Genomic DNA, 116013 nt, shown 5'->3' on the forward strand with positions numbered 1-116013 from the left:
GTTATTATAGCTTAAAAAGCTATAGCTTTAAAGGCTATATATATCTTTATAAAGGTTAAATAATAAAAGGTATTAAGCTGAAATAGACTACTAAATAGGTTTTTTTAAGCCTATAAGAAGCCTTTTATAGAAATTATAGCTAATCTAGCTAATTATAGCTAGAAGCTAGAATACTACTTATCAGCTTTTTACTAAGTAATAATAGTAGTTATTCTAAAGCCTATAAAACTATATAAAGACTTACTAAAGGCTTAAAGGTTAATTATACTACTTTTTATATTAGAGAAAGTTATTAAGACCTTTATATATAAAAGGATTTATATAGCTATAAAGGATTATAATATCTTTCTACCTAAATAGATAAATAACTAACTAAACTATTTTATAAAATTAACTTTATATTAGCTTTAAAAGGTTATTAAGTAGAAAGAAGATGTTAAGGGTACTACTAAAATATTTATAATAGATATTATAAAAGCCTTTAATATATTAAATTATATCTATTTAGTAAAAATTATATAAAAGAAAGGGTTTAAAAGCTATATAATATAATAGATATTAGACTTTAATATTCGTTATATAACTATGTTTTTATTTAATAATAAAAGCTTTTATAAGTTCTTATTATAGATAGGTATATTATAGAGATTATTACTTTTCTTTCTTTTATTTATAATCTATATAACTATATTATATAATACTATAAGGCTTATCTTTAAAGCGTTAGTAGTAAGGTTTATAAATAATATAATAATAATAAATATAAGCTATAATCTTAAAGATACCTAAAAAAGACTATAGATAATATATAAAGTCTATATTAATTAAGTAGAATTATATTAAGTAACCTTTAACTATAATAAATTTTAACTTTTCTACTTTAATTAAAAGAAGAAGAGTAAAATTATATTACTCCTCTTAAGTATTTATAAGGCTCTACTTATTAAAGAGGTTAAAATTTAAAAGGTAACTATTAATAAAAAGCTTAACTAGATAAGCTACCTTTATAAAATTAAAAAAAAGCTTTATATATAAACTTTAGGTTTGTTTTATTTAGCCTTTTTATATAAAGACTACCCTTTATATAATGCTATATAATATACCTTATAGTTATATAAGCCTCTTTTTTAATAAAGTTTATCTTATAGTATATAATAAAGATAAATAATAAAGTTAAAAAAAGCTTTTAAATAACTTAAAATAAATATTTATAAAGAGTTATAAACACCTATAAGGTTATATTAATAATATAATATAAGATAGAAGTATTTATCTTTTTTATTAACCTCTAGCTTAATATAAAAAATACTTTATTTTATTTAAAAGCTTAATTCTTTAGCTTAATAGTAGAAATCTATATAACAAAAGATAAAATAAAATTATATATATATAGCTTTTTTAGAATTAATAAAATAATAAAAGGTTTAAAAGTATTTAGTTATAAAATATAAAACCTTAAAGTAAATACTATTAAAAGGTATTCCTTTAAAAGTAGAAAGATAAATATATAATAATATTAAAAGAAAACAGATAACTATTAGAAATAAACCTTATAAAAGCTTAAAAGCCCTTTAAAGATATATTAAAATAGTATTTCTACTTTTAAAAGGCTAAAAGTATAACCTTAATTTATATTTAAATAGAAAGAATTAAACTAAAGGTATTTTTATATTAATAAGAGACGTTAGAAACAGATATTTCTAGATATTTATATAAATTTTAAAAAGAGATAGCTTACTATATTATTATATTCTATTAAAGATTTATAACCTAATATAAAGACCTTAAGAAGAAGCTTAAAAGGCGTATTAACTTTAATATAGATATTAATATAGTAAAAGGGGTTAAAATTATTATAAGATAATTCTTTTCTTTTTAAATCTTCTTTATATTTATACTTTTATAAAAACTTATTAAGATTTAAAAGAAAAAGTATATTATATTATATTATATAGCTATAAAGTAGTAAATAATATAATATAAAGTAAAACTATAAGTATTAATCTAGACTTTTATCCTATAAGCTTATAAAAAGATATAAGGTTTTATATAGGCTTATAAGGTTTTACTAGATAGAAAGTAGACTCCCTATATAGTTAGCAGCTAAAAGTAGATAAATTAATAATAATAATAATAATAATTAATCTAGATTTATAAGCTTTTATAAGGTATTATAAAACCCTTTAAGGTATTATTAATTTAATATAAACGTTTTTATTAACTAGACTTTAAAAGAGTTATATTCTACTTTATAAAACCTTTTAAACTTTCTAAATAGCTTAAAAATACTTTAACTTAAAAAAGTAGAAAAGGCTGCTTTAATAACTAATATAACTTTAAAAATACTTATAAGTATTAAATTAACTATTAAAGATATATCTTTAGAGATAATAAAAGTAGTTATAAATATAAGCTTATAACGTTTTATAAAACCTTATAGAGATTTAGTAGAATACTTAATAAAAACTACTTTAGTTTAAACGTCTACCTTCTTTTTAATAGTTGTTAACTTAATAATAGTCTAAATAGTTAGTAAAGCTTAAAAGGCTTTATAAAGGCTTATAAATATTTACCTTTTTAACTTTAGTAAGAAGATTATAGAGATAGATAGTTTATAAGATAACGTTAAGATCTAGCTTTACTAAAGCTATAAAAGTATTTAAGAAACTAAAGGCTAATATAGCAGTAGGGGTATTAACAGCTTTATTAAAGCTTATACTACTTTATATATTATTATAAGTATTTTAAACTATTATTTTAGCTATAGTTATATTAGATATAATATAATTAAACTTATTAATTATATACTTTAGCGTTTATAAGGCTTTATCATGCTTACTATTACTTAGATGCTAGTATATATTATAGTAATTAATTAGCTAGAAGGTAGTAGTATAATACTAATCTAGTATTTATAAGGGGTTAAAAAGGCTTAAAAATTCTTAAAAGGTAGTAAGAGAACTTACTAAAAAATAATTATATAACTAGCTAATATAATAGTTATAATACTTAATATAATATATAAATTAAGTCTTTATTTAAAAAAGTTAGCTATAATATAAAGGCCTATAAAGGCTTATAAAAGCTTAAATATATATATAGTAATATAAGTAATATAAGATCTAAAGCCGTTTTTAAAGATCTAATAGATATAATAGAAGTATATAATAAAAGAAGCCCTTTAAAGATCTAAAAAGCCTTTAGGCTTAACTATTAGTGTAATTAAAAACTTCTTTTTAGACTTCTTATATATTATTCTTAATATAGTTAGTAATTATAAAAGGGCTTATAAGGCTTTATCTAAAAGGCTTTAGCAGGGTGTTTTACTTATTTAATTTTAAGTTAGAATAAAAAGAAAAAAAATTAAAAGTTAGATAATAGAAAAAGAGTTTTTATTACTATAATAAATAGTAGTAGAAGTACTATTATATAAAGGTGGATCCCTACTTATTTTACTATAAAATATATATAAAGCTGGTAATAGGTAGAAGGTAGAAGAAGCCTTTCTTTTAATTAATAGCAGCTAAAGCAGGCTAGCAACAGGAGACTATAAAGAAGTCTATATAACCTTAAGAAGACTCTTAAGGATGTAATTAATATCTTATAGATATTTTATCCCCTTTAGATAAAGATAAACTAGATTTCTATATTAGGTAAATATATAAATTAAAGATGGTTTAAAGGAAGCTAGGTTTTTATCTTATAAGCTTATATAGGGATGTAAGTCTTTATATAGGCTTATAAGGTTTTATTAGATAGAAAGCAGACTCCCTATATAGTTAGTAGCTATAAGTAGATAAATTAATAATATATATATAACTTATATAAAGAGTAGTTTTATTTAAAGTAATTTAAAATTATATATATATATATATAAAAGCCTAATTACTATAAGCCTACTTACTTATAATAAGTTTAACTATAGGCTTAAATTAAATAAAAAGGATAAATATTAATAGTTAGGTATTACTATATTATAAAACTAAAGCTTAAAGATTATAACCTTTATAGCTATAGATCTTTTTTTTCTAGATATAAATAGCTAACCTTTTGCTAAAGATTTACTAATAGGTGTTAATACTTTTATATTTTTTAATACTATTAACTTATTTTTTATTATTTAAACCCCTTAATAATTTTACTTTAAAGTATAACGCCTATATATACTAAAATATTATTAAAAAGTATTCTCTATAACCTATAGAGTATACTATAGCCTATAGAGATCTACTATAAATATATATAATTATTAAATCTTTTAGTTTTTAGGCTGTTAATAAAGAGACGTTATTACTAATCTTTTAAAGAATTTAAAGCTTTCTAAGACTATTTTTAGCTTTAAGCGTTTTATAAAGTATAATAATAAAGAAATATTATATATAATTATAGAATATATTTTTAATTTTATAAGAATATTTAATACTTTTTATAGGTTTTATTATATATATAAAAAATATATTATATACTATATAGATAAAGGTCTATAGCCTAGTACTATATCTATAAAACTATTATTTATTAAGATTTTTATTTTAACCTACTACTATATCTACTAACAGCTATTTAGGTATATAACTTGCTAGCTTATACTTTAGTTATTAATTATATCTTTACTATCTACTTTTAAAATAAACCTAGTAATTAATAAACCGCTAGCTAAACTAATTTAACTGGTTTTTATTATCGTTAGTAATAGACCTTTATATACTATAGCTAAACTAGTATAACCTATTAATATTTTACTTCTTTAGAGATCTAAATTTATAGTATCTATCCCCTTAATAACCTATATAGTAGCATCTACAACGTCTTTAAAGTATTTAAAAAAGCTAGTATTATTAAATCTATCAACTAAAATTTTTTTTTTACTATAAATTAGAACTATAGATATAGATTAACAGCTATATTTTTCTATTATTATCTTTAGCTAAAAGCTTAAAACTAAAAATATTAATATTAAGCTTTAGATTTTTTAAAACCTTAAGAAATAATATTTCTTTATTAACTACCTAAATTTAAAAACTTTTAGTAATTACACCTATTTATAATAGATCTCTATAGGTAGTATATAAGGTGTAGTAATCGTTAGGCTGTAGTAGATGCTATAGGCTATAAAGAGTGCTTTTTAATAACATTATAAAATTATTTACTTTTATTTAAATTAGTTTAAGATTAAAGATATAAAATAAGCTGGAAGCTTAGCTTTAACTAGGCTTTTATATATATATACTTATATCAAGCTTTTTTATAAAGTTTTAAAAGACCTTAAGTAAAAGTACTATCTATTATATAATATATATTATAAGGTTTTTAATAACCTTAGTAGAAGGTTTAATAAAGCTATTACTATTAAGATGGTGGCTAGGGCTTTTATTAGTATTACGCCTATATACTACTCCAGCTTTATTTACATTTATATAGCAACAGCTAAAGTAATATCTAAACTAGTAGTAGTTTTATATTATTAAATATTTTCAACTATATTAAAACACTAAGATTTAAAATAGGCTAGAGATATTATTATAGAGTTATATATACTATAATTTACTTATAAATAAAGTAAACTATACTAGACTACTTATAAGCAGCTAGAATATTAACTACTACTAAATAAGGAGTTTAATAACTAACGCTTAATCCTTTAATATCTATATATAATATACTTACCTATAAAATCTTAATAAGTATATTATTTTATTTAAAAGTATTAAAACTTTAGTATCTATATTCCCTTTAAAATAAAGGTAAATAATAATAATAATAACCTTACTTTTTAAATAGTTTAAATAACCTATATTAACTAGTTAGTATTATATAAAATATAATTAAAAACTAAAAGCTTTACTTTATATAGACTTATATAGTAGATATAGTTCTAATAAGCTGTAAGTATATAGATTTCTATTTAAAATACTTTAGTAAACTTTAGATAATACTTTCTTTAAAATGTTTTAATTTAATTATAAAGTAATATTAATTAATATAAAAAGTAATACCTTTTAAAAGAAAACTATTTTATAACTTTTTAAAAAGTATAAAAATAACTACTTTATACTTTATATTAATTAAGCTTAATATTCTCTATTATTATAAGATCTATTTAATAATAATAGATATAGTAATATTTATTAAATAAGGAGTCTACCTTTATTAATAGTTATAAAAGATATTATTTTAAAACTCCTACTATTAGATTTTTAACCTAAATATAGTTTATTTTAATATAGCTAGTAATAAATAAAATAAGCTAAGTATAGTGTTAAGCTATAAAGATAACTAGTAATAAAGTATTAACTACCTATTAGTAAAGCTGCCTACTAGAAAGCTAGAATAAATTACTAACAGCTAAGCTTATATAGTAGGTAAGTTAGCTAAATTAAAGCTAGGCTTTAATATTATTATAGTTATAAATAAGAAGCTAGTTTAATACCTTAAGTAGAAGAAAGATAATAACAGGTTATATAAATAGATGCCTATTATTACTAAATATAAAGATATAGTATTATAAATAGAAATTACTACTTAGTAATAATAGTAAGTAGTTTTAGTAACTATATTAATTAAAGGTAGTTAGTTAGTAAGCTATATAGGCGTTATATATTTTAACTATAAAGACTAAAGAGGTAGTACTTTATAGCTATAAAAGGTAAAATCTACCTCTTATAACTATAAAAGGCTAGCCTACTTTAATAAAACGTAATATATAACTTATCTAGTAAAGCAGCTAGTAGTTAAAACCTATAAAAAAGCTATTTATAATAGTAGGCTGATAGTAACCTACTATAGTAGTAGACTAAAAGATATATTAGTATAAGTAACTATATTTATACTACTGTTAATACTACTTAATTAAAACTATAAGGACTACAACTTACAACTTACACTAATTATATAGCTATACTATTATACTATTTAAAATATATAAAATTAAGTAGTAGGTAAGTAGGTTAGGTTTTATAGATCTTAAATAAAAATAGAGTATAAATAGTAAGTAGGTAATTAAATAGTTAAGGAATTATTAAGGGACCTACTTTTACTGCTTTTAAATAGTTATATTAATAGGTTTAAAAACGTTTTAGCTAATTAAATAGTATATATATTTTATCGCTATATTAAGTTGTTATACCTTTATATTAATTTCTATTAAAAGTTAAAAAAAATATGTTTTTTAATTTTATATCCTCTAATTTAATAATTTATATTTATATTAAGTTTTTAGTATATTTAAAAAGTAAATATCTAAAATATAAAGCTTATATAATAAATAGAGATATATATAAAAACTAGTAATATTAAAGTTTTTTTCTTTTAAATTCCTAAAGTTAATAGACTTATAAGTATTATATTTTACCTATTAAGAATTTAAAAAGAAATAAAACTTATAATAGCTTTAATAAATAATAGTATTTTCTTTTAAATCTACTTTTTAAGAAATTTTAAAAAATTAAAATTTAATACTTATTAATATTTTTATATAAATATATATTAAACTTAATTAATTATAAACTTTTTATAATACTTTTTATTAGTTAATTTTATATTTAAAGTATTAGTTTAATTATAATAAATATTATATTAAAAGTTATATTTTATAACTTATTATATTATATATTATTAATTTATAATATAAAGTTTTTACTATTATATATATATAGTAAATTTATATTATCGTAATATATTTACTAATAATTAAATATAAATTATCTTTATTAGTTAACTAAACTATATTTTATATAACTAAATTAAACTTATTATTATCTTCTTAATTAAAAGTCTTTTTAACTACTTTATAAGTTTATATTATATATTTAGTATTTTTATACTTATTATACTACTTTCTATTTAACTTTTTTACTTTTATAAAAAGCATCTCTTTTAAGTATGTTTATAGTTTTAGTTTTTATAATTATATAATTTATTTAAACTACTTCTACTCTAGTTATATTAAATAACTCTTTAAAATAAAACATTTTAATATTACTTAATATTTACTATTACTATATTTACTATATAATATAAATAGTTTTTTATTTACTTATTAATATATATATATATAGTAAGTAATATATTATAGTAAGTAATATATTATAGTAAGTACTATATATCTACTTAATATTCTACTTTTTACCTTTATAATATCTTTCCTTTATATAAATATAGAGTTTTACTTTAAAAAAGTTGTATTATCTTTATAATTAAAGCTATTAAAAAACACTTAAAGCTATTTATATAAAAAGCTTTTTTTATTTATAATATTCTAAAAGTAATACTCTACTACTAATATACTAGATAACTACTATAATAAGAAATATAATTAATATTAATAAAGATAATTATAATAAAAGAAACTATAATTCTTAAATAAATTATTAACTTAATTAATTACAACTTAATAATATATAAAATATAGCTTATTATCTTCTTAATAAATATAATATAGTATATAGATAGCTAGATACTACCTATATATATTATTATAAAAGATAAATACTACCTTTTTTTTAGTATATAATTAGCTAGTTCTTTATTAAATAATATATTTACCTTAATAAAAATAGATAAACTATAAATAAAATTATTTTAAATTAGTTAAAATATTTTAATAAGTATATTAAGTCTTATATAAAAGGCGTTTTCTAGCTTTTAATTCTTAATAGCTATAATAACTATAAATCTACTAACTTTAATAATTACTATAAAAATAAAATATTTTTACTTTTTTAATATTTATTTATTTATTATAGAAGCTTTAACCTTTTAATATTAGTTAGTTAAGTTTACTAAAGGCTTTATATAGTAAGGAAATTAAAAAGATAATATAGATATAGCTTTTATATATTAGTAAGTATAATTTCTTTTTTATATTTAATATAGATCTTTTTACTTTAATAAGTAAAATAAATATATAAATAATGTTTTAATAGGCTAGCTTTATGCCTTTTAATTCTAAAAGTATTATTTATTTTTTTAGATTTTAAGCTAAAGATGTTAATACTATTTAACTTATAGTTAAGTAACTAAAGGTTTTAAAACCTAAAGATACTAATTATAATATATAAAGCTATATAAAGATTTATTTTACTTAAGAAAGGGATTTATTAATATTAAAGCAGCATACTAACACCTTTATATATAGTAGTTAACTTATAACTAAAGGTATTAATATATTTATATATTAGTTAGCTTTTTTTAAAGCTAAAAACTATAGGCTTTATATAGTAAATAAAGTATTAGGTAAATACTAAAAGGTAAAAAAAACCTAACTATATCTTAAAAGGTTACTTAATATAGGTAAAGTAGAAGTAATTTAGGTAGAAAAGAGAATTATTAATACTAAAGGTAAAAATATATCTTAAAAGGGGATTAATATAAAGATAGGGTAATTAAGTAGGTAGTAATATAGTAATTATAAAGAGACTAAATATAATATATAAACTTACTAAGTAATTTAAAAGACCTTTAAAAAAGAGGTTAATAAACAGTTTTAATTAATTTTATATAATATAGCTTAATTAACTTATATAAATAATAAAAGAGTATTAAAAGATATATTACTTACTATATATATATTACTTACTATATATATTACTTACTATATATATATTACTTACTATATATATTACTTACTATATATATATTACTTACTATATATATTACTATATATATATATATATTATTTATATTATCTTTTTAATTTTACTATTATATAAAGCTTAAAATATTTTAAAATACTAAGTATTTTAATGCTAAAGTTTATATAATAAATAAAAAAGTATATAAAAGTAGTAATACTTTAGTATTATAATAAATATTTAAATTAATAAACTTAAAGCTATTATATTTATAAAGATTAAAAGCTAAAATACTTTTTTATTTTATATATTTTAAAAAATAATAAAATCTTTATAAAGTTTAATTATAATTAATTACTATTTAATTTCTTTAATAAAAATTAAATTAGAAATATATTAAAATAAAGAGTTATTTTTACTTTTTATAATAATAAATAAAAGTAGTATTTAATATTTATATATTTACTTTAAATTATAATTATTAACTTATAATTATTAAATATCTAATATAGTCTTTTTTAAAACTATAGTTAAACTTATATAAAGCTTTCTATTTATTAAAATTTAATATATATTAAACTTACTTATTTAAGAAGTAAAAACTTGTATTTATATTTAATACGTTATATAAAACATTTTAATTAATTAATTAATTAATATATTTAAATATTATAGTTTTTATAGAGTTATTTTATAAATAGTATATATATAATTAGTTAGCTATTATAGTAAGTAAAATAAAGTTTTATTACTAGTAAAACCTTTATTTTTAAGGTTATTCTTTTTGTTTTTAAATATTTCTTATTAAATTTATATAATAGTTTAAAGTAAAAGCTTTAATTAAATAAAAATAATAATTAAAGATAGTTAAGTATTAATATATTAGAAAACTATAGCTTAAATATTATAAACTTTATAGGTATAAATCTTTTTTTTTTTAGATATAAGTAGCTAACCTTTTATTAAATATTTACTAATAAGTATTAATATAGAAGTTAATATATAGGTGTTGTAAATTAATATATAGGCGTCGCTATCTAGCGTTTTAATTAGCTAAAAAATTAGGTATATCCCTATTAAGGCGGTAAAAGCATCTATAGTAATATTTCCTTATCGGTTTTATTATTTAACTACTTTTAAGTAATTCTCTTTTAAGATTTATAAAAGCGTAAATTACAGCCTCTTTATACCTAGTTTTATAAATCTTAAATAGGCTAACTATATTATATCTCTTATACTATAGATTACTACTTTTTTAAGTAATATCGCTATATAGGCTTATATTTATCCTTATTACTAAATAGTATTTCCTATTTATACTATTACCTTTAAGTATTAGGCTATAATAGCTGCCTACTTATATTATTACCTATAGTCTTTCTTCTACTAAAAGTATTAGATTAGCTTCTTGTTTATTATTATAATAAAGTTAAAATCTAGCTTTAACTTAGCTAAGTTATCTCTTATATTAGCCTTACTACTATTAACTTATTTTAGCTTTCTATAAGGCGGCTTTACTTACAACCAACTAAGGTTTAGCTAATATAGACTCTACTAGTTTAACTAGCTAGCTGGCTTTTTTAAGATATAACTAGCTGTAATAAAACAGGTTATACTATATTTTTTAGCCTACTATAAAGAGAAGTTATAATCTTTAGGTTAAAGATCTAATAGTATAAATTAAAGATAGATAACTCTTAAAGGCGCTACTAAAGGTAAACTTCCTACTTACTAAAAGTAGCTAAATTAGCTATCTTTAAGTAGATCTTATAATAATATAAAATACTAAGCTTAACTAAAATAGCATAGTTATTATTATACTCCTTAAAGGGGGCTAGAAATAGCCTTTTACTAAAAGGTATTATCTTTTATACTAACTAATATTACTTTCTAATTAACGCTAGATAAGTTAATAAAAGTATTATCTAAAGTTTACTAAGGTATTCTAAACTACTATCTATATACTTTCAGCCTATAAGTATTTTATCCTTTATATAAGCTTATCTAAAGTATAACTTCTAATTATTAATTATATTCTATATAATATTAATAAGTTAATATAAGTAACTAAGACTATTAAGAAGATAACTCTTAATATTATTATTACTTAACTTTATACTAAAAGTAATATAAATACTAAAGTTTTAATACTTCTAAATAAAATAGTATACCTATTATACTTTTAAAGGTATATATATTATATAAAGGTATTAAAAAACTAATTATTAGTTATTAAACTTTTTATAAAACTTAGTTTAAGCCTTTTTAAAAGCATGCTTAGTCTTAATAAATATAATAATCTTTTATATAGTTAAAACCCTATAATAGGTATAAAGAATTACATTATCTACTAAAGTATTAATATATATTTAGTCTTTATTACTAAGTTTAGCTGTTAGTTATATTACTTAGTTAATATCCTCTTTATTAAATCTATTAATATTACTATTATAGTTATAATCCTTAATTTATTTCTATTTTACTTTAAGTATAATATTAAAGTTAATATAATAAATATAAAGCTGTTACTAGACTTTAGGAAACTATTTACTTAGTATAGCTTTTATCTACTTATTATAGTTTATAATAATAATAGTAGGTTAGTAAATAAAGTATTATTTAATTAGTTAGTAAATACTTATTAAGAGAAACTAAAACCCTTTTAGTCTTTTATTATTAATAAAACTAAATATTATATTAAAGATAGACTTAAGGTAAGTCTACCTAGTAGCTTAAAATAATAGGAGTTTAAAGTAATTAGTATTATATATATTATTAAAGCTAATTACTTTAAAAAACTACTTTTATATTTAAAGGTAGTAAGGAAAGGTCTATATAAGGCTAATAAGGTAATTAAGCTTATTTTCTACCTATTTAATAATATATAGAATATTATATTTATTAAATAATTTAATTAATATTAAAGTTAGTAAATATCTATTTAGCTTCTTATAGTTAATTTAAGCTTTAGTATTATAGATATCTTATTAAGTAAATATTAATTTAAGAAAATACTTTTAAATAATAGTATATATATTATAAGCTTAAATCTTAACCTACTAGCTTATAGTTTTAATAACATTTTAAACTAGCTAGGTAAGCCTATAATAGGAAGGGTATATAAATACTTTAAGGCTAAAGCTATAATTATACTAACTATACTAGGTATCTAAATAATAATATAATAGCTACTTACCCTCCTCTTTAGCTTCTATAATAACCTACTATTTATAGCTATACTTTTAAAACTTATACTATTAAATACTAACACCTTTAGTAGGTTTAAAGTTATTAAACTAATTATATTAAAAAGTATATTATATAAGTTAACCTTAAGCTTTATATTTATTTTACTTTATAATATTAAATCTATTAACTTTTATAAAAGTATTAACTTAATTAAATAACGCTTTATAAGTTGGCTTTAGGTTGTCTAAAATTAATAGGTTTAGGATTTTACTTATAGGAGGAAAAGATAATTTATTACTTTAAGTTTAATAGAAGGCTGCAGTTTAAAAAAACTTAAGGCTTTAAAGAAAGTTTTATTAAAGAGGTAAATAAGGTAGTAGGTTTATTTAAAGACCTTATTTATCTTATTATAGATAAATATACTTTTATTATTAAAGAAGTATAACTATTAGGTTTTAATTAGTCTTAACAACCTATATAACAAGCTTAAAAATACTATTAAACTATTCTATAGTAGGCTGGAAAGGTTGTTAGGTTTCTTTATTAAAAGGAAAGCAGCTATACTCTAGTAAGAGTTATAGGAAAGTAGTAGGCTAAATAAAGGTTTTACCCTTTAGGTCTAAAAAGTAGTATTAGAGATAAAGTCTAGATTTTATATTAAGGTAGTATAACAGGTAGTATATAAGAGGGCGTATATCTTATATTAACTTTAATAGGAGCTTAGTAATAAGGTTATATTAGCCTTAAGGATTACTAACTTTATAGAATTAGCTAATATTAAGATAGCTGCTTTCTAAAGAGGGAGATAACAGTAGTAGGCTAGATAATAGTAGTATATTATAATTTATTAAGTATTATCGTTTTAAATAAAGAGATTTATTTATAAAAGTATTACTATTAGCTTAATGTTATAAGATATTTTTAATTTTAGCTATAGAAGCTATTATAGGCGTATATTATAGGTTATATATAGTAGAGCTTTTTATAAGGAAAAAAAGTTAGATACTTTATTAACATCTAGTAGAATTTAATTATATTAATAATATTTTTTTTAGCTAATTAAAACGCTAGATAACAACGCCTATATAAAAGCAACGCCTATATATTAATTTATAACGCCTATATATTAACTTCTATTAATATATTTGTATTTCTTATAATTTAGTTTTTTATTAAACTCTAAAAATATATATATAAAAAAACTAAAAACTATTTAACTTACTATAATATTTAACTTACTTTTAAATATAACTTTTAATTTATATATATTACTAATATATTTCTATTATAGTAGATATTTAATATATTAGCTAAAGTATATAGCTTTAAATATATTAATAATAAAGTCTCTTTTATATATAAATATTTATAAGTTTATTCTTAATATTAATAGTTATATAGATATTTTAAATTTATTTAATAAATAGCTTTTAGTAATATAAAACAACTTATAGTTATATATAAAGAAAAGTTTTTATAAAATTTAAATATTAAAAGCAACTTAATAAATAAAATTTACTAAAATATATAATCTATTATATATATAACTTATAATATAATATATAAAAGTAATAATTTAAATTTTTTTTTAAAAATCTACTTTATTATAGTTATATAGTATTATATTAATATTATATTATATTAAATAACTTAAAAATAAAAGCTAGTTATAATATAATATCTTTAAACTTTTTAAAAGTTTTAGTTATTAATATTATATAATCTTTAATTAGAATATATTATACTACTATATATAAAGAAATAGTATTAAAAAGATAAAAATAAGTTATTATAAAAATAAATATAAAAGTAAAAATAAATAAAAGCTATATTTTACTTAAATTAAAAGCTATTTAAAATAAGATAATATATTTAAATAAATATCTATATTAAGTTGAAAATAAGAAGTAGCTATTATAATATAATATATTTATTTATTAAATAAGAGTATTTCTTATAATAGGATTTAGGATTTTTATTATTATTAATTATATTTATTAGAATTCCTGGTTATCTATATAAAAGTAATTAAATATAATTAAAGTATTAAACTAGTATTATATTCTTCTATTATCTTATATATAGAAGAGTAGGTAGGTTAGCAGCAGCAGCAGTAGTAAAGATATTACTATACCAGCCTAGAGGTTGGATCTCTAGGTTCCGTTGCTACAGCTGTTGCTACAGCTAGCTGTTGCTGCTAGCTAGCTCCCTATATTCTAGCTAAGTAATCTAATAATATTAAATACTATATTTTAAAAATTAATAGACTAAAGTATAATTTATTATTTTAATATTTTTAATAAAGTAATTAGTAGATATTTTAAATAAATTATTTATATAGTATTTAAATATTTATTATTTTAGTCCCTTATAAATAGATAAATATAGTTTACTTTATCTAAAAGTAAATTATAATATATATAACTCTATTATAATACTTCTAGTTTATATTATATTTTAATATTTTATTATAGTAAAAAAAATTTTATAGTTTAAAACTACTATTAGTTTATATATTACTTTAACTATTATTATATTAATATAAATAAAGCTTAAGTAGTAGTATATAGATATAATACTAATAAAAGCTTCAGTTAGTATTAGTAATAGCTTTTTTAATCTTTTTATTAAAGTTATAAAAAACTTTATAGTATAAGTTATATTTAATTATTATATAACTAATATACTTAAGAGTACTTTTATTTTAAGTTTTTTTAAAACTATATAAAAAAGCTTAGTATAAATCTATATATATATATTAAAGTCTAGTTAAAGTTAAGCCTTTATATACTCTTTATCTTTAATTTTAAACTAATATAAATAAAAGAAAATAATTAAATAAATAGAAAACTTTATAATATTATTAAAAAGTACTCTCTATAAATTATAGTATTTACTATAGCTTTATAGTTATTAAACTTTATATACTACTTATAGAGATCTACTACAAATAGACGTAATTACTAAAAGTTTTAAACTTTAAATAGTTAATAAAGAGATATTATTTTTTAAGCTTTTAATATGTTTAAAGCTTTATATTACTATTTTTTTTTATCTTTAGCTTTTAGCTAAAGATAATAATAAGAAAACAAAGCTATTTATTTATATCTATATTTTTAATTTAAAGTAAACCCTTTTTTTAGTTAATAATTTTAGTTAATACTTAGTAAATATAGTTTATATATAACAAAAGTAATAGTTTCTAATTATAATATTAGAAATTTAAATAATAATTCTTTATAAATATATACTAATATCAAATATACTTTAATACTCTAGCTTAATTATACTAAGTTACTATAATTTAAAACTTATTTAAAATAGTAACTAGAAAGCCTTTACATAATAAGCCCGCTATATTATAGAGGTATATACTACTAGAGTATTAGGTATAAAGCGCTTAAGATTAAAGCTTATTTTTTATATACTTTAAAGCGTACTTAAATCTACGTCATCCTTATTGCATTCTTAGTCAGACACTTATGAATCCATTCGCACCAGCCGATCGTTACTGGCCCTGAGCGCCTCTCATCCCTACACCAGAAAGGCGGACATGTTACAATACCCGTCGTATCATGAACGATCCTGCTGGGCCGAATCTCCCAGCGTCGCCGTCGAATCCGGCTCGACGACATTATGTGGTTCTACGGGCAGGAGTCTTTGCGTCGGGGCCTGTCGGTCGCCTCGTTGATCCTGTTCTACTTGTCGGGTCTAGCATTCAGCCAGCAGTCCAGCGCACCGGATGCCTCTCTCGCAAACAGACAAACAGGCATTTTTGTATTCAAGACGATTAACTATATCACGCACACACTTCCTCAACAGTGTCTGAGGACGAGTTGGCCTGGGGAGAAGGGAGCTGCCGATGGAGCGGCCCAAAGTCACGATTGCGTACGATCTTCGTTTGACAACCAGACGACTATTTCTGGCGCTTGCCATGCGACTATCAAAACAGATTCTCCAATAGAGCGTTCTGGGGGCGACAGCTCAACACCACTGCCTACGGACACCGCGACAGAAGCCGAACCAACACCGAGACCATTTATGTCGTTTGAAGATTGGAAAGAGATGATGCTGCGCAAGGCCGGCCAGGACCCTGCCGACTTGAAGTCTCGAAAAACGCCCGACCGCGCCATAGAGCATGACAGGGTCACAAAAATTTCAGGACTCGACAGCCTCGGCGATGATGGCGAAATCGATTTGAACTTTGACGTTGTCTCGGAAAAGATCAGTAACATCGCATCAGCCCCTCAGGTTTCGGCGACGGAAACTGCAGCTCCAGACCAACAGCAAGAGCCGGTGCTCTATGACGATGGAAGGACGCAGTATTATCGAAGCAAGGATGCGGGAAAGACGTGCAAAGAAAGGTTCTCTTATTCGTCCTTCGATGCTGGCGCAACCGTTCTCAAGACCAATAAAGGCGCGAAGAACGCTAAGGCCATATTGGTTGAGAACAAGGATTCTTATATGTTACTGGAGTGCTCAGCGGAGAACAAGTTTGTAATTGTTGAGCTGAGCGACGACATTCTTGTGGACACAGTGGTACTGGCCAACTTCGAATTCTTTTCAAGCATGATACGACAATTCCGAGTCAGTGTTAGTGACAGGTATCCTGTCAAAGCCGACAAGTGGAAGGACCTGGGTACGTTCGAGGCAAAGAACTCTCGAGACATCCAGCCTTTTCTTGTTCAGAACCCCTTGATCTGGGCAAAATATGTCAGGATTGAGTTTTTGAGCCACTACGGCAACGAATATTATTGTCCCGTTTCTCTCCTCCGTGTTCACGGCACGCGAATGCTGGAGTCTTGGAAGGATACGGAAACGGCAGCCGACGAGGAGGACACGGTTGATGAGCCAGCAGGCGAGTTGCCTGATCCCTCCAGTGACAGTGCTCCTGTCGACGACGTTGAAAACCCAGAAAACGAAACATCGTTGCCGATTATAGGGACAACGCAAGAAATGAACATTAAGTTTTGTTCAGATCCACTCCAGCCACGCTTTATCTTCCGGTCAGATGATGGTGACAATTCAAGCTGTCTGACATGGACTATGTCTATGTCCCCAGCAACGTCACAGCCATCACTCGCTTATATACGGAGCTGGGACCAAGTAGGCTCGGCTCCTCAAGGCAAAATGGGTACTAGACATACCGCCGATCAAACCCCGGATGACAAGTTTGCATCTGCCTCGACAACAGGTTACAACCAGGCAGAGGGCAGTGTCATGTCACCGGCGGCAACTGCCGTCTCTGCAGACGTCCATCAAATCAGTACAAACTCGGACTCGAAAGCAGGAGCGAGTGAGAACATGACGAACAGCATTTCCTCCAAATCAGCTCCACAAGCCACCGTACAACCCCGGGCCAAAAACAATTCGACTGCGGCACCCGCATCTCCAACCGTCCAGGAAAGTTTTTTTAAGGCTGTCAGCAAGCGCCTTCAGTTATTAGAGGCCAATGTGACCTTGTCGCTACAGTATATCGAGGACCAGTCTCGATCTTTGCAGGAGATTCAACAGTCGGCCGAGAGAAAGCAACTATCCAGAATTGATATCTTTCTGGATAACCTAAATCACACTGTTCTTTCGGAACTTCGAACTGTACGCCAACAGTATGACCAAATCTGGCAGTCAACCGTTATTGCCTTGGAAAGCCAGCGGGAGCAGTCCCAAAGGGAGACAGTAGCACTCAGCTCTCGACTCAACATTCTTGCCGACGAAGTGGTTTTCCAAAAGCGAATGGCCATAGTACAGGCTATCCTCCTCCTTTCATGCCTAATACTTGTCATCTTCTCGAGAGCCATGACACAACCAATTCTGGCTAGTTCTTTTGATCTTGGTAGAGCCCCGAGCCTTGATCATCCATTGCCTGGTTTGCCTATAGACCGCGACCCAGGAAATGCTTATGCCACTGGTTTCGACAAGTTTGGACGGCCATTTGAAAACGAGACATGTACCGAAATCGGCCGATCGGATGTAAGCCCGAATATGGTGCGAGCGTCGTCAGAGGCGCCGGCCCAACAGCTCACACCGACCTCGGATGTTGGGCAGACACGTTACGCCCTTGAGAGCGGTCAATACTGTCCAAATTTGGATATGACTATGAAGTTACTCCCGGCTGAGGACTTAATTGAGAATGGGAGCTATGATAGCTTCTCCTCTAGTTCCGACGTCCCCTCCCCTTAGGAGGAGGAATACACACCGGGTGTCGCTTCACAGGGTGGCTGCGATTACCCAGCTTGTGGTTCAGATCGGTCAACGGGGGTCCTAAGGGACTCGCCACCTGAAGCCGAGCCAGAGCCCGAGCCCGAGCCCGAGTCACGTTTCCCATAACCTCGTGGACTCATCTCATCCACAATCCGCAAGCCACTGCCAGCCCTACCCGAGTATCCAACTTGACATTGAATGCATATAACGGCTTGGTTTGCAGGACTCAACCCGAATTTGACTAAGTTTTCGTCAGTGGGCTCGATACCACCCTCGAATCTTGCAATTATGTCTACAAGGCAGTGGGCCATATTAATTCCCATGGGCTGAGCGACTCGCTAGTTGCCTTTGAAACAGGCAGGCTATTTCCAAGATACCAACATTACTCGAGTCAGGCAAGGTTAAGTTCAGTGGGCCTGTTTGCAGACCATTAAGATCGATACAGAAACAGTTGACACAGCCATAATATCTTTGCAGCGTTTAGCTAGGTAGCAATGATTACACATCGATGACACCTCCAGAAAGCTCCCGTATATATAGCAAACACAGCTGAAGCCCCCGTGCATGCGGTCAATTTTTGTGGCGTGCAATTCCCCATCATGGTATTACGATCCCGGTTGTCTGAATCGTCACCGTCTCCCCGAAGTGGTATTCGAAATTATTCGTCACTGTGAATGGTACATGTATGGCTGTGTGGTTGTTTCAAACTCATGCTCCTCGAGCGCAGCCAATCTTGTGCCTCTGTCGTACTGTGAGCGCCTACGGCGTTGCTCGTCGCGAAAATGTTGTCCGGCGTTGGGTGTGAAGAGTCCTACACATTCTTGATAAGCACAGTCATCGATCAACATGCGATGTAGATGCCATACCGACGTGCTCTGCATTCTCACAGCTCCGCTTCATCTTGGATTGGTTGTCAGGAGGTGGGAAGGGTTCCTCCTCTCCTGCAAGTTCCGGAACCGGTCCATTGGAAGTGTAGAACAACTGCGCCGAGATCAGCATTGCAGTCCCACTTGTATGGGCTGGGCGCTTGCCTTTGGGCGATAGTGTGTCGCTTCAAGCATCACGGAGCTGTTTCTGAACTTTTGGACTAGGCAGTCCTTGCCCTGGATGGCTTCAGGGGCTGTGTTAACATGTATCTTGCTGAACCCTCAAAGTTTGTGGTACTCACTAGCGTAAGAAATCTCGGCGACCTTGTCGCTCTTGAAACAGTTCCTAGGTTATTATTAGCCAGTGGGATATTATAGATTGACTGACGGAGAGCACATACCATCTTTGATTGCCTCTGGTGTTGACAAACTGATTTCCTACCGTTACTACTGCCATACATATTAGACTGGAATTTACTGACATCGATAATATCCAGAGGCTAACAACCCTATTAGCATTCGACCACTCAGAGCATATAATACAAAACATACGTCGACGAAATTGATAAATGCATATCCGACACTGAAAAGGGCGCACCCTGTTAGCTTCTCTGTCGACCGTGGGCTTGTACTAATGGCGCAACCTACTTGCAGTCATTTGCAAAATCGATTCGCAGGTACATGAAATCGTACTTTCCCCAGCTTGACTCATCCACAATTCGCTTGAGCATCGCCTGGTCAACTTTGTTTGGAATGTTACGAAGCATGATCTGGATCCCGTCAGTCCGGGTTACCAGGCTCTCCTCATATAACCCACCGTTGTACGGACATCCGTTCCCTCGCGGATGCGATTTACATCGACATGGTTGTGGTGGCTCGCGACGTTATAGTAGGGTGATCTGTTGATACGTGTCGCATGCTGCCTGCGAGGCTCGGTTCTTGCGCTGGCCGGCATTACTCCCGCCATCGTTATGCCACGAGAATGATGCGAGAACAGCGGGCTCATAACCTGGTAACCAGTGGAGCTTGGTGTAGCGGGCGGTATTGATAGACGGTGGCTGCCGTTGAGAACGTATGTCGTGCTCGGTTGGAACTGCGGCTGGCATAGTATCGGCCACATTGTAAAGGGAGTAGCTTGCATTCCAAGCGGCGAGTACGGTGAGTTAGGTCCAGACATTGCGGCACCATTGTGCATCAAGTTCACTTGAGAGGCTGGTTTAGACAGAGTCAATGTCTGGAGAGCTTTTGACAGGCCTTGGTCCGGCATTAGAAGGTCAATCTCATTGATGGCGCCGTCACAAGTGTCGTTAACTGTCTGGGAAACCTCAATGGCACCCGTAAGTGAGAGGGTGATGTGTGCCCCCTTAAATATTTGTTAGCTTTTGTCCAGGGCGAGGTTTCATATGTAGTGTATATGTTCACCTCGACGACTCTGTTGTCATACAAGACGATAGCAGCTACGGCCTTGGTTGGGTCACTGAATCGAGCAAAGGCCTTGTATTCCGAGGTTTCATAGGCCTGCTGCGTATGGTATGCTGAAAGATGACCCTGCGACTGCAACAGATTCTTGACAGTAGCCTCGATACGAGTAACATCAAGAAAACTAGGGGATACAGCGATGGCGACAACAGACACCCAAGCACCGGAATTCGCCGAGCCCCTATGAATGTGCTTGTAAGACAGTCAGTCAGCAAATGACCGAGTATCATGCGATGGTAAATTTTTAAAAAAAAAGCACACCTCAGAAAAACTGGTATCCGACAGATACTCGGCTTCAAAGTCAGCTTCGGCACGGTAAAGATTGTCGTGGATAAGAACGGCATCGCGGATGTCACTGAATTGGACGGAAATTTTCCCTCCTTTGCAGTAAACCTGTTGGGGCTGTTGAACCAAGAGACCGAGTCGCTGAAGTTTCTGGCCCTCTGTCAGTAAGGATGTTGAAAGTCGATGATTACAGCATAACCTACTGCGAGACATGAGTTCAAATCAGCTGTCCCAAGGTTACGGCTTGGGGAACCAATGCTAAGACATTGTGAAAGCTCGCCGCCCTCATTTTGGATAGGCGGGAGAATGCTTGAGTTTGGCTGTCTACTCCGTTCAGGGGTAGCTGCCATGGTCCTCTCCAGGTGTGACGAGAAAGGCCGAAAGGTGGAGGCAGTCGGTGACAGCTTTTGGTGGCCAGCGTTCGAGGTTAAGGTGATGAAAGGGTCCTTTCCAACGCTTGACACAACATTGCCAAAGTCATGGACGGGAAACCTTGGAGGGGTGGTGTCTGGAGAGTCATGTGTCAATGACTTGAGCAGACGTGAGGATCTGGACGAGCCCTCCTCTGGGGAGAAGGCAGTGAGTCTTGTGTCCGGCGTTCCCTTGAACGAATCAGCACCCCCGGCAGACGAGTGCGGAGAAGACGGGTTGAAGCCGGTAGCTTCATGATTGTGAGTCATCTTGTCTGCTGAGTCGGTTGTTGACTAGAGTCTGGCTTTGGTACTGTCAGATGAGAGGTTTAATTGTGAGTATGGCCGGCGAAGAAGAATCCACGACGACAACTTGAAATGCAGACACTAATGGACATACCTAGGGAATGAAGGTAAGGGATAAGGATTCGGTGAAGATTGATACAGTTGCAGCTGGAAGTTTAGGCACTCCAGACAGATGCCTGATAGTACCTTGCACGACAAGCTGGGGGTTGAGAAACTTGATCGGCCCGCGTCTTAGGGGAGTATATGATCGCTGCTGGGGTTTCCACCGTGGTAGATGGGACAGAGTAGCTGACGATCTTGAATTTGACTTAAACAAGTATTGGCTGAGACGGCACGGTTGTGGGTGAAGGCAGAAAAACCCACGTAGTCTTGGCGGAAAGATGAGAGGAACTGGAAGGAGGTAACTGCCTTACAAAGACCGCGTCGCGAGGGTGGATTTTGGTACACCATGGGAAGGAGCGTGTGTGTTGGCCAGAGGAAATGGCAGGAGCTTGCACTCAAAGTCAGGCCCTTAAGGCAACAAAAAGCAGGAGCGTATAGCACTGAAAACTGAGCGAAGGGTTTAGAGCTGTGAAGTGTGCAGGAGGGCAACCACTCTAGGTGCCTTTCTCCTTACGTAGAATCTCCCAGTGAAGAAGGCAAGAGCTGAACTGTAGCGGAACCATCTACTTCGGCCTTCTCTACCTGATCGAACCTCATACATGCTCTGTTTCGTTGGGTAATTACTAATTCACCAACGCTGCATCCTAATAGAAGGCACCAAGACGTTCTATGAAGTCACGGCTCATGTGTCGATCGTCGCTTCGGTCAGCTCAAGTCACAAGGCACCGTCTATTATTCTAGAAATCACCGAATGTGGCTATGGAGAATATAACCCATGAAGATGAGACCTGGAATAGGAGTTAGCTCAATTGTCATTCAACGGCAATGACTTGGAGTGCATTGTCATACCATCAGACATCCCCATTCTGGGGAGGGGGGTTATTATCAACTACGTTAAGATAAATAGCAAGCTGTGACGAAAGATCTCAGCATGGTTCATTTGCCACCGAAAGCAGTCAATATATTCGATAAATTGGTGTACTCATGAACAAATGCTTGCTTGACTGACATGCCCAAAACCACGCGGCATATACACTTGGAGGGCAACCGCCTTGTCTTGCGAACAAAGACGCTGCCCAGACTGTTATAAAGACAAATATATCGATTCCATATGATGTGCGAGGTAGCAGTAAATAGAAGAGTCAAAGAATTGCAACAAACCAGTGATGAAGTTGTCGTGGGTGATGGGAAGCAAGATGGAGTTTAGCATGTCCCTTGCACAACATGATGGTCCCAATGAAGAGCCCCACCAGCCGCGCTGCACAGGAAACACATATGGGGCAGCGGCACCGCTAGGATGGCCGCCCATGCACCTGCATTAGCGGCACTAGGCAAGCGAGATCCACTAAAGAGCCTCATGTTCCAGGTTGTCCGGCATCACCAACGAGCTTCACACTCCCACCTTGAGCCCTTTTGTGTACCTTACATCCACGCAGTCGAGCGCACCCTTCAGCTACAAACCCAAAGCACCATCGATAATACAAACCCGTCTCAGAAAAATTGCCGATTCCATCATAATTCAAGTGCTTGAATTAGGATCGTGAGGGTCATGGCCCAAAATGCCACGGCGCCCGCAGACCTACGATGATTACGGCGCAGCCGTCCAGCAGGTTGAATATGGCCCTTGAATGTGCTTAGACCCCAATGAAGCTGACCTGGAATAATTCAGATTATTCTGACTTCGTCAGATTCGGACTTCCTGGACCAACTCATCCCTGTCCTCAAAGATGCCTCCAATTCAAATCGAACCCCTTCGCTGCTGCAAAACCTCGCCCGATACGCCGAAGACAGAGAGTCCGATATTGAGAGAATAGGCCTGACGAAACATGAAGAGTTTCTAGGCTCGGTAAACCAGTTGCAAAGCGTCCGCGAAGGCACTGTGGCTCTCACAGCCGAAATACTTAGATTGAACCAGTCAATCCAAGCCAGCACCGAGAAACTTGCCGATCAGAAACAAGCCCTTGTCAACACAAGGGCCGTACGGCAAAATATTGCAGATGCTTCAGACGCCCTGAAAGAGTCTCTCAAGATCCTACATGCCGTTAACCACGCACACGACCTGATTCGCCAAAGGAAGTACTACGCAGCGCTCAAGTCCCTCGAGGATTTACAGAACGAGCATCTGATACCGACTATTCAGAACAAGTACGCAACCCAACACAAGCTAGCCGACGTGATCCAAAAGTCAATACCGGCGTCTCAGAAAATCATATCCGAAGCCGTAATGACAGACCTCAACACCTGGCTGTTTCGGATCCGCGAGACCTCACAGTTCCTTGGCGAGGTTGCGTTCTATCACACCGAACTTAGAAGGGCGAGACAGAGAGAGCGCGTAGAACGTGACAGCTATCTGAACAATTTCAGACTTAACTCGTCTATTGAGCTCGTCTTTGACGAGAGTGAGGAGTTCGACGTGCTTGACAACGAGGAGCTGCATGTTGACTTCACGCCATTATTTGAATGTCTACATATTCATGAAGCTCTACGTCAGATTGACAAATTTCGTGCCGAATATGCTACAACACGTCGACAGCAGAAAGACTTGCTCCTGCCAAGCACAATTGGACTAGTGGCGGACGACGAGTCCTCACTCAGCAGTCTTCTTGAGGGCATTGCTGGTTTCGCAATTATCGAAAAGGCGACGATGCGGCGCGCACCTCATTTGAGATCTGCTGTTGATGTAGGCCCAAGCTACCCAAACAGGTCTGCGCAGGTGCTAACATACGCTTAGGTGGATGAGCTCTGGGACTCCATGTGCCACACGGCCATCAACCTCACCTCCCAGGCATTGGATGAAGTCAGCAACGCCGAAGTCCTTCTCAAGATCAAGGGCGTCATAGCTCTCTTCATTCAAACCATGGAGGTATTCAATATTGTTCTTTCCTCATTCTAACGCGGTCTAACACGTAAGCTTACTAGGGTTGGGGCTACTCTGTGTCCATGCTCGACAATTTCCTCCTCACATTGTTCGACAAATATGCCGAGCTTTTGAAACGCCGGTTTAGCGAAGACTTCCAAGAGGTAAGGCGCCATCTTGCTCTCTTGCGACAACTTGCGTGGCTGACGAAACTAGATTGTCTCGACCGACGACTACATGCCTATGGCTATCAACACCCGTGAGGAGTACGAGAAAGTGGTCAACGTCAGCTGGTTCTCCCATGAAAAATCGTTGGAGGAGCTTAGGTGAAGATTGCGGCCACTTGAAATCCGTGTCCTGTGTCACTGACGAGATCCCAGTTTCCCCTGCGTTTTGCCATTCTCGCAGATGTACCCACTCTGCTGTATCGATATTCGGAACTTTTTAAACCAGTTTTACTTTTTCTCAGACGACCACTTCCAGCATCCCAATATTATCGACGAGACGCTCCGCAAAGTAGAAACCCCAACTACCCTCAGCATATGGCAACTTCGTTAACCATTGTTACCCTGTAGTCACTTGATGAGTTGCTGACAGAGAAAGTCTGCAAGTCTCTTGTCGAAAGGTTGAGCTCGCAATACCTAGGGCAGATCGTGCAGATCCTCATTAACCTTGAGCACTTCGAAGCTGCTTGTCAGGAACTTGAACAGCTCCTCATCCGAGCAAGATCGTCTACATCAGCTGGTGGTCCTGTCACACTCATTGCTACGGAAGAATTCAGGAACAACAAGAAGACGGCCGAGAAGCGCATTTTCGAGCTTGTCAACTCCAAGATTGACGACCTCGTGGACACTGCTGAATATGACTGGTATGTGCAAGTTCGGTTAAACAAATATTGGCCTCGCCGATAGTCACTAGTACACATATATGATCTAATCTGACAATGCCATATAGGATGGAAACCACGCTGTCTCCCGACCCAAGCAGCTATATGCAAACCATGACCCGGTACCTCTCAAATATCATGAACTCAACACTTTTGGGCCTGCCAAGGGAGATCAAAGAACTTATATATTTTGACGCTCTCAGCCATGCCGCCAACAAAATATTGGTATGTTTCTCCCTGTACTGCCCCTGCAGTCCTTTTCACTAACGTATGTTACGCAGGCGTTGCCGCTGTCTCCCGACGTCAAGCACATCAACACCAATGCTGTTGCAGCACTGGCCAAAGATGTTCAGTACCTGACGGAATTTGTCGACAGTCTAGAGAATGGAGCGATGCTTCGAGAAAATCTTGACGAACTTCAGCAAACCGTCAACCTCATGCAATCCGACAATCACGACGAATTCTTCGATATTTCTATCCGCAATAAGAAATTTGGACGTGTCGACGCCCTGAATGGCCCGATCCTTCTTGAGAAGTATACCAGATATCTATAGCGCAACTTGAACCCAGAGACTGACAAGTCCACAGGCTCACCTCCAATGCCCAAGGCCCCAGTCGTAGCGCCCCACTCGCCAACTTTTCCTCACGATTCGGCATGATGAAGTGAGTGACTACTACTCTGCAGCGGATGTTGGAAGATGGCGGACTGCTGGACAGCCGACCGAGTATTGTGCTCGCGGCTTGTTGACTGAAGCAATGAAACATTTGTATTCTCTCTTGCACGTCACTAGACTGGCTTGCAGAGAGCCAAGTCTTCTACGCACTCCAGCAATTCCAATTGCAGCAATTTGTTGAGCGCTTACAGATTCGGTGCTTTAACGTCATCATGTCTCTCGTCTTTAATAATGCCTTAAACGCCGCGACGCCAGAACCCAAATCGAAACTAAACTCAAGACTCTTTCCGTCAGCTGCTGCAGCGGAAAATCCGGCTTCCATCCTACATATCTATGCAGTTTGGGCAAAGCGCCGTCTACTCAAATTCCTCAGAGGACATAGGCGGCTACACAGCCCGTCAGTACATTTTCGCAAACCCGCCAAGAAACATGGACTGCTCACCTGCTGAGGCTGCATCGCCCCGTATCCATACATGCCCTCAATCTCGCCGTACATGGGTTGTTGAGCTTGGCCATAGGGAGCCGAAGGGCCGGGCTGTACCTGACCAGCATACATGTTAGGATTCTGGCGATAATCCTGATCGGGGCCAAGAGCATGGCCAGCTAGGCCATAGTCGGTTGCCGCCATGGGGTGGGAGGAAGTAGAATGGTTGGCTGCCTGGGGGATGGAACCATGCTGGCCGGGCATTTGGGAGGCTGCCTGAGCCGGTACGCCCTGGGGAGCAGGCGCTGCTTGGCCGGCCGTCCTCTTGGCATGTGACGAAGCCTCTTCTCGCGGAACAATGTCGATGAGGAAATCAAACATGTCGGATTTGGCTAGCGCAGATGCAATATCAGACCGCTGTAAGGTCCGTCGCTTATTCTCTTCAGCATGAATCCAGGCGCGCATTGTGAGCTCGGTGATGAAAATATCGCAACCCTTGGCAAAAAGAATTGGAGCCTCGGCGGAGATCATCTTGACTTCAGGATCGGCCTTCATGACCTTCTTTATCCGAGCCAGGGGCAGCTGATGCAACTTGTAGTCATGGTTGTCGCTTTCCAGGTGGTTGATGGTTTGCTGCCAATAAGTTGTCAAGATGTCCTTGTACTGTCCAGTCAAGCCTTGGTGGACCTACGAGGCGCGTCAGTCAGTTGGGCATGTCACGCGTCCGTTGGGGTCAAAACAGTACGCACATTGGCCCATGGACCGGTGTAAAGTTCAGCTGGAGCAAAACCCTGAGCGGAGAGCTATGGACAGAGTTAGCGGTCGGTCGAATTATATAGAAATATCGGTGAGTTCCATGGCTAAGGCGAGGAGGAAATACGAACCGCTGCGCTCGCGCCTAAGTGAGGGGTAAAAGTCAGTAAAAGAACGATAGGAAGAATGTGAAGTAAAGGAACAGGCAGTGGCTCGCATGCAAAAGCACGCGCTGCGCATGCGAGTTTCTTCTCTGCTTACCATAATGGCCACCATGAGTCGTGTCGTAGACAGGTTGAGGACGGCCCTGTTGGGTATGGGAGCCGGATTGGTTTTGAGGATCCATGGTGAATGTATAGCTCGAGTATGGTCGTCGTGGCGAGGCAAGTAGCAATAACAGGTGCTGCGATTGTAGGCCAAGGCTGGAAGCACCTCTTCTGGAAAACGGTCAAGATGTGGAGGGCGAGTCGCGAATGAGGCGCGTGGGGTCGGGGTTTCGTTGCTCTCGCGTCGTTCGGAAAAGGTAGTGGAGTGGCTATTGGAGCTAACCGGCAGGGCAGTGTGCTCGAGCTGTCCGGTAGTGACTCTGTGCTCCTCGGCTAACCAAGCTGCAAGAATGTATCAAGTTTTTCCGCGTTTGTATCCGTACAAGGCAATGGGAAGTCTATTAGGCGAAATTGATGGTGGTGAAAATGCCACGGTGCGCGGAGAATTACCAGATTGATGCTGCGATGGGCGATTCCAAATTGGCTGACGACGGGAAGTAAGGTGACGCGACTTGGAGTTGGAGATGGCTGGGGCCGGGCGGGCTCCATGGTCATCTTAATAGGGAAGGAAAACCCACCACATAGGTAAGCCAAGGTATCTTGTAAGTATCTGCTGCAGGCTTTTTGTGCAAGGCCCGGGCGTGGTGGTGAGGCGCTCCGGCCTGGCAGCCTTGTAGCCTGGCGATTGATAGGTCGTACTCAAGTCACATACTTACCTAAGATGGGTCAGCACAACGCATCTCAAGCTACCTAGCAATTACATTGAGGTACATCGGGAGAAATAGTGTCTAGACACAGCATTAAAGCACAGTCGCATACGTTGGGCACCCACCGGCCAGGTCTTTTAGCCTGCCTCCATGGAACCCGACCGCCTTATGACTTTGGTGATGTGTTTATCATACTGGCCTTTCAGGTACGGTTGGTCAGTCGGTTGCATCCCCAAATGACGCAAGCACACAGCCAGAGATTGACGTGGTTGAGACCCTTGTTCGAACGTTGCCTTGAGGCTTAAAGGCACCTACTGCTTGAACACTGCTCTCAAGGTGAGGTGTGGTGTGGTGCATTGCGCCCAACCCTACGGAGCACAATAGGTAGTCAAGGCACCTGAAGGACCGAGAGATACATTGCCCGACATCGAACACAGCCACAGTAATAGCCACACTAGGGGGTCACAGCATGGCTACGTAATACGCGAATGGGAAAGGCTCTGTCTACGCATACTTCGCTAGATGACTTTACCTAATACCTCTTAGCGTCGTGGGTGTTCCTCGTCCCCACCCCAAGTCCATCCTGCCCCACTGAAGCTTTAAGAGAAAAAAAAAATTCCCTTCCGCGTCCACTCTCCTCGAATTTCCCTTCGACCGTCTCTACTCGACTTCGAGTCCCCTTCCAACTCTTACGGTTCAATCGCACTTCACCGCTATGCCAGAGTTGTGCGATGAGCGTCTTGATGAACTCCTGAAAGAAGCGGCAAGTCGCTTAGCGACTAAGAAGTCGTCGCGGCCAAAGGATTGCAGCTTGATCGCGGTTGCGCCCGCCGATCCAATTCTGGGTTCAAAGGCTCAGCCCAAAGCGCAAGACCAAAAGAGCCTCGCGCTTCGCGATCCTAGGCCAGCGGAAGACAAGGTACGTGTTTTACATATGCTCCCTCCACACCCTGCCTCTTCTCCTGATGATAAGCAATCCTTGCTTAATTTCTTGATGTGGTGACGGTGCCCGTCTTGGGCTACTGCACCACGCCAACATGATTTTCTTATTTTCATAGTTACTCTGACGAGAACCTTCCATGTCAAAACACCGTTACTGCAGACCTATTATGGAACCGTAGCTAATAGCAAATGACAGACACAAGACAATGCTGGCCCAGGCTGGTTTGGGATCCCCAAGACGGACCCCAATGACCCCGACCTGAAACGGGACCTGCAGATCCTACATATGAGAGGAACTGCCATTGATCCCAAGCGGCACTACAAGAAGGAGTCACTCAAGGCCAAGATGCCTCGTTACGCCCATGTTGGACGCATCGTTGAGGGCCCTACCGAGTTCCACAGCGCCCGATTGACGCGCAAAGAGAGGAAACAGACGCTCGTGGATGAGCTGCTGAGTGCAGAAAATGCCTCGGGCAAGTTCAGATCTAAATACGAGGACATCCAGGTGAAAAAAGCGAGCGGCAGGAAGGCATCCTACAAGAAATTGATAGAGCGCCGCCGGCGGAACCGCCATTAGTTAGAAAGAATCACAAATCATACATTCATATTTCATTGTTATAATCTTTGGGTGTTCCCGTTAACCATTGTGTGACGCTCGTAGAGGCGAGTGCAATTGTTACGACTCGGGGTGTTATAACAGTCCATGTCTATTCTTCAAACAACAATCAACTATGTCTCGCTAAACAGAATGAGCAGACATTGAGTCGGCAGGATAGGAGCACTGGAAGAGGCATAGTCGAGGGAGAAGAGACAGGTCGTGTCAACGAGTGAGAAGGACATTCGAGAAATTAAGGATATAAGAGGTTACGCATGATATGAAGCATATCGTTGTAAACGAAAAATGAATTCAAGTTTACCTTGTAACTAAATAATATATGGATACCACGAGATTTTACAGGCTTAGGTACGATTCTTAGATCCCTTCGCATCGACCTATTGCTTCAATCCAAGGCGTCTTGTCACCCATGAGAGACGATGCGCGTATCATTGCTATTGCGGCCAACAACCCGCTTCACGGCGCGACCAGCGCACAAGGTTCGTTCCCAATGTTTCTGCGACCCCATTGGGGGCGAAGTGAAATAGTTCTCCAGCTAAATGTAAACTCGACTTGGCAGGCCATTATCCAGCTACAGCCATGGAGCCGGTGCCTTAGCACAGAGACGCAACAACCCCCGAGCAAGTCCAAATCTGCGTAAGACGGCCACGTGAACCTCGAAGTGTTGGTCGTGGTCTATGTGCTAATACCTGTTATCACCCTAGAGATCAAGTCCTTGCTGAGACCAAGGAAGGCGAATTGAGATACCCCCGAAGCATCCAGGCCCTCTACCTACAGCCCCTGCGACGTGAGGCCGAATATGGCATCCCTTCATGCGATCTTCAGCTGCGATCATACAGTTTGAGGAACCTCGAGTTTTTCGCCGACTTTGCCCTCCGCGCAGCCTACTACCTCAAGCTCCCGGCCTTCGGCCCCGTGCCGCTCCCCCGAATCACTGAGCGATGGACGGTGCCCCGGAGTAGTTTCATTTTCAAGAAGTCACAGGAGAACTTTGAGCGTGTTACGATGCGTCGCCTGGTTCAGATCCGTGACGGAAACCCTGAGACGGTGCAGCTATGGCTAGCCTTCCTGCAGAAGCACGCATACTATGGCATCGGCATGAAGGCCAATGTATGGGACTTTGGCAAGCTAGGTACATGGAGTTCATACACCACAGGCGAAATTGTGTCTGCTTTTACATTCTTGGCACTAACATAGACTTTTCCTAGGTGTTGGCAAGTCCATGGAGACCATAACCGAGGATGTCCATAAGGGGATCGAGTCCAAGTGGAGCCACATTGGTCAGACCAGGAACCTGGATACAATTGAAAAGGTGGAGGAATTTCTGGCTAGGGCAAGATTTGATACCGATAGCGGCAAGAGAGCAGAGGGTGAGCGACGTTTTGTCGAGGGCCAACACAAGCGAGAGGAGGCGCTCAAAAGAAAGGCGGTGGAGGCGGGGACCGAAACCTCTTAAGTCGAAGGACTGTCAGAAGGACGAATCGAACACCACTTTCTCGCGTCGGACGTTGCGCGGAGAGGGGAGACAATTGAACTTGGAATGACGTGAGGTCGCTACTCAGTCAACTTGTACTACATAGTTGGAAAGGGGTTTTCATACCCTCTGTATATCTTAACAAAGCAAGGCGATGTCCTCCGCCGGGAGGGTCATCTATGAACAATGTACTTGTACCGCATTGACCGGAGGTCCCATGGCCATATGACCTCTGTCGCCATTCTTGATGTATATTACCCTCCTGACGGTGTAGGGGCGATCAAATCGCAGACAGCTTGCACGGTGTGATTGCACAATACCCCGATATAGCAATAATACCTTATTGAGCATTCTTTAAATTTAATATCTGGTAAGGTCAGTCCATCCTAGCAGCATGCGACAACTTCCATGGACTCGATGAGACCCCGAAATTATACGGCATTGTTTGACACCCTCCTTTCCTGGTAAGATTGCGACTAGTTACCATTGCCGCGGGCGAAGGTGAGTGAACAGAACCAACAAGAGTTTCATAAAGACTCGACCTCACCAAAACGCTAGCTCGGACACCTCACGTTCGAGTATTCAATCAGACCCTATGTGGCGGCAGGTGAGACCAGGAGTCTGCCGACTCAGGATCTCAAATTCACGGCGCAGCATCTCGTCCGAGAAGCAAAGGGTTATCTTTTCGGGCATACAACCTACGGGGACGCCGCACTTGGGCAACTATGCTGGCGCCATCCGGCAGTGGGTACAGCTCCAGAGCGAGCCGGCAGACCGTTGCAAACTCATCTACTCCGTTGTCGACTTACATGCCATCACCGTGCCTCAACAAGCAAAGCAACTGAGGCAGTGGAAGAGAGAGACGTTGGCCGCATTGCTGGCCGTCGGCATCGACCCCGAACGCTCGACGTTGTTCTACCAGTCTTCGGTATGAGACGCACACCCTGCGCTTACCACCACTCATTCATACTTCCTTTCAGTTGATTTATCCGAACTTTCAAGAAACTAACAACGCCGGTCACAGGTCACGGCTCATCCGGAACTCATGTGGATCTTGAGCTGTACAGCTTCCATGGGCTACCTGTCGCGTATGACACAATGGAAGGTAAGATGATTTGTCTTTGCCTCGATTTTTTGCTCGTTAGCTCAGGTCATAACCCTTTGCTAGAGCAAGCTGTCGCTCTCTTCCGACGCCACAATTCTCGATGAAGGAGCCAAGACTTCCTTAAAGCTTGGCTTGTTCTCGTATCCTGTGCTCCAGGCTGCAGACATCCTCGTGCATCGGTACGTCAAACACCTGCTAGTCGTAGCTCTCATCTCTTGCCACCGTCTCTAGTTACGGGGATCTAGAGCGTAGCCGGTTACTGACTTTGGATTCCAGTGCCACTCATGTCCCCGTCGGCGATGACCAAAGGCAGCACTTGGAGTTTGCTCGTGAATGCGTCACGAACTTTAACCACGCCTACGGCCCACACCTGGTATCCCCTGAGACTATAACATGTATATCCATCCTCCTCTCCCCATACATTAACAAAGCTCCAATTTCTGACGAGATACAGCTACGACACGTCGGGTCATGTCGCTACAACAGCCAACTCAAAAGATGTCAAAATCGGCCGTCGACCCGAAGTCACGCATTCTCATCACCGACACGCCCGACGATATTCACAAAAAAATCATGAGCTCTTTAACAGACTCCTCCAACCATGTCTCTTATGACCCGACCAATCGGCCGGGGGTATCAAATCTGTTGGAGATCCTATCTATTTTTGATGTTCAGGGAAGAACCCCGGGAGAACTTGCTGAACGCCTTTCGCAGGCTTCTTTGAAAGATCTCAAACAAACGGTCTCCGGGGCCGTCATACAAGGGCTAGCCGGCATCCGCGAGCGCTACATCGACCTTTTGTCGGCAGACGAGGGAAGATATATCGACGTTGTTGAGGACAAGGGGGCCAAGAAGGCCCGTGCCAGCGCCGAGGAAACGATGGCAGTCGTAAGAGAAGCTACTGGGCTGTAGGTAACTTTGGGATCCAATTGTCGCCGATATCCTTCTCGCTACAACCCTCATGGCCTGCAGCACGCGTAGAAACCTCTGTATAAGACGGTGTACTGTGTATGATACGCTTTTCCATATCCATAGAGCTAGTCTAACGGTTTCATGGGCCGTTGATGACTGCCAAATGTAAACTGCAAAGTCTTGGATGATAGGTCAGTTGCATAAGCCCACCCGCCTTCGTTTTGAGGCGGTGAGATCTACCTGCAGAATTGAATTAAGAGGCGTATGCGAACTTAGATCCTCGCGAAGCCAACCAAAACTCTCGTACAACTTGGTTTGTTCCTCTTGCACCCCTGAGACTGAAGTCAAGGTTAGGTGGATTAGCACTTATGACTCCTGCTACTAAGATGCCAGCCAAACTCACTTGATGATCTTCTTAAGAAAACCCGTCTTATCCTCCCCGGAAACCTGTTGGCCAGGGAACGAAGGGTCGAATAAAGCCTGCTCAAGCCAGATACGAGCCTTCGCATGTTGGCTTACCATCTTCTTTAGAGGTTCACTCAGCCTGTCGAGTTCGCTCCTTGAGGCGTTTCCACCAATGTTACGAATAATGGACTGCGCGAGCAACGGGCCCAACTGAGTGATGGCGTGATCTATCCTTTCTTGAACTCCTTGATCCATATGCTTCAATGTCATGAATGTTGCCTGGGTTCTTCGTTAGCATGTTGAAAGTTGTATGATTCTAGTTTCTAGAAACAAACCCAGAAGTCAGCAGCCGCCGCCTTCGGCAGGGGCTCACGCCCATCCAGTACCCGTAAGGCATACATGAAGAAGAATTCTGTGAGTGGAAGACAATCAGGATGAAGTAGGGCAGCCGGCTCCCGCGAGATCAGTCGGTTGGCGAACTCGATGCCGTTCTGCGCCAACTCTGTGTCATTCTCCGGTTCTGTGCCATCGGATTGATTAGCAGTAGTTATTGAGACAGACTAAAAGGTTCCTCACCAGGTAGTTGCTGGAGTAGGCAGATAACCCACGCGAGAAGCTTTGCCCTGATATCATCCACATCAACCCGTTTCAAATTTCTCAGGGAGCTAAGAAAGGAGCAAGCGGTGCTCACAAATAGACCGATTCGAGGCGTCTGAGACGTTTGCCGTGTAAGATAATCACAGACGAGTCTCGGAGGGAAAACAAAGGGGCCAGCTTCAAACTCAGAAAACCCTGTTCTGAAAATGTTACAAACACTCTCGGCCACTTCTCCGCTTTGCGGGAATGAGCTCTGAAGTTGGACGATCATGGACATTATTGCCGACTGTGTCTGGTCAAGTCTTGAGCGTTGATTGGATGGTGCGTTGTCGTTCTCGTTGTCTAGATCGAAGGGCGAATCGCTTGGGGCCTGTAGACCTTTCCCAATGCTAATCAGGCATCTCAATGCTTTCAAAGCCATATGGAGAGGTAGCTCAGACGGCTCAGTCAACGTCGAACAGCGATGGATGTCTAGAGCATTGCCCAGTGCATCGCTCGAGAGTTTGGGCAACGTCAGCAATTGCATCGATTTGCGAGTATCGTGCTGGACGAATGAGAGCAAGGCTTCAAGGTGACCCAGCCTGACGTCTTCATCCGGCACGGCCTGTATCACAGCGGCAATAGCTCCCATGATTCGCTCGCCAGCCAGACAGTCCAGCTGACTCTGCGCTGCAATGGTTTGGTATTGACTCAGGAACGCACTTGCCTCGGAGGCCAGAATAGATCGTGATGAAAAGCAGAGTCTTTGGATCGACCTCGCGGCAGGCCCAGCCAGCAAAGGGTCGGCTAGAACAGAGAAAAGTAGACTAAGAGCGGCGGGGAGACTTTGTGTTTCCCGCTCAAAGTAATCAGAGTAACGCTCAATTAAAGATATGCAGGTTTGGCGTGTGCGACCTGGCATTGTATCCCGCGAGGTTTGCAAAAGGTCGAAAAGGGGTGAGGAGAATACTGCCCTGAGTGTGTTGTCACATCTAGCATCACCAGCCACGCAGTCGGCAAGTGACCCTAGACAGAAGGCTGCTGCCTCAAGATCCGACCAAGAATTGGGCGACAAAGACTGGAGGGTCAGATTTGCGAACGTCGAGATCAACGGCGGCCCCGTCACTGTGAATGTCGACTGAAGAAGGTCGGCAACATCCTTTCTTGCATCGCTGAACCCTGCCCTATCGGCCGAGTCCCATTCAGCAAGAACATTTGGTGCTGGGTATGCCACTCGCTGCCAAACAGTTGACACTGCCTCCAGAACATGCGATGTGGCCGTAGAGACCCAGGTTTTCGAATTCTCTTCCTCTGAATAGATACAGTCCGTCAAAGTCTCAACATAGGTAGACCAGAACTCGAGAGCAGGGACAAATATCTTGTCTTCGCTGACAGGGTATCCATGGGCAGAGAGCAGACCACGAAGACGTGCGAGAAAGCGCGTTGATCTGCCATCTACACTGTATATGAGATTCTGAACCTTGGAATCACCAAGCGCGATCATGAGTTGCCCAAATTGGACGGAATCGAAGTCAAAGTCTCCATCGACCAGACGTCGGTACCGCTCCTGAGACCACTGAGTCTCGTATAGGGAAAAGAGAGACTCATAATGATCCTCTGTTAAGAAGCCAGAGTAGTTGGTCAGTATGTCGGAAAGAAGCTCCACGGCCACCTCATACAATTCTTCATCGCCCAATGCAGCTATCGTAGGCTGTACCAATATACGTAGAGAGTTAACGAGCTCATCGTTGTGTGTTGAGACTCTTTGGGAGAACCAGACCCATGACTAAGTAGTAGAGAGTGAGCTAGTGCAATTGGCAGATGGTTGACTCGTTGGGGCCAGAGTACTTCTTACCTGCAAGCATGTTATCGAGTCTTTTTGAATACCGTCATTTATAGGACTCGCAGAAGTATGGCGGCCGAAGCCATGAGACATTAAAGCTAAAGCGTCTGGAACGTTGCGTGTAAGGGATTCGAATAAACCCATGCTATCGGCTCGTTAGTTGGGACAGAGAAAATTCAAAGCCGCCAAAGACTCGCAGCGCACTTACTATTTAGCCGAGTTCATTTCTACTTTAACTGCTTCATCCACTAGCGTCCCTGAGAACCACAGTGCAGCTTGAACTTTGCGAGGATGAAGCGCATGAAGAACACTTGATAGGTCAACCGACTCGCCAACCTGTTCTTGAGAAAGGGAAGCCCCCTCGGATAGGGAACAGCATAGGTGCCGGATGCAGAGCACCCATTGAGCAGGAAAACAAAGGAAGAAAGTGACCAAAGCCGAGGAGAGCTTCCTGATCACCATAGCACCGGAGCCATCGTCTAGCGACTTGACAAACCAGCCCACAAGATTCTGCAACAACTCTGATGCATCCTCCTTTGAGAGAGATGAGCTGTGTCCTAGGTGTTAGTTTCTGCAAATGGTAGATATTTGCTTGGGGAACTTGCCTCTCGGTGTTCAACTTGACAATTAGAGTGAGGGCGCCAAAAAACTTGACTTTGTCATCAACATGACCGAGAAGGTCGCGGGCGATCCACCAGCCGGACGGCGATCTCTGCATACGATGCAGAGTCTCTTGAATTCGCGCAATAGCTTCGGGGGGTGCCGGCTGATAAAGAGCCAAAACCAACTTTTTGAAGACAGTCAGCTCAGGTGAAGTGGAGCAAGGGCGATAAATGACTTACGGCTTCAGCCTCTTGAATTGTTGAGGGTAAGTGGCCCTCCATATTGCGAAATTATGAACTGTCGAACGACACAAATGTACTTTTCATGATGGATCTCGGATCAGCCCAGCGGAATGGGGTTGGCGTCCACCGGATGCACTTCGGTGAATGATGGAAGGTCACGTACGAGGGTTATAGATGCAAGTGGGAGGTGAGTGGGTGAGAGGGCACAGAGGTGATGCCAGTTGAGTGGTTCAGTGACGAATTGGGCGGGCGTGGCTCTAAGAATCAAGGTACCGACTAGGTAGGTAGGTTGAAGTACAAGTCGTATTGCTGGAAATGACGGAAATAAAGAGTTAAAAGCGACACACTTTATTTTGACTGATGCCTTCCGGCGAACGAAACTTGCCGCCTGTTGAAAATGATGGTGATGGAAGGACCAGAGGTGAAAATGTAGTTTTGCAACTAAAAGAAAGACGAGAGCAGCTCCATACCCTGGACATGGACGGCCAATGTACGGATACAGCGAGAACATGTAGGCAAACGGAGCCACCTAGTTACCTAAGATGGCATAGCCGCACGGAGGCGTTAGAATATTATACGGTATTTATTGTCAGCCTGCTAGCCGCTGGTCTCTAGCCTCTAGGTAGGTGAGACTACCAGTAGGTACGTTACGACGGGAGACGGTGCAGGAAACGGTACCTAACAATGACGGAATTCAGTGTCAGGCTAGGCCGCAGGCATGGAAACGCCGCCCTGCTTTGACCTGGCCGTTTGGAGCGGGGCATTATCGAATATGGAATAAGCAACTACTACCTAAGCAGGTACTAACTAGCGCATAGTATACCTAAGCAGGTACTAACACATAGTAGGCTGAATTGAACGAGTTTGAGGCGAGGTGCCTCTTGTAATACTTGACTCAGCCCAGTTATTCTCTACCGAAGCAAAAGGAAGAACAGCCGGAGCAGTGTGTTCTGGTGTTGGTTATGCGAGCTGGAGCTATCCATCGGCACCTTACAAAGATGAAGCACATTTTATGCACGACGCTAAAAAGTAAGGTACCTATCAAAAGTACATTTGTACTGCGACACCTCTGCAGGAGCTACCCCACGGTCCCCACCATCAGTTGTCTTCTACTATCCCGTCGCTGCCCGTCCAGTCGTCACCCCCACCAAATGCAAGTCAAGCCACATCAGGTATCTAGCCAACTTTCTGTCAAGTAATTGCGCGCGACCTCCTGACGCTTCATCATTTGCCCTCCTCATGCTTTGGAGCAGTTTCCGGCCCGTCTTCAATTACCTCTGCCGAAGCCGTTCTGTGGCTCCATCTACCTGGTTTCGTAACTCACCATCCACTAGCCTTGGCCGTCGAGTATTGCATCACACATCAGCCCTCAACATGGAGCGAATTGACACAACTGATCGCCTCTCGAGGCTCAGGGAATTGATGAGGGAGCGCAAGGTTGACGTCTACGGTATGCACTGGACACATGATTGAGTTCCCGTCTCATTTCCAAAGTGCCAGCGTGCTGCATAGATGCTGAGCTGATTCTTTGCTCGCCCATACAGTCGTTCCCTCTGAGGACTCCCACGCCTCCGAATACATAGCTGGCTGCGATGGCCGCCGCGAGTTTATCTCCGGATTTAGTGGCTCTGCCGGTTGCGCTGTCGTCACTTTGGACAAAGCTGCCCTAGCTACCGACGGGAGATATTTCAACCAGGCGTCCAAGCAGCTGGACCAAAACTGGCTACTGCTGAAACAAGGCCTCCAGGACGTCCCCACTTGGCAGGAGTGGTCTGCTGAGCAGTCCTCTGGTGGAAAGGTTGTTGGCGTTGATCCTGAACTTATCACGGGGTCAACGGCGAAGAAGCTTGCTGAAAAGATCAAGAGATCAGGCGGTTCTGATCTGCTACCCCTGGAAGAGAATCTGGTCGACCTTGTGTGGGCTGGAGACCGCCCGGCAAGGCCCAAAAACCCCGTCAATGTTCTGCCCGAGAAGTTTAGCGGCAAGGATGTCAAAACCAAGCTGAAGGAGCTGAGACAGGAGCTGGACAAGAAAAATTCTGGTGCTTTTGTCGTGTCCATGCTAGACGAAATAGCATGGCTCTTCAACCTCCGTGGAAGCGATATTCCTTACAACCCCGTCTTCTTCTCCTACGCCATTATAACACTCGACTCGGCAACTCTGTATGTTGACGACTCCAAGCTAGGAGATGAAACTCGGTCCTACCTTGCGGGCATTGACGTTGCTGCCAAGCCATACGAGGCGATCTTCGATGCCATCAGCGCATTGCGGACTTCTGATAAATCGGCCGTGGGAACTCCTGGGACATCCTCTAAGAGATTTATTATTTCTAACAAGGCGTCATGGGCCCTGAAGCGTTCACTCGGCGGAGATGGCCAGGTTGACGAGGTTCGGAGTCCTATCGGAGACTCTAAGGCCGTCAAGAACAAGAACGAGATGGCGGGTATGAGGGCTTGTCACATTCGGGATGGCGCTGCCCTGATTGAGTATTTTGCCTGGCTGGAAGATCAGCTGGTGGCAAAGAAAGTGAAGCTAGATGAAGTTCAAGCAGCCGACCAGCTTGAGCAGTTCCGTGCCAAGCAGAAGGACTACGTGGGGTTGTCTTTTGACACCATCTCCTCTACCGGTGCAAAGTGAGTAGCCATCTTTCGTCCCTGACTAACACTCTCCCTTCCCTCCCCTTTCAGATGTCCAAAATTTAATGCAATTGTCAATCTCTGACTCATCCTCAGTGCCGCTGTTATTCACTACAAACCTGAGCGTGGCGCTTGCTCTGTGGTGGATCCTACTGCCATCTATCTATGTGACTCTGGTGCTCAGTACCTTGACGGAACAACCGATACTACGAGAACGCTACACTTTGGGCAGCCTACCGAGGCTGAGAAGCTTGCATACACGCTGGTGCTCAAGGGCAACATCGCATTGGACACAGCGGTATTCCCAAAGGGAACCACGGGCTTCGCGCTCGACTGCTTGGCTCGCCAGCACTTGTGGGTCAGTAGAAACTACGGGTTTGATTCTCAGTAAAATTGTTGCTGATACGAATTATGCTACAGAAAGAGGGGCTCGACTATCGCCATGGCACAGGACACGGCGTCGGATCGTTCCTCAATGTGCACGAGGGCCCCATCGGAATCGGAACCAGGGTTCAATTTGCCGAAGTGGCTCTCGCACCGGGCAACGTTGTGTCAATCGAGCCAGGCTTCTACGAAGACGGGTCATACGGCATACGGATCGAAAACGTTGCCATGGTGACGGAGGTCAAGACGAAGCATTCTTTTGGCGACAAGCCCTACCTAGGATTTGAGCATGTTACAATGGTCCCTTACTGCCAAAACCTCATTGAATCCAGCCTCTTAACCACCGAGGAGAAGGCGTGGCTCAATGCGCACAACGCGGACATCTTTCAGAAGACCAAGGACTACTTTCAGAACGATCCTCTTACCCTAGCGTGGCTTAGGCGGGAGACACAACCCATGTAGAAAGGCAAGTTCTTAGAAGCGGACGAAGGCTGCGAGGGTGAAGGTGGCGGCAAAAGATAGTCGAAATACAGCATTATGAAAAGGCTTTCCCAACATAGCCTTATTCAATCGTCCTTTCAGTCCCAGAATTCGAGATAGGTCTAAGTCATATCGATGTGCAAGCTACGAAGGCTTAGGTTAGCATGCGAGCCAATTCCATAAACGCATGAGTTAGGTAAGAAAGTGAGTACGTAGAAGGTGAACATGGCCAGACCAGCGAGCAGAACCAGTGTGTGCGACAGAAAGCCAACCAGGAGGCCGGCGCCGAAACCTGCGGTGATGTGAGCAAAACGGACTTAAGTAACTGGGCGACTGTAGCACGCAGAACCCACCCGACAGGCTACCGCTTGAAAGTTGCCTCATAGCGTCAGGGGTAAACCCTCCAAAAGTGCGGCTGTGTACGCGAGCGGTGGGCGACGTAGTCGAGGCAAGATGAGAGTTGACATAGCTGGGCGTTTGTCGACACTGTAGCGAATACGCAATGCAGATGCCAGTGCCGATGGGCCACGCAAAGCGCCGACCAGCCAGTCTCGCTGACAAAAGGCCGCTCATTTTTGACCCTTAGAAGAGTTGCGACGAAGTCGGCAGTCTCACGATGGCAGGATAAAATTGGATTTGAAGAGAAATCGCCCTAAATACGCTGTGGTGTTTATCACACAGCTTTTGGTCTCGCACGGAATGTTAACGTTTATAGTAAAAATCTGGTACGAAGTTGGCCTGCGTGATGCTGTGTTGTGACAAAGCGAGGTTTTGCAAACACGTTGACGTTCTTGATTAATCGTTAGCACTGATATACATTGCATCCCGCAACCGCGTGAATGACGTAAGACAACTGTGGAATAGCATTGTGAGGTCACTTTTGGTGGGCCACAAATGCACCGCGTTGCCAAGGAAATAACCTGCGCATCGTGTAATGATATGTAGGAATTGCATTTTGAATCAAGACCTTTGACCGAATTCAGTACCACCAGGTTGAACCGATATTGCGTCCTTTCTTTACGCTTCCCAGTGACAGAGCAGGATACCGTGAGAGGGACCATTGTCCACTGCCGTCTACAGAATATATACACTGCTGTTTCTGGACAACTTCCCAATTGAGTTTAAGCAAAAAACACCTCGAACACCTTGAACCCCTCGAACACCTTGAACCCCTCGAACCCCTCGAACACCTTGGACTCCGAACCAAACTACCGCCCCAAATGACCTGGGTATTCTTACAACCATGAAAAAGAAAATGAGCGCATAGATGCCAACGCAAGTTGAGGCTGGCGCAAGTTTCGCCAGCGAATCCATCAACGAGCACAGCATACTTGACGTTTTAGTAAGGACGGGAGCTTGAGGAACATGGCCTGCTCGCGAATTCTCGTGACCGTGTAACGATGACAACAGTAGCCTCATCCCAGCCCACCCCAGACACCCCGTATCCGCCTGGCAAGCTGGATGTCCTTTTGCATGATGGTTACTCTCTTGGCATGAATGGCACACAGATTGGTGTCTTCGAAGAGGTGAACCAAAAAGGCTTCGGCGGCTTCTTGCAGTGCTTGTATTGCTTGTGATTGCCATCGCATAGCTTCGCCCCGGGGCCTCACCGACTCGGCAATCTCGCGGACCTGGTCAAGAGTTAGAGTCGCTTGTCTCATTGTAGCCAGTGTGGATTGTAGAACGTACAAGACGAGAGAAGGGAAGTTGGCGCAGCAAAAGTTGCGTGTTGCTTTGATACTTTCGGATCTCTCTAAGAGCAACTGTGCCAGGTCGATAACGTCGCTTGCCTCGATTGGGAATTGGGTCACCGGCTGTCAATGGTTAGAGCTAGGCTTGGGAAGCAAAGCAAGCAGGGTCTCACTTACGTTGCACGTCGCTCTGACGCGATTTCCGTCGCGAAGGGTCTGATTGCCTGGCTTTCTTGGGGGGCATGGCAGCAGCTATGATTTTTCGAAGGCGTGACGTAGAGGGTTCGAACTGCAAGTAACCTCAAGCTGGCTCTGCGAAGCGATATCCTTGGCGTGAGAAGGGGAGAGGTCGAATTGAGGGAGAGTAGCAAAGACGGCGGTAGAGATGGTTAGGGGGGGAAAAAAGAATCAATTGAGATTTGCATGTAGTGCTGGTAAGCTTCAAAGTCCGCGAGAGTTGGTTTGCGACGGATTGCTGTTGGTGAAGGAACAGACGGAATGTCAAACCTCTGACACGAATTCGAAGCGCGGTAGGGGGCTAATTAACTAGAACGCCAGCCCCGCGATTTTCTAATTTTGCGACCAGGGTCGTAATGTGACGGAGACGCGTTGTCGCGTACCACACGCGCATCAGTCTGATTTGCTACAGTGCATAGAGTCTGTTGGAGAAGCAACACTGTGGAGCGGAGTCGATCGCGGAGTTGGGCACTAGTACAGATACGTATCTGTGCTCTAGCTATGTGGCTGGTGAGCGTGGAAAACACAGGGAAATACAGAGAAGCCCAAGCCTTGCACTGAGTACAGGTGGCATCTTCTGCTATGCTTGGGACATGGAAGGCACATTTGATGGAGACTCACACTTTTATTTGGCTACCGGATGTGGCTGTTATGGTTAAGTACATACTTGTCTAAACTTTGCGAACCCCCGCCCTGAGTCGTCATCGTCGCCAGCTGTCCCCACAACAGAGGAACGGTGCACTATCCATTGGTGGCGGCAGATGTCAAGCGACTGCGGATGCCACCTTACTTACGTTGAGTTCGATCAGAGGCCACCTCTCCGGTACCTGGCCTGCCTTGCCTTATAGCTCAAACCACATACCGCACTACTGTCTCCTGCCCTACTGAGACCGAACGAGGCCTTACCTCAGCGCCCCAAACACCTCGCCTTTAATTGACAATACCTCCCGAAGCGCCGATTAGTCGTACAAGCTACCTTGTCCACAAGCCAAGGCACCATCCCTTGTTTCCACAACTCACTGTTGCTTAACCTCCCACTCGTGGACATCAAAGTTCATCCTTGAACATTGCGCGCCTTAAACCCTGGGCAATGAGCGCATTTTCTTTCCCCTTGGCCTTCTTTCTTTGAAGCACCACAAGGACAATCCGCCGCACAGCATGGATCAGATGATGGGTGACGGGGGCCGGTTCCCTCTCGAGACGTGGTTCTGGGAAATGCCCATATGTACCAGATGGTGGACGACCGCCACCGTCCTAACCAGCGCACTCGTTCAGTGTCAAATGGTCACTCCTTTTCAGCTATTCTACAGTTTCCGTGCAGTCTTTGCAAAGTCACAGGTTCGTCTGTTCCTTCTGCCGCCGATCGGTTGCTACCCCTTCCGCAATTGGAAGGCCATTTCCTGGCTGCAAGTTCGACGCTGACCATCTCTGCTTGCTCTGCAGTATTGGCGTCTTCTGACCACATTCCTCTACTTCGGCCCCTTTTCGCTCGATCTCCTCTTCCACGTTTACTTCCTTCAACGCTACGCCCGCCTCCTCGAGGAGTCTTCTGGCCGTTCACCTGCACACTTCTCTTGGTTGCTGGTCTACGCCATGACGAGCCTTCTACTCTTGTCGCCGCTGGTCTCGATGCCGTTTCTTGGCCATCCTCTGTCGTCAACACTCGTTTACATTTGGTCGCGACGCAATCCAGACACAAGGTTAAGCTTTTTGGGCCTGCTCGTCTTTACTGCTCCATACCTTCCGTGGGTCCTCATGGCCTTTAGCCTTATCTTGCATGGCTCCATACCCAAGGACGAAATTATGGGTGTTGTTATTGGACATATATGGTATTTCTTCTCCGACGTGTACCCGCCGTTGCACAGCGGCTCACGTCCGTTTGACCCCCCCGGATGGTGGAGACGGCTGTTTGAGGGACGACCGGCGGATGAGACCGCGGATGGCATCAACAACGAGATTGTCGTTGCGGGAGGTCCGGAGCTTGCTGCCGATGTCCGATAAAAGGAGCGATGGGCCAGCCTTTGTGGGACATATACGCACGAAACAACAGCGTCATTAGCAGCACTAGCATGGCCCCGGCGTTAGGGTTATCGTCGTCGCGATTCCGCGATATTCATATTTGCATTGACTTTATTGTCAATTATCAGCGAAACGCCCTGGGTAGGATATGCTATGAAGGTTAGATAATACTAACGTAAAGCATGCCGCACGAATCAATCTTGACAGAGAGAATCCACATGATATGTTCAGCTTGTTGTAGATGTGCTCGCTTGGTCGCTTTATTTTGATTATAAAAACAGATAAAGATGTGGTCCTCCGGGGGCGATACGGGCGGGTACCGTCTCCAAATGGGTAACGTATCGAGGTGACCAAGAGCCAGGCTTCGTCCACGTATTCCTCTACCGTCCTATAATATGTGCAGCGGTGTGTGTATGTCGAAATAAAGGCGGTAGGGGTTGATATGCCAACCAGTCAGTCACCTTGTGTATGTCACTTCTCTTTGCGGATGTGGAACAGCAAAACCCGGCTTGTCGGGGCTGAGAGCTGCTGTCGCACCCGGAGTCAGAGCCAGAACGTTTGAGTGTACCCCACGTGCTGACAATAAAACGAAGATTGGACGACGTGGTGTTCCAGCAGCAAACTTCCAGTGCACAACCTGATGACCCCACTTGCAGAGCCAATTGCGTCATTTCAAAAAAAGTCACCGACTGCCCCTCGACCATCTTCGTCGTCATCTTGTCACGTTCATGGGTTTGAACAAGATCGGAAACTGCTATCAGTGACATATCTAAACCGACTAGAATCCCTCTGAAAGTCAGTAGACATGTCCCTCTCCCGGGAGCATCTCGTGAAGACTGACTAGAGGCATTCTTCCAGACATACACCCCGCAGTATTACGGCACAAGACCAACCTTTCAACATGAAGGCATACTGGTACGACAACCTCGATGTAAGTCACTTAGAGAAACTATCTGGCTACTTGAGCTACTCGGCGGCTCTTTCCAGTCCCCAGTAACAGCTCTTTGCTAACCAGCGGTGGTACATCAGGGCGACCAGCGCCTGGCGCACGACTCAGGCAAAGAGGTCACCATCGACGAGTTGAAGAAGCTCGGTGTCTTCTACCATCAAATCCCTGATCTCAATGGCGTCGACCGACTGGCGTCCGACCGTGGATACAGGAACAGGGACGAAATCATTGTGTCGCCGGAGAAGATGGGCGACGTCTACGAGGACAAAGTGAAGTCCTTCTTCCACGAACACTTGCACGAGGATGAGGAGATTCGATATGTTCGTGATGGTCACGGTTACTTTGATGTGAGAAGCGTCGACGACGAATGGGTTCGGATTCGCGTCGAGAAGGTAGGATAACATGCACCCGTTTTCCGTTGCAGCTGAACTGACCAACAATAGGATGACCTAATTATCTTGCCTGCTGGCATCTACCACCGATTCACCACCGACGAATCTAACGTGAGTGGAATCAATTAACTTGCACGTCCGCCGGGGAGCTGCCGTTGACTTCAAGCAGTACATAAAGGCAATGAGACTGTTCAAGGATGAGCCCAAGTGGACTCCCCTGAACAGAACCACGGACCTTGACGTGAACCCGCACAGAAAAGACTATGTTCAGCAATACCTGGAGAGCGGAGTTGCGGCGTGAGTAGCTTCATGCCGTGGAGGCTCGACTACTGCTGGTGGATGATGAATAACCACGACGAAGCTTGCCCGTTGTCAGTTCCGAGGTTCAACTCTAGGATGTCTATTTCACCATGCATATGCAACTGGTGCTTTATATGTTGTGTCGACAACTAGTACCCTCGAATAACTGCCCTTTCTCAATAACCTGGGCAAATCACCCAGGCAGTACTGTTGGCGAGAGACAAATGTCACTCTTAGGTGCAAGGTTGCTAAAGGTTTTCAACGCGTCAGCATAATGTGTTTAAAACATGCATCAAGACGCACCTTTGGTGTCCGACTTGCGACTTGGTTTGACGATGCATTAGTTGACGATGCATTGGAAAATGCATTGCCACCCCTTTACTGCGACTTGCTGCGACACCTTTGGTTAGGGCGTAATGTTGTACATTGAATCACTTTGTTATAACGCAGTACATTAACAGCACGCTGCTTGACAGGGCTGAGCTTTAAGCACTTGAGTAATATTAGTCAGTATTTGATGTGGCAAAGCACAGGGTAATCTGGACATGAAATCGTTGGTCTAAATATAGGACCGGAAAGGAAAGCCTTGCACAATTTTGTATCTACAATATGTATATGTCATTATCCGAATAACATGTGTTAAACGGGGTCAGAAGAACCTTAGATCAAATCTCATTTCAGCAGGTACCACCTAGGAACGGTCGGCACGGATCATTGACGGCATTTGAAACCCACCTCTGTACACCCCAGGTTAATTGGCATTGGTAGAGCAGATCGATAGAACCAGCCTGAAGCCTTCATCTGCCGTAACGCGGCAATGTGTACTGGCTTATCACCAGTTCGCCAGTTTCGCACTTCTCGGTACCCGCTGTTAACATAACGAGTGAATCCAACCCCCGCTGGCATAGTAACGGTCACTTCTCATGCAGCTTATCGTCCCGCTTGCCTGGCTTTTGCAGTAACTCTTGTCACCCTTATGGCATATCATTCGCATATCGTTGGCAACACCTTCTCTGTACTTTGGCAGTGATACCAGCTTGGGAAGCAGCGCAGAGCCTCGTACACAAGCATGAATTGCTGCTAGGAAACTCCACATTGCCAGCCGATCATTACTCTGTACAATGGATGTATCCAGCGAACACAGTGCAGCTCAGTCTGCAACCGAAGGCACCGCCAGAGCGCGGCTTCAGCTCCCGGCCAGTTGCGATCCCCCGCAATCAGATGGCTCAAAGAAACAGTTGGTTTGGGTGGTACGTGACGAGATATACTAATTGGCCCCCCTTGAGTTGCAGTCGCTGACCGGGCGCATTTTCTGCAGGTATTTGGTGGAACTGGGCACATGGGCAGGTCCCTCGTGAAGTCCGCCTTGTCCAAGGGAGATCTCGTCACATCTGTGGGACGAGTTTTTGAGACCAGTCCTGAAGACATGGCAACACAACAAGACCAGGTCAACTGCCTGGGGCTCTTGTGTGACGTGCGTGCAAGAGACTCGGTGGCGCGGGTCATCGAACGAACCCTGGAGCGTTTCCAGCGCGTTGATGTCATTGCCAACTGCTCCGGCTACGGTGTCATAGGGGCGTGTGAGGACCAAGACGAGCACGAAATCCGCAATCAATTTGAGACCAATTTCATCGGTACACTGAATATTATCCAGGCCAGCCTCCCTTACTTCCGCCAACAGAATGGTGGCCGCTATCTTATCTTCAGTTCGACGTCGGGAGCGCTGGGTGTCCCCGGCCTAGGCCCGTATTGTGCCACTAAGTACGCCGTTGAAGGGTTGATAGAAGCTATGCTCTACGAGACGGACTCATTTAACGTCAAGGCCACTCTGGTAGAACCGGGGTTCGTCCGCAGGGATGAGCCCGACACCTTGGCGACTCCGCTGCCAACCTGGGGTCACTTCCTTATCAAACCGGCGAGTGAGGCTTATGCACAGGCAACATCACCAGCACTACATGCTAAGAGAATGGTTCAATGGCTGGGTGACCGGCAGCCGACAAGCGCCGTCAAGTGTGCTGAGCTCGTCTGGCAGCTAGCACACTGCTCGTACCCTCCACTGCGGTTACTTCTAGGAAGTTATGCCATAGAGAGCATCCGTGACAGGTTGCGGTCCGTCACAGAAGAACTAGAAGATTGGAAGCATTTGAATTTCCCCACTGCGCCTGATGTGGGTGGTGAAGGGGAAGGGAAGGATGCCAAGCCAGATCAAGACGAGAGTATGGCCGAGTCGGGGCAAGATGCGCTAAGTCAGGGAACGATGTAAGGTCTGCTCGTCGCTATGACATACATCCAGTTGTATGGCATTCCTATGGCAAGTTTCCCTATTATACGATCAGTTCCATCTATGGACAGCATCCTCGTGACGCTCGCTTCCCTATGTAGGCCAACGGTGCTTAATTGCATTGTATGAAATACCGCGTTATAATACTTCCGCGATATGCATATATCGGATAATTACCTAAGACAGCAGAGGCTAGATCGTATTACGCCTGTAAGGCTCCCTTGCTTTGCATTCCCTTACAGATTACCTACACTGTATCCGTATCTTTGCAGGAGCTGACAAGCTAAAATTTCTCCACCCGGCCTGGATAATACACTAAGGCAATTTGGCATGAAATTCCATGACCCTTGATAGGTGCACGCGTGTTCCCCTGCGTTCCCGTCCCGTCCGTACTTGCTTGCGAGCATCTCTGTGCCCCCTTTACTCCATCTCTTCTCACCCTCGATTCTCAGCAGACTCTGTCCTTCTGTTGCCAACCAGCGTGTACAAAGAACGGGCCGTCTAGGATATCAACAGCACGATCTACCCATCGCCCCTCTTCTTCGACGACAGCCGGTTTGATCGCACATGAAGTGTCGTCACGCTAATCCATTCAATCCAACCCGGCGCATTCGCATCCATCCTCCAAGCCCGAGCTCGAGCCAACGTCGCTGAAGCCAGCTTGCTTCTGTCGCAAAACTCCTTCATCACCACCAAGGCGACTGCGTCCCGTTTGACCCCTTTTCTTCAACCAGTATCATGTCGGACAAGAAGAATGAGGACTACGAGCTTCGCAGCTCCGAGTCGTTCGGCGGAGACAAGGATGGCTTCCTGTCTCGCCCTCCCCCGAGGCCTCGGCCTGCACTTGCTTCGCCAATTAGCAAGATCGATAATAGCCCTGGCATCGCCATCCTTGCATACTGCTTCTCCTCCATCAGCATGACGGTCGTTAACAAATACGTCGTTTCGGGCCAGTTCTGGAATTTGAACTTCTTGTACCTCGCTGTCCAGGTAAGCCCACGTCCCGTCTGCTCTTGTTATCTTTTTTTATGTCTGTTTTGGGAGGGTTCTTCTAACGTTATCTAACCAGTCTATCGTTTGCATTCTCACAATCGTAGTGTGCAAAAACCTCGGAATGATTACAAACCTAGCGCCCTTCGATTCTGATAAGGCGAAGAAATGTTAGTCACGAGCTTCAAGCAACCCAAGCAATGCCTCATGGCTTACATCTTGATAGGGTTCCCCATTGCGCTGCTTCTAGTCGGCATGATTTACACGGGCACCAAGGCTCTGCAGTTTCTCTCTGTGCCTGTGTACACAATCTTCAAGAACCTTACCATCATTGTCATTGCATATGGTGAGGTCTTGTGGTTTGGTGGCAGCGTCAGCCCCCTCTCCCTGCTCTCCTTCGGCTTGATGGTTCTCAGTTCAGTAGTTGCCGCATGGGCAGACGTCCAGCATGCCCTGGGAGGTGGCTCACAGACTGCCGAGGCTTCTGCCGCTGTCTCGACCTTGAACGCTGGATATGCTTGGATGGGCATGAACGTCTGCTGCACGGCAGCATATGTGCTCGGTATGCGCAAGGTCATCAAGAAGATGAACTTCAAGGACTGGGATAGTGAGTGGCCCTAGACAATCTACCAATACTGAGGCGGTTTCACTAACAGCAGGGGTATGCAGCTATGTTCTACAACAACCTGCTCACAATTCCCGTGCTTATCGTCTGCACACTTCTGACCGAGGACTGGTCGTCGGCCAACATTGAAAAAAATTTCCCAGTCGAGACTCGTAACAGCCTCTTCATTGGCATGGTCTACTCGGGACTTTGCGCCATTTTCATCTCGTACTGCTCGGCGTGGTGTATCCGCGTGACGTCTTCGACTACGTATTCGGTGGTAGGCGCACTCAACAAGCTCCCGATTGCCATCAGTGGACTCGTTTTCTTTGATGCTCCGGTCACCTTTGGTAGTGTGTCGGCCATTGTCATTGGGTTCGTCAGCGGTATCGTTTATGCGTGGGCGAGGATCCGGCAGACTGAGGCATCCAAGATGTCGTTGCCGACGACGCAGCCCATGAGCGCGAGCTCTCAGAGCAACAGAGATGCCAATTCGTAAGAGTTCCATACACCCAAATGTGTGGAGAGAAGTTGCCCGAGCGTGGTCTATCCGCGCGAGAAGAATAAAGAATACAGGCACGAAGGCGATGTCAGTTGTGTACTAAGCGCAAGGGCGGCTGGTCGTTAGGTGCGGGGCAGTCTGAGTGATTGCCATGGGCCTTTTTTTATTCGTTCTACCTTCGCGTCAGGAAATAGGGCAACATGCTGTATAGTAATGCATTTCTACACTTGGGGCATGTAAGGCAGAGAGAGGTACATTATGGCATGAAATGGGTAGGGGCGTTGAAATACTGCAAAGCATTTTGTAGGCTTACGGCACGATATTTTTAGGGCGACCAAGGTAGCAAAATGTACTAACGTTACGAACTTTACTTCTCTACTTTGCCCATTTTTTCAGTCAATTTTAGTTTGAACCGGCTTGTCAAGGGAGGAGACGTTGAGTTGAAGCGGCTGGGTCTGCACAGTCTATCCAACCCCATTCAATTCAACAAGATACAACAGCGGTGTGGTTTGGTTGAGACGCGATGCAGATGGGGGAGTACGAGCACAGTGCAAAGATACCGATAAGATAAGATGGCTTAGTTGCCGCTATGCGAGACGAGGAATTTCGTGTGTCTGGGGCAAGGTACAGATCTTTTGGCGCGTTGTGTGTGTGAATCGAGGCAGTGACGTAGCCATTTGTTAGGTACTTGGTGCATCAAAGTAGATCCCACCCGGCATCTCTCACCTTATTTTTGGTACTTGATACTGAGGATGCCTTACTTGCCATGACGCCTTACCTATTTGGCAGTGGCTGGCTGCGCGTGACACCTGAAATTGGCGATGTTTATCCTGTGAAGCTTGTTTTCGAAACACGTGGGGTTGCTCAACGGGACTGGAAGGCAGGGACAATGCAGTGAAGACAATTGCTGGGAGGCGCCATAGCAGTGTACCTACTTTGGACGACGGGCAGCTCTCTAGTAGGAAAGACCCCACCAAAAAATAAAATAAATAATGATCTACCTACCTTACCTTACCTTGCCTCACTTGAAGGTGCCTGACCTCGGAACCCACACTGCATTCAAACCCGTCCCATTAACATCACACGTGCCGCTTTGGGTTCGTACCTGTCAATCCCTTCTTTGGACGATCCGCAGCTCCCTCTCTTCATCTTAGCTTAGGCCTCCCTACCTTGGTTCCCGCCTACTTTCATCCGAGCCTGGACCACATGATCCCGTCATAAGGTAACTTGGCTACCTTAGATATCACCACCTGAACAACCACCGCCCACCTCCCTCGGCGCAATTCCAATCTCTCCGAGCCCCCACCTCTCGGGGTTTACCTGCTGCTGTCCTTTTAGAGCTATGGACTGAGCGAACCCGAATTGAAACTTCTCTTGGTGCAACTTCCAGCCTTTCGCATTGTCATTTTTGAAAAAGCTCTGCGGCTGTACCAGTCAACATGTTGGCCTTCGTCAACAAGCGTACGTGACCTCATCCCCAACAAACCTCTTATCAATTCTCCTTTCTCCTCTACCAGTTGCCGAATATTGTGCTGACGCCTCTTCGCCCTTGCAGCCTTCGAGCTCCTCTCCTCGCGCCTCGGCGCTTCTCCCGACGAGCGTCAGTCCCCCTTCGAGTTCGACTTCCAGACCAGAACCACGCTCGGGCTCTTCGAGCGTTCGTTTCCGACAAAGCATCAGCGCTGACGCCGTTGTTTGACAGTGAAGCTCATCTTCTCGTTTCTCATATCCTATCCTTTAGCCGGCCTGCTCAAGCGAGTCCCCGATGCCAGGCCCGACCAGAAGAACCTCTTCATAATATGGTATGCGCCTCATTTGGTTTTTGCTGCTTGCCTTATTGCTCATGTATTAGGGCTGACCTTTGTATTATGGAAATAGTACCTCTGCTTTCTACCTAGTCGGCCTCTTCGACCTATGGGATGGCGTCCGCACCCTCGCCATCAGTTCCATCGGCGTCTACTGCATTGCCAAGTATCTGCCCTCTAGTCCGTTCATGCCATGGATTGCCTTCGCCTTTCTCATGGGCCATATGTCTGTGAATCACATAGCCCGCCAGATTGCCGACAGTCCTTCCTCTGTCGATATCACGGGCGCCCAAATGGTCCTCCTCATGAAGCTTAGTGCTTTTTGCTGGAATGTGGCAGACGGCCAGCTCCCGGAGGATCACCTCTCTGAATTCCAAAAAGAGAGGAGGTTGGTCGAGCTTCCAGGTCTATTGGACTATGCCGGCTACGTTCTCTTTTTCCCCTCCCTCTTCGCTGGTCCTGCTTTCGATTACACCGACTATCGTAAATGGATAGACACAACAATGTTCGACCTTCCGGCCCAGGTTGATCCATCCAAGAAACCTCCCGTAAGGAAAAAGAGAAAGATCCCTCGCAGCGGCACTCCGGCTGCCTTGAAAGCTGCTGCTGGCTTGGGATGGATCGGCCTCTTCATGGTCCTTTCCGGTTACTACCCCATCACCTACTTGACAAGCCCTTCTTTCGTGGATCACGGCTTCTTGCGTAGAGTATGGATTCTCCACATGGCCGGTCTCACCGCCCGCTTGAAATACTACGGGGTCTGGTATTTAACTGAGGGCGCCTGTATTTTGGCTGGTTTGGGCTACAATGGCGTAGATCCTGTCACTGGTAAAGTGTCGTGGAACAGACTTCAAAACATTAATCCTTGGGGCGTTGAGACAGCCCAAAACACACGGGCGTACCTTGGCAACTGGAACATGAATACCAACAACTGGCTAAGGAACTACGTCTATCTCAGAGTCACTCCGAGGGGGAAGAAGCCTGGTTTTCGCGCAAGCCTCCTCACCTTCGGCACCAGTGCTCTGTGGCATGGATTTTACCCCGGCTATTATATGAGCTTCATTCTCGCTAGCTTCATCCAGACTGTGGCCAAGAGTAAGTGCACAAATGCAGCGCTAGGGACCTTGCATGTAATGCACAGTGGACTGATATCGTACAGACTACCGCCGTTATTTCCGTGCCTTTTTCATCGATGCCAGCAGCGGCGCGCCCACCTCCCACAAGATCTACTACGACGTCCTTTCATACGTGGTCACCCAGCTGACTATGTCTTTCACTGTCGCCCCCTTCCTTGTTCTCGAGCTTTCCGGTTCAGTTTTGGTTTGGTCCCGCGTCTACTTCTACACGATTGTTGGCACCGCGCTCTCTATGGCCTTCTTTGCCTCCCCAGCGAAGCTGATACTGAAGAAACAGCTGGAGGAACGTCAAGGCAAAGCCGGGGCTAGACTCACGCGTACATTGAGCCAAGATAGCCTTTCGGGCCGGGAGCCTGTATTGGGTGTGTCGGCGGATCCCCAGCGAGAAATCGATGAGGCGATGGAGGAAATCAAGGCTGAGGTGGAGGCCAGGCAGAAGAAGAAGGCTGCTTAAATACGGCCGGGTATTCCCAGAATCTCATGCTGAGGTGCAAGCAGCGAGCCAGGCTCAAGTCTTGTACACCAGACTTATTCTGTGTGCACAGTACACATCGTTACTAAAGCACCATGCCAGCTAGACAAGAAGATAGTGCTGGAAGTGCCCCTCAAGGGTCTGGTCATTAGACATTGCGCGCTATATGGTTCTAAAGCTAAGCCATTATATCCATATGTCTATATCCCCCCCCCCCCCCCCCCCCCCCCCCCAAAATAAACAAATAAATATGCATCGGCCCAGTCCGATCGTTTGGGACTTCCGCAACATCAATGCAGATATGTTGACTCGCGTGCAATCCAGGGGGGTATCGTCAATCACTCCCAATCGCCCAACAAGAATAGAAATCTACGACTTCGTTAAGAGTGGGCCATGTCCGGCCAAATATACAATTACAGTGATTTATACAAGGCTGGCAATGACAGGCATTAACAGCGTCCCCTGTTCCCACACGGGAAGAGGGGAACATGACAAATAGGAGACAACATTTATCCGACGAGCTGTGAGAGAATGGCAAAAGTAACCATATAAATGACCAAGAGAACGTCGTACGTGACATGCGTCCATGTGAAAAAGAAGGAAAGAGCAAGGTTTCGTATAGTCGTAAAGGGCCGTTGCAGGGCAGTCATCGCCCATTCGTGATTCTAAAGCGCCGAAATACCGGTGAAGATTTTGCTGAACATCGTGTCGTATAAGCCGCAGTGTTTTTGAGCACTTGCTGCGAGGTAGTAAAAAGTTTTGGGATGCGAAGAGATGGGCATATCGCTATGCCGTTTGTCCCCAACCCTGTTGAACGCCTAGAACAACCAGGGCGGCGATGGCTCCAACAACTAGGACACCAATGACGGACATGTAGCGATTGAGTGCGCGCCACCACCGAGCGCTTTGGAAGAGCGTCTCGTCGACCGCAGCAACCCGTCGAGGCAAGTCTCGTTCTTCGTCCAGGAGGCTGGATCTATGGTCGCGCTCAGCCATCTCGACTTGCGGGTCAGGGGGAAGTGGAAGGAAGGCAGCGATCATCCATGCTGTCTCGTGTTAGCATAGTCCATATAGATCCAATGGAAGAGATCTGTCTCACCAAACGGAAATATGAAGCCAAGAGCAAACAACACAACCTGCATATTCCGCTTTCCCAAAAGGCTCGACTCTGCAGACCAAGTCATAGATGGAGGCTCCCAGATGCTGTAACGGCCAGCCCTTTGATCGCGCCGCAGGTGGGGCGACCAAATGCTTGAAGTTTTCTTCCGAAGGACGGAACGCATCTGGGTGTCCTGCAGCGGCGCCTGGCTGATTTCCATGGACCCAACATCCGACACTGGGCGTGGATTCGCGGGGTTGACCTCCCTCGGTCGCCGTCGGGGGCTATATATGCTTAAAGGCAGGTGTTCGGCACTCGGCGAACGGCTTTGGAACGAACTAGGCGGTCGGCTTTCGTTAGGATCCGACATCATCGAATCTGAGGAACTGGCAAGAAATCTCCGTTCTCCACTTCCATAGTAGAACCTAAAAATGGACGGCGAAGTCAGTGGGTGTTACGATTTGAACAGCGTTGTTTATTTTCTGCGAGAGAATGGGCGGCTTACCTGGCCCAGGCTGGAATTGAAGCAGAGTTCAGGCTGTTGGCCCTCGAACTATTTGAAGAATGCAGGTTCCGGTCCGAAGATGCGCTGGAAAAGAAGTTGGAAAGGCGGGTCCGCGAAGGACGCTGGTGAAGTTGATGCAACTCTGTCAACCCATCGCCGTGTTCGTCTTGATCGCTGACCAAACGAAGAGTGTTCCCGCGACTGTGGGTAGCTTGAGGACGTTCGAGAGAGTCAGTGAATGATCGTGAATGCGATAGTGAGCGTTCTTCATTAGCAGCGAGCGATGATGAAATGCTGAGCATCTGGCGACTATGACTGCTCAGCGGTGCACTGCTCCGTCTGCCCGGCGCAGACCAAGGTGACACCGAACGTGATGGGGGCTCGCTGCCCTCCTCACTCTCCGAAATGACGGTGGACAGTTGTGAGCTCCATTGGTGTGAGGGGGGGTTCATGTGGGCTTTCACAGGAGCGGTAACGGTTGGCGCAACTCTTGCGTCTGGCTGCCGTTTAGGCGAGCCGGCCAAAACACGGGATCGGTAAAACGCGGCAGGAGAGGCAAGGAAACTCTGGGCGGCTTCGAGAGTGAGTGCGCTGGATATGGATTTGACCGAAGCCGCGCGTCGCAGAGACTCTCTTGAACGGGATTTGTAATACCCAAATCTCTCGTTGGACCTTTTCTTCTTCTTCTGGGGTTTCAGTGGTGCCACCAAAAGGCTCTCTTGAGAATACTCCGGGCGAAATCGAGAACGACGGCTGGAGGCTAGCGACGAGGGTGCCGGGGAAGATGCCCCATGCAAGACGTAATTTTGATCGCTGTCGGCCGTTTTTGGGGGGCTTCTCTCGGCCGACGATGGCTCTGGAGGGGATGATCGACCGAGAATTTCGTAGTTGGAATGGCTCGATGATGGCGGCTGCAGCGAGCCTTCACTTTCAGGCGCGGGGGGTGGGCTAGAGCCGTAAACTCTGTAATTTGTCGTCTCCGAGGTCGTCGATGGCGCGTGTAACACGCTTTCCGTGTCGGTGGCAGGGGGTGAATTAGAGCCGTATACTTTGTAGTTTGTCTTCTCTGAAGCCGTGGATGCGGTTACGGACGACTGAAAAGATGTCTTCGTTTGTAGGTCGTGGGGGTCCGAGGGTGAAGGTGATTCACCAGCAGGCGCTTCGGGCAGCGGCGCTAGTCCAGAGCCAGATGGGGAGGACGGATACGATGGGGCTAGATCGGGTGCACCGTAATGAAGCGTCGACTTTTGCTTTTGCTTGAGATCAGGAGTATTGGGGACTTTGCGCAGGCCGCCGACCATTCGATAATTCCAAGGAGACGATGAGGAGCCGGCTGTGCTGGCAATATGATCACCAGCTAATTGCGTGGTCGAGGATGCCGGGGTTAGGGTGGACGAGAAGCTTTGGTCCGGAAGGGAAGTCACTGTTGAGCTGGGGCGGTATTCGCTGAAGGCGTCAGAAAGGCGCTCATGCGAGGTTGAGGTGGAGAGTGACAAGGTAGGGGGTTTAGAGGTGTGGTAGTCGCCTTGGCTTCGGCCCCGCTGTCCCTGTGGCAGAAGGGAGAATGTCTTGCCATCGGCGTTGATAGTAATGAGATTGCGACGGCGTGACAAGGGACGCTTCGCTGAGGGTGTGGCAGATTCATCGTCGTCGTCGTGGTATTGGGAAGACCGGGATCGCGCATTAACGCGGGAAATATCAGTCTGATGAGGCGGAGTGGCAGGGACAGGGGTGGTTGGGGAGGACTGGTCTCTGGTCGAGGAGTCGGATCGCAGTTTCGAGCCTGAAACACCACGGTCCTTGGCGGCAACCAATGGAAAGGTTGAGGAGGCAGGCGAAAAAACCGACGTTACTGTACTGGAAGAATAAGAGCGTCGGTGGGAATAGCGGTCGCTAGCACGGCTGGCAGAGCGATCATCGGCCCATGAGGAGCTAGTGTGATCGTGACCGGATGGGTTGGGTGACAGGAGTGCTGTCGTAGACGTCGGGGTGCGGGAGGAGGAAGCTGATGCGGTAGAGTCGCGATTTTTGTCGATTGGACGAGGCGGGCTATAAGGGACGACACGAATGGCGAGAGAGTTGGATTGCGACTTGGACCGCTCGTGTAGCGGCCTTCGTTGGGACCGGGAAGGGCTCCCCCGGGAGGGGCTCCCGGACCCGGACATGCTCAGCCAGGCGGTGCGGACGCGTGGATACCTTTTGGACGGCGGAGTAGCTGACTATCTTGAAAGATGAATAGACTAGTCGAGGCGGGCTGTCTTCTTGGGCGTGGTGCCTCCGATCCATGGAGTGCCGGTGATGGACGGGACGTACGGGGTTACCCGATGCCGGGAGAAGAGACGGGGGCCGAGCGCGATGGGGGAGCTGCGCCGAGCGGCTGACTTGCCGGGACCAGCACGGCTACGGCGATGGAGGGGTGGCACCGGGCCGGTCTGTGCTTTTATTATCCTGGCTCAAATGTAGTGAAGGATACAAGCAACAGACGTGGTGTGCGGTCAAAGTAAAAGAAGCCGGAGGTATCGAGGTGAAGGATTGCGGGCTCGGGGCAACGTGCAAGATGGTTGGCCGGATTCCGGGTTGGTTCGGACTACAGGTTGAGCCGGGGAAACTTTGAAAGTGGTCGAGCAATAAGCTTGGAATTGGCCAATATCTTAATCCAAAAAGAATTGATTGGTTGGGAGGCGAGCGAGTCGATCAAAAAAAGCTTCGGTGTGGATTTGTTCTCTCTTCATTAAGGTGAAATATGCGAGTAAGTGAGTGACTGTCTTGTCTGGGTGTGTTTGTGTGTGGAGTGACGGTAGCAGAGCCTGCCGAGAGAGAATGACTGAGGTGAGCTGAGGCCTAAGATACTATAACAAGGTATCCGGGGGGGAAGAAACCAAAACAAAGAGGGAAGGGACGAGGCCACAGAGGCGAAATGAGAGTGAGAGAATTATTACAGGCAAATAGCCTCGAGATGAACAAAGCAGACGAAAGAGAAAGAAAGAAAAATGTCGTGAAGAACGATGAAAATACCAAGCAGGAGGCGGAGGCCGGAGAGGAGGAAGGGAAGGAAAGGGGAGGGAAGGGAAGGGAAAGGGAAGGGGAGAGAAGGGCAGAAGACGAAGACGGGAGGAGGAAGGGAAGCAGCTTCCAGGTTTGCTCTGTAGCAAGGTAGAGAGAACGTACCTTCCACCCACATCAGGTACCTCGAGGTGGGCAAGACGATGTGAACTGGCCCGCAATGGGACTGGAAGCGAACCAGGGCAGGAACCGAGCAGGGGTTTCCGTACAGAGGCAATGGCTCCGTCCACTAATTAAGGCAACCTCGCGCAGTTCTCAGTTCAACCCCAGCGGCGTCTGCGCGCTCACAGATTTCCACTGGCTTCAACTTTCCCACTGGACAGCCAGCGTCCAGTTGCAACCTTCGCCTGGCCTGACCTGAGCCGTTCTGAGCTGTCCCTGACCTTATCGGGTAAAGGATGCTCCTTGTCCTATGCAGGTTCGGCTCCTATCAGGAAGAGGAGAACCATCTCTCGCCAAAGTGGGAATGGAAGCTGGAGAAAAAAAGCGGTCGAGGATTGCGTTGTACGGAGAATGGGGTTTGCACAAAGTATGGAGACCTGGATGCACTGCGCAAGCACGCGGCCTTGCAATAGTCCACTGCAGACACGTCGAAGTCTAGACCGGGGTTGGGACTGGCTGAGCAACCTGACTGGCTGGGCCACCTTGACTCCCTATCTCTTGCTTCTTCTGTCCAGCAGCAGTTGGATCGATGGTTGAGGCGGTGGCCGAATAAGCGGCAAGGGGTGTTTGACACCGTTGGGTTGCAGACGACCAGGGCTAGAAAACTGGACCGGAGTCCCAGACAAGTCGACGACCACAACAGGAAGCAATGCGGGGGGGCGGTGCGGCGAGGTGACGCTTCTCTACTGCAGCTGAACCTGGACCTGCACTGCAGTAGCCGGGGTCGCGGAAATGGAACTAGGACTGGTCTGACTGGAAACGGGGGGAGGAGATTTGACAGGTTGGCTCTCCGAGATAAACGATGAGGAAGAAAGAAAAATAGAAGGAAAAAAAGAGGAACACAACCCGGATGTGATGGGACAGTCAAAACCCGTTGCGTTGCATCGGATCGTCTCTAGGGTTGTCAGTCGGTTGCTACCATCCCCGTAGGATAAGGTAGGTTTGGGTGATAGAAGGGAAAATAAGAAAAAGGAGGAGGGAGACGACGCAGGATGACGATGGTCATGGGGTCGAGTCCTATTTGACAGGCGAATATTAATTGTCACAGTAGCTATTTACGTACCAACGTGGTTCGTAGAGACAAATTGGAAAACAACAAACCAAGCCGTAGTTCGCGTCCAAGTTCCCACCACGAGGGGGCCTGGTTCAAGGCCGAACCCGAGGCCCCCAGGCCGTGGGCAAAGTCTGGATGACCTGGCCACCGACGCTCGATGGCGCCACCAAAGAAGAAGACTAGAAGAAACAGGCGGGTGTGGGAGATAATACGGGGTGGAAGGTTTAGCGGCTAAGATGGGCCAGGGAAGGTCAAGTTATGGATTGCAGTGAACACAAAGTATTGTGTATGTGGATTAATACAATGTGAGGAGCCGGATGGATCCAATCTTGCTTGATCTTGGTACTGGCAGCAAAAGCTGGACGCCTTAGAAAAACGAGCCAGAATGAGGCCGTGGGCAATCCATGTCTCGAAATGTCTCGCTTTGCTAGTCTAGCGCGTCTCTAAGGCTTTCGACGCTAGGAAAACGCTTCCAGCTCCATGTAGAAAGGCGAACCGCCTGGGCCGTTAGCATTCGCCGGCGGTTCCTTGCCCGTAAGGTAAGGCAGTTCCCGTTGGCCGCGTCCTGTCTGTGAGTTGCTCAAGGCAAAGCTCGTGACGAACTCGGGGATCATATGAACGACAGTCTCGCCGTCATGGTCATCCCCATGTTTCCATTTCCCCATGGCGACTATCCCTGACCTTGTCCGCCCGCCCGCCCAATATCTTGGGTCACATATCAGAGAGCAACGATTAAATAATAAACCAAAGGCTGCAAAGATGAATGTGGTGTAATGAGACGGAGGCCCGGCGGATACCTCGTCCCATGTACCGGTGGGTCTACCTCGGTGAGGCAGGGTTACCCAAAGGTAAGGTGAGGTGCCCTGTCACTTTCAGGTAAGGTCAGGTAAAGGTAAGACAGTTTAGTTCATGTCCTCACAGCCATCCTAAAATTGTCTCAAGATTTGTGCATTCTCATCTATACAAACACCTAATGACGGTGGTAGAGGTGCCACCAAACCAGAAAACATCAATGCTGGCCCACGTACAGATAGCTAGCACGATTATAGGGTGCTACTTCAATAAGCCATACGTTCTGCACAAGCGGGTGGGTATTTCGACCCTCCTGGAAACTGCAGCTTCAAATGCTGTGCGTTGTCCCCCGAGCGCCGTGGTGCGCCGCACACACGCCGGCTGGCAACGCACAGTCCTGAAAATCCACAATCTGTCCGGCGTCAACGGATGCGTAGTGACCATCGTCATTCAGTGACTGGATTGAACTGGGCCATAAGCGCAGGGTGCAACCTAGAATCAAACTTGCCCCATCTGGCCGACTAGCCAACTGTCGTCAGGTCCCTCATGCGCAAGTCAAAATGTAAGCGCCTTTACGGAAGTACTGCTTTCCAATCAAGCAGGGGAAACTCTTTAACGATGGCACAGCTTGTTCTTGTTAAGAACTGCTGTTGAGCCCATTGGCTGGTGCATGCATGGCATCCAAGCAGCGAAGCTGAACGGGGATTGACGACTTGAGCCAGAAACATTCCATTGAGGAATAGCGTGGGCATCATCGCTATGGAGCACTCCCCCCCCCCCCCCCCCGCTGTACCCGCAATACGTTTCTCGAGCGCGCTTCCCCGTTCATTACCGTTGTACGGATACTCGGAGGAGGATTTTTCCTAGCCATGTAAACCCAAAGAGGAAACAGAGTAAATAAATCTCCAAACCTCACAGGCTGGTACTTCGCCCGAGGTAATGGCTACGGCTGGCCCGGATTCGACGGCGCAGCATCTGTTCTCAGTGCTCGGTGCTCCGTTGCCGTGATGATGCAGCAAGACTCAAACGCCCGCCAGCTTCATGTTGGCGGCCGGGCTGAGCCGAGCTTTTGGGCCTTCGACATGGCTGATCTGACCGCCATTGTTTATCGTCTCTGTTGCCAGAGACAGCGGGGGTCGGTGCGACGGCTGACCCCAAAGCGCTGGATTCACGTCGGGGACTTGCACAAAGACGAGCACATTGAAGAGAAAAAGGAAAAGAAACGAAACCGACACCTCCATCAGGCAGTGGTATAAGAGAACGAACCTGGCACCCGCGTGGACAGGGACCAGAGTCAGGGAAGCTTGTCCAGTCAGAGGAACAGGTTTGGTGGTAGGCGGTGGCTGCGGACACACACAAGCCATCCAGATGCATGGCGTGTGGCTCTCTGCTCCCGCCGATCGCTTTCAATATGTGATTCCACACAGGGTGCGAACGGCGGATGGAATGATGATGATGCATCGTGAAATTCCGATAAGAGTGATTAATTTCAACGGCAGCCTTGTGGCCTGCAAGAGAAAAGCAGCTTCAAGGGGTGCCCACGCATCAGCCGGAGTTCACAGCATTGGCCCCACGTTGTAAATGGGCGCAGCCTTCATTTCCATGTACTCGATCGAATTGGCTCCTTTGATTGGCCTGCAAGGTTCGCGTCTTGAAGAACTAGGCCAGGGGCTGGTTTTCCACTACCACATAGTGGGTCTCCTAATCGTCCATCGGCATGCTGTTGTACCTGTTATGTATATCCTCTCATATTTTGGGATATGCACCACGCTTTGTCCATGGATGATGCCACGGGGCGCGTCCGTTTCGTGGCCGGTTCGCGTTTTGCACAGCTCAGAAGATTGCCCTTGCATATGGTAGTGCCGCCGTGGCGTCAGCGGCAGCGGCGGGCATGAATTTGATAGATGGGACGGGAAGTTGGGCAATGGGCGCAAACACTGCAGATGCAGATGCAGGTAACTGACAACACAGCATCCAATTTCCCGGTTCGGAGCGAGAAACAAGGGGGCGGTTTCTGACATCCGACACCGCCATCATGGGCCACACCTTACCAGGGCTTTCAGGCCTTCAGGCCCCGGCTGACGGCCCCGGCCTTGCCGACCCCCCTCCGCTGCCTTCTTTGTGGCGCCGGTCGAACTTGAGACAAAACATGGCGAGCGGCCTTAAGGGTCGCAATATTGGGCAATGCTGATGCATTCTACATCTAATTATTTCTCAAACCCACTGGGCCTATCCGCATCCCATGTGAGACCGGATCAAACATGGGGCGGCGGCAATCACACATGCAGTGAATCTTTATCCGCAAGGTCGGCAAGGCCAGACAGCGGCGGCTACAGCCTAGGCTGGGTGCCCCTAGGTACAACCTGTTGTAAGGAGAAGCCGCTACACACCGAGAACCACTGGCTGAGGGTAGAGTGCGTCTGGGCGGCTATGCACCCGGTGAGCCAACCGCTGTTATTTTTGGTACATTCAAAGATGCCATCGACTTGCTCCGCATGGCTCAATCGGAGACACGCAAACTACTATCTACGTACTCAATGTGTCTACGCTGAAGTGATCAGGGGCGGGCGTCAATTGCTATCGAGCTGCGTGCACTGGCGCTTCGCACGCGCTAGTCGTCACGAATGTACACTAGGAAACGGTGCAGACGCTGGCTGCAGTGAGGTCGACCCAGTCAGTGTCTGCTCTATTTGGTGCATCGAAAACACTCAACGGCCGCCAGCGTACCTAAGATCGCTGTTCGTAAGGCCCCACTGTATCTTGTTGCTTATATAATCGTATAACATCAGCTCCGGGAAGGTGGGCCAAGGTCCCACAAAGGAGGTGCTGGTCGACTTCGACATGGAGATCCGAGTCTGCTATTGCTCCGTCGGTTGCTGAATCCTCCGCCGTTTGCTCTCTTCATCCGACCCTTTCCTTGTCTTGGGGAGAACAGATATAGGCCGGTCGCTTCCATGTCTACCGCCAGCAACTTCGGCTTCGGCCCTGATGCCGGCCCCTCTGACGCGCAGCTGGCCTCTCTACAGCCGCTTACTGCATGCACGATGTTGGTATGTGTGAAATTCTTCTTCCAATTACAACCAGGTCTTTCTTTCTCACCTCGCTCTCGTCACTAATGCGCTGAAAAGGTTGTGTACACGGCTATCTACGTGCTCCCTCTCTACATTTCACCTGCTAGTCGGCCCTCACCAACCCTCTCGAGAGATGACACTCGCGTCATCCGCACCCGGATCACCTCCGTCCTTTTTTCTACTGCATCATGCTCCGCGCTGACGTATCTTATCTTGGCCCGGCTTCCCGATGGCGCACTGCCATTCAGTCCGCTCCATGTCATGGGCTTTTGGCCCCCCGGTCTTATTGAGGCTGGTGCTTGTCTACTTCTTACCATCGTTCTCTTCGCCGCTCCTTTGTATGAGACTCTTCTCATAGACGGTCTCTGGGAAGATTGGCGCGGCCTTGGTCCCCTTATCCGCGTCTGGACTCAGTGGACATCGTGGCGGAACATCGTCATGGTATGTCGCAAGCTCTAGATGGAATCCTATCCTCGTCACGCAGTTGGTACACTGGGGCAATGACTAACTTGAACCCAAGGGACCTCTCACTGAAGAGATACTATTTCGCTCAGCCTCGGTCCCACTTCTCCTTTGCGCTCGTATGTCTCTGACGCAGACCATCTTCCTTTCTCCGGTCATTTTCGGCCTTGCCCATGTTCATCACTTTTACGAGTTCCGTGTCACTCATCCCAAGGTACCCCTCATCGCTGCCATGGCTCGCTCCGTGCTGCAATTCAGTTACACGTCCCTGTTCGGTGCCTACGCCACGTTTCTCTTTTTGCGGTCGGGGAGCTTGCTGGCCATCGTTCTGGTACACGCATTCTGCAATGCAATGGGCCTCCCTCGCTTCTGGGGGTCTGTCGAGCCCTACTGGCACGCCAACGGACATTACACGCAAGCTGATGGTCGGAAGTGGACGGTTGTTTACTATATACTTTTGTTTGCCGGAGCCATCTCCTGGTGGAAAGCCCTGCTGCCCTTGACCGAGAGCTCGGCGACACTGGTGCCACAGGGGTTTTAAGGCGTCTCGCCCGTTTTGTGTTACAATAGATAGAAACAGGCGTGTCATGTCCTCATGTCGATATCTAGCCCAGGCAATGAGCCGGGCATTGCAAAGCCATCATCGCTCCGTAGTCTGCGGCGACGCAGCGAACCTTGCTCCCGACCTGTTCGATTTCCTGCTTCTGCCTCGACCTCTCTTCGAGCTTCTGCTCGGAGATCCGGGTTGACATCCTTTCCCTTCGCCCTTCCCGCCGTCGCACTGGTCTCAGCCAAGCCGTCTTCGGGTCCTCTAGTATTCTTCTTGCGCGGCCACATACTCGGCAGGGCAATCTCCTGGAACCGGGGTTCCACGCACCGCTCGTCGAACCAACGATGCAAACGCGACTCAATCAGCTGCGCAATCTTGGGAACGTCTTGGAGTCTTGACCGGCTGCCGAGCAGGCTTCGGATAGAGAGGTCTAGACGGTAGTCATCCATGAAGCTAAAGGTCATCATGGTCGGGGTTGACTGCGAGGGATTGCTGGGGATAAATGAGATAGAAAGAGTGCCGCTGAATCTGACAACCGAGACGGAGAGAGCCACAGGTAGCACTGCGCTAAGTTTCTTAGGGTAGTTCAGAAGAAGCTTCGTCTCCAGAGCGAGTGTCAGCATGTCACTAAGATCGACGTCCATTCGCGCTTGTAGCTTTGCCCCCTCCCTCGTCGCAGCACTGGCATCAAGTGTCTTGCCATTGCCCAGACCGAGTCCATCTTCGTCGACTGGGATCACACGGCAATTGCTAAAGATGGGAAAGTCCTCTCCTAGGCTCAGCTCCGTTACACGAATCTCGTCGACAAAGTCGGGCCGCGAAGTGCCGTTGAGTGCCTTAGTCAGGGAGCTGAGGATGGCGTCGTCATGCTGCGCGTCGCTTCGGAACTGGGCGATGGTCTGTGCCACAAGAACGTTGAACCAGTCTAAGCTCTCTGGCTGGTGGCTGTCGACGTTGTAGTAGGTTTTGCTGAGGATAGAACCGATGGTCAGGTTCGGAGGGTTGCGGAGCACGCTTGACTTTTTCCGGCTGAGTGTCTGTTGACCCTGCCGAGCATTGGCTGTCCGCAGGCTCAATAGTGAGCGCTTATGAGCCAGCGTCCTTGACCGACGTTCCGTTGCTCTCAAGGAAGCCGTCACCTCAGGCGAGGGAGGGTCGCCGAATATGAAGAATTTGATGAAGGCGGCGAGAACCAAAACCACCGACAGCTGGCCGAGGATGAGGCCTTGGGTGAAAGAGAGACTAGAAGGCGCAGATCAGCAGCAAAATCTCATTGCATTATAGAACAACGACGACATGGATCCGAGGGGTGGATATGCACTAGCCAGCAACTCACGTTGGTTCTGCCTTTGCTGGGCAAGTGCCCGCAGACAAACTCGCCATCCTCTCGATGGCCGGCGGCGAGACAAGTCAGATGATGGCCGAAAGCAAGGTGTTCTTGTTATCCCAATTCTCAAGTAGAATGGAGGAAGCTCAGGGTCGCAAGACGAGTAAGGATGACTGTGATCAAGTTCCCACTGCAGATGTCACTTTCATTCTGATGCTAGAATGACTTTTGCACGGGGGAGACCAATGAAGTTCGTGGTGCCTGTTTGGCCGGATTGACACTGTGGAGCATCTGAACGTCACTGCTTGGGGGATCCACCGCCGTACCAAATTCCGCCGTGGAGTAATGTCTCACTTGGATCTCCCCATGCATGTTCCCGAGCCGAAGACCGCCAAAACTACGCACTGTCATATGCACTGTACAAATAGGTCAGCTATCCAGGCAAGTTAGTGCAGCGAGCTAAGGCAAGCTGTCCCAGCCAGCTAGGTTATCCCCAAGAACATGAGAGATGCGCCGAGGTCCTGTGGATAACAACCAACATTCCGCTTGGCCCTTCCAGTCTGCCTCAACGCCAACGCATCTTAACCACCGGCCCGTGAGAAATCACTTATTCTTAGATCGAATTTATTGAAGCCAATATCGCTTGGCCTTCTCCCTCGATCGCAACACGCCCCACACGAGCAGTTGACCTTGCGCTCCGCGCCGTCGGCCAGGATGGACGTAGCACAGGCAGTGGCCGGCTATGTCTCTCGCATGATATCTTCGGCCGACCCTTCATCGACGACGCAGTCGGCAAAGATGAAAGTTCTGCTGCTGGACCGAGAGACGGTGCCCATCGTTTCCACCGCCATTACTCAGTCAGCGCTGTTGAACCATGAGGTCTATCTCATTGATCGAATCGACAACGCCAACAGAGAGAAGATGCGCCATCTCCGATGCCTATGCCTTGTTCGCCCATCACCAGACTCCATACAGCTTCTGATCGATGAATTACGGGAGCCCAAGTACGGCGAGTACCACTTGTACTTTACCAATGTGGTCAAGAAGTCATCACTGGAAAGGCTTGCCGAGGCCGACGACCATGAAGTCGTCAAGCTAGTCCAGGAGCATTTCGCCGACTTCATCGTCATTAACCCGGATCTATTCTCACTCGGCCTCGGCCTTCCTCATCAGCGTCTCTGGGGCTCTAACCCGGATACTTGGAACCCGGACGCTCTCCAACGGAGTGCTGACGGGCTCGTCGCTGTTCTCCTCGCACTCAAGAAGAAACCCCTGATCAGGTTCGCCAGGAACAGCCCACTCACGAAAAAACTGGCAACAGAGGTGCGGTATCGCATCACCCAGGAGGAGCAGCTTTTCGACTTCAGGAAGGTGGACACGCCTCCCATCCTTCTGATTCTTGACCGGCGCGAGGATCCGGTAACCCCCCTGCTCACCCAATGGACCTATCAAGCCATGGTGCACCATCTTTTGGGCATCGCCAACGGCCGAGTTGATCTCAGTGACGTCCCCGACATCCGTCCGGAGCTAAAGGAGATTGTCTTGTCCCAGGACCAGGACCCCTTCTTCAAGAAAAATATGTATCTCAATTTTGGCGACCTAGGCGGGAACATTAAGGATTATGTGGAGCAGTATCAATCCAAAACGCAAAACAGCGCGAACATTGAGTCCATATCGGACATGAAGCGCTTCATCGAGGAGTACCCAGAGTTTCGCAAGCTCTCTGGAAACGTGAGCAAACACGTTACCCTAGTCTCGGAATTGAGCAGGCGGGTCGGTGCAGAGAACCTACTTGAAGTCAGCGAACTTGAGCAAAGTCTTGCGTGTAACGACAACCACGCGGCTGATGTAAAGGTAATGTTCCGGGAAACGTCCAGACATATCCAAAGACAAAGCCCGAATGCTAATGCTTTGCTATGGTGCAGAACATTCAGAAGCTTATACAGTCTCCGAGGGTGGCAAGCGACAGCAAGGTTGCTCTTGTCGCGCTTTACGCACTGCGATACGAGCGGAACCCGTCCAACTCACTCGCAATGCTCGTTGATCTGTTGGTGGCCGCTGGCGGAGTTTCGGTGCGGCGAGCAGATCTCGTCGCGAAACTTGTGATATACCAATCCTCATTACAACAATCACAGGCCCAAACGGGTATCACCGACATTTTTGAGTCAACCGGCATCTTTGGAGGGGCTGGAAATCGGTTCAAGGGGCTTAAGGGGGTTGAGAATGTCTACACCCAGCATAGTCCTTTGCTTGAAAGTACCCTCCAGAATCTGATCCGAGGCAGACTGAAAGATCAGCAGTATCCTTTCGTCGAGGGCGGAGGTACTACCCGCGATAAGCCACAAGACATCATTGTGTTCATGGTAGGCGGCGCTACGTATGAGGAGGCCAAGATGGTTGCGACGATCAACGCAAGCTCGCCTGGTGTGCGCTTGGTTCTTGGAGGCACCACTGTTCATAATGCATCTACGTTTCTTGAGGAGGTCGAGGACGCTGTGTCGTCATGGCCCGAGACCCAGAAGCCAGGCTCGAGGCGATAGTGTGTAGGTCTTTGAATCTTGCTGGTGGTTCGGAAGCCTCAAAACTTGGGAAGAGCAAGCATTCATCGCAACTACAAACAATCCTATTATGACCAATACCTAATTGAGCGCTAGTTCGTTACAAAGCCAAGAATGTGTTCAGTTTTTTCACATAAATTCTACCTAGTATACGGCGAAAGAAATATCCATAGATTCTAGTCCCACGCAATCCGCTTCCTGAAGATGTTGCTCCCTGTAAAAACCAAAGCTCGACATACATTGCCCACCAGGTGAACGTACATGCTTGAGGGGCAACCTACCATCATCGGCGTTTATTGTCGCCGTGCACCGATAAGTCTACCGTGCCACACTGTGCAAAAAGAAAATTCCCGACGGGACAGCCGCGCCAGCATTAGGACCCCTGAAAAGCGTGTATTCATTGGCGATGCCGCCACCACCACGACGAGATGTGAAGTTCACGAATTTGTGGTCTCCTGAAAATCAGTTGCGCGCACCCTCCCCTGTCCACTTCTCATCTGTCTCGTGGAAGAAACGATGCGATCTCTCTCTGCCGCTCTGAGGCTGCGGTCACGCAACAGCACTAGGGGCTTGCAGCATCTTGGTCCGTCTCGGCACCTGAGCAGGCGTGGATTTGCGGATGTCACAGAAGGCTCCAGGTCTGCAAACAACCCATAGGTCAATTCATTCTCGCCGCTAATGTGTCTTGTAGGACATTCGATGTTATCGTGGTCGGAGGCGGCCATGCTGGCGCTGAAGCTTGCGCCGCTGCCGCCAGAGCCGGTGCGCGAACGGCTCTCGTCACCCCCAAGATTGATAACCTCGGCACCTGCTCCTGTAATCCATCCTTCGGTGGCATTGGGAAAGGAATTATTCTCCGAGAAATCGACGCTCTCGATGGGCTGGTTGGCAGAATTATCGATAAGGCCGGTGTGCAGTTTAGAGTCTTGAATCGAAATAAAGGGCCGGCAGTATGGGTGAGAAGTTGCCCCTTTTCGCTTGCTACACCTTGTTGCTAACTTCTCCGTCACGCAGGGTCCTCGAGCGCAAATCGATCGAAAACTGTACCAGAAACATATGAGGGAGGAGCTGGAGACATACCCAAACCTGTCAATTGTACTCGGTAGTGTGGCCGACATCGTGACAAACGCCAACCCAGACACCACAAGTTCTGCCCAGAGTAAAATTACGGGAGTACGACTAGAGTCCGGCGAGGTTCTTCCCACTAGCCAGGTCATCATTACTACGGGCACGTTCCTCAGCGCTGAGATTCATATCGGCATGGAGTCTTACCCAGCAGGGCGCATAGGAGAAGATGCCTCATACGGTCTGAGCAAATCGCTCAAAGACGCCGGTTTCCGCCTGGGGAGGCTCAAAACGGGAACACCGCCGCGCATTGCCAAAGACAGTATCGACTTTTCGGCATTAGAGAGGCAACCTGGAGATGACCCAGCGATGCCCTTTAGCTTTTTGAACGATCAGGTTGCCGTCGAGGAGCAGCTGTCCTGCCACGTTAGTTACACCAATAAGGCGACGCATGCGATTGTAAGGGACAACCTGGATAAAACTATTCATATCCGAGAAACTATCAGGGGCCCGAGATATTGCCCATCACTAGAGGCAAAAATCACCCGATTCTCCGATAAGGAGAGGCATATCGTTTGGCTAGAGCCCGAAGGATTCGACAGCGACCTGATATACCCTAACGGTCTGTCTATGACTGTTCCACCTGAGGCGCAAGAGCAGATCCTTCGCTCGATCCCGGGACTGGAACGCTCAGTCATGACACAGGTGGGCTACGGTGTCGAATACGATTACATTGATCCTCGAAGCCTAAAGGCCACCTTGGAGACGAAAAACATCAGCGGCCTGTTCCTTGCCGGCCAGATTAACGGCACTACCGGTTACGAAGAGGCAGCTGGGCAGGGTGTCGTTGCCGGCATCAACGCCGGCCGGGCTGCCCTCGGTCTCACCCCAGCCTCGATATCTAGAGCAGACGGCTACATCGGCATAATGATTGACGATCTCATTACGAAGGGTGTCACAGAACCGTACAGAATGTTCACAACAAGAAGTGAATACCGACTGACGTCAAGAGCCGATAACGCGGACCTAAGGTTGACAGAACGCGGACGAGAATGGGGAGTCGTGTCAGACAAGAGATGGACCTCATTTTCCGACGAGAAGCAGCAGATGAATGAATTGTTGGCACTGCTCACATCCGTGAGTAAGAGCAGCCCTGAGTGGTTCAGGCAAGGTTTTCCGGTCAAGGAGGACACGAGGCGACGCGATGCCACAGATATGCTGCGGCTGCGCAATGTGACCATGGACCAGGTCGCTGCCGCACTGCCAGGCGTAAGCGCCTTTCCGGAGCGCATCAAGTCTCGCGTGCATATTGAGGCCACATACGCGCCTTTCATCAAGAGACAGCTGGCCGAGCGCAAGATTTTTGCTCGAGACGAAAGCCTGCGACTACCGCCCTCGATCGATTACGACAAAGTCCCGGGGCTGGCCACAGCCGAAAAGACGGTTTTGAAGGCCACCATGCCTGAGACTCTGGCCCAGGCCAGACGGTTAGAAGGAATCACACCGTCGGGGTGTCTTCGCTTGCTGGGGTATGTCCAACGCCAGCAGCGAAGCACAGCGATGGCGAACATGGTTAAACCATGGCGGACGAAGCAGGCCCAAGATGATGACAATGTCTCACAGCTGCCATGAGGACTTTGAACAGCAATGGAAATATTTAGAGGCACCGAAGAATCGTGGCCTAGCTAGCGCTGGAATGGTCCTTGAGGGGGAGATCTGCTGCACCCAGCTGGTGCGCACAGGGCGAAGGTTCTCTCCCTCGTGTAGTCTAATGTACAAGATGTTTTTGCCCACCTCCCCCCTAAACGCCGTTTTTTATGCTTGTATGTTACACATGTTGAGGTCTCCCATTCGATGGAGAATATTTGTAATCTGCCGCGGATTTCTCGCCATTGCCCGTGAGACCGGTTTTGAGGCCTTCACCAAAGGGCAGGTGGTGGGCGTCCGGTGCCCGGACAGGTCGAGATGTTACAAACATCGGGCGTCGAAGCCCGACCGCGTGCGTGGCTACCCCTTGGTTGGTGGGTTCTTTGGAGCGCTCAAAATCTTGACCGCATCCTTGGTGTAGATGTAGCTCGCACCGCTCCAGACAGTAGTGGCCGCCACGACGTATCTGGTTCTTCATGTAAGCCATGTGACGCATACCTCAGCAATTCGACACGAAATGGGATTCGACTTACTGCATGATGGTCAATGGCATTGAGAGATCGTGGCCAAGGACGGGCGCGGCGGTCGTCAGGCCGACGAGAGCCAGCTGGAGGAATGTGTTGTACTTGCTAATCGTCGTCGGCCGTACCTCAGCCGAGGGCAGGGAAAAGTCCCAGTACCGGGCAAAAGTCTTGGGAGGTGGCAGGGAAATCCAGCGGTAGTAGATGGCGGACATGGCGAGGCCGACATCGCGGCCTAATATGATGGTTGCCAGCCACACTGAGAGACACCAAACGCATGTTAGCCGATGGCCATCCGCGTCATCCCTCACCCGTTTCTAATCGTGTCAGACTGACCTGGAAGAGACCCCTGGGCGGCCAGGCATACAGTCAAGATGGTCATAAGCGTCTTGTCAGCCATGGGATCAATGACAGTGCCCACGACCGTCTGTTGTTTCCATCGCCGTGCGATCCAGCCGTCCAGCAAATCCGTCACGCCGGCGTACGCGAAGAGGCCCAAGGCCCAGGCATGCTGATCGTGGAGGATGAAGTAGCCGACGAACGGCGCTGCCACCAGGCGTGAGAGCGTCAACAGGTTCGGCAGGGTGTAGATGTCTTCGTGGATGTTCTTCGGTAACGTCGGGAGCTTTGATGCGAGCTTACTGGCCGCGCTGCCAACGACGTCTTATCAGCCAATTGGTTCCCTCGCTCTACGCTGCGCAGTAGCCCAAGCTTGTCAGAAAACTCACCTAGATTTTCCATCACTTTGCGATGTGTAGAGGGCCGCAAACCCCGAACGCAATTGTCGCCGTAGTAAGCTGTTCGGAAGACCACCACCAGCATCAAACTTGAGCGATGGCCGGTGTGCCCCTGAAGGCGGCAGCGCAAGGGTTAGGCGACTACAGCCGGGTACACGGCCATATTGCGCCAGAGCCCTTCGGCCACCAAGCCTGAGGTGTAGCATATTCGCGTTCCGGAGCACGACTTAAACCACACCAGCGGCGTTGCGTTGCGCTTTGTTAATGCTGACTTCACCAATTCATGTGGGAAATGGCCCTGGTAAACTTGGCAGTTGATTGGTTGTGTCACGTCACCTTTCGGGTGTCACTCTGTTAATTGCATATTGGGGTTTAATTTGCATAATGAATTTTCCATGTTCCTAAACCAAAGGTACAGCTACCCCCGTTCCAAGCAACTCTTTGGTAAACGGGTCTAACAAGACATGGAGTCGTCGCATGGCATGCAGAGTATGTTTGTGTCTGCAAACTGCGTTTGCTTTTCATGTACTCTTTCTGCGCGCTCAACTCTCTTTCAACCTCAGGACAATCCAAGGGACTTTGCCCAACTTCGCGCGCGTTTGCTTTTATCAAAACACCAGCTCATAGCGCCAACCACAACCTTGACTCCGTCTGTCTCCGGGCAACTATCGTGGAGCCTGTAGTTCTCTCTTCCTCTATGGATCGAGGATATGCACCCCGCAACATTTCCACACTGTCGATCAAGGGCGATCCTCGTCAAGGGACCCTGAATCAGGGCCCCTTCTCGAATTGAGTTAATCCTTTGTGCGCCTGGCATCGCTCTTTTTCAGGTTCTACCCATGGTATTGTTGCTGCCAGGCCAGGCGGAATTTCCTTGTGACATATATTGTCCCTGCTCCTCGTCCAGTTGATCGAAGGTGTTCCACGCATCACGGCTGAGTCCATCAAAGGGAATACCCTGCGCCGACCGGTCACCGCCCAATCCCGACTCAGAATGGACATTTCGAGGAGACTGGGAGGGGTATGCTTCGTGTGGGGACATGTCGGGAACACGTTGCTGCGAGTATAGCATCGACGTCATATAGTTGCCGCTCATGGACCGTGTCGGGTCAGGAACAGCTGGTAAGCTACCAGCCATGCTCATTTCAGGACCGGTACTAGGTTCGTAAGCCGCCGAATGCCGCCGGGGGTGGTGTTGAGACTCGAGGGCCATTGTCCGCGACATATCGGGGGCCAGGCCGGCACTCGAGGGATATCGACCTGCGCGGCTAAGACTGTCATATCCATAGCCATGATGCTGTGGCTGCGCGTAACCAACATTGCTAACAGATCCTGGAACTGTGCTCAAGTACGACGGCATATATGACGGCTGTCCAAACTGGGGTCCGCCCATGCCACCCATGTGGTGAAGCGACGGTACCGACATGGCCCGTGATATAGTCTGGTGGTGGCCATTAACCGGGTAGCTGTGCGCGAAGAGACCGTGGGCTCCTCTTTGGTCATCCATTTCCACCTCATCGATTGGTGCCCTGAAGTTTTGAGACATGATCAACTCTCCGCGGGGAATGATTGTTGAGAGCTGGTGGTCTTTTGATGGGGTTAGGAGTTTGCCTTCAGTGACGTCCTCAACGTTGTAATACGACACTAGGTGGTGCGGTACACCTTGATATGTCACGCTGATCGTCTTCTTCACCAAGCCGTTCTCCTTGAAGGGATACGAGTCAACCAGAGACCCAATGAGTGCCCTCTCCGCTTCTTTGTTGCCCTGAGAGCCGTCTCCCATTCCCATATTGGAGCCTGCGCCGTTGACGCTTCCTTGGCGCGATGCAACCTCGGGTTTTGTGACACCGGTCGGCTTCTTGTTGCGCTTCATGGCGCGCTTCTTCTCGCCTGGAGGGAATGGCCTGTCCAGCTCCCGATAAATCAGGAAGTTGCCCAAGATTCGACTGGGACTCCAGGCAACACCATCGGTCCAGCGCTTGATGCCGGAAGAGTGTTCCTCGTAGATGAAAACGTTGCCGCTCTTGATAAGATCTTGTCGTTCTCGATCATGGGGCCGTCGAGGAACATGATGCAGCGCACTACTCAGGCATGCTTCGAAGAGTACCAAAGCATCTAGTGTAGACGCGACGTGACCAACGAAGGTTGGGTTTAGTGGAACGTTGGAGTTTGCCATTTTGGCCTCCGGTTGCGTCGAGTCTATTCGTGTAAGTTACTTTTCAACGTTGTTGGGATCGCTTGTAGAGTTGCGCCACTTACCGACAGAGTGTGCGGTAAAACAAGGAAATATCCAGGAGGGTTATATGGCTCAACGTGACAGACACGTTGTGCCGCTGACTTGGCTACAGAGAGCTCCAGTCAACAAAGCTATGCCGCGTCGTTGTTGCGTGTGGTATATATAAAAGATTCGCGAGGGTGGAGGGTCTGAACGTGAAATTGGGGGAGAGGGAGGGGAGAGAGAAGAGGATGGAAGAACCGCAAAGAGGGGCCTTCAACGACCAGAGGATGATAAAGATGTGTCGAAGCTAAATTTCGAGAGTGCTTCTCCGAATGTGAGGGAAGAGGGGGAGAATTTGGGAGACTTGATGGGTAAGGTGAACACCAGTATGTTATGTGGAGCTCTGAATTTGCAACAGTAGGTTTCTTGGTTCAGTCTGCGCCTATTGTCGCATCCAGGTCGCGGTACCACCTCCCCCCGAGCGCCTCTCTCTTCAACGGATCGACAGCTGGTATGTCGAAAGAAGATAGGTGCTGCCTGTGGGCGCTGGATATCGCTAAAGAGCTTGTGCGTGGGATGGCGCGACGGCAGGTTGTCGTTGGTCAGGCAGGAGATAAGTTTTGGCTGGACCAGGAAAAGGGCGAAGTTTTGATGCGAAATTTGCGGCCAGCAACAAGAGCAAACACGGCAGCGCGGTTCACAGGTGCCTGTGTAAGAGGCTTGTGGCTTGCGTGGGCCAGGAACCGGAGGTCGATGGCAAGGTCCAGTGTTTTTAAGGTTTCTCAAGTGCAGCACAGGCGAGAAGATGGCGGTCCTGTTGGCTGCGCGCTCTGGCTTTTCCCTTCGAGGACGTGGCTGCTGCAGTTCAAGTAAGGGTAGGTAGTGTGAGGGACCAAGATGGTCGAACCCTTTGCGAAGTAGGTAAGGTAGGGTGAGAGTATGCGTGAGTGGCGGGAGAGCAAGAGCATGTGAGTGGCTCGCGGCTTGGTGGTGGTGGTGGTGGTGGTGGTTGATGTATCCGTGGCGGACCCTAGATTTTAGAGGTTGGGAAGGGAGTAGACAGAGAGAGAGGGCCTCGGAGGTTTTTGACTCTGAACCAAGCGGTTGGGCCTCGAACTCCCAGCCCTTTAGCTTCGGAAACTGGGGAGATGAAGGTAGATATGTAAGAAGACAGAAAGCCGCGGAGGACTTATATGATGTCGGTGCCCGACGGGAAAACTGGTAATTGCGTGTGAAGATCGGAAGACTGGACGAATTTGTAGTACAGCAAGGGGAGCGCCCAGGGCAGCAGAGGTCGAGCCAGAAAACGAGGATAGAACAAGCCTGGTCAGGACAGGGCAGATCGGGCCCAAGGCTCAAGGCGGGATGCCGGCGTAGGGCCAGGCAAGGTGCCACGGTCGAGGAGAGCAGGAAGCTGTTTGAATCCGAACAAGGGTAGCAGATGAAGCTCTACCATGTACATCAGAAAGCCAAGAAGACAGGGCGGACGGGGCAGAGCGGCGGCGGCAGCGGCAGGATCAAGACTGCAGTGACAAGCATTAACAGCAGTCGCAGGAGGAGATGTGGTAATTGAGCCAGAGAAAGCAGAGCCGACGAACGTGGAGGCAGGACAAGGCGGAGAGAGGACGGCAGCGGCGGCGGCGGCGGTGGGACTGGGACGCAAAGACACACAACCCATAACAGGACGTCTCGTTGCCGGCAAGCAGGTTACAGGGGGGGTGTGCAGGAAAGAAAGATGGAGGAGAGGAGTGGGAGTTAGGGAAGGGAGGGGGGTGGGGTGAGCGAGGGAGGGAGGGAGTGGGACGTGAGAAGAGAGAAAGAGAGCGAGAAAGAAGAGTCGAGAGTGAGTGGGTGTGTGGGTGGAGGGGGACAAGATGCCGGGGGAAACACTCGGCGATCAGAAAGTGGGCGGATGAAATACCTCTGTACAAGGGAGGATAGACAGATGGGTAGGTGCGGTTAGAGAGGAAGAAAGTACAAGTGCAAGGACTCGAAAGAGGGGACACACAGACACAGAGATACTGGCCGGGTCGGGGGTCTGTCGAGTAGACTTGGGAACTTGGGGGACTTGGACTTGGCTCGAACCGACCGAACCGGGGATGCTTACTGCCACTTGCACTTGAGGTACGTCTCGTCTTGGTCCTGTTCTACTCTGGTCTGTTCTGTGTGGTTTGGTATCCGTACCGGTGCTAGCACTTGTTGATGGCGCAGATGCTTGACCGGAGTGCTCTGTAAGTCGACACTATGTCAGGTAGAGAGCAACAAAGTACCAGATGATAAAATCGAAGTGGTGAAATATGGCGATATAAAGATATCGAATGGCACGGCACGGCACTATCCCCAAGACATACAGAACATGCACAGCAACGCAACGAAATGCTATGGTGGTGGTATTGTTGTTGTTGTTGTTTGTTGTCGGTGATGGAGGAGGAGGAGGAGGTGGTGGTGGTGGTGGTGGTGGTGGTGGTAGTACCTAGTGGTGAGGAATGGCGAGGAAAAGTCCGGCAAAGTTAAGCTCGGATTCCTCAAGGCAAGGCGAGGAGGCAAAGACAAGGCAAAAAGCAAAAAACAAGAAACGAAAAAAAAATTAAAAATTATAAAGTTGACAATGGATCAAATAGCAACTGCTGGCCGGTGCTTGATGCTTGATTGCTTGCTTGGTTTGTCTGACTTGCTTCTTGAGTCGGGATGCAGGCCGCCTGGTGACGGACGAATTCGAATTGACTTCGTTGGCCCTGCCTTTTCTTGTCTTGTCTCGCCTCGGCCACCGCATCAGCCGTTTGCCTGGCGGTGTGGTGTTGGTGCTCTCCTGATGCGGATGCTGATGCGGGTGTTGATGCTACTGCTGCTGCTGCAAAACAATGCAGGCACAGGCAAGGTGGAGGTGAGGTAGGGAACCCCAAAGCTCTGCATCGCCCGAGTGGGGCCAAGGTGAAATGAGGGGCTGGGTCCCAACACCAAGTTGTCAAGTCCTAGTAGAGTCCCCAAGCTCACGAACGAGGATACTCGCGGGAAGGATCTACCGCAGCAAAGCAGGTACCGGTATCATACTTTGGAGCAGCAATTATAGACAAGTAGGTACCTATGGTTCAGCATAGCAGGACACCCGAGCCAAAGTACATCGGATGTCAAGGCAAGCGAGTGTCTGCCAAGGTACCTCTGAACAGACAAAACATCAAATCTGAGCCGACTTATGAGAATGGAAGGCACCGTGGGAGGTGGGTTTGGGCAGCAGGTGCGGTGCTGTTGTGCTGCGGGACCCTGCCTCGTTCTTGCAGCGGGGAGACGCCCGATGACGACGTTGACGGATATGGAGAGGACGTGTGCTTGTGTCCTATTTTCATCAAGGGCGGTTTTGTTTCTTCAATCAACGTCCTTGCGAGGGCCAAGCCATGCTACGTGCTAAGCAATATGAGGTGAGGCGGAGTGAGGTCAGAAGTACCTCATGAGAGGTCGTAGCGTCGAGGTAGTGCTGAAGTTGGGTCACCAGGTCGGGGAGGTACGGGCTGGACGGGGACGGGGACGGGGTAGCTGTGAGATGGACGAAGAGCTGGATGGGACAGCTAGGATGAGATGGGATAGGCGTTAAATGGCCGAGTGGAGGACGAGGGTGAGGACGGTCGGCGATGAGGAGGTTGAGCACGGCCTCGGGTAGCACGCAGAGGCGGAAGCGGCAGTGGGAGGAGGAGGAGGAGGAGGAGAGGACGACGGCGACGGGGGTGTGGACCAAGGGGTTACAATGCTGTTCCTGGCACTTTGTAGTGATACCTGAGGATGGGAAGAGCAAGCACACGGAAAGAAAGGGAAGGGAAGGGAAGGGAAGGGAAGGGAAGGGATGGGCGATGAGAGATGAGGAGGTAAAGAGATGAGGCATGCATCACCAGGACTATCCTGCCTTTGCCTCGCCCACTCTGTGTTGCTGCACTCATCACAAGCAGGAGGTGCCTTGCATTCGCCTTCCCTACCTTGACATCCTCTCTCCTCGCCGTTCTGTAATAAGACACTCAGTCCAAGACACTCAGGTCAGGAACGTACCGCACTACCTCCCCCTTCCCAAAGGTATCTCACGTGTTCAACTTGCCATCTCTCCCTGTTGTTATTCAAGAAACAGATGAAAGGTGCCTAGCCCAATGACTCTCTGCTTCAAACTGGATTTCCTGCCAAGAGAAACACACAGCTGAACAACAATAAGAATACTGGGAGTGGAAGGAGGGGGGAGGGGTGGGAGGGGGAAAAGCAGGCCCGGTACGGAAGGCATAGGCGGAATCGGAACCGGAACCCAAAAACGAAAATCACAGAGCAAATAGTGCAAGAATAAAAAAAAATAGGCAAGTTGAAGTGAAGGTTTTGGCAGGCTAAGGGAATGGCAGGGAAGGCAAGGTGGGCATACAGACATCTTTGGAGCCGTGAGACAGGGAACATCTCTGCGTGTTGAACTCAAGGTACGTACTACACCCGTCGGAACACAGGCCGCTCGGTGCGCAAAGGGGAGGACCAACATGTCCGCCCGGGGGAGAAGAGGCAGCGCCCGTACGGCATACGCCGAAGTTCAACAGCAAAAAAAAAAAAAAAAGGGGGGGGGGGGGGGGGGGGCCTCGACTGACTGAGCTATCCATGGGCCATCTATCCGCAGGGCGAGACACAACGGGGGCAATGCGAGGTAGGTGGACTGGATGTAGGCAGCCGTAGCACCACCGCAGTAAGTAGAATCGCCGCATCAATCGTGGCTATGCGCTGATACGTGCACAGTAGACAAATGGAGAGGAAGAGGAGGATCTACCGTCAATGCAGCCAGCAATGAATATGATAGAACATCACCGATACCCGGGCGATAGACACATAGCCTAGTTGGGGCCGAAGTGAGCGAACTGTAGGTGATACAGGAGAACAGGGCGAGACCGATTGCGAGGATACAGTTGATGTGAAGCACGATGCCACAACACAACAGGATGGATATCGAGGCTAGATCGGCGCGGTACATGGCGCAGAGCGCTTGGCTGATGATGATTGCCATGTCGACATCAACCTACAATAACCACAACATGGAAAAGGGTGGGGTATGAAAAAAGGCTTACCCCGAATCCGAAGTGCTCCATGAACCCAGTCGAGGAACAATGGCTAAGGAACGCAACATCAAGACCACTTCAGATGTCTCTTCGAGCGAGGCATGTAACGCAAAGCTGCTTAACCTGGCCCGGTTTCGTCTGGCTCTCTCTTAGTTTGTCCCGACTGAGCCGGACTGAGACTGGATGGGTCTTGAGCCGATGGAGCTAGAATGGACGGAACCGATGGTACAGGTGGCAGTGAAGAGTAGTTCGTCGTGTCCATGATGCTCCACGCCAAATGCTTGAGGCAAGAGTAGGCTTAGCTTTGGCCTACTCAGCCTTTGTTCTAGGTTGACGGAAGTGACCAAAGATGGAGAGGCAATAGTATGAATCGGAACATGATTACCATCTTGCCCAGCCTGCTACTCCCTCTGGCAACGTCTGCCTTGCCTACTTTTGATACCGCGTCGTCGATTAGGCCGTAATTGTCTTACTGCCAGTGCTTATTTTCCATTGCTTATTCCTGGCCTCCCGACCTCCCCTCCCCCTTTGTCGGTTTTTCCGCGTGGCCCTCAGTGACATGGGTCTTTGCCGCTCGTTGGATGTTACTCTATTAACATCGTTATCAATCCCCCCATATCCAAGATTAGACAAAGTACTGGAATTGCAATTTTTAATAATAATATTTTTTGTCCGCTATGAGCCCACATGCCCATGTTTTCCAGCGTTGCTCTCGATAACCATGTATCACACATGTCGAGTCGGTGCCGATTATAGCATCTGTGTCGGTGTCGAACCTCGTCGGCAGGGTGCCGGGGACGTTAGGGTACCCATCCCAGCAGGAAACCGTCACGGGAAACAGTACGTACTCTGCAGCAAGTCCAAGCCCAGGGGAAGGGCATTCGGCGCCATCCAAGGTATTGCCCAAGGTGCGAGGCATAGGTGCGTGGTAGGTGCTCTTGGCTCGTTTTCGCAGTGCCAGACAGACGCTTGTCGCTTCGCACCAAGGGAACAGGGAGGTGTGAACAAGGCTCTGTAGGGAAGGCACACCAAACGACACGAGGGCAGGAAATGGCATAGGTATACAGGAGAGGACAAGGGAGGGGTGTATTGCTGTCGAGGCGCCCGTGGCTTGTCGGCTTCGCTGATTTGGAACCCCGCGCGGGTATTGATTCGTGCCTGACCAGGGCTCAGGTTCCAACCCTAGCTAGGATCGGTGGATGATCATGAAAGCAAATAAAATGGTATTAGGGATGAGGAACTTCGATTTGAGGCCCGGGGAATATGGACAGTACGCCGACACTGGTGCTGCCCAAGCTCGAGCTCAAGCTGGAGCTCCGTCCCCGTCTTATGTTCACGTTCCTGGAGGGTATCAACCGAGCCTGGTCACCCGTATTGTTGGCATGAGTCCCTCCGGAAGCGATAGCGACAGATGGAAGAGGTGGGGGTTTGAAGGGGAAGAATAAGCCAGAACCTTGATTACCACAACATGCCGAGTAGCACTAGAAACAAGGGCGCACACGAGGGGAGCATTACAGAGACAAGATGGCGTGCGGTGTTAGACACAGCTGGCCAAGTCTGGCCGGAGTATCCGCATGCGGTAAGGTATGGATGACACCTCTACATACAATACAATACAACGACAAGTCGGAAAGTATAGATGCAGCTTGTGCACACGCGCCATGTGTGCGTATTGTAAGGGAAACTAGATAGACATACGGATACAAATAGATGGATAGATGGAGACACGGAGGCTCTCGCACAGTCAGGGAGTAAGGTGTGAATGGCGGCCTTCAGTAGTCAACCAACAGCGACTGTTTGATTGATAGACGGATGGAGGGAATGGGCGGATTGGATTGATGCAGGCGGATTCATTCGAAGGACAGACGACGTCCGTTCAGAAGGCAGGAACCAGCAGGCACTTGCCTACACTATTGTAACAGGGAAGGAAGGGTTTGCTGAGGGAGAGGAAAAAGGAATGGGAGGGTGGAAAACATTGGGGGGGACCAAAAGACTATTGCCATCAAGCTTGCCAATTCGACCAGGGTACATGGCAGATCCGCTTTGTCATGTGCAGGGCATTGCAAGTCGAGCCAGTTGCCTTGCAGGCTTGCCAGCAGGGGACTGCAGGGTCCCTGGCCGATGAGCACCAAATGCCAGGAACCCCAGGAGGTTGGGAGGCTCGGGTCCCCGAGAGATTGAAGAATGATCAACACATGGGTGGGAATGGGTGGATGGGCGATGGATGGCTGTGCAGCCAAAGAATGGGAGGAGTGCATTGGGTGGAAAAGAGAAGAGAGAAGGGGGGACGAAAAGGGCAGAGGGCAAATGGGGGAGGGTGTGGATAAACAGGACTGGGGCGGCGGGGGGCTCGGTAAAGGGGAGACACATACATAGGCATGGGTTGTGTTGGTGGGCGGGGCAAGCAGAGAACGGACTTGGGTCGTTCACTCACATCTCTTGTTGCTCATTGCTTCATCACCACCCATGGCGTCTGGTTCTTCGACGCCTTTTTCAGTCTCTTCTCTCCTTCTCCCATACGAGCCGCCAGGCCCATAATCTCTCGTTTTCGTTTTCCCAATAGACCTGAACCAAAACCTGCTACTTGCTGTCTTGCATGGTCACGAATGACAGACACACCGCCGTCTCTGCTTTGGCAGGGGCTTACACCACCATAGGTATGCGCCGGTCTATGTATGTAATCGTCGTTCCTCAAGAGGCGTCTCTTCTCCGGGACTGATGGCTGCCACGACAATGGTAACTGCCATGCTCCACATGCATCACACGAAGAAAGACACGAGTTTGCTCTCAGCTCGACTGCAATGGTCCCAGAGGTCGCAAACAACACGCAATGGCCCAACCCGCAATTGCCCATTCAATTATCCATACATCCATATACTCGTGCCCTGTGCCAGCCAATACACCACATGGCGTCGCAACCCGCTCTAACAGCGCCTGCGCATATAACCAATGCATTTCGATTAAACAGGACTGGATCTGGGAAGCGAGCGGTCATAGCAAATAAACCATCCCATCCCATCACATCTTGAGACGGAGACGGGGAGGGGAGTATGTATGGTACATGTGTGTGCCCGCCCCGTCTGGGGGAGGGTTTTCTCCGCTTGGTCAACTGTTCTGGATTTAGCTGCTCCCAAGGAAAAGCTGTCGGCATTTCCCTTAGCGAAGTTAACCTCTTTGCTTGAATGTGTTGAATATGTACCTATTGACGAATCAAGGGGGGCATCATGCATCTGGCGGGTATCGTGCACATTTCTGCTACACATGTAGTATTGATCTCTTTGTGGATATGGCAGCTTCCCGTTACAGCTAAGGTGACCCGATGGAGAGACAAAGACGCCTCCCCCCCCCCCCCCCCCAAAGCCCATGGCTGACGGGCTGGCTGAATTGTTGAACTAGCAATGGTGGTTTGGTGCGGAAACAGCCCAAGTATTGTGTGTTTGAATATGCATTTGCAGAATGCAGAGTACAGATAGACTTGCAATGCAATGGGTTAATGAACCTCAAGGGTCACAGGTAGTCTGTCGCGAGTGAAAGGAAAACCCCGCCCTCACTGACGGCCCAGGTACTCTCGCTCTGAACTCATGTTGAGTTGTACATGATGGCCTCCAGCAAACCTGCATTTTTCTAGGTATTCCCTACTTAAAACTAGGTTATGAAAGCGGAATTTTTTATTTTTTTTGGTCGCCCACCTGCCTGCCTAGCCCAGTTCATGCATGTGCTACCAAGTCTCTAACCCACTCTATACCATGACCACCGACGTTATGTAAGCCATGGGCGCTGCATTAAACCGAATGGATAATTGTGTCGCTCCTCGTTCCACATCGAACTCAATTCATTGATGAACAAAGAATGAGCGAGTGGACGCGTGGCGGCACAACTGCTGGATTGGGCATTGCGTCCAAACGCGCTCCTTGAGTTGCAGTAAGATAACTGGACACGAGTGTGGCCGAAAAAAATACATTACATGTCAAGAAGTACGCAGACCCATCCATCCAATCAGTCAAAGCTACAACTCAGGTGGCAGAAAACGTAACAGCAGATGACATGGAGGTGGCCAAACTCTGCGGGCTGCACCTACACACACTGCCTCGAAGCTTGCAAAGATACCCATGGCAGGTCTTCGTTGTCGGACCCCAGCTTAGCCCAGCCCAGAATAGCCAGGTCGTCCGTCAACTTCGCCCAGGGGCCTTGCCGCGCCTCCAGACAGGAAAGGGAACCGTGGCAAGCGGAAATATCCACCAGGAGTCAACGGCGCATGCTGGTGCTACGAATTTCCTCCAGCATGCTCCGTTTAGCTATTGTGGTGACAAGCGTACCTTGCAAGGGCCTGTGCGTCTCGCTACACCAGCGAGAACCTGGATGCCTGCGTCAAGTTGAGGAAGGTCGAAGCCAACGCGCCAAGACCGCAGAAATGCATGTGGCAGTAATGTGGTGTGTGCGCCTCCTGTAGTGGTGGTGGTGGTGGTGGTGGTGGTGTGTATGTTTGTGTGCCTGTTCCTGTACCGCAGCGCAACCTCGTCGAGCCTGGTTATATTAGGCATGCTGAACATGGATGAACTCCATCCAGTCTGCAGACGGGTGTGGTTGAGCGGCGGAAATGCAATGTCCAAGTCAAGGTATTCCATCTCCAGTACAGATTCGCGACGCCCCGAGGCGATGCGCTCAAGGTTCACCCATACATCTAAATAGCTCTCATTACGCACCGACAGAGCCTTCATCCAGACTTCTGGTACCAGGCTTGGGCATCCAGGTAATGGCTGGCCGCTGTCGGAGCTGCTTCCGATGGCGACGGCGGTCGTGGGCTTGTTGCAAGTGCACGGACGGATGGGGCCCGCCCGCGCGCCATGCCTGACGTTAAAGGTAAAGGCGCATTCTCGGGTTTTGGAGTCTTGAGACGTGCTGATGACACCGCGTTTGATGCCTGCCTTGATGCCTTGTTGATACCTGGCTGCTTGCAGCCTGGCCGCTCAGGGATTTGTCCTCAGGCAGAAATTGCCCAGGGCTGTAGGTGGTATACGTCCTTGAATGCCTCGGGCAAACCTGCATCTTTACGCCCAAAGCATCCAACCGTGCATTATTGACAGGCGCCTTGTTTGATGCCGACTTGTGCCTGGATCTGAAACTTGACACCAACAAGAAGCCATACACACACACGCTCTCTGCACCACCTCTTGTCTGGAAATTGACCAAGTCGGCTCTGTGGAGACACGGAGGCAGCTCCGGACCCCCGCAACAATGTGTCTGTGGCCTGATTGTGTTACAATTGGAACGGTGTTCCTTACCAGCACCATCTCGCTAACCACCTTCATCTCTCATCTCATTACGCGCACATAAATCGAGGTCAGCGGCATGGCAAGAGCATGCTCGTGCTGCCTTGACGTCTCAAAGTCTCGAGTGAGCCGCGGGGAACGCCCCCCCCCCCGCATTGGCGACTGAAATCGACGTGCCCTCGACGTCTTATCCTTGATTTTCCTGGATGGGTGGTTCCCAGTCATCTTGAATAGAGAAACACCGTCATTCCTTGTTTATACTTTTCTTCGTTCCCTACGGATACTATCTTACTTTGCTGTGTCAGAGGAACCCCTCCCCACCCACCAACTCCCATGTGAAAAGGGGCAAAATTAGACACAAAAGTATCAGAGTGAGAGCGGGAGCGGGAGCAAGAGTCATTTACATACAGACAGTGCCTTGGTTCATTAGTCCAACACCCTGCCCCCTTGGTCGCAACAAGGATCAGCACACTCATCCTGGCCGCTGCCTTTTCCCCAAACCTTGAGCTTCACTGTCACCATAGGGAGCGCGTCCTGGACTGGGACGGGAGTACTTCGCCCCCCCCCCCCCTTTCTCACACGCCCGCACTGCTTCTCGGCCGGCCGGACTTTGGGTTGTCGTGCGTAGGCCGTCGGCCATCACCATCGGCGATATCACAACTATTTTGACCAGCCAATCAGACAAACAAGCGACAGTGACCAAAACCTAGGCCGCCAATCGCCATAGTTCCCGACTTACCAGCGGCATGTCTCGGGTGCCGATGCGACACTGCTATGCAGCTGCACTTCATTTCTTCCCCGATGACGGCACCGGCTTTTGGAGCTCCAACTCCACGCAAGTCTCAGTCCCCGTCGCCTTCATCTCCAACTCGGGAGCTAACCCCCATGGTCAATCCCACCTTTGGGTCTGCATGCTGAAAGCGACTCCAATTGCAACTATCCCAATCCGGCCATCTCGGTCTCACCCTGGCATCAGTTGTCACCATACTTCGCTCTTCGGGATATGTACCCCCAGTGGATGAGGCTGGTGTCTTTGCGTTGGCCCGTCATTTGCACAGGCGATGGAGAGATCCCCCCGGCGAGTGACGAGCAATGGAAAGGATAGTTGGATACGAGGGGCGCGGTTATTCCTAGTTTGGCTGCTGTTTCCGCCGATAAACGCCCGTACCCCGTGCGTGGCCTCTATTTTTGTCGCATGGGAAGGGCATCGCATATCCAAGTCGAATTCTACCACTGTCTTCGAACTACTACGTTTGTTCCCATGAGCGAGCGTCACGTATACCACACTGAAGTTGACTAGTGTCTGAGGCCGGTGTGTGTGGTCTGCCCGCCTTGTGGACGGGTGGCCTGATTTGGGGAGTCTTCCTGAAAACTACTGCCTAGGGGTGCTGGCGAAGCCCAGATGGCCCGAGCACGGTTGTTTGGTTGTTTGGTTGTTTGGATGCTCGCCTTGCCGTCCGTCCTCAGTCCGCCTCACGTGGTGAGGTACTATAACAAGCAGACGGATACCAAAGCGGGCCCAGCAGCACACAGAGGCGTGAAATGAGCCCAGTGCGTCCGCGGGGCTTCCGCACTCCGCGGGGCTCCGCGATGCGATCGCGACACAAGCAGTTCGGGCTGCTTTGCTGGGTCCGAGCAACTCTTTGCTTAGTCCGCGGAGCATTCATCCAACCATCTATCCACATATTCAACCGTCCCATCCAGTTTTGACATCAACAACTGTGAGTCTCCGTATGAGAGAGGAAGTGAAGCAGATGAGGGGTAAGGGGGTCGAGGGCTGAGAGTTGAGGGTCGAGGACCGGGGGTCTGGAAATGAGGCACAACGGGGCCGAAAGACTTGAGAGTCGAGACGACGAGGCCGAGAAAGAAGAAGAGATGGAGCATTACTCGTCGATTACCGTTGATCAATGCTACGCTTTGCTCCTCGTCGTACGGATACACCCACAAATGATCAGCAAGAGACAAGACGGTCAGAAAAAAATTCAAAGGAAAAAATGACTGGTACGAGAGCGAGAAGCCCCATCGACCACCCCCCCCCGTCCCATCCCCATGCTTGTCTCCTCAACGGCTTCACGTTGCTTGTCTTGGCCACCTTTTCTGCGCCCGCTCGCTCGCTGTCTCCCCGCTTCCTGTCTGCTTCCTGTTGGCTAGCTCTCCGTCTCGTGGCCTCGTTCAGTCCCCGCTTATGACGCCTTGTCTTGTGCGTCGCATTCGCTCCCCGATAACTCTGGGCCAGGCCTTGTCACGATGATGGGCATGTCGATGTTTCCGATGATTCCTGCAGCGCAACCCACACGACCAATGTGTATCCGACTCGCGAGAGCCGGGGCATCCATGGGTTCCGTCTCACCCCGTTCGTCCCCCTCAACGGTGCCGATGCCGGTTACACCATGCAGCGCTGTAATAAGCAGCTAGAGATTTGGGCTAGACCCAGGTGGACCAAGCCCCCAACTTGGAACTTCAACCTACTTGGATGAATGGATCATAGCTCAGAGCCAAGCATGGCATGAGGAAATGGCGACGAAGTCTCCATTGGCTCAGAAGACATCTGCGGCCAGGGTTGGAACAAAATCAAATGAAGGCCGCGGTCATAACCGAACCAGCAGATCTGCATGTCTTGGCTCGAAGAGCGCGCCAGGCATGTGCAGTTTGTGCCAGAGGCTTAGGGCGTTGGCCGTCCTTCTGGGTAGGGCATCCGGCCGTGGCCAGCCAATCGACATGACCGGATTCAATGCAGTGTGGTCATGTTAAGCCTTGTGGTGTGTCGCACCTGGCGGCGGGAGTTTTGAATGCTGTGCCACGTTGAACTGCAGTACAAGTGCGGCGCAGCTGGTTGGTTGGGGCAGATGACTGGCATCCAGAGACGGTTGCAGCCAGATTCGGCACACCGCCATGATCCCATTGGGTTCCCGTCGGACGGTGTCATACCAAGGCCAGACGTCCTGAGAGACGGAGGGGACACATGGAGTCGTGGGGTAGACGGAGAGAGATGCTGATTCTGGTCCTTGTCCTACCCACCACCGCCATATCCGTATGGGCCGATGATGGCCCCGCCCCAAGTTTCCACTGCATAATCCATCCAGGGCGTCACTACGATGTGATGCCGTGCTGAGCGGTGCATCTATTCCCAAACGTCCCCAAACTCGCATCTCTCCATCCGCACATTAGAATGCATGTTGGTTGGGTTTTGGTCTCCGTATCCCTCCCTTTACCCTTCACCCTGCCGTGGGCATCACAGGCCATCTCTCGCTGACAGCCTCTCGCTCCGTTTGCATTGATGATGGGTAGTCGGACCCATGTACCGCTCCCTCGACGCCTCCCCGTTCCGTCCCTGTTCGCTCGCTCTCTCTCTCCATCGCCCCGACTGTGCCACCCAGTCTCTCCATCATGACCCCTCGTTTTGACCTTCCCCTGTGGCAGTCCCGCAATAGCAGCTCAGCCCATGCCATGACAATGGTCCAAGACAACGCCATGTCAGATCAGCCGGGGGACCAACCAGGGCAGGGCCCAAGGGAATCGGCCAACCAAGAAAGAAATAAGAACCCAGCGATGAGGGTACCCCGGTCGCGCCTTGTCTTCTGTCCGCCCAAAGAGCCCTAGTTCGAGGTCACCGAGGGACTGGTCACCTGCACCACTGGTTGATCCCTTGATCCCAGCTCCCTCCCGCAATAGCACCGGCAACACCAACCGCCGCCGCCGCTTCAGCCGCCCTCGGCCGCCGTGATTGCGCAGCATCTAGTGTACACTACTCTGCGCAGGGTAAAGCAACGGCGGCGGGCGGCAGCAACGGTTGTGGAAACGACGACCCAAGGCGCCTTAGACTTGCCGCCGAGCCGCGAACACCTTGGCGTCGGATATGATGGGGGACGCACAGGACCGAGACGAGTACAGAGGCGAAGGAGCAACAAGCTGCCAGACCCTCGTCGCGCATCTTCAACTCGTTTTGCCACCCACCAGCGCTTGGCGTGCTGCTGCATTGCTACATAGGATGGATGCAGTTACAACCTCCTCTAACCCCCTCCCCCACCCCGCCTTTCCGCAGTGTCGAGAGTCTCCCTCTTTTCCCTCCGCATTCACCTTGCCGGACGGACTGTTGAGTCTGCCCGCCGGGATGCCGGATGGCCGCTGCCGGCTCATCCGCCGGCGCCGAATGACCACTCACCCACCCAATCCCCATGCGCTTGCCCCTGGCTGAGACTCATCCCCAAGCAAAGCCCTCCACTCCCTTTCGTTCCGGGCCAGCAGGTTTTTGTGTTTTTTTTTTCCTTGGCTCGGTCATCAGGGTGATGCCGCCCGGTGCCGTGTGATGCGAGGTTTTGCGGCGCGGGCGCGGCGAAGCGAAGCGAAGCAAAAGAGAGTTTGATACCCCCAGGAGCAGCGACAGTTCATACGCAAGAGGAGGAGGCGCATGGCAGCAATGAGCAAGTTTTGCAAAGGGCCAAGCCTCACCTCCCACGCAAACCCCTCACCGAGTCCACCACCACTCCTACTGCAGTACAGCAGTACACTACGACGAAGCCACATTGCCAAGGCTGATATCGATCCGCCTTCATTTTGCAGCAGCTTGGAGCCGCCAAGTCTTGTGGAAGTGGTACGATTATGCTTATGTGGCTGCTAGTGTCGGTCCAAACGCCCTTTCGTTTACCCATCGTCATCCGTGTTGAGGCCAAGGTGCCATTGACTTTTGCCGCTGCCCCCTCCCCCCCCCAAACCCCTCGCTATCGCGCGCCTAGTTTAGTGCTGCGGCAGGTTCGGGGCCCTTGCTCTCCAACCTGACGTCGAGGCGGGCGTATATGCGTTGATGCTCTACCAACCCAGCTAGTGGCTGTAATCAGCTTTGGTCGAACACTAAGGTAGCGCAATGCTAGGTTAAGTCCATCTTTGGGTTCGGTTTGCCTGCGCCCCGCCTTGCCTTAATTTTTTTTCCTAGCTGGAAGCAGGCTAGACCGGGGCGAGATGAAAGGACAAGAGGAAAAGACAAACGATGCAACAAAACGAGCAGGGCAGCAATGACGAACTGCTTTGGACTCGGACTAGCTGCGGTGGCCTTCGACAGCCTCACCTTCACCCCCGCCTGCAAGCATATGCAAATGCACTCTCGATCTATGCGTGCCTTAACCTCGATCGCTCAACACATCTGACCTGTCATGACAATGAGAAACTCCAATAATCCCCGTATCCTCCCCCCTCCCCCCCTGGCATCCCTGGGCCCTGGATCAGACCTCAACCATTCCCCTGGGCCCGAAGCCGCCGCCGCCGCCGCTCATCGGCACCACCTGGCAGGCCGGTAAGATCAAATGCCAATCCTGGTGTCGCTCCCTGGTTTTGATTGAGAGTGGAGTAGAAGCAGAACGCTCCAGGACGCCCCCATGTCGGCTCGCTGCACTTCCCCATGGTATTTGCCGGGACCGTTGTTGCACAGAAATTGCCGTGTAGTAGTTGGCGGAGTGCATGTAATTAGATACCCGACAAAAGTGCCCGTCTCCGCCCTCTCTGTCTACACTAACGCATCAAGGAGCTCGCTCCATGAGGAGCTCCCATGGTATCCGCAAATCAGATCAGAATGCCCACGGGAAGCACACTAATTGTTTTATTTTTATTCTTATTTTCACTTTGCTTCCGGTCCAGTTTACTTACCTCTGCTCTGTCTTGACAGTATTGCTCTGTGATGCTTGCTAGGGAAGACTGGACCGGAAGCAAAGGCCCCGGCCCCGAAGGGTAGATCCCCTTTCCTTCCTTTGTTTCTCAGACATGGTTAATCCCAAAGGCCAAAGGAAATTTCCTCCACTAACATCTGCGTCTTTGAGCCGTCAACTTCAATTTCCTTAATAGCTAGAAAGCATCCCCACCCCCCGTGCCTCGTAAGACCTCACTTGTCGAGTGGACCACAGACCGGCGCCATGTCACGTATCTAACTTGAACGCCAGTTAGTGATGTGGCGTAGCGTAATGTGGTGGCACCGCTTCAACTCCATCACGTACATGTTCAACTGCAGCCTAACACCCCCCCCCCCCTAGCAGGCATGATTACGCCGGAATCCATTCCCATCTGAGGAACCAGGGGAAGCGGACCATCCGACAGGGAGTCACCACTGAAGAGAACTGACCGGGAGAGAGAGGTGCTGACAGGTCCGCATCCCGGCGCCGGTCCTGCTCGTGCTCCTCCCTCCTCGTGTGCATCGGATCGGCCGTCCGTCTTCCTGAATGTTGCATGATGATGATCCATCTCGCTCTCAACCCGGGGCGGCTCAACCCAACTCAACCCACCATTTCGCACACAATGTGTACCCAACGAAAGTTATCCCATCATCAGACCAATCAACTCCACGTCGCAGCTCTGGCAAAGTGTCGTTGCTCCACTTGTGTCTCCGACCAACAATAAATACTCGCCAAAATGTATGTGTTGCTCTGCACCACAGCCCCAAGCTAAGCAAAGGGGCCGAGTCCAAAGGCGGTAAGGATCCGTACCATGCCACACATACAGCTCTCGCAACTTGGCAGCGAAAGATGGGAAAACCCAGAGGATTAGCCACAGTAGGCTAGCTTGGCCCCTCTCTGCCGATCAGGATCCCCCCGTGCGTTTTGATCCTTCCCTCTTCTCTCTCCAAGTGGCAGTCGTTCTGGGCCCAGCAGACAGGGGGGAGGGGTGTGAAGAATGCCAGCCACTAGGACGGCGGCTGGTGAAGAAAGAATTTACCCGCCTGCGGCACCACACCAACAACCAAAAAGAAATGGAATAAAAACAAAAAGATACCAAGGCTACCGAGCCTGCGATCTCACAATCTGGAGTTCGCACTAGCGGCCCAACCTAACCAGGACCCCGACTTTGCCAAGCTTCCAAAGCGGGTTGTAGTGTATCTGCACTACACCACATCGCTCCTCTCATCCACGTTCACTCATCCACAGTAAATAGTCACGCATGGGGTTGGATACAAGCATTCAGCGGCCCAGGCTCTCACTCACTTCACTTACTCATACGCTCACTCGCTCACTTACGCACTCGCTCCCACGTCGGATACCAATCAAGGCTTGGCAAACGAAAAACATTCGACCACCTACTTTACCTCACGTTCCAAGGCACGCAAGACCAAACCCCCCCCCCGGGACGTTTCTCATCTGGAACTCACGGGGCAAAAAAAATCCGTCCGTGTCGTTGTCGAGGTCGGTTGCCCCCATCAGCCCACATCACGCATCACAACCATCGCCGCTGCTGCCAAGGAATCACTCTCTTTTTCGCTTCGCCATCTCCGTCGCCGCGCCCGTACCATGGCAATCCTCATCACCATCCCATTACCACGTATCCCCCTGTACGACCGTTGTCATTTAATGTCACCCCTAATCAACCGGCCACTTTCCCATCGATCCCGCCCCCTACGCACATCTTTCGCTTCCATATTACCTGCCCCCCCCCCTAACTGACAGCGCCCCTCTCCACCTTTGATTTGTATTTGTTTATATTGCACAGCTGCAGCATCAATATGGCACTGCTACCCATAACCCAGTCCACCGGGTTCAACCGGCATGTGGATCGCCCTTGTCCTCGGTATCGTGGAATACCCAAAATGTGCGTCTAAAAGTCCGTAACTGCGTGCCGTGGAACACTGCATTCAGGATACACGCGCTAGCGTGTCTCTGTCCCTCTCTCACCCCTCCCTCTCAATCCCCCCCAATGGCCGCCAATGCGTGCCATGATCCATCAGAACACATTCTCACACCCACTTGGCCCCTATGCCATGGCAGGGTACTGTACAACATGTGAATGCAGTTCATTGACAATGGGTACATACACAATAGGGGTGCCACACATACTACCCCATGTAGGCAAGACACAACAGCGGGACGCTAAGACGATACGTGCAGCACTTCTTTGCTGGGTACGGCAGGATTGGTGCCGCCAGCGGAGGGTTAATTTGCCCGGTCGACCTGGGGCTTGCTCCAGGTTGAGACGACGCCATGCCATCTGTGAAGATCCATGTCTGTGCTGCCCACACTTGGCTCGCTCCTCTCTTTTCGACATAACTGCGTGTTACCGCCGCCGGTGCCATCCTCTTGGGGTGTCTCAGCTGGATCGCACCCCCGACCCTGCCTCAGCCGGCCTTTAAGAAAAACCATGGCCGGCTTCCTGCCGATTCATCTGACGTGTAGCGTCCCGCCGGCACCTTCATCGGGATGGGTATCGTCGTTCCAAACACCCCATCAAGGCCCACAGATTCGTCCTGATCGAGCTGGTGATGTCGCCTCCCCTGACCTGCCGCCGCTTTCCCCTCCCGGTCCTTTGACGTTTCCTCAAGCTTGGCGTACCCCTCAAGCGTCTGCGCCTGCGCCTGTGCTTCTGGGTTAACTCCCCGTCGTGTGCCAGAGTCCGCGGCGCCCGCCGTCTTGTCCCCCACCGCGACTAATACGCCGCACTCCCAGTTGCGACAGCTGAGCTTAGCCGTTCCCGACTCCCGGTCCTTCACTAACCGGCCCCTAAGTCCAATCTAAGTCAGCCTTATGGTCGATCCACGTCGTTTCGCTACGTTGCCCTCGGGCTCCTGCTGCCCTCCTTCAATGTCTTGACCCCCCTCCCCCTTCCCCTTTCCACCCTTACATGCTACTCACTGTAGCGTGCGGGCTGCCGCCAATCGCGAAGGTTCCTGTTTGACTTACCATGCGCTCTCCGACAGGTTTGCACTCCCCACGTATGCCCATACAGCGCCGCCTTGCGCCCGCTCCCGGACGAATATGGCTTTGCTATGCAGCAACAGGCCACTTCGTGCACCGCGGCAATCTCGCAGTAATTCTCGGGGGAAGGTCGACGATTTCCACCATTTCTCTTGAATGCAAATGGTGCCGGCAGCCTGAACAATCACACGAAATGAGCATACGGGGTGAATACCAGGGCATTTGGGTAGTAGGATCGACCGGTACCGCGGCGATCCCGGCCGGCACACAACTCACAGATCTACCGCCCCGGCTGCTAGAAACGGTCCTTTCAGTCGGGAAATAAATGCGGAAATGACTCTGCAATTGAACCGGTTCATTGTCGACCGGTCTAGAACTGGCCGAGCCTGCCCTTCCGGCCCTGTTTTTGGTCGTTTTGGACTGCCTAGCTTCGTATTCTTTCATGCCCGAATCACCTGCAACAGAACCACGGGACGTTAATACGCCGATCTCTCATCCTGTCGTATCAACAGGCTTGTTTGCCAGCATTACTTACCTTGACAGGCATGGTAAAGCGCCGTTAAGTAGTCACGGTTCAAAGACCCCAGTGAAGACGCCTGAATGATGCATTGATTAGCAATGCCCCTTGTCACGCCACCTGCCAAGAGCTGGGTAATCTGCTCCGCCAAGAGACTGCATACGTACCACATAGTCAATATCAACGGGATCCTCGGTTGCCAAACCCAGGCTACGAACAGTGCTCCCTAATCCGCAGTAGCCTAATTATAACCGTCAGTCCCGTCTTGACTCGCTACGAACATGAAGCTGCCGCGTCCCAAATGGGGCGGGTAAACTGACCTGTGTGCTGCCAAGAGCCATTTGCATGGCTTCCGGCACTAGGGTTGGGTGTCGGCCGTCAGCATTGGCGCCATTTCAACAGGAATCTTCTTGTCCTTGACTCACATGGAATGGATGAACCCGTAACGGTTCGTCTTGGAGAAGTCGTAGTTGTCAAGACTCTGAATAAGCCTCTCTTCGAGGCCAAGAGCTCGCAGAAAACGCCGGAGCTCCGTTCCGAATAATGTTGTCGTAGGGGTTGCAATCTGCTGTGAATTACTGAAACGGGGGAGGTCAATGAGGAAAACCATCTGCAAGGAATCAGTTTGATTGTCGAGCTGCTGTCAAAGGTTGAGGGGCGCGAACGTTTTCCAGAACACCGGTCTCTCCCCAATCGTACGGAACCAGATTGCCGGAAGGAATGACAATGCGGAGATAGCTGCAAATCGGTAAGTAGTTGCCGGTAGCCTAAACAATGGAGACCTACTCACCCTTCGTACTTCAAGATCTGCAACTTGGAGTGCATGTACCCTCCGTGCATTGGCGGGAAGCAAAATTTGATAAGCCCATTTGGAGCGTTTGCGCGTATGGTAGCTTTCTGGTGAAGTGAATATCAGCGACCATACCGACAGCCAGGCTAAGTAATAGTGAATTTATATTTCGTCCATTTCAAAAAGCATACCTCGGCTTCATTGGCTGCGTAGGCAACGAGCATCATCTTAGTACGTGATGGATTGACTTTTGACAGAAGCCATTCCTCGTCCCACTGGAAAGATGAGAGCACCGCCAGCTGTAACTTGTCCTTTTGCAGGACTTCCTCAATCTTGATATCCTCTCCAGTTCTTGGATAGCCAAGAGCCCAGGTCCGTTTGAACGCTCCATTAGCGAATGGTAGTTGGGCATCATCCTTTACCTGCGTTGCTGTCTTCAAAAGACCGGGGTCAATGGCGGGAGTCTTGGGGTTGGGAGGAGCTTCAGGGCGCTGCAGTTTTGATTTCTGATGCTGATCATCGAGATCAGCTTGAGTGGCCGAGCGCTTCTTCAGTCTCGCAAGTCGCTCCTCTTCCATCTTCTTCCTATCAAGGGCCAGTGGTCCGAAGTTGATCGCGGCATGTGGCTTAATGGGTTGTTCCGAAAGCTTTGCTGAAGGCCGTGCATTCTCGGGTCTGCTGCTACCAACATTGTCATCTTGCTGTAGAGAAAGAGCAATCGCTAGTGCAAGATCCGGGTCGTCCTCGACATTTGGCGACGGTGAACGCGCCCGATTGCTATCGGAGCTCATGATCGCAACAGCCTGATTGCAAGAATACTGCTTCGGGTGGTAGAGATAAGACTGGTACAATGACGGGGATATCGACGAGCTCTTTGTAATATTGAGCTAGAGTTGGTCGCCTGTGGTATAGCTTTCCAACACGACGGCAAATGTTGAAGATTATGCGACATCTATTACACAGGCAACGTGTGTAACGGGGGATACGTCCTGCAGCTGCTCGTCACGAAGTCACGTGATTTCGCGACACCTTATATTCATTTTGACGGATAAACCAGTAGTTACATACATACCTTAGAGATAATGTGGTATAAATGCATGGGCTACGCGAGCTCATTGCTTGCAGTGCTTGACTAGCTAGGTGTTGTTATGAAAGACACGAACCCCTAATGGAGACACATCTTGCTGCAGTTACTCAAACACTTATAAAATGAAAGCAATACTTCTTTTATTCGTGCTCTCTATAATAGTCCCCTTCAAAAGGCGTAGGTTCCATGGCCAGGGAGATCTTGTCTTGCGTAGCCCGTCGGAGAGCATTCGGTTAGTAAAGATATCGTAGACCTTGAACTGTACTACGCTTCATTCCATTCCATTCGGGGTAGTGCACTAATGACGTTTCTTGTTCTTCTTGAATGTCTTGTTGGAAACACAAGTTGTCGGGTAGTATGTCTTGCTGGAATGAGACCGAAGAGCGAGGCCTGCGCCAAAAAGGCCAACGATATCTCCCGGGAGCGCAGCAGCCGTAGTCATTGGATGGTAGCATTATTCCTTCCTATCATGTAAAATAGGAGGTTGATGTCGAGGTTCGCCTCGACGTCAACAGTATTCATGCAAGGCATCGCCTGGTACTGTCCAGCTATGTCACTAGGATTTTGGGGCTTCATTACAATCACCTACCTTCACCTGCCCAGGAGCTGTAAGCGACTAAAGAGCAAAAGCAATGGCAGTTTGTCTCGGTCCATCAACATAGTGTTGTCCGGTAGAAAACACGTCGTGACAGTAGGCACTGACACTGCCCATGTTCTAGGTCCTTACGAAATTCAATCGTGGCTGCTCAGTTGCGCATCATAGTCTAATGCCTCCACTTCATTATAACATCTTGAAAGTTTAAGCATTAGGCTTTTGGAGTGAAACAGACAACTGCAGGGGCGGATCGTACGGAAGTTCCTCGATTAAACAAGTTTGAGACTTTAAGAGTGAACTGTTATGAATAAGGCAGGCCGAAGGCGATATTGCCGTCCTGCTGGACAACCGACCGTTGCTGGATTTTGTCCGTCATATATTCAAGTGTTCACTCGAATCTTCAAATACACGCTCGATTTTTATTATTAAAGAAAGGGGCATGGTTCGGAACGCGTCAAAATCCAGAATCTACTCGACATAGATATGGTTGAGTTAGGGGCCGCCAACTGCTTCCCGACCACGATTGCTGAGCAATTCTCATATGGACATCTAGAAAGACCAATCTCTCATCAAACAGGTACCTGCTGATTACAAACCTTGGTCTCGCCCCCCTTATGTTTCTGGCTATTTTTTAAACAAAAACGATTCTCTGGTACCAAAACGATCCACCCGTCCATCGCCCTATTATCTGAAGGGGGATTTATTTATAGGCTTACACCGTGTCATTCCCATTCCATAGATACAACATGGGCCATTGATGTTATGGCGCGGGTATTCTGCTGCCCAAGTTACCTACCGTTAGGTGATATGACAGTCTCAACCCACTATACAACTCTTCTATAACTGATTCGAAAATCTCAGGTAGAGGTGCGTTCGTATTTGATGCGAGATGGAGCTTGGTATGTCATTTTGTGGACGGATTCGGTGATCCTGCTAGAAGTTGAGGATATTATTCACAAGGAGCCGCCCATCAAGTCCTATGACGAGATTGTATTACGAACACTGGCAGATGATGCACTGCCGTTGTTAGGCAAGAACGACAGGTATAGAGAGGGCAGTCATATGAATGCGGAAATGGTAGCATCAATGAGACTCGTTAGCAACACCATCCCCGTGGAGTGCGGGACATGATGTCTCTTCACTGAAAAGGAAAAGGAAGGAACCACGGGAACATGGGTTGATGGCTTACAGGCATTAATGGTATGTCTTCGCCGTTTCCTAGACACTGGCACGAGAACATGGCACTTGCGAAAACGAAACAAACGGAATATTCACGGGTTGGGTCGTATGAGCGGCAAAACCATAGTCTATCACCTGGGAGCGGAGTTGAATAAACTTGACGACTTTGCTGAGAATCCTCCCCCCCCAGATTCGTTGTTGTCCATGGTAACCCTTTCTTCTCAATAGAGGGGTTGTGAGGGCAAATGCCGGTCCTTTTCCGCGTCGAAGCGGGAGCCGCCAACACATACTACTATCACGATAAAGAGTGGTCAAAAGACACTGAACAGATACGATGTAAAATGGAAAAGGATTTTGAAATTGTCCTAACTGAAGAAAAACATCAATGTCGCTTTCGGGTATCAAGCTGAACCTGAGGTCGGCACGCAAGCAATTGCCCGCTCTGCCGCCTCCCACAATTCCAAGACACCCAACAAGACAAATCACAATCATCAGATAGAAAACGCGCAAACTCCAATCCCATGCCAGCTGGCTTCCAGAAACCTTGTGTCTTTTACAGAGCTCAACAACACTGAACCGGCCCACCAAATTGACTCTCGGGGCAACCGAGCATAACGCAATTGGTGACTTATAGTCCACACACGATGGCTGTCTAAGAGTACAGAGGGCGTTCCCCAGATTTGGCGGCTGCCAGAGGAGATTCGAGTTTGAGGATACGGCGCAGGTTATCTTCCATGGCGCGCAAGTCGGCAGAGTGGCCATCCTCTGCCTGGGGCTTGTTTCCAGTGAAACCGTTGTGGAAGTACTGAGCCGGAGGTCCTGGTGTCGAAGAATGAGGGGATGATACCGGGCCTTTAGCCCCGAAAAGATACTTCTTCAAGGCATCAGAGCGATCCTCGACGGGGGTGGTTTGCGACGCCGTCGGGGTAGTCGACGGCTGGTTAGGGGTGGCACGAGCAGCCCGAATACGGTCTTGGTACGGCGTGGAGAAGGCAGGGCCAAGAGGCTCTCCAGGAAACCCGTCAAGCTCTGCCGAAGAAATACCACTGGTCGATCGGTGGAAGGGCATGCGATGCCCAGGGTGAGTGTTGTAAGGCCTCGCGGCAAATGGGCTGTTGTTGTCCTTTGGCGAAGGAGCAGGAGGCGAAATAGATCCATTTGGCCGAGCTGATGAGTGAAGAGAACTCGCTCGTCGGGCATTCTCCTTTTCGGCCCTGTCAGCTCTGAAAATGGCGTCGAGAGGCGACTCGCGGGCCATGGGCGCAGTAGAAGAATGATGCGGTGTCGGGCGCTCCCGATCGGTTGCTGGAGGGGACGGCTGTTGTTGGATATCTTGTCTAATTCCTTTGTTACCGGGAGACTCGGGGATTGACTTTGAGTAGAAGCTGGGCATAGGCAAAGCCGACGGAGCAGGCGAGGCATGGAATGTTGCGCCGGCAAAGGCTGCTGCTGAGCTTGACTTTGTGTTAACTGGAATGCTCTGGGGGGTCGAGCGGCGGTTCTGGCGGTTGATGTCCGGCGATGCTACGGTATTGGGGTTCTTGGCTCGTGGTTTATTGCGAGAACGCTGCTTAGAGCCGTTCTGGTTGCCTGTGCCAAACTGCGGCTCAGGTGAGCCGGAGTAAGACTTCTGGGGCGTATGAGGATGGCCATGTTGCTCGTAGTTCAGGTTCGAGACATTGACCATGTCGTTCTCAGATGCGTACATCTTCTGCCCCGCAGCCTTGCCACCGGCATTTCGGCCATGTCGGCGACGGGTGGGCGTGGGCTTTGCTTGGTTGGTTGTTTCTTGCATTCTGAAATGTAGGTGGCGCAATATGAAATGTCGCAGCGAATCGGGAGCGACCAACTAAGTAGTCGGGGTCAATATGAAGAAATCCCAGACTGTAGTTTAGGTTTGTTGGTTGAATGGATGCCTTAGTTGAGGTAAGATAGGTAAGTCGCGGTCGGCTGGTCGGTCTGTCGCAAGGCTGTGTGACTCTCGATGCGCTTGCGGAAGTAGAGTATGCTTTTTTCCTGGGTTGTTTCTTGTTTTGGTTGTCGGTTTCAAGCACCAGGGGGGTGGTCTGTCTGAGGGGGCGGGTTGGGAGAAAAAGAAAGCGAAATATAGAAGAAGCCAGTGTCTGATGCAGGAAAAGCGCGTGTGTATTCTCTGCTCATGGTGCCGTACAAACAGTGATGGTCTGAAGAGTCGGTAGGGTGACGCTGGAGAGAGACGGGGGCGATGCAGTAGCGTGCGGCGAAAGAGGGGAGAGGGGCTTAAGTAACCCTGGTGTGCTCCAGCTCTGCCAAGGTTGGGCCGGTTCGGCAGGGCCAGGCGAGGCAGCGGCATGCCATCCCGTCCAGTGCCATCCCATGCCATCCCCTATCGCTATGTCCTCAGTCGATAAGGACCCATGGTGTCAAAACCAGGTCAGTGTACCTGAGCCACACCTCCACCCACCGACGGCACACCACGACCTTCACAGTTCACAGTGCCCATCCATTTCAGCCTCGGCCTCAGCCACGGACAACCCCATTACCTCACCATCCTGGCTACCCCCGTCTCCCAAAATGGTATCAGCGTACGAGTCACAGCCCTGGACTGCTCGAGAGCAGCTGCGTCACAGCCCCCAAAGGAATGCAGCATGAAGCCCAGGAAACACGGAGAACATGGCCTGGTTTGATGACGACTCTTTTGTAGGCAGGGCTGGCGCCCCAAGTTCCGGTTTCCATTCCCGACCACTGGTAAGGCGCATACATTTCTGAGAGATAGCCTGCTTCACCACCTCAGTCGGACTACGCTGCCCTCTCGATGCTTTATGCCTTGGAAGAGATGTACACGGTACACTGCTTTGGGGTTGTCTTAGCAAGACGCCACCTATATGTGCGTCTGTGTGACTTCATTTGCATCTAAAGTACGCACCTTCTATGCTGCTCTTAGGGCCATCATCCTCCGAGTTATTGTCACTTTCCAGCAGCCTCGGACGTAGATTAGACGCCTTTGGGTCTGTCCCGCCGGCTGTGCTTCTCCGTACAGTGCGGCCGCATTGACGAGTGTAGAGCCTCGTTGCCACCGCCAGGTGCTTTGCAATTGGTATAGATGGTCCCTGCTTCTGCTAAGGCAACTGCAACTACAGGGACCTCACGCCTGCACTGTTCGCCGCCAGCGGGCCATTCAAGCAGTAGGGCACCCCGCACCCCCCCCTTCAACTGAAAGGGAGGTAGGCACCAGCGCCTGTCTTGAACCTGCCTTACGCAGCACTGCTGAGGGTGTCTTCCGAAACTGGATCTCTCCCATCAGCAGCCTTGTCTTGACTTGCTTGTCCTGCTGTCCACACGTATCACCGACATACGAGCAACCAAACGACGGCACGAAGCACGAACGAAAAGACTACGGCGAAATCCCCAGTCCCTTATTTTCTCACTGCGAACCCGTTTCCTTCCCGTTTCTGTTCGTCGCCTGTCCGCTACCCTGAAGGTTAGCTATATGGTATATATTCATCCCGCCACCCTTGTGACCTAGCAAATCGTCGCTGACTTGTCCGCCTGCGAAGAAGTAAAAGTTACGCAGCCCGCAGACCTCTCAATAACCCGCCTCGCCGACGATACGAATCGCCTGGAGGAACCGTTTGGCCTTCGACAAACTTGCTCTTCTCTTCTGGAGTGACACGACCATCCAGCATCTTCAACCCCGCTGCTGGATATAGCCATCATGGCCGACGTGGATATGACGGATGCGCCCGGCACTACGGTTGCTAAGAAGGCTACCGATGGCGAGACTAAGGTTGCCGATGGCAAGAAGCGCTTCGAAGTCAAGAAGGTGGGCACGCTGACAGTCGCATACTTCCCGCAAGCTCACAGGTGTCTAGTGGAACGCCGTTGCCCTTTGGGCGTGGGATATTGTCGTTGACAACTGCGCCATTTGCAGAAACCACATCATGGACCTTTGTGAGTTGAAAGTTCCATGCGGCATCCGTTGCATTGCCCGTCCATTGCTAACGGTCTGTGTACAGGCATCGAGTGCCAGGCGAACCAGGCGTCTGCTACCAGCGAAGAGTGCACCGTTGCCTGGGGAATCTGTAACGTGCGTCCTCTGAACCGCTCCCAACTTACATTGCGCACACTGACCAAGTTCGCAGCATGCGTTCCATTTCCATTGTATCTCGCGTTGGCTGAAGGCCCGACAAGTCTGTCCCTTGGACAACCGCGACTGGGAGTTCCAGAAGTATGGTCGCTGAGGCGGCGGAAGACACGGACGATGATTATTATCCACGACAACGCAATACAGTATGAAGACTGCAGGAGCGTTCCGACACACCTCAATGGTTTTCCCACGATGGGAAGGATTTGCACGAAGCTGGTTCAGACGACTAGCTAGATTGGGCCCGAAGAAGGGGCGCAATAGCAGACACAGAACCATACACCACGCTGAAATGATGAATATTGACTTCCTGGCTTCTTCCTGAAACTTGCTATCCCGACTTCTCTATTGTAGCCATGTTCCGCACACCAGATCCAGACCCAGACCCAGGTTCCAACCACTTGACCGGGTTTTGTTTGTAGAATGGCCAGGGAGGCACAACAAGGAGAAAAGTGAGGGCGGTTCCGCCCAAACCAACGTAGACTGCGAGCTTTATATCCTGAAGCAAATAACCGACGATGAAGGCGAGTACCTAATAGCAGACACACAGTTATTACCAGACACCGTCTAGGGGCGGAGCTTCTTCGTGTAAGAGTTAGGGGGAACATACTCCGGATGCTGAGAGGACGAGAGTCGCCAAGAGATCTGCCAACTTCTGGCCCTCAAAGTCCTGGAGGGGGAGAACAGGTTAGTATGCTGCCGGGATCGTCCAGGGAACGCCGTTTGAAGCTGGAGAAGCAGAATTGCGCCAGCCACTTACAATCTGGCCTTCCGCCAGATCGCGAACTTGATCTAGAACCTGGTCGGCCATTGTGGTTGCGGGAGGGGATTCGTTGTCGCCCGTTGTCGGGTGGCTAAGGAAGAGGGTGCTGGCCGATGTGTCGATATTTCGATGCAATGCGCAACCCACTTGCCAAGAGGTAGGTGCAGATTGTCGGGCCGTAGATGTGTGGCCGAACAAATATTACTCTGTTCTGAGGCGATCAACAGTCACTGATGTATGTAAGACCGGGAGCTCGTTAGAAACAGGTATGCCATTTCCAAAGTACCTTGGAAGCACGGACGCCGCTCTTTGTGTCTGGTTCGCCAGCCAATTCGACGGACAAGGCAAGGCACCTTTCGTTAGCGATAAGGCGAACCGTGAAAACGGACAACGGGACTGTGTGGGTTTACACGGTGCTTGGCTGTGGCTCCACTCTTGGTGGTAGTAGGTAGGTATGACACTTGAACCTGAAAAAAGTCTCTCTAGCTGGCCTGTGCCGCGGGCGTGTCCCTGGCTCGAATTTTACTGAGAACCGGGAGATCCTCTTTTCCATTTAATCGCCTCCCGTCTTTCCCACTCCGTCACCTTACCAACACTAAAAAATCTCACCACGCTCAGGACCAAATCGTCCCAAGTACTCATTCTACAAAGCCATTTTCTGCTCATTGCTTTGCATCATAGCAAGCACCTTCGTCTTCATCAGACCAGTCTGATTTTGCTCCAGTTGTCGATTTCGGGAGCTTCAACAACACACTATCTCCAGGCGACAAAAGGTCCCGCACCCTGCGGTTCACGTCTCCCACATCCGCTAGCATCATTGCCAGCAGACTTTCTCGAGACTACGTACCACTCTCGACAGCCAAGCCAGCCAGTCGATCTTGCCCCTTGTGCCATCGATTCATCGCTCTCAAATATTCATCAAACTGCTGTTGACATCAGCATATCCGGACCCGGCCCTTGAGTCTTCCAGGTCGAAAGACCCAGCTTGTCAATTCTTGGACTCCTCAAACCACCAAGTTGGCTTCACTCGCTGCTGACGCTACCTCTCCCACCCGTTCACTCCGAGGTCCTGGTTTCTGGGTCTACAGCGGAGTGCACAAGAAACCTCCGTAATTGGGTTTCTCGCCGCCGAATTAGAAAAAATCATTGAACACATCGAACCCGACAGCGTCGTGTGCATCACTGCTGGCTTTCCCAGCATCATCGCACCTCCAAGGGACCGGCACCGACTTTGGCCACCCTGGAAGCTCGCTACTCGTTCACCGCACACCGCGCCGCGGACGCGCGGAGTGCGATTCGACTTTGGTCAACACTGTTCGTCTTGAACGCATCAGTTATGGGTATCGCCGTCTGAGCCGAGTTGCGGAGGCATTTGAAGAGAAACAAGTTTGGGCTCTATACTTCGTTTCTCCATACGATCTGTCGAATCGAGTAGACTTATATTCTTGTCGGTTGAGCAATCAGTAGCGTCGCGAGCGTTCCATCAACGACCATCAACATGTCCGACCACGAGGAAAACATCTCTGAGGGTGGCTTCAAGACACCAATCCCTGAGCTTGACGACCACCGTCATCATGTTGCATCCACTCCCCATCCGGAGCGGCCCCGTAGAGGCACCTTCGACACGCTCTATGGAGCACGACTGCTGGGACCAGAATCCTTCTCTGGAGAGCCGTCACCAAACATTCGAGTTCGCGACTTTGAGGTTCGGGACTTTGAGGAGGCAATTGTGGACGAAGATGGGGGGGATTTCTCGCCGCATGCACGTCGCGTTCGCCGACCGACTGTCGAAACCATCACTGACCAGCGGTCGATTTCTCCGCCGAATTCGGTGAAGGCTTTCGCCGAGGCACGCCGTCGCGAGCGTGGCATGTCCTTTGCCGAGTCCAAGGCTGAAAGGAATGGCAGCGAGGAGGAGCTGCACCGAACGGTGTCTATCAGCAGCCGCCGTAGCCACCGCAGCCGGCCCCATACGGTGGATGACGGTGCCAGCTTGGTCACGAACGAGCCTGCTGCGGAAGATGTCTGCTTTCCCCTCCAGGACCCTCGGCGCAAGGATCAGTTGTACATTGACTTCGACTACCTCGAGAACTTCATCCACTCTGATCGAGCCTCGCGGACTGCTAGCCGTCGCGATTCCCTTCGCTCGTTCCCGGACCTTAGGCAACAGTCATCCGATGGCGCGCAGCCCCAGCTGCAGCTAAGCACCGTTGATGGGGACATTCTCAACATGCCCTCTGAATCATCGGTGGGACAAGACGTGTCTGAGAAGGAGCAGCCTGCTGAAGATACCAACGTCAAGCCAGGGCCCACCCAACAACCTCTGGATCCAAATCGCTTCAGCTTCTTTTCCTCGGCTTGGGAGTCTACGATCCATGCGGCTGAGCTTGGCGACTTGGTACTCCCCGGCGAGGATCTTCGGGGTCTCTTTGCGCTCCCCGCAGACGAATCCGACGGTGTTTGGTGGCTGAATGTGAACAGCCCTACGAAGGAAGAGGTCACTGCCATTTGCAAGGCGTTTGGTATTCACCCGCTGACTATTGAGGATATCACGACTCAAGAAGCACGGGAGAAGATTGAACTGTTTCCGTCCTACTACTTCGCAAGCTTCCGGTCTTTCCATGCGGTTGAAGAAGACGATGGCCTGGAGTATGAGCCGTACAACCTGTACGTTGTTGTTTTCCGCGAGGGCACGTTGAGCTTCAGCTTCGAGCCTAATGCCCACGCGTCACACGTGCGGAAGCGCATTGCTCTACTTAAGGATTATGTTGCGCTCAGTAGCGACTGGGTCTGTTACGCTCTCATGTAAGTTGGGTATGATGCACGCTGTACAGGCGCTGATACTAACAATGCATCAGTGACGACATTGTGGATTGCTTTGCGCCAGTTATTAGTGACATCGAACTGGAGGCAGATGCCATCGAGGACGGAGTATTTGTTGCGCGCGAGGATGACTCGAATCAATTTCTGCGGTCCATCGGCCGCGTCCGCAAGAATACTATGGCCTTGATGCGCCTCTTAGGAGGCAAGGCCGACGTGCTCCGGGGATTCACCAAGCGTTGCAACGAGAACTACAAGGTCACGCCTCGTATGGACATTGGTCTTTACCTTGGCGATATCCAGGACCACGTTGTCACCATGGTCACCAACCTTGGCCACTTCGAGAAGATTCTATCGCGCTCCCACAGCAACTATCTGGCCCAGCTTTCCATCAACAGTATCTCGCAGGGTACGCACACGAATTTGGTGCTGAGCAAGATTACGTTTCTAGCGTCTATACTTGTGCCACTGAACCTTGTCTGTGGTCTGTTTGGCATGAACGTCTTCGTTCCATTCCAGGATACTCAGTCTCTGGCTCCGTTTTTCACCATTCTTGGAGTTTTGATCATCTTCAGCATTGTGAGCTTGACACTTGCCCGCAAATACAAGTATATCTAGGTATTGCGTTCTGGAGGTGCGGCCGAGCCTTGCCGTTTCGCTATTCGCGTCGGGAAGGCAATAATCACGCCTAGACAACCCTAGTTTTTGCAAACAATAAGAAATTAAAATAGATAGTAATGTAACTGCTTTGTCGTATATATATACGCTGGGAAATTTACACTATTTCCGTCCGTTGCCTAGCAAGCATAGGTTGCTCCGGCTATTGTAAACGACGACTTCGACTGGCTAGACCGTGAGATAGTTGCTAATGCCATACATACATATCCTGAAGGTTAACAGAGAGTAGTCATCCCTTACAGGCTCCCCCACGCCCATTTTTCATCAGACTTGTCATTCGAGGCGCAGAGAGTATGAGGTACTAAGGAACCACTGGAGACGATGGTTTACTGACGCTAGTGCACGGGCTCAGCCAAGATACCCAATTAAAAAGTGGAGACCTGGAAAAAGCTGGACAGGACAAGCGTGGCAGAGGTCAACTCGATCATTTCTAGCCCTTCGACGGTAACCCGTGCCTCGTCGCAAAAAAACAAAAACCACATGACATCCTGAGTACCATCGCATCAACAGTCCTTCAACGCCCGCGAATAACTGCACATTGTACTATACAATTCATTTAACCAACCGACTTTAATCAGCGCATAACCCCTCCATCCTACCAGCAGCCATGGACTCTTCAAAACAAGCCCTCGAAAACTCGGACCTTGACAAGCTCAACGACAAGGACAAGCTGGAGCTCCGCCAGTTCCTTGCCAACGAGCAGCAGAGATCTCAAATTCAATCACGTTAGTACAGCCCCTCTACGACAAGGGAGAAGTGGAAGGCATCAGGAGAGGGAAGGGAGTGAGCGGCTCGACCGGGCGACCAGGAGGACAGCGAGGAACCAAGCTAACGGTTGACACCATGCTAGAAACCCACGCGCTTACCGAAATCTGCTGGAAGAAGTGCGTCTCTGGCTCGATCCGCAACTCGAAGCTGGATAAGGGCGAGGAGTCATGCCTGGCCAATTGCGTAGACAGATTCCTTGACGTCAACTTCCTTACGATGAAGCACCTCAACAACATGCGCTCGGGCTAGACGATCCGGTACCCAAATGGAATGAATAAATAGGGGGTGGTTTTGGACGCAGGAATGCGAGCCGACGAAGACGGCATTGAATAAGACGTCCCTCAGTGTACAAGCTTATGTAGAACTATGTTACGAATAGATTGGTGCGCATATCATCACCGTAAAATCATTACCACATTATGCATCTATCTTCTCACGGATTGAATAGAGATACACATTATCACTGGAAGCAACGTAATTTCCACATTCATGTGCATTGTTTTGAGACTGAACACGGTCATGGTACCCCAGCCTGAGTACTGGGGGAATCGATTGGTGCCCTGGAGATGCCACTCCTGGGATTCTAATCAACAACCTTGAGACGCCCATGCCAATGCCTTTGCAGTCAATGAACCCGAATTGCTTTTTGTTTTCATACCCATTCCCGTCGTCCGTGAACCGTTTAAACGAGAGCCAGCTTGGTGGCGGCGATGTCGAGAGCATCGACGTCGGGGGTAAGGCGGGCATAGGCCTTCTTGGAGCCGTCAGGGCTGGACAATGTTGGTTAGCGCAACCATTCTGCATCTCAAAATTCCCATTCCGCGCGCGGGATGAGCCGCAGGAGAGATATCTTACCGGATCAGGGTGTTGATCTTGACGGTGTCGATGTCGTAGAGCTTCTTCAGGGCCTGCTTGATCTGGGCCTTGTTGGACTTGACGTCGACGATGAAGACGAGGGTGTTGTTCTCCTCGATCTTCTTCATGGCGCTCTCAGTGTTGAGAGGGTGGACGATGATCTTGTGCTCATCGAGACGGGGCTCGTGGGGAACCGACTTGCGGGGGTACTTGGGAGCGCGGGAGACGACGAGGGTCTTGGGGCGGTGGAACGAGGTCGTGTAGCGGACCTTGTTCTTGTAGTGACCGTTGGCCTGTGATAGTTGTCTTAGCCTCCGTCGCAATCCTTAATGGGTCTGTCCGAAGTCGGCGGGAATGCTGTCGCGATCGCGACAATCGCTCTTCCAAAAGCCAAAGTCAGGGGGGGTTATTCCAATTTACTTACACCCTTGAGGGTAGCCTTGGCAGCGTTGTTGGCCTGCTTGGTGCCCTTAGGCGCCTTGGAGGCACCGCCTAGAGTAGATGTCGCATCAGCAATCGCTCTTTATTGTCAAAGAACTCGCAAAATCTGCTGTAGCATGATGCTTCGGAGAGGCTTGTTGGAAGCCCCCGTTGCCGTCGACGAAACAGGAGATTTATCGAGGTGGAAACATTGGGTATTTGTGTTGCGCGGGAATCGGTGTTCCTCAGGAGATGAGTTATCAAGTACCTTTCTTCGAGTCCTTGGGGGCCATTGTGAGTGCTGGGGATGTTGGCTGGGCGGGTTAGCTGGCTGTCGGGTCCGGTTGTCGAGGTCTGAAAAAAGAAGAAGAGATTCCCAACTTCTTTTTCCTGCAAAGTTTGGTTGTGTGGGATTAGGGCACCGATTTTTCCGCTGCTTTCATGGTCTGTGCACTGATTATCTTATCTGTCGAAGGACTATTATTTTGCCGTCGTGCACCGCGTCGAGTTTTGGGCCTGTATGGTGGGTCATGCTTATATAATACTACCCCATCTCACCCAATCAGTTCGAAGGACTTACATCCCATTGATATCAAGAAGTTGCAAACTCAACATTCATCTCTGTCACATCCTGGCTAGCCGATGAAAAGCAGGATTTCTAGTTCCGAGGCAGGTTTATGAGACCATCCGTGCTCTACTTCGCAATCGCCATATCTATATTCGACAACTGGCTCATTGGAGGTCAAGACTGATCAAGTATGGGGAGAACCAAGCCAACAGGTAGGCTTCTATCAAGTGGCCGACCCCCTACGCTCAAGAAAGCAAAGTCAATCTCCCGTAAGGAAACCAGGACTCTCATCAACACCCACCACACTTTACAAAAGAAACGGCAACAGGCTCTGGGCCGGAATGACGAAAAGGAAGCGGCAGCGATTGCGGCGGAAATCTCCGCGCTTGGAGGGCTTGAGGAGTATCAGCGAGCCAGTCTCCAGGGGCAGAGAACAGATCGCGGCGGCGACAGTTCAAGGGTTCTTTTAGAGTGGTTGCGGTCGGCAAAGTTGCAGCCCTTGAAAGCCAAGGGCAAAGGGGAGAACGAGGGCGGCGCCCATCGCCGATTGCGAATGCTTGAGGTGGGCGCACTCAGCACCGATAACGCCTGCTCCAAGAGCGGCTTCTTCGAGATGGAGCTTATCGACCTCAACAGCCAACAGGCGGGCATTCTTCAGCAAGACTTCATGGAAAGACCCCTCCCCAAGGACGACCCAGAGCGGTTTGACATCATCTCACTCAGCTTGGTGCTCAACTACGTCCCCGACCACTCCCTGCGTGGTCAGATGCTTCTCCGCACGCTGTCATTTCTCCGCCAGCCCAACGACGATCTATCAGACAGTGCCCGCGTCCTGTTCCCCTCGTTATTTGTCGTCCTACCCCGGAGCTGTATCTCCAATTCGCGCTACTTCTCACAGGGTCGACTGGTTGAGCTCATGGCCCTCCTGGGTTATGTGCAACTGGAGGGCAAGGTCACGAATAAGCTGGCATACTCTTTTTGGAGAAGAGAAAATACTCCTCGCATGCCCATGCCGCCTGTGGTAAAAAAGGAGATCAACCCCGGACTGAATCGGAACAATTTCACCATTACCCTGAAAGCTTCCTGAGACCTTCCGCTCGCGCGTTGGTGCCATAATCCCCAGGAGTTGACGAAACAGTTGCCGCGATTTCCGCGTAAGCTCTGATCAAAACATGGGCGATGACGGATTTCATTCTGTACAATACGCTGGCACTGCGTTCCTAAGCAGATACGGGCCCCAACCTTGATCCCGGCTGCCCTTTCGGGATGTTATTCGACGATCGTACACTGGGTCTCGAGGTAGGAAAGTCCTAGGCATTTTCCCTCGCATCGATCGGCGGGCGATCACTTGCGTTATCGTCTCCGAATGGACGCACTGGAAAGGTCATGTTTCCAACAAATCAGAGCTGGCCCGTTCGTGGGATACCTACTCTACCATCAAAGAAGGGCACCCGACAGATAAGCTCTCAATGTTGTGGGTATCACAACATACTCGCTTCAATCATAGACTGTTGCCTTGCCGGCTTCGTATCGCCGGATGGACAGAGGCTCGGCCTATGGGTCAATCGGCAAGTTGCCTGCAGCTTTTCATCATGGAAGGCCTACCAGCGAACAACAAACTCGATCTCCATGGATGAGGTCTCAAGGCGGGAAGACTGATAGACCTAGCCTGTGACTGCGAAAGTAAGATAACGCGGCCAGCCAATAGCTGCTTAGAACATTCATTTTCAAAACTTTTCAGCTTCAATCAACCAGCGTTAGTCTGCGTGGCTTCGAACCACAGGATCGTTGTGTCTCGGCCGGGTTTCGACTGGTACGGTTACAGCTATGTACAGGATTCCATGTCATTGGTGTCATGGAATGATTGAGGGCCATCTAGAACAGTCTTCGCTTGAATGGGAAAAGGGAAAGCGGAAGGGACAAAAGACGTGGAATTATGCGATCGACGGATATGGGCAAGCCAGTTGTGGTTTTGGCCGGATGCAGACTGTATTCGAGGCATTCCATGCCGTTTCTCCCGGTAGTGCTACAATATCTAGCAGGAACGTTCGTTGGAAACCCCGCAATCAGCAATCAGCAGTCGCTTGTCAGTGTTTTGATCCAAGACCCTTCAGTTCGTTAAAGTCTTTGATGGGCTGCAATGCCGGGCTCAAGTCAGCCGGGAGTGGTGCGTTGCCGTGGCGGACCACGGGTATGCTCTGCATTCCGGCCGCGATGGCGGCTGAGACCTCGTGGGGGTTGTCGCTGAGAAAGAGCCACTCTTCGGGCTTGGTGTCCGTGAAATTAGACAGGATAGCGGCATAACTGCTGGGCTCCGTCTTCAGGCCGGCATTGACGGTGTCGAACCACCCAGAGATGAGGGTAGTCAAGTCTGAAGGCTGGGAATCGGTGTAGCCAAAGAACAGCTTCTGCGCGGGAACAGACCCAGACGAGTAGATGACGAGGCGCAGACCGGCGTCCTTCCAGGACAAAAGACGCTCAGCAACATCCGGAAAAAGAGGCGCCTTGATCTCGCCCGACTTGTAGCCCTCCTTCCAGAGGTAACCCTGAAGTGCCTTGAGGTACGATGCTTTTACATCGCGACTGACGAGGTCACCGAAGTGCGCCTCAAACACAGATCGATCAGAAACGCAGTCTTCTGGGAAAGCATTCCGGTAGACAGCAAAGTCGGGGTTGTCCCACTGCTTGTCTAGGGCTGCCGGAAGGGCGTCAACGGCGTAGGGGTACTAGGCCGAAGCTGTCAGATTGGGATGACAGCGGACTGTGCCGCCAGGGTATCATGCGCACCGTGGCCCGGCCGGAATGAACAAACCACCTCCGTGCCTTGGGCAAGAGCAGCAATATCCGGGGACCACCCTTTACCCGAACGGCCGGGGGGTATGGGCGAGACAACATACCAAAACATCTTTGACAAAGGAGATGGGACACACGGTGCCCTCTACACGTACGGGAATCCCGAATCAGCAAATGGCTTCTTTTCGGAGGCATAATCCACCCTGCGCGGGAAGTTGCATGGATGCGGGAAATCCAGGGCTTACCGATGTCAAGCAGTACGACCTTGATGTTGCCGAGATTGGGGGCCATGATGGGCTGTCCACCGGGGAATATCTGGTGCGTTGTCGTCGTTGTTGGCAGCGGCGGTGACAAGGCGGCAAGGGAGAGGGGAGGGAAAAAAGAAAAGAAAAAAGGGTACCAAGGAAAAAATGGGGCCGGCCGGTGAGGATCGGACGCGACGCGCGATCAGGCAAAAGTTTCCAGGAATGAGGTCAATAAGGAGGGAGGCAGGGGGAGGCACTTCAACGTATTCAGTTCTGTCACTGGTCAAACCTGCTGCAGCTGGTTGGAACAGTTCTTGCATGAAGGATGGACAACGGGAGATTGGAATAAAGCGGTCAAGCCAGGCCGGAATTCGAATAGGCCCGGAACAGGAAAAGGCAGTCGCATTTTAGCAGGTCAAGTGCAGGCGAGTATGTGTGAGAGGTGTGTGTGAGTGAGTGAGTGTGTGAGTGGGGATAGCGAATGAGGATCAAAAGAGCTACACAAACTTTCTTGGGAGGCCCAATAGCAGCAGACTGTTAAGGCGCCTTTACGACAAGCACTAAACATCGAAGCGGCGGTGAGAAAAGCTGGCGACAAGTCACAACTGCCGCCGAGAAGGGAGGAAAAAACTCGAGTTGAGATAGGCAGGTTGACGACCGGACGGATTCGGCAGCCCGGGAGCCGGAAAGGGGAGCCGGCGGGAGCTGGCATGAGGCCGGTCTGGCATTACGAGGTTGACGGGTGAGTCAAAGAACCATAGAGAAGGAAGTCGTTCGGTCCTCGTACGGCGTCAACGGGGGATGACGGTGCGCACGGGTACCTAAACTGGATCCACGCCGGCGTCTTCCTTGGGCAGTTATGGGGAATCTCTCGGGTCCCTTTGAACGGCGCTCAGCCATTCGGGCAGGCCTGAGAATCATGTAAGCTACCTATGGTCAGCATCAACAGAAAGCCACTTTAGCACACCAGAAGGGTCTCGAACATGCTGGAGACAAAACAGTCGTGGCAGGGCACCCGCCGGGCTGAGGTGGCTGTTTTGGTGGGTCCACCGCCGATGGTCCGCCGGCAGCTGTGAGCCAATTGACAGGAACAGGTGCCGGACCAAAGCTCCACCTGCTCCGTCTTGTAGATTGGGCTGGGTCGGCTGGGAGCGTGGTGCGGAGTTTATGCAGCTTTGCGGTGCCCCCAACCAACTTCCCAGTTTGTCTTTAGGTACAACGGCCTTCCCTACTTTCAGGCACCGAGAGATAAGTATCCTCGTCAGGCGGTGCATTGCTTTGCAGACAAACAACCCAGCGATAAGGAAGGTATGGGATAAACACGACGGAGTGGAGATGCAGGGTCCATGTACTGGCGTTGAGCGGCAGCCACGAGTCCTTGGACCCCTTTGTTTCTCGTTTCTCTTTCTACATACCACAGCCTATAGCTGTCAATCTCCATGGAAGCATGTCAGCTAATTCTATCGACGTTGCTAGCCACACGCGCGCCATGCACCGTCCCCGTTGTCCGTTTTGTCTTGTCTTGCATGGTCAGGAGAGCTCCAGAGACTCCACTTCGACGAGCAACGTGTCTCGCCGAGATATGATGGTATGGGCAAAGATGGGGACGGGGGCTGCAGCTACCGCGGCATCTTATGCGATGGCAGATGGGTACGGGGAAAAGATCAGGGACCTATGCTTGGGGGGGGGGAGAGGCATGACGACGGCATGAATGCCGCCGCCCTGCGTCTAACTGAACCGAGAGGTCCAGCTGAAAGTGTGGTGTCTACCGCTGTTTCCCTTTGCTGGCCAGCTGTCCTCATATTGCATAATGGTTGCACGTAAGCACGCTCTCTAGTGGCAGAGACCGATCGGTGCCACAAAGACCTGGGAAACACGGCGGAGGGACGGCGCACGGTCGCCAGCACCAAAAAAGCCACTGTCCGCAGGAACCGCAGGCCGCGAGGGCGAAGACGGAGGAGCATACGTTGTTGGATAGTATGTACATAGCATTTGAAAGTACACCACATGCAGCATAACGGATCCGACATTGGTCCGATGTCTCCGCAGAGAAAAAGGGAGGCCAGCAAGCTTTCCGTTTGGCCACATGGACTCTCGCCACCACATTCCCGAGTCCCGACAAAGCTTCATCGGAATTGGTGGACCATGTATACGCAGCATGCCGGCTTGCTTGCTGCAGATTTGCCTCGGAGTGGATAGCTACCGGTATCCTCGCGAGCGGACGAGGAACCCAAGCTCGGGCTTGGAAATTTGGGGGATGCAGGGGGGCCGACCGAGGAGTTATTTGCCTAACATGACTAACAACGAGCCACCGCATGTTACTGTTTGGGTACCGGGACGCACGGCGCTATTGTCACGAAGCTCGCCGTGAGCGGCGGCGGGAATTTGGTCAACACCGGCGACAGTCCGCTGTAATGCTTATCGCCCCTTGCCCACGCCTCACTCTCCGGGTGCGGTGGACATGATTGTCCGCTGAACAACATTCCACGCAAGGAACGAACCGCTATTTCACCAGCCGCAAAAAGCAAAACGCCTGCAAAACGCCCTGCACTTCCAGGGGCGCCTAAGAGGCTTGGCCTAGCCGAGTACAGTTGTGTACACTATAGTGCAGCGTGCAGAGGAGGGTTGCAAGATGAGACACCGTGGAACCAGAAACATTGGGGCCAAAATCGATCAGCTGTTGTGCTGTTATGTTTCTTAGTCAAGACTGCCCATCTTTGGCACTTTGCGAGCCTCAGCCAGGGTGTGCTGCGGCGCGAGGTATTCGAATGTCCGTACGTTTTGGTGGAGGTTCCCACCCTCATCGGGTCATTCATTCAGCAAAAATTACTATTGCCGGTCACACGACCAAATCGTTGGGGTCGGTAGGCCCCGGGATTGTGGAGAGGACACGAACGGCGACGGGGTCATCGTCCGCGAGCAAGGCAAAGACCGTGACCGTATGACGCCTTTTGCTCATTTCACTTTCCCCGCCTCAATTCGGCCTGCCGAACCGTGACTGATGAAAGGACGACGACGAGGAGCCGGATTGGCGTGCCCATAATTTTGTATCCGAGCATCATATGCCGGCACATCGAGATGAAGAACTGCGGAGAATCAACCACGAACCTTTGTAGAGCGGGTTTGGGTTTCGTGGGGATGACGAAGAGCGCAATGTCTGAAACATTCTTGATGAGCGGTCATGGCCAGTCAAGACCCAGCGTTACGGGCGCCAAGTACCTGCTTTGGAGCTCAGAGGGCAGTGAGTGTTTGGCCCCAAAGGGGGTCAGATCAGCGTTGAACCATCGGATGAATGTTGTTAGAGCTTTAGAGGGCCCAGACTTTAGATAAGACACGAGTAAGCTGCGATGGTGTAATTGAAGGCACTGAACAGGGCAGATCGGAAGCCAAAGAGGTCGAGATACCTGC

General features: G+C 48.0%; 31 protein-coding genes across 31 annotated transcripts; 18 read left to right on the top strand and 13 right to left on the bottom strand.

Annotated features, from left to right (window-relative positions):
* Positions 1 to 16802: 16802 nt before the first annotated feature.
* Positions 16803 to 18941, top strand: EsH8_IV_000664 (UNC-like C-terminal-domain-containing protein; the record flags this gene model as incomplete). The annotated part of the gene is made up of 2 exons (XM_083265554.1): positions 16803 to 17646; positions 17872 to 18941. 2 exons carry the CDS (start codon positions 16803 to 16805, stop codon positions 18939 to 18941), a joined length of 1914 nt encoding a protein of 637 aa, XP_083124449.1.
* A 1531-nt stretch (positions 18942 to 20472) lies between these two features.
* EsH8_IV_000665 (RNA recognition motif 2-domain-containing protein) lies at positions 20473 to 21005 on the bottom strand (the record flags this gene model as incomplete). The annotated part of the gene is made up of 2 exons (XM_083265555.1): positions 20473 to 20598; positions 20646 to 21005. The coding sequence occupies 2 exons, from the start codon at positions 21003 to 21005 to the stop codon at positions 20473 to 20475; spliced, it is 486 nt and encodes a 161-aa protein (XP_083124450.1).
* Positions 21006 to 23969: 2964 nt separating this feature from the next.
* EsH8_IV_000666 (Rab GTPase-binding exocyst subunit SEC15) lies at positions 23970 to 26820 on the top strand (the record flags this gene model as incomplete). Its single annotated transcript, XM_083265556.1, has 10 exons — positions 23970 to 24020; positions 24080 to 25090; positions 25142 to 25273; positions 25330 to 25431; positions 25484 to 25593; positions 25648 to 25783; positions 25843 to 26135; positions 26222 to 26378; positions 26435 to 26688; positions 26742 to 26820. 10 exons carry the CDS (start codon positions 23970 to 23972, stop codon positions 26818 to 26820), a joined length of 2325 nt encoding a protein of 774 aa, XP_083124451.1.
* A 363-nt stretch (positions 26821 to 27183) lies between these two features.
* On the bottom strand, positions 27184 to 28350 carry EsH8_IV_000667 (histone-fold-containing protein; the record flags this gene model as incomplete). Its single annotated transcript, XM_083265557.1, has 5 exons — positions 27184 to 27213; positions 27270 to 27938; positions 28001 to 28054; positions 28136 to 28149; positions 28266 to 28350. The coding sequence occupies 5 exons, from the start codon at positions 28348 to 28350 to the stop codon at positions 27184 to 27186; spliced, it is 852 nt and encodes a 283-aa protein (XP_083124452.1).
* A 1342-nt stretch (positions 28351 to 29692) lies between these two features.
* On the top strand, positions 29693 to 30496 carry EsH8_IV_000668 (Fcf2 pre-rRNA processing-domain-containing protein; the record flags this gene model as incomplete). Its single annotated transcript, XM_083265558.1, has 2 exons — positions 29693 to 29896; positions 30116 to 30496. 2 exons carry the CDS (start codon positions 29693 to 29695, stop codon positions 30494 to 30496), a joined length of 585 nt encoding a protein of 194 aa, XP_083124453.1.
* A 458-nt stretch (positions 30497 to 30954) lies between these two features.
* On the top strand, positions 30955 to 31991 carry EsH8_IV_000669 (mitochondrial 37S ribosomal protein uS10m; the record flags this gene model as incomplete). Its single annotated transcript, XM_083265559.1, has 4 exons — positions 30955 to 31014; positions 31095 to 31171; positions 31240 to 31667; positions 31744 to 31991. The coding sequence occupies 4 exons, from the start codon at positions 30955 to 30957 to the stop codon at positions 31989 to 31991; spliced, it is 813 nt and encodes a 270-aa protein (XP_083124454.1).
* Positions 31992 to 32604: 613 nt separating this feature from the next.
* Positions 32605 to 34026, top strand: EsH8_IV_000670 (tryptophan--tRNA ligase MSW1; the record flags this gene model as incomplete). Its single annotated transcript, XM_083265560.1, has 5 exons — positions 32605 to 32937; positions 33034 to 33114; positions 33178 to 33293; positions 33391 to 33509; positions 33569 to 34026. 5 exons carry the CDS (start codon positions 32605 to 32607, stop codon positions 34024 to 34026), a joined length of 1107 nt encoding a protein of 368 aa, XP_083124455.1.
* Positions 34027 to 34279: 253 nt separating this feature from the next.
* On the bottom strand, positions 34280 to 37734 carry EsH8_IV_000671 (armadillo-type protein; the record flags this gene model as incomplete). The annotated part of the gene is made up of 8 exons (XM_083265561.1): positions 34280 to 34364; positions 34430 to 34710; positions 34767 to 34951; positions 35008 to 36793; positions 36863 to 36995; positions 37059 to 37400; positions 37456 to 37637; positions 37693 to 37734. 8 exons carry the CDS (start codon positions 37732 to 37734, stop codon positions 34280 to 34282), a joined length of 3036 nt encoding a protein of 1011 aa, XP_083124456.1.
* A 1335-nt stretch (positions 37735 to 39069) lies between these two features.
* On the top strand, positions 39070 to 41178 carry EsH8_IV_000672 (aminopeptidase P; the record flags this gene model as incomplete). The annotated part of the gene is made up of 4 exons (XM_083265562.1): positions 39070 to 39145; positions 39240 to 40329; positions 40429 to 40690; positions 40753 to 41178. 4 exons carry the CDS (start codon positions 39070 to 39072, stop codon positions 41176 to 41178), a joined length of 1854 nt encoding a protein of 617 aa, XP_083124457.1.
* A 1433-nt stretch (positions 41179 to 42611) lies between these two features.
* EsH8_IV_000673 (histone-fold-containing protein) lies at positions 42612 to 43131 on the bottom strand (the record flags this gene model as incomplete). Its single annotated transcript, XM_083265563.1, has 3 exons — positions 42612 to 42827; positions 42886 to 43010; positions 43065 to 43131. 3 exons carry the CDS (start codon positions 43129 to 43131, stop codon positions 42612 to 42614), a joined length of 408 nt encoding a protein of 135 aa, XP_083124458.1.
* A 1151-nt stretch (positions 43132 to 44282) lies between these two features.
* Positions 44283 to 45125, top strand: EsH8_IV_000674 (Der1-like family-domain-containing protein; the record flags this gene model as incomplete). The annotated part of the gene is made up of 2 exons (XM_083265564.1): positions 44283 to 44462; positions 44568 to 45125. 2 exons carry the CDS (start codon positions 44283 to 44285, stop codon positions 45123 to 45125), a joined length of 738 nt encoding a protein of 245 aa, XP_083124459.1.
* Positions 45126 to 46044: 919 nt separating this feature from the next.
* Positions 46045 to 46785, top strand: EsH8_IV_000675 (1,2-dihydroxy-3-keto-5-methylthiopentene dioxygenase; the record flags this gene model as incomplete). The annotated part of the gene is made up of 4 exons (XM_083265565.1): positions 46045 to 46074; positions 46173 to 46484; positions 46536 to 46595; positions 46654 to 46785. The coding sequence occupies 4 exons, from the start codon at positions 46045 to 46047 to the stop codon at positions 46783 to 46785; spliced, it is 534 nt and encodes a 177-aa protein (XP_083124460.1).
* Positions 46786 to 47905: 1120 nt separating this feature from the next.
* Positions 47906 to 49047, top strand: EsH8_IV_000676 (acireductone dioxygenase (Ni2+-requiring); the record flags this gene model as incomplete). Its single annotated transcript, XM_083265566.1, has 2 exons — positions 47906 to 48034; positions 48103 to 49047. The coding sequence occupies 2 exons, from the start codon at positions 47906 to 47908 to the stop codon at positions 49045 to 49047; spliced, it is 1074 nt and encodes a 357-aa protein (XP_083124461.1).
* A 756-nt stretch (positions 49048 to 49803) lies between these two features.
* Positions 49804 to 51158, top strand: EsH8_IV_000677 (GDP-mannose transporter; the record flags this gene model as incomplete). The annotated part of the gene is made up of 4 exons (XM_083265567.1): positions 49804 to 50055; positions 50135 to 50225; positions 50282 to 50662; positions 50725 to 51158. 4 exons carry the CDS (start codon positions 49804 to 49806, stop codon positions 51156 to 51158), a joined length of 1158 nt encoding a protein of 385 aa, XP_083124462.1.
* Positions 51159 to 52600: 1442 nt separating this feature from the next.
* EsH8_IV_000678 (lysophospholipid acyltransferase) lies at positions 52601 to 54556 on the top strand (the record flags this gene model as incomplete). The annotated part of the gene is made up of 5 exons (XM_083265568.1): positions 52601 to 52622; positions 52717 to 52761; positions 52864 to 52963; positions 53040 to 54061; positions 54126 to 54556. The coding sequence occupies 5 exons, from the start codon at positions 52601 to 52603 to the stop codon at positions 54554 to 54556; spliced, it is 1620 nt and encodes a 539-aa protein (XP_083124463.1).
* Positions 54557 to 55360: 804 nt separating this feature from the next.
* On the bottom strand, positions 55361 to 58343 carry EsH8_IV_000679 (uncharacterized protein; the record flags this gene model as incomplete). The annotated part of the gene is made up of 3 exons (XM_083265569.1): positions 55361 to 55620; positions 55674 to 56098; positions 56179 to 58343. 3 exons carry the CDS (start codon positions 58341 to 58343, stop codon positions 55361 to 55363), a joined length of 2850 nt encoding a protein of 949 aa, XP_083124464.1.
* A 5860-nt stretch (positions 58344 to 64203) lies between these two features.
* EsH8_IV_000680 (CAAX prenyl protease) lies at positions 64204 to 65323 on the top strand (the record flags this gene model as incomplete). The annotated part of the gene is made up of 3 exons (XM_083265570.1): positions 64204 to 64299; positions 64378 to 64761; positions 64841 to 65323. 3 exons carry the CDS (start codon positions 64204 to 64206, stop codon positions 65321 to 65323), a joined length of 963 nt encoding a protein of 320 aa, XP_083124465.1.
* Positions 65324 to 65367: 44 nt separating this feature from the next.
* Positions 65368 to 66715, bottom strand: EsH8_IV_000681 (ERMES complex subunit MMM1; the record flags this gene model as incomplete). Its single annotated transcript, XM_083265571.1, has 2 exons — positions 65368 to 66574; positions 66669 to 66715. 2 exons carry the CDS (start codon positions 66713 to 66715, stop codon positions 65368 to 65370), a joined length of 1254 nt encoding a protein of 417 aa, XP_083124466.1.
* A 658-nt stretch (positions 66716 to 67373) lies between these two features.
* On the top strand, positions 67374 to 69199 carry EsH8_IV_000682 (glucose inhibited division protein A-domain-containing protein; the record flags this gene model as incomplete). The annotated part of the gene is made up of 2 exons (XM_083265572.1): positions 67374 to 68513; positions 68585 to 69199. The coding sequence occupies 2 exons, from the start codon at positions 67374 to 67376 to the stop codon at positions 69197 to 69199; spliced, it is 1755 nt and encodes a 584-aa protein (XP_083124467.1).
* A 534-nt stretch (positions 69200 to 69733) lies between these two features.
* Positions 69734 to 71914, top strand: EsH8_IV_000683 (tRNA uridine-5-carboxymethylaminomethyl modification enzyme MnmG/GidA; the record flags this gene model as incomplete). Its single annotated transcript, XM_083265573.1, has 3 exons — positions 69734 to 69855; positions 69909 to 70173; positions 70232 to 71914. 3 exons carry the CDS (start codon positions 69734 to 69736, stop codon positions 71912 to 71914), a joined length of 2070 nt encoding a protein of 689 aa, XP_083124468.1.
* Positions 71915 to 72289: 375 nt separating this feature from the next.
* EsH8_IV_000684 (cardiolipin synthase) lies at positions 72290 to 73393 on the bottom strand (the record flags this gene model as incomplete). Its single annotated transcript, XM_083265574.1, has 4 exons — positions 72290 to 72395; positions 72463 to 72709; positions 72787 to 73100; positions 73179 to 73393. The coding sequence occupies 4 exons, from the start codon at positions 73391 to 73393 to the stop codon at positions 72290 to 72292; spliced, it is 882 nt and encodes a 293-aa protein (XP_083124469.1).
* A 620-nt stretch (positions 73394 to 74013) lies between these two features.
* Positions 74014 to 75363, bottom strand: EsH8_IV_000685 (Gti1/Pac2 family-domain-containing protein; the record flags this gene model as incomplete). Its single annotated transcript, XM_083265575.1, has 1 exon — positions 74014 to 75363. The coding sequence occupies one exon, from the start codon at positions 75361 to 75363 to the stop codon at positions 74014 to 74016; it is 1350 nt and encodes a 449-aa protein (XP_083124470.1).
* Positions 75364 to 93827: 18464 nt separating this feature from the next.
* Positions 93828 to 96502, bottom strand: EsH8_IV_000686 (tyrosyl-DNA phosphodiesterase-domain-containing protein; the record flags this gene model as incomplete). Its single annotated transcript, XM_083265576.1, has 10 exons — positions 93828 to 94209; positions 94390 to 94580; positions 94681 to 94859; positions 94940 to 95000; positions 95089 to 95162; positions 95242 to 95279; positions 95347 to 95531; positions 95587 to 95659; positions 95712 to 95818; positions 95903 to 96502. 10 exons carry the CDS (start codon positions 96500 to 96502, stop codon positions 93828 to 93830), a joined length of 1890 nt encoding a protein of 629 aa, XP_083124471.1.
* A 2722-nt stretch (positions 96503 to 99224) lies between these two features.
* Positions 99225 to 100367, bottom strand: EsH8_IV_000687 (uncharacterized protein; the record flags this gene model as incomplete). The annotated part of the gene is made up of 1 exon (XM_083265577.1): positions 99225 to 100367. One exon carries the CDS (start codon positions 100365 to 100367, stop codon positions 99225 to 99227), a length of 1143 nt encoding a protein of 380 aa, XP_083124472.1.
* A 1899-nt stretch (positions 100368 to 102266) lies between these two features.
* Positions 102267 to 102792, top strand: EsH8_IV_000688 (SCF ubiquitin ligase complex subunit HRT1; the record flags this gene model as incomplete). Its single annotated transcript, XM_083265578.1, has 4 exons — positions 102267 to 102374; positions 102424 to 102502; positions 102568 to 102638; positions 102694 to 102792. The coding sequence occupies 4 exons, from the start codon at positions 102267 to 102269 to the stop codon at positions 102790 to 102792; spliced, it is 357 nt and encodes a 118-aa protein (XP_083124473.1).
* A 234-nt stretch (positions 102793 to 103026) lies between these two features.
* EsH8_IV_000689 (signal peptidase complex subunit SPC1) lies at positions 103027 to 103506 on the bottom strand (the record flags this gene model as incomplete). The annotated part of the gene is made up of 3 exons (XM_083265579.1): positions 103027 to 103227; positions 103306 to 103365; positions 103456 to 103506. 3 exons carry the CDS (start codon positions 103504 to 103506, stop codon positions 103027 to 103029), a joined length of 312 nt encoding a protein of 103 aa, XP_083124474.1.
* A 1450-nt stretch (positions 103507 to 104956) lies between these two features.
* Positions 104957 to 106896, top strand: EsH8_IV_000690 (magnesium transporter CorA family protein; the record flags this gene model as incomplete). Its single annotated transcript, XM_083265580.1, has 2 exons — positions 104957 to 106263; positions 106317 to 106896. 2 exons carry the CDS (start codon positions 104957 to 104959, stop codon positions 106894 to 106896), a joined length of 1887 nt encoding a protein of 628 aa, XP_083124475.1.
* Positions 106897 to 107563: 667 nt separating this feature from the next.
* EsH8_IV_000691 (Tim10/DDP family zinc finger protein) lies at positions 107564 to 107973 on the top strand (the record flags this gene model as incomplete). Its single annotated transcript, XM_083265581.1, has 2 exons — positions 107564 to 107681; positions 107807 to 107973. The coding sequence occupies 2 exons, from the start codon at positions 107564 to 107566 to the stop codon at positions 107971 to 107973; spliced, it is 285 nt and encodes a 94-aa protein (XP_083124476.1).
* Positions 107974 to 108406: 433 nt separating this feature from the next.
* On the bottom strand, positions 108407 to 109292 carry EsH8_IV_000692 (60S ribosomal protein uL23; the record flags this gene model as incomplete). Its single annotated transcript, XM_083265582.1, has 4 exons — positions 108407 to 108494; positions 108580 to 108872; positions 109004 to 109071; positions 109268 to 109292. 4 exons carry the CDS (start codon positions 109290 to 109292, stop codon positions 108407 to 108409), a joined length of 474 nt encoding a protein of 157 aa, XP_083124477.1.
* A 465-nt stretch (positions 109293 to 109757) lies between these two features.
* On the top strand, positions 109758 to 110654 carry EsH8_IV_000693 (25S rRNA (adenine2142-N1)-methyltransferase; the record flags this gene model as incomplete). The annotated part of the gene is made up of 1 exon (XM_083265583.1): positions 109758 to 110654. One exon carries the CDS (start codon positions 109758 to 109760, stop codon positions 110652 to 110654), a length of 897 nt encoding a protein of 298 aa, XP_083124478.1.
* Positions 110655 to 111654: 1000 nt separating this feature from the next.
* Positions 111655 to 112651, bottom strand: EsH8_IV_000694 (protein UTR4; the record flags this gene model as incomplete). Its single annotated transcript, XM_083265584.1, has 3 exons — positions 111655 to 112293; positions 112465 to 112505; positions 112606 to 112651. The coding sequence occupies 3 exons, from the start codon at positions 112649 to 112651 to the stop codon at positions 111655 to 111657; spliced, it is 726 nt and encodes a 241-aa protein (XP_083124479.1).
* Between the last annotated feature and the right edge of the window lie 3362 nt (positions 112652 to 116013).

This window comes from Colletotrichum jinshuiense, chromosome 4 (assembly GCF_051148585.1).
Source record: "Colletotrichum jinshuiense chromosome 4, complete sequence".
Taxonomy (NCBI): domain Eukaryota; kingdom Fungi; phylum Ascomycota; class Sordariomycetes; order Glomerellales; family Glomerellaceae; genus Colletotrichum; species Colletotrichum jinshuiense.